Genomic DNA, 144,179 nt, shown 5'->3' with positions numbered 1-144,179 from the left:
GAGAGTGGACTCTCACCTCCTAGAACCTTCGCACCTTCGCAGTACTCTCTGACTACACTGCTACTCTTCCAGGTTCAGCATCAGGGCTCTCCTGGATTACGGCCAACGAGCTCCTAATTGATCCCTTCTTACCACAAAGTGACCTTTCTAAAATATGAGATCATGTGAGCCTCTTGGTGAGTTTCTTGATTCAAATTCTGTAGTTTCCCTTTGTCTTAAAATAACATCCAGCAGGGGTGGGGGCACACCCCTGTAATCCCAGCGGCTCCAGAGGCTGAGGCCGGAGGATCACAAGTTCAAAGCCAGCCTCAGTGAGACCCTGTCTCTAAATCGAATACAAAATGCGCCGGGGATGTGGCTTAGTGGTTAAGCACCCCTGAGTTCAATCCCCATTACCAAAAATAAATAAAATAACATCCATACTCTTTAATGCAGTTTAAGGGCCCTGTAGGATTACCATCTAATTACAGCTCCAGCCTCATATCCCTACTTTCCTTTTAGGCTGTCAACCCTCATTCCGCGGCCACACTAGGCTAGCTCTTACCTCCTGGGCTTGAGAACACTTTATTTGTCTTGGTACTTTCCCCTGCCCATTTCCATTTCCTCCTACCCACCAAAAAGTAGCTTCTTGTGGATTTCTCCCACTTATCTTATGATTCCCAACAGGGACACTGCTTCTACAAATCACCTTCATGAGCCCCCATCCTGCCCGGCTGGTTTAGGTGCCCTCCTAAGCATTTCCAAAATACCCTATGCCTACCTATCTATGGCACATTTCCATCTTGTGTTGTAATCTTATAAGGGCAAGGGCAATGTCTTCTTCACTGCTGTACCCCCAGTGCCTGATAAAGAGCCATTTCTTGGTAAAGATATAGGGAGTAAGTGACTGAGGGAAGGGGTTCCTGCAAGTAGCTTGGGCTAACAATGGAAGCTTTTTTGAAGGGCAACCTCATTACATTATTTATTATTTATTATTTACTGCCTTCTTTTGTACTAGAGTGTTTAATACTCTGAAGCTTAAACTTTATTCCTGAGGCTTTGCAGAGGGATCGTATCCTGGAACTTCTCAGGATCTATTCCTTCTTCCTACATAAAAATAATGTGCTTCAGCACCCTCACTTGGCTTATCATTAGTTCAGTCATGAGGTAACTTGTTTTTTAATTTTATTGCCCTATCACAAAGCCATCTGTCATCAGTATTGTAGGGCATAGGATTTCATCTGACCTGAAAAGCTGTATTTTCTGAGAGGAAATAAAACATTCTTGCATTAATTTATTTAGCATGTACTAAGCACTTACAGTGTACAGCCATACAAAAATGAGGTCTGTCATAAATGCTTTACTTATTTCTAAGGGTTAGGTATGGCATATGGAAAAGATGCTAAACAGTCTTTTGTCAGCTGGAAACTCAACCTTATTCTGAAATTTTTTCCATAAAGAGAGCAAATCAGCTAATCATGACTCCAGAGATAAAACAGCAGAGATGGGTGAGTTTTCATTGACCATACCTTAGTTCAGGTCCCCACCACTTGGCTGCTCCCGTAGCTCAGTAACCTATCCCACCAGGTGGTCTAAGCTGAGGATGCTGATGCTGATGCTGCTGCTGCTGATGATCATTACTATTTGATTAATTGCCAAAATATAAAAATATAGATTTGCTTGGAATAAAAGCATTCACATGTAGCAATCACAGCTGAGTAAAACATGGTTGCTCCCTTTGGACAGGTCATATTCTTTCCTGTCCCCAGCCAACTGTTTCAGTCACTTACATACCTCCCTGTTGACTTTCAAGATTATGATCCTTTATGTATGATAAAATCTAGACTCACTTAAAAGTCCTATTCCACCTGTTTTCTGGTCATCTTTCCAGCATCTTTTCTTCTGTATTCCAATATTCTAGTTACTCTGACACGATGGAAAATGGTCACAATATACCCTACGTGTTCCTATCTCTCAATCCATATGCTGTTTCACTGTCTGGCCAATGCCTTTAATTAAGGACGTAAAAAAGAGTCACAGTGGAGAGAGAACATGCTGCAGGAAAGCTACAGAGTTTCTCACCTGACAAAGCATTAGAGAGACAACCCTGCATTGGGAAGCCACAGAAATGATCACCCATCTATGCCAAACCCGTGCTTAGTCTGAATCTGTCATTGAATTTGCTTTAGAATAAACTTCTTTATTAGGAAACCAAGTGAAGGGCCCTGTAGTCCTGCCTGGTCCTCAGGTTTTCACACCACTGCAATGAGAACACCTGGTGTCACGTTGGTCATTTCCACAATGGGTCATGGCAATACTTAGCTGATCACTCTGGCAAAGGAAAGCAGAGAAGGGGCAAGGTTGGTGACAGTTCATCCTAGGGAAAGATCAACTGTATTGTAAAGCTTTTTTCACTTCAAAGAAGTAAATTATTTTCTTCTTCCAGGTAGAATGTAAAAACGAGTTTTCTTCAATCTAGGGTGGGCAGCAGTTCAGTGTCTGTCCAGTAGAGGGAGTGCTCCTACCTGCTTACAAAGAAAACACTCAAAACATAGGAATGTTTAGATTTAGAGAAAAGATTAAAAGCTTGAAAAATGGTTTGACATAAAATCATGCCAACTAGGGGTGTTAGTGTCTTGAGGACTATCTAAGATAACAGAAAAGTAGAACATCACCCAACAAGGAAGCTCCTAGAGATCCATCCAAAGTTCACTTTGGACCCAACTGCCTGGGTCACAGAAAAACAGTAACACATAGCCAGCCTGGTCTGGGGCAGAATGGCTACAGAAGGACCCAGGGTCTCATAAGCAGTTCAAACTAGTGAGATATAGATTTCTACCTACAGGAATGATAATGATGATAATGGTCAATCACATTATTTTGCTGTAGAATTTATCCTGTGCAAACACACACACACACACACACACAACCCAAAAACGATTTATAGTGATAATGTCTTACCAGAACCTGGGTTTCTGAACAGGCATGACCTACAGAACACCACATCCAATTTAAAGGGGGGACCCAAGTAAATACAGGCTCTTTCTACTCCAACCATAAGATTTCTTTAACACAGTTTCCAGATGAATTAAGCTAACCTCAATGTGTCCCAAGCTAAGGTTTAGAATAAAAGTAGGCTAGTGTTTTCCTAGTCCTTTCCTCCAAAGGGTTTAAGCCCTCATTTCAGCCTTCTAGGTCCTGCTTCTCTGATGCCAAATACAAGTGAACCATTAAGGAGGATGTTCAAGGAAATCATGCCCCAGAATAGCAAAGAGATCAATGCACCCACAAAGGTGGAACAGAGCTTATCTACACTGTCGGGGCTACAGACACAGTGCTTGAGGCTTACTGGACTTTTCAAGGGCTTATGAAGACATAATAAAAAACTGGATAGGATGGGGATGGGGTTGTAGCTCAGTGGCTGAGTGCTTGCCAAGCACGTGTGAGGCACTGGGTTCAATCCTCAGCATCACATGAAAATTAAAAACAAACAAATAAAAAACCTGTGTAAACTCCCCAATGGCTCAGGAGGCTGAGGCAGGAGGATCATAAGTTCAAAGCCAGCCTCAGCAACTAAGCAAGGCCCTAAGCAACACAGTGAGACCCTGTCTCACTGTAAAAATTTTTTTTTTTTTTTTAAAAAAGGGGGGCTGGGATATGGCTCAGTGGTTAAGCAAGCCTGGGTTCAATCCCTGGTACCAAAGAAAAACGAACTGTACAGATGCTAAATTAGGAGAAAAAAAATGCCTGTGCAGTATTTGGCATGGCCCAGGATCTGTTCTAAGAGCTTCTCTTACACCAACTCATTTGCTCTTTAGCATAGTTCTGATACTGTTATTTCCGTCTCCACATTACAGCTTGGGAAACTGAGGCACAAGGTAGCTAATTTCTCTGCTGGTAAATGGTAAGGTCAGGATTTGAATTTAAGCAACTGTTTCCTGAGTCCTTGATTCTGATCTCTAAGCCAGGACCCCTCTCTAAACAATATATCTTTTTTCAGAATCTGTAAGATGTAACATTTGGCCAAATAGAAAACTGTACTGCAACTCTACTCTTAAAGTTGCATATAAATTGCATTTATTAGGGATGTAGTACACTTTAGTAAAATTTAAATTGAAAGTCGAAAAGGTCAGGCCCAGAAAAGATTTTAAAGTGGCTCTGATCCTAGGTCTTCAGAGCCCTAAGGTCTTTGTTGAAGAACTTGAGATAGTGCCAGAGAGTCACAGGAAAGAACTCACTGCTGAGACTGAGGGCCTCTATGAAAATGCCATCTCTTCCTTCACAGCCTAATAACGTCCTTGCTGACCACTCTAGGCCAAGGATTGCCTAACTATTTCTACAGAAGATCATATAGTAAATAGTTCAGGTTTTGCAGATCATTAGCTGTTCATTGTAGCTACTGAACTCTGCCATCCTAGCGCTAAAGCACCCATGGCTAACACATAAATGAACTGGTATAAAACTTCATTCATGGGCTGAGGTTGTAGCTCAGTGGTAGAGCACTTGCCTAGTTCTCATGAGGTACTGGGTTCAATTCTCAGCACCACATAGAAAACAAACAGATAAACAAAATAAAGGTATTGTGTCCATCTACAACTAAAAATATTTTTTTAAAAAACTTCCATTTATGAACACTGAAATTTGAATTTCTGTAATGTTCATATGTTAGAGAATATATTCTTCTTTTGATTAGTTTTAATAATTTCAAATTATAAAACCATTCTCAGCACACAGGCAGGCAGGCAGGCAGGCAGGTACCTGGGGCCTTGGTGTGCCTGGCTCCATCTCCTTGAAATCTGAAGGGGTGAGGACATAAGGACCAGGAGGGAGAAGCCTGAGCGCCACCTAGGGCCAGAAAGTCTACTTTCACTCCTAGAATAATGAGACATTTTGGTAAACAAATTAACTGGCCTTGTGGTTCTTAATCTAGAAGTAAAACAGAATTATCCAAGGTAGTTATTAAAAATAAAAATTTTCAGTCTGTACCACCAGAGAGTTGTGATTCAGTCACAGGCTTCAGTGAGGAATCTTTTATTTTAAAAGCATACCATTCACTGATTCAAGATGTCTTCAAGATGTGACTGGCATACCAGGAAAGTATTAAGGTTTTGTACTAAAGTTTAAGAAGAAAACAATAGAATTGCTTTCTGAATTATTTTTCCTCAAAAAGAAAGAGAAAAACAGACAAAACAAGATTATTGGACTAGGAGGTATATGTATGTATTCAGTGGCAGAGCGCTTACCTAGCATGCATGAGGTCCTGAGTTTGATTCTTAGAGGGAAGGAGGAGGAAGAGAAATCAGTTTGTCCTATGAATTGTTACCAGCTCCCTTACTTGGACTGTGTGTCAGAGGTGATGGATCACAAGCAATCCTTTAAGTTTCCTGAAAAAAAGAAAAAGTGGAAATCCTACAGTGTGGAGGACCTGATGGAGGCACTTTTGCTTCTGTGTTTCTTTTCAGCATGTTGAATAAAGAAGGGGCCACTACCACCAGGCACAGGGGTGCATGTCTGCAATTCCAGCAGCTTGGGAGTCTGAGGCAGGAGAATCACAAGTTCAAGGTCAGCTCTAATTTAACAAGTCTGTAAGCAACTTAGTGAGATCTTTTCTCAAAATTAAAAATTAAAAGGGTTTGGGATGTAGTACAGTGGTAAAGCATCCCTGGGTTCAATCCTTGGTATTAAAAAAAAAAAGGAAAGAAAAGACCAATACCAAGAATAACTAAGACAATTTTGAAAAAGAGAAAAAAAAAGGAAACTCATTTACCATATTTCAAAGCTCATTGTAAAACTATCTAATTAAGACTGTGATAATAACACAAAATAGACAAATAGGTTAACGGAATAAAATAAAAGTATAAGACAGCACATAAGGGACACACATGAACCTGGAGAGTGGTACAAAGAAGCCTGGGCCATTAGTAAACGATCCTGTGACAATCCTAGGGAAAAATTAAAATGGTATCTTTAACTCATTTCATCAATCAGTTCCAAGACGAGTAAAGTATGAAGAACAAAATTTTACAACTTTTAGAAGAAAATATAGAGTAATATCTTCTTGGTTTCAGAGTAGGGTAGGATTTCTTCATTATGACCCAAGAAAGCATGAACCCTAGGGGGAAAGACTGATAAATATGGCTTCTCCAAAATAATAAAAATAAAAACTTACATTCAACAAGAGATACCATGAACAAAATTAAAATTCAGCCCACAGACTGGGAGATTCACAAAGCACATAGCCAACAAAAGATTGTATCCAAACTTTGTAAATAACTACCACAAATCAGTCAGAATAAAACAAATCAATGGGGGGAAAGGGCAAGGAATATGAATGTGTGAAACATGAGATGGCTAATAAATATGTAAAAAGAGGCTCAACTCACTGGCAAACAGGGAAATGCAATTTAAAATAACAATGTGTTATTTCATATACCAGAGTGACAAGATTAAAATAGCTGATAAAACCAAGTGTTGGCAGGAAACAGGGGGACTAGGGAAAACTTTCTTTTGTGAATGTTGAAAATGTAAACTACAGTCATTTTAGAGAAAGTATAGTAACATTTGGTAAGATTGAAGAAGCAAACACACAACCACCCTGAATTCAATTTATTTTTCTTCCTTTTTTTCTTATTTTTAAATTTGTTTTAATTAGTTATACATGACAATAGAATGCATTTATACACTTTGATATGTCATTCATAGATGGGATATAATTTCTCATCTTTCCAAGTGTACATGTTGTAGAATCATATTGGTCATGCAGTCACATATATACATACAGTAATAATGTCTGTTTCATTCTACTATCTTTCCTATCCCCACATTCCCTCTCCTCCTCTCCCATAACTTCCCTTTACCTAATCTGAGGCAACTCTATTCTCTAGTGCCCCCTGCCTTACTGTGAATTAGCATCACATATTAGAGAAAACATTCAGCCTTTGGTTTTGTGGGATTGGCTTATTTTGCTTAGCACGATATTCTCCAACTCCATCCATTTACTGGCGAATGCCATAATTTCACTCTTTCTTAAAGATGAGTAATATTCTATTGAGTATATACACATTTTCTTTATCCATTCATCTATTGAGGGACACCTAGATTGGTTCCATATTCTAGCTATAGTGAGTTGAGCTGCTATAAACATTGATGTGGCTGTGTCCCTGTAGTATGCTGTTTTAAAATTCTTTGGGTATAGACCAAGGAGTGGGTTAGCTGGGTCAAATGGTGGTTCCGTTCCCAGTTTTCTGAGGAATGTTGATAGTGCTTTCCATAGTGGTTTAACCAATTTGCAGTCCCATTAGAAATATATGAGTGTACCTTTTTCCCCCCACATCCTCGCCAACATTTTTTGTTGCTATATTCTTGATGATTGCCATTCTGACAGTAGTGAGATGAAATCTTAGTGTAGTTTTGATTTGCATTTCTCTAGTTGCTAGAGATGTTGAACACTTTTTCATATATTTGTTGATTTATTGTATTTATTCTTCTGTGAAGTCTCTGTTATGTTCCTTAGCCCATTTATTGATTGGCTTTTTTTTTTTTTTGGTGTTGAGTTTTTTGAGTTCTTTATATATCCTAGAGATTAATGCTTTATTGGAGGTGCATGTGTTAAAGATTTTCTCCAAATCTGTAGGTACTCTCCTCGTGGTATTGATTGTTTCCTTCGCTGAGAAGAAGTTTTTTAATTTGAATCCATCGCATATATTGATTCTTGGTTTTTATTTCTTGTGCTTTAGGAGTCTTGTTAAGGAAGTCAGATCCTAGGCCGACATGGTGAAGATTAGGGTCTATTTTTTCTTCTATAGGCAGGGTCTCTGTTCTGGTGCCTAAGTCTTTGATCCACTTTGAGTTAATTTTTGTGCAGGGTGAGAGATAGAGGCTTAATTTTATTTTGCTACATATGGATTTCCAGTTTTGCCAGCACCATTTGTTCAATAGGCTATCTTTTTTCCAGTGGATGTTTTTGACACTTTTGTCTAGTATGACATAACCATAATTATGTGGGTTTGTCTCTGTGTCCTCTATTCTGTACCATTGGTCTATAAGTCTATGTTTGTGCCAATACCATGCCATTTTTGTTACTATAACTCTGTAGTATAGTTTAAGTTCTGGTATTGTGATGCCTCCTGCTTCACTTTTCTTGCTAAGGATTACTTTAGTTATCTGGGTCTCTTATTTTTCCAAATACATTTTATGATTGCTTTTTCTATTTCTAGGAAGAATATCATTGGGATTTAAATAGGAATTGCATTAAATCTGTATAATACTTTTGGTAATATGGCCATTTTGACAATATTAATTCTGCCTATGCAGAAAATAGGAGATCTTTTCATCTTCTGAGATTTCCTCCAATTTATTTCTTTAGTGTTCTGTAGTTTTCATTGTAGAGGTCTTTCACCTCTTTTGTTAGATTGATTCCCAGGGTTTTTTTTTTTTAGGCTATTATGAATGGGGTAGTTTTCCTAATTTCTCTTTCAGTGGATTCATTGCTGATATATAGGAATGCGTTTGATTTATGGGTGTTGATTTTATATCCTGCTACTTTGATAAATTCATTTATTAGTTCTAGAAGTTTTCTGGTGGAATTTTTTGGATCTTCTATGTATTGAAGCATGTCATCAGCAAATAGTGATAGTTTGAGTTCTTCTTTACCTATTTGTATCCCTTTAATTTCTTTCATCTGTCTAATCACTCTGGCTAGAGTTTCAAGGATGATGTTGAATAGAAGTAGTGAAAGAGGACATCCTTGTCTTGTTCCAATTTTTATAGGGAATGCTTTCAATTTTTCTCCATTTAAAATGATGCTAGCCTTGAGTTTAGCATATATAGCTTTTACAATGTTGAGGTATGTTCCTACTATTCCTAGTTTTTCTAGTGTTTTGAACATGAAGACATGCTGTATTTTGTCAAATGTTTTGTCTGCATCTATTGAGATGATTATGTGATTCTTGTTTTTAAGTCTATTAGTATGGTGAATTAGGTTTATTGATTTTCCATATGTTGAACCAACTCTGCATCCCTGGGATGAACCCCACTTGATCATGGTGCACTATCTTTTTAATATGTTTTTGTATGTGATCTGACAGAATTTTATTGAGAATTTTTGCATCTATGTTCATCATAGATATTGGCCTGAAGTTTTCTTTTCTTGATGTGTCTTTGTCTGATTTTGGTATCAGGGTGATATTATCCTCATATAATGAGCTTGGAAGGGTTCCCTCCTTTTCTGTTTCATGGAATACTTTTAGAGGAGTATTGGTGTTAATTCTTCTTTGAGAGTCTTGTAGAACTTGGCTGAGAATTCATCTGGTCCTGGGCTTTTCTTTCTTAAAGATAAAATTATTGATTTTAATATTTAGTTCTATAGTTTCCTTATTTAGTTTTTGTTTAGAAGATCAGTTCAGTAGTGAGAGAGGTGTGTTAAAGTCACTCAGTATTATTGTATTGTGGTTTATTTGACTCTTGAAATTGAGAAGGGTTTGTTTGATGTACATAAGATGCTCCATTGTTTGGGACATAAATATTTATAGTTGTTATGTCCTGCTTATATATACTTTCCTTAAGAAGTATGAAATGTCCTTCTCTGTGTCTTCTGATTAACTTTGGTTTGAAATCTACTTTATCTGAGATGAGAATGGAAACCCCTGCTTCTTTACAAGGTTCATATGAGTCATAAGTTTTTCCCATCCTTTCACACTCAGCCTATGAATGTCTTTGCTCATGAAGTGAATCTCTTGAAGACAGCATATTGTTGGGTCCTTTTTTTAAATCCAATCTGCCTGCCAACCTATGTCTTTTGATTAATGAGTTTAGGCCATTAACATTCAAGGTTATTATTGAGATATGATTTCCATTCCTTGACATTTTTACTTATTTATGGTTTTTGATTTGTTCTAATTTCTCATTTGGTTGAATGACCCTTTAATGTAGATCCTCCCTTTGCTGGTTTTCACTTTTTTTACTTCATCTTCATAGAATATTTTGTTGAGAATGCTTTGTAGTGTAGGCTTTCTAGTGTGAATTCTTTTAATTTTTGTTTATCATGGAAGGTTTTAATTTCATCTTCAAATCCAAAACTTAATTTTGCTGGATATAAAATTCTTGGTTGGCATCTGTTTTCTTTCAGAGCTTGAAATATATTATTCCAGAACCTCCTAAATTTGAGGAATCAGTTGAAATCCGAATTGGTTTCCCCTATACGTAATTTGATTTTTTTCTCTCACAGCCTTTAAGATTTTATCTTCATTCTATGTGTTAGTCATTCTCATTATAATGTGTCTTGGTGTGGGTCTGCTGTAATTTTGTACATTTGGGGTCCTGTAAGCCTCTTGTATTTGGTTTTCCATTCCATTCTTTAGGTTTGGGAATTTTCCTGCCATTATATCATTGAAAAGATTGTGCATTCCTTTGGTTTGTATCTCTGTTCCTTCATTTATTCTGATAATTCTTAAATTTGGTCTTTTCATGATATCCCATAATTCTTGGATGTTCTGTTGATGTGTTCTTACCATCTTCTCTGCATGGTCAATTCTACCTTCAAGATTATATGTTTTTGTCTTCATTGTCTGAGGTTCTATCTTCTAAGTGGTCTAGTGTGTTGGTGATGCTTTCTATTGAATTTATAATTTGGTTTACTGATTCCTTCATTTCGAGGATTTCTGATTGTTTTTTTTCCCCCCAATTTCTTAACTCTTTCTTGAAGTGGTCTTTCACTTCCTATATATTTTTCTTTGATTTCTCTCCTTATACTATCCTTTACTTCACATATCAATTTATGTACTATCTAAACTCCTTCTTGGACATTTCTTCTACTGAGTTATCAGTGGCTTCTGTTGAAGCATCTGGTTTGTTTGGGATGCTTTTTTCCCTTGTTTTTTTTCATGTTGTTAGTGTGTTTTCCCATCTAAAAGTATTAATCTAAGGCAGGATAAATTCTACCCTATAGACCTATAGTGTTCCTGAAGGTTTCCAGTGCTTCACCTTTAATGGTGAGACCAATATCAACAGCATCCAGTGTACACAATATGTAGCCTTAATCTAATAGCTCCCACTAAGGCATCTATCTATTGCTTTCTCATATTAAACCAAAATGATGAGTTCTATAGTAAAAACAGAAAATTTGTTAAAATGGTTTACAATTTCAAATGGTGGATGAGAAAAGAGAGGCAGTGTAGTATGTGATATTCGTGAAGGAGGAAGAGTAAAGCTAGAAGTAAAAATTCACAGGAAAAGTGAAAGAGGAGATGACAGAGATTGGCTGTTGGTTGGAGAAAAGTTGGAAAGAAAATAGACAAGAGAAAGGAAGAATATGAACAAAGAGAAAAAAATTAAAGACAATAAGAATATGACAAAAAAATGCAAAACACCATTCATATGTCATTGTCCTCCATGCACTGATGCATAAAAAAACATCCTGTCCCAAATATGGTAGGGAGATTAGTGAATCAAAAAATAAAATAAATCTTGCTGGAAAGATGAACTGTCTCTGTCAGTGTTCAACAGATTCTCAGCCTTGTCTCTGACATCTCTCAGGATCACCAAAGCCAGATCAGCCCTCACAAACCCAGTCTCTATCCCATCAATCTGGGCTTCAGATACCTCAGGCTCAGCCATGTTGCAGTCCCAAGATCTCAGTGCTGCTCCTATTACAGAGAGACCTGGAGGGATGTACTCATGCAAAGGAGCAACCCCCAAGATGCAGCAGCAGGACAAGGGCCACCAGCACTCTCAGTAGGAAGACCCCAGGCTCCTCCAAACCCTCAGGCACCCCCACACTGGACCTGCAGGTCCCAGCTGGAGTCCCTAGACAAGGCTCTTGTGGTGGTAAATCTGCTGGCACCTGGGTTCCAACTCCTGGCTGGTGGCCCAAAATGGATGCAGCCATGTGCCACCAAACCTGGCGTCTCACCCAAAGCAGTTCTCTAGGCCGTGGTAGCAGTGGTAGTAGCAGTGGTTGTTGGCAGCAGGTAGCAAGTCAGCAGCAGGGGCGGCTGCAGCTGTGGGGGCAGCATCACCAGGTGATCTCGGGGGGTCATCAGCAGTGTCAGCTTCAGTTACATCCAGGGTAGCAGTTGTCTTCTGTGGCAGCAGCACCCAGAAAGAAGACTTCTAGGCAACCTCAGGCTGGCAGCAGCAGAATCAGAGGCAGCAGCAATGGTGCTAGCGGTGCAGGTGGAAGTTGATTGACAGGAGATTTCCGGTTCAGCGGCAGAGACCACAGAGGTAGTGTCCAAAGTAGTGTCTGAGATCACTGAGGCAACTGAGGCCATGCCCAGAGGTGAGATCTCCAGTTGTGCAGCAGTGTCAGCCCCAAAATCAACTTCTAAGAATATACCCCAAAGAACATTTCATTTATATTCCAAATTAAGGTATATAAAAGATGTTCATATCAGCATTGCTAATAACAGCAAAAAGTCAGATAAACATAAATGTTTATGAGTAGAATAGATAACTAAGTTGTCTACTAGAAAGGACTTTTGTGCAATACAGTAATGAACTAGAATACATGGATACCAGTATGGATAAACTACTGTGGATAAATCTCTAAAAACAATGATAATGAAAGAAGACAAATTCAAAATGATACATACAGTTTTGTTTTATTTCTGTTTTTTGTTTTGTTATCAGGAATCGGACACAGGGTGCTTAATCACTGAGTTACATCCTCAGCCCTTTTTAATATTTTATTTAGAGACAGGGCCTTGCTAAGTTGCTGAGGGCCTTGCTAAATTGCTGAGACTGGCTTTGAACTCAAGATCCTCTTATCTCAGCCTCCCAAACTGCTGGGATTACAGGCATGTGCCACTGTGCTGAATTATATATACTGTTTTAAAGCAAGAACAACACAAGACATTGATGGATTTATGTATATGTGATGGGTGTAAAACCCTGCAAAGGAATGATAAATTCAGTGTGGTGATTTCTAGTGAGAAAGAGAGATGGAAAGTGGGGAAGAAATACAAGGAGACCTATCTGCATCTTCTACATATATAATAGGGCTCTGTATTATTTGTAATGTAATTCTGTGTACTTTCAGTGTAAATGAAATAGATTGTAACAAAGAGGATTTAAAAGGAAAACAGAGTTATTTGTATGGTCATAAACCTTCAACCAAAAACCAGAATGGCAAAGCTTTTGTAGTGGATGGGAGAGAAGGAAGTTTCAGACAGATTTTGTTACTAATGAACAGATTTCAAGGAAAAGACGGCTGTCGTCTTTTCCTTGGGATCAATATACATCTTGGTTTGCTCACAGACAGTCCTAATTTATTCCTGTTGCCTGGTGTGGTTGTTAATGGTTTCCCCTTTCACTTTCAAAAGTGCCCGAGTTTGGAAGATCAAGGATGAGTTTCCCCAGCCATAATGCACTTTCTTGTGCATAATGAGGCAGCTTATGGGTACAGATACAGGGCTTGATCTGATGAAGCTAGGGGGCTCATTAGAGGAGTGAAGAGCTAGAGATGGGAGAAATTCAAAAGAGCAGCAATGCTACCATTAAGCGCATGCCTTAACTTAATGATTTTCTAGCCTTATATGCAGCTTGCAGTCAGTCCCTTCTCTTGACTGGATCAGAGTGGATGGGTATCTGCTACTGAGATTAAAAAAAAAGATTGGGATCCAGGATTTGGAGCATGCTTGCCAACGTCCCTTTTAGCAACTTGACAATGAAATGTCTATGTTAGTTAGGAATGCTGGATTAGTGACCTGGCCCAAACTCTCATGTGAAACTATAGCTCTGGTTATTGACTAAACTGGATGCCAGAAAGTTCCTACTCTTTGGATAAGACATGCAAAAATGCATGTCCCTTCCCGAGACCTCATGCTGGTTTTTACTGGGTGTTTTAGTCAGCTTTTTTGTTGCTGTAACTAAAAGACCCAACAAGAACAATTGTAGAGGAGGAAAGGTTTATTTAGGACTCATGGTTTCAGAGGTCTCACTCAGTCCATAGAAGGCAGGCTTCGTTCCCCGGGCCCAAGGTGAGGCAGAACATCATGGCGGAAGATTATGGCAGTGGGAACCAGCTCACATGATGAACAGAAAGCAGAAAGAAAAAGAGACGGAGACAGAGACAAGAGACAGAGAGCGACCCCACTCTCCAGAAACAAAGTATATCCCCTGTAGACACGCCCCCAATGAACCACTTACTTCCAGCCACACCCCACCTGCCACCAGTTACCACTCAGTTAATCTCATCAGAGTTTAATTCATTGGTCTGTTTAAGACTCTTAAAACCCAATCATTTCTCCTCTGAACCTTTTTGCATTGCTTCATACATGAGCTTTTGTGAGACAACCCACATCCAAACCATAACACTGGTTTTCTTCCTAAGAAGGTGGACAGAAAATTAGAGAAAACGATCTCAATTGCAGTAAAATATATTAAGAAATACTACAGGATGATTTTTGTGTGTGTGCTGGGGACTGAACCCAAGGGTGCTTTACCACTGAACTACATCCCCAACCCTTTTAATCTTTTGAGACAGACTCTTGCTAAATTGCCCAAACTGTCCTTGAACTTTCAATCCTCTTGCCTCAGCTCCTGAGCCTCTGGGATCACAGGCATGTGCCAACCATGTCTGGCAAGAAATTCTAAATAATATTTTTTTGGTTGGATTTTAAGTTGTTATTTTGTTTTTTTATTTTATTTTTTTCCTCCTTGAAATGCATCCTTGATTTGGGGCCAGGGTTGCTGGATTTACTGTGGCATGTAATTGGGAATGTGACTCCGAGGCCGTGTGCAATAAAGGGTGCAGGTCACTGGGCACCAGCTGAGTCTGGGCAATGCCTCTTCAGTTTGAATTAATCCATTGGCATTGGATTCGTGAGGAACAATAATTGGATAAAATACACAGGCTCTTCGATATTGCTCACATCTCATTGTCTGGGAAACTAAGTACGACATTAGTGTAACTGTTGATTTTAGAGATTTGATCCAGTTGGATCTTCTCATTTCCTTGTTTGGCTCTTTTTTTTTTATCTTTTGAGGACTGGAAGAATATTAAACCATAAGTACCTTCATATCTCAAAGGCCACTGAAAAAACTGGGGTCAGGCCAACGAATTTTACAGAATTATATCTCTTGTCATGTCCTAATAGAAGCCTTTTGTCACTGGCCTGATACAAGGTGATTATCTTACAGGGGTGGTTTTCAACTTTCATTGGCTATCAGAACCACCTGGAGAGGGCCTTTTAAATGACATTAATGTCCATCCTCACGCAGAACAATGAAACGATAGTGTCTGGAGAGGCGCTCTAGACAGGAGGGGTTTGTTATCGTTTTTACAAGAGTTTCTAGGTGTAAAGTGACTGACTCTTCAGTATGCCTGGCACTGAGGCGTGTCAGTAGTAAAACTAGGGAAGTCCTGAGCAAGTCAGGATTACCCTCAGTGGGCAAGACTCCCCGCAAGTTGCTTGCTGGTGCTCTGTCCTACTGCACCTGGAAGGAGCAAACCGCGTGCTATCAAAACCTTTCCAGTGGTTCTCACATATGGTATTCAAAACCCTTGTGGATAGAAAAGAGAATTGTTACCTGGAACTTTCTAATGCTCTGGACTATAACTTAACAGAAGGATGTATGTAAGATGTTAGAAGAGGTAATAATCCTAATCCAACAAGATGGGGTCAAGATGAGCCAGACTAGATACTAAAGTCAGAGGGAAAACTCATGCAGTAGTTAGTTCATACCTACCCTGGGGTGCAGCCCTCTGCCATTTAGAATGGAGATTCTGTGATGGTTTGACAGGCACATGATCTCTTGTAACTTGAGAGTATTTTCCTAATATTGGTATTTTCTGGGCATTGCAAAAGAAATCTCCTTGTTATGGATAAGTAAGAATCTCCTGTATCTACCTGGTGGAATTCCTAGTGTTGACCCAATCCCCTAGTGTGCTGGGGACTGAACTATCTCCCTAGCCCTTTTAATCCTTTGAGACAGAGTTTTGCTAAATTGCCCAAACTGTCCTTTAACTTGCAATCCTCCTGCCTCAGCTCCTGAGACCCCTAGTTTGTATGACTCAAAGTGCCAAAATTAATCCCTTGAGGGTGAACAGATATAAATCAGGGCAAAGGATATATTTGTAGACACAGTTCCGTTTTTCCTAAAAATGCCTCTTTGACTTGTTAAGGGATCTGAGTTGTTACTATGATGGAAAAGAACCGAACTAGGGGAAAAAAATCACGTAAGAATAAACTACATGAAGTTTTATTAAATTTCCTTTGAACTGGATTTAAGATGCCACATGGCCCGTTCCCATAATACAGATACTAATGAAGCATCCTGGCATTCAGAAAATATGAGCTATCTCCACCTTCCATCTGGAAGCGTCTGTATTTGGAAGCCTGCACTCCTGGAAAGCAAAAAGCAACATTTCTTGGGTTTGTGTCATATATTACCCTGTTTTTGTTCCTCTGTGCATTAACTCATTTGACCTTCTAGTATAAGAGCCTTACAAAGGGTTATCATCTCATTTTACAGCAAGAGACTGAAGCACAGAGGAAAAAAAAAAAATTGCCCAGAGCTGCACAGTCAAGAAGTGGAGAAGCCCAAGTTCATAATTCTGGCAGCTCCTGACTTCTGAGATTTACTGTTTACTGTCTCCTGCTAGTCTCCAGGGCCCTACCTCAACCTCAGACATAGAACATAAACCCACCAACGGAGAGTGAAGGGAGGAGGCACCGTGACCCGTATAGTAAATCTAATAAAAGCTTGAAATAATGAGAATGGGGTGGCAAGGAGGGAAGTCAGCTGAGGGAGTCTAGTCAGTCGTGGGTAAAAAGATTATGGGATCGCACTGGTGAGCAGGGGTTTGTAGAAGCACCAGTCTGCACACTTGGGGAACTTTTGTTTCAGTTAGCAAAAGGAACAAAGAGGATGTTGAGTTTCTCCAGACCAGTGCATAGCCAGAGAGCAGACACCTAAGACAGAGCTCTTTCACAAGATGGAGAATAGTTTTGAAGTAGCAACAAGGAACTTGGTGAAAGAAGACCCCACCAGGTCCTAAGTGTTGTGTGACTTGGAGGAAGGAGGAGCCCAGAGGGAGAAATGGCATTTTGCAAGATATCGGATTTCCCTTATAACAGGGTGTGGAGGAAAAACTCAAGGAAAGGGGAGAATGATTAGTGTTTTTATCTTATGACAGGTCTTCCAAGGGGCTTGGTAGAAAGCTTCTGTCTTAGCCCGTTTGTGTATCCTAAGAGAATCCCCAAGACTGGTAATTTACAAAGAACTGAAACATTTTCCCACGGTTCTGGAGGTTAGGAAGGCCAAGATCAAGGTGCCAGCAGGTTCTGCCCATTGTCTGGTAAGGACTACATCATCTGGAGGGCTGTGTCCTCATCTGGTGGACTGCAGGAGGGGAAGCCAGCCAAAGTCTCACTGAAGCCTCTTTTATAATAGCCTTAATCCCATAAATGAAGGAGGGCCTCTCATGGCCTCTTATCAGCTCCATCTCCTAATACCACATGGCAATCCCTGGAATTTGAAAGTGCCACATTCAAAGCACAGCACCTTGGAAGTAGAAGAGGAAAGACACTAGGGAGCATTTGGGAGATCGAGAGGCCAGGAGAAGCCACCAGAAAGCTTGAATTATGAGCATCCCTGTGAGACTCTAGGGACAGGTACTCCCTGGCTGGTTCAGGCAGAGTTCAGGGGTGCTACCATGAGGTCTTTGCATGCCCAGGCAAGGACTGGTTAGGGCCAAGGGGAGTGACTCTATCCTTCATTTCCAATGTGTGTTCTTTTCCAGGGGGATTGAAGGAGAGACAAGGAATTTGTGCAGGGTAGAGAAAGCCTGGGGAAAATGGTGCCTTCAGGCCACCCACCCACACACCTCAAGTTTCAAAAAAATGGGAGCAAGAGATGCAATAGGTTGTCTTTGTCCGTACTGTCATTCTCGTGAAGACAGAAAGCAAAAGATTTAAACCAGAAACTGGTATGAACCTTGGGCCTCCCCATAAAGTATGGTGCAGCCCTTTTCCTTAATCTCGAGAGGCCTGTCTGATATCCAGATATTTATGCCGGCAGGAGTGGGGGGATGTGCTCCAGGTGTTGGCTAACTCCTTGGCACAGGCATTTCTGTGGTGGTTTAAGGCAAAAGGCAGCCAAAGCCTTTTCCCTTTTAATAAAAGACAGAGTATGTGCTTTTGTTTTACTTTTTAACTGTTTCACAACTCAATATATTCTTTTTTTGACCTGAGCATGAAACCTGACCTCATTCATCAATATTTTCCTCCCAAGCCTCCCTCAGCAGGAGCCCAGGTATGGTTTGTGGAAGGGAAGTTTCTCCAAGTGTGGTCTGAGGACCACCCACAGGATGAAGACCCTGCCCCATGCTTCATGTTTCCCCGACCTCCCTGAAGTGCTCCCGGACACATTCTAGTTTGAGAATCACTTCTGGAATGTCCTGTCCCCTCTCATTCTTCATTGATTGCTCCTTATTTCCTCCGTGACCTTCAGTCATTCACTTTCAAAACCCTTGAGAAAGTAAGGTCTACAAGAACAAAGGAATTTGTCTGTTTTCCCTGATGATGGTAGTTGGTTCATAAATATTTGTTAAATGAATAAAATACTTTTTTGGATGCTTACTCTGTGGACTACCCGCTGGGGATGCTGCAGCAAAACAGGCAGACACCAGGGGGCCCTCTGGGTATACGGCTTCTGGCACTTGGCAGGCAGGTTGTCAGATGACACAAGCAATTATGACAAAGTATCATGAGAAAATGTGGTGAGAATGATCATCAGGGTTTGTGGGTGTGACTCAGGAGATCCCTAAAGAAAGGGAGAATTCAGACACCCCTGTCTTTATTGCTCAGGTGCAGATGGTAGCTCTTTACCCCTGCTACAAACATGTGGGAGCCCACAGTCTCTCAGAGTACAGGAAAGTGAAAGGCAGGCTGAGATCCACTCTTGGGATCGAAGGGGGACAAAATGGTATATAGAAGAGCAATAGACTGCTCATGGGACAGGGAGGTGAGGGTGGAAGTCTGGAATGATTCGTGTTTCATCTTAGCACAGGACAAAAATCTTTCCCAGTAGGTGTAGCCTTTTCCAGTATGGGCAGTAAAAGCCAGAAAGCATGACAAAAGGGGTGTGCACTGAGGTTTACACACCATGGTGCACAGCAGCTAGACGGGTGGAAAGAAGACAGACAGACAGTGGGTGAAAAATGTGGCAGCCAGAAATGAGTCAGCTTCAGAAGGAGAAAGAGACCCAGACAGCAGGGTTTGTGTGGACCAGACACCCCCCACCCATCACGTTCCCCTTTGAACATATGTTTACAACTTCCCTACCAGTGTGGTTCCCCATCTCTTTCTATGGACAGATTCAGTTCTCTTTATTTTTGAATTAAGAAGAAAAGTTTGATTTAATACTGTTGCTTTCCTTCTTTGGACTGCTGGATAACAAAAGTCTCCTCTGTTTTTCTCCATGGCTACTAGGGAGCTAAAGTCGATATCCAGTTAAAATAACAAGATTTTCCTAGGCATTGAGTCAGTTTGTTTCCTGTAACCTTCTTGGTTTAAAAAAAGAAGAAGAAAAAGAAAAAAAGAAAAGAAAAGAAAAACATCTATTTTAATAGCTGCAGTGCAATTGTTTTTATTCTTGAAAACTGCCATAAATTTGAGGGAAGTTTTAAGCAGATATAAATTATTATTAAAAAAACAACCACGTGTCCTCTTTCTCCCACCAATTAATCCTTTGACTCTCCCTCTTTTCTGCAGTCCCAATGCCAGAGAGTGGCCTTTCCCCATCCTCCATGATCATCTTTGTTGCTATCCACTGTGGTCACCAACACTCCTATGCAGCCTCTCTATCCCCTTCATCTTCTCCTCGATTTCCACTTGCTAGCCGGCTCCTGCCCTGATCCCTAAAGCTTCATGTTCATTATTCTTCCCTAACTCTGACGTCTCCCAGATCTTAGCATGTCACCATAGCATGTACTTCACCTGAGTAGAATTCGTGTTCCTTTTTTTCCCACAACCAATTCCCCAGGAAAGTTGAACATTTGGTTGGTGGAGAACATAGCTCAGAGATTCTTACCCTGCCTCCAAACCTTGAGTAACTGAAATCAAGTTAGCCAAGGTCTTCCTTTGTCTTATTTCTTTTCTGCTCCTTGGTAAAGGCGTGCTCACTCCTTCACAGCTGTCTCCTAAGCCCAGCATCGCTCATCCTGCTGTTTGACACTTGTGAGTCCCAAACCCTTTGAATCTTAAATTAGTTGTCACCACAATGTTATGATTCATTGCTCTCACTCTCTCTCCAGACTGTGGCTGTTTCTTTTAAGCAGCTCTTCCATCATGGTGGAAGAGCCAGCTTAGAACACACACAGATGTTGTCCCAAAGCCTTGGCTCTGTGGGTGGTCCCAGCATTTTGTTCCAAATCCAGCCTCTGACCAAGGGAGGAAAGGGGAGGCAAGCTTGTTCCTCTGCTCCTAAAACTCAGTTTTCAATGGTTGTCAGTACTTCTACACACGAGTTATAGGGATTCTGCCCTCCTGTCCCCAAACGAAAAGACAGTTCTGGTTTTCTTGATGTCGTTGTTTTCCTTTTAAAAACCCTGGAAGACATGTGACTGTCTGTATGCTTGTGATATCTCTGAGTTCTCCAGTAGCAAAGAGGAACTTTAGCTTAGCCTGGTTTATCTAACACACAGCATAAGAGCCATTCATTGGATCCTTCTATAAACGTTTGCTGAGGAGGCTTTGTTCTGGAGCTCGGAATACAACAGTGAATCCCTTGTGGAGCTTACATGCCAGCAAAAGGAGACAGACAATAAAACATGTATACATGATGTAATGTTGGATCATGCGATGTGTTTTGGAGAAAAACTTTTGAAGAAAATAATCTGGGATAAAATGACCAGGAAAGCCCCCTCCAAGGAGACTCAAATGAAATGAGAGATCCTTCCTCCTTTCCTTGCCCACAACTGATGTCAATAATCAATAATTAAAGAATTGATTCTTTTCCAATTGATTCTTCCCACCCTCCACTCAGAGCTCCAGGCCGTCACTTAAAATATTCACCTGATATTAATATGTATGATTACGCTACTTTCCATCCTAATCCTGCAATTTCTTTCTTTTCCAAAGCAAAGAGGAAAGTGTAAAGTAGAGAATGAATCCAAGGAACAGATTTTATCCATTATTATTTAAGTGCCTCATGATGTATAACTGATTGTCTCTTTCCCTTCTCTTGTCATACACACAAGATTGTTTCCATTCTTTGGTGAAGTTTACTTTGTACATTTTGAGTTTCTAATTCAATTTCTGAGCAGTTCATGGGATAGCAGTTCATGGGTTTCTCCAAAACCTAGGGCTCTGCAGCTGCCTAGGTTGATCAGTCAGTCCTAACTACCAGTCTTAAATTGTGTGTAATATTATGACATGCAGGTATTCTGCTTTCAACCTGAAACACACTATATGCAGCGGGTTTGCCTTTATAAAATCCATTGTCATAAGTAAAAACTACGCTCATCTTCCAATTTTCTTTTTCTCCATTCATTTATTGAGTGGGGTGCCAGACAGGATATTAAAGAGTTCCTGGAGTTGAGCCCCAAAGAACAGGGAGGACCCTGATGGGGAAGTGAGCAGCAGTGCATCCTGTCTGTAGGAAACATCAGAGAGAGCTTCTGGGGAGGACAGTGATTAGTTCCTACCAGCTATAAACTTGGGGATATTTACAGGCTTGGGGGGAAAGGTATACTGACGCTAATTTCTGGTCGGTTGAGCTTTAAGAATTGGCTAATAAGAGTGGTCATTGATCCTTAAGGCAAGGAAGATGTATGAATCAGAATGCGGTCGGGACTGTGCCTCACAAAAACTCCTCTGGATTGGAAAGCATAGTGTCTGATGCACCAGGATTTAGGTAGAAGGCTTTTGCAATGGGTTCATTCAAGATCAAATGTTGTTGAGCAACAAGGGAGAGGAGGCTATCACCAAAGATGGCTCTGAAAGTTGAAGTCTGTTATTTATATTTATGATATCATTAAAATTATAGAAGTAAAACCAGTAACACTTGAAGAAATAGTTTACTTAATGTTTTTAAATTTAAATCTTGTTTAACAGAAACAAATGAGTCAATGGGGCTGTTTTGGCTGGGTATGGATTGTTGACATCTGTTGCTTTTGACTATTCTGCACACTATCCCTTTTTGCTCAATTTTTCTATTCAGGGCTAAGTGTCTCACTCTCAGCTCATTGATTGAAACTTATCCACAGTTTCCAAGGACTTGGGACTTCAGTAATCAGCCCTTTCCCCACATTTCAGTCACATCATAAGTTACAGGATAGTCAGTGTCCCACATTAGCCCTGTGAAATGCAACTGTGAGATTTTTATGGAACTACTGGTATAGACACTTTGTGTCTTCTCTCTAGGTTGACTAAGCCAGTGAAGGCAAGCCTGGTACTTATGGGGGCTACGATATGGAGACTGAATAGAAGGTCACCATACACACACACATACACACACACACACACACACACACACACACACACACACACAACTAAGAGACAGACAGGATGGGGAGAGAATAAAAAGGAGAGAAGGAAACGGGAGGGAAGGTTTAATTTCATGACAATTAAATTAATATTGAACACTTCAGGGAGATGGAGGCAGATCTGTAGCTATTTCTCTAGATGCCAGTTTTCCCTCTGTAACTGGAAGTTCTAGTTCTTTGTAGCTCTCAGTCTTTGTCTCATCACATTACACATTGCAAAACAGCCATTATATATGCTTTGTTATCTCCTCTGGAAGACTGTGGTAGGGGTCCTGATCCTGTTTGAGTCTTTGGATCTAGCTCAGGCCTCTGCTTATACAGGAAAATATATGCCACTCCCCCTACTTAAGCCAGTTAAAGTTGTGTTTCTGTCATTTCAATCAAAAAGACTCTGGTAAATATATTGATGATGTGTTTGTCTTTGAACATACGTGAGAGTTTCAAGTTCCAGAATGTAATCTCAGTGGACTGGAGCTCAGAAGAGAACTGATAACTAGGGATACATATGGGAGACTCAACGACATGAAAGAAAGTGATATTAAATCTCTAGAAGTGACTGAGATTCTCAAGAGAATGAATAGGAGAGAACAAAAAGCAGGATAACGCCTAGTTACAGGTACAGAGACAGGCAACTGGAGAGAGAAAAAGAAATGATCCTCAAGATTAAGTAAAGGTCAAGTAAAGACTGACATTGGAGTGGCCGCTGGAAGTCACTGGTGATCTTTGAGGTACTGATTTGTAGGGTCATGCGTCTTAAAACAGTTTTAAGGGGACAAGATAGGACTCTCTGCCTAGATATAGAATTTTAGCTTATCCTCCATTGGCACTGGTATCTGATTTGAATAGGACACTATTGCTCATCTAATTTACTGTGAATGTGTATTTACTTAGCCATTTTTGTATCATTGGGTCTTCATTTTTTCCCCCAATATTGAATACTTTCAGGAAATGGAAGCAGCTCTGTGGCTATTTTCCCTAGATGCCAGTTTTCTCTTCATCATTGGAAGTTCTAGTTCTTTACAGCTCTCAGTCTTTGTCTCCTAGTACTATACATTGCAAAATAGCCATTGTACACTTTGTTATCTCCTCTGGAAGATGGAAGTAGGGATCCTGATCCTTCTGATACAATGAGCACTCAGTAAATACTTATCAAAGTTATGCCAGTAGAAATTCCAGAATCTATACCAAGGGGTCTTGGAGTGAATAAAAAGAGTGCTTTATAAACATTATTTTTTATCATAGGTTTACTCTCATGTTCAACAGTAGAACGTTCAAGTACAACTGCTTACTTGTTTGCTTATTTTCACCAAAATAAGACAGTTTTACTCCATTAGCAACTTCAAATAGCCTTTCAAAAAATAATTCAAAACAATTCAACTGGTATTGCTACTTTCTATAGCAATAACAACACCTCCAAAATTGCCTCCAAATTTCCAAAGAGCTTTTGCAAGCAAAAATTGAACATTCAATCATTCATTCAGCACATGTTTCCTGAGCACCTACTCAAGCATGGCACTAGGAATACTGAGTTAGATAAAGTTATTGATTTCATAGAACTTAGAATCTAGTGGAGGAGGTGAACAATAAAACAAGAAATTACCATCCCAAGTCCTTTAAGCGTTGAGTGCATGAGAGCAATGAAGCTCAATTAATAAATTGCCTCCCTCTTCACTTGCAAAAGGTCAAGACTGATTCTCAAAATTCTATTTCATATTCAGTCAGGGAACACCAACAAACCTGGGACCCTTCACACATTTAGAGCAAAATGGGCATTCTGCATATCAAAGAGGACTTTGGCAGCACCCACTGCCTTCCTGGTCTTAAAGAGGTCGGACTGATGGTTTCCATCATCTAGAAAGATGGTGATGGTGGCTACATACATTTTGGGAAAAGGGACATTGTGGGTCACTGTACCCACATGTAATTTGGTGCACAAAGTTCAAAAACTATTTGAGTACTTGAACACAATTTCCAAAAGTAGCTTTGTGTCATTATGCATTTATATGCCTATTGTTCATAAGTAACTTGAAAGCATGTACCAAGAAAACTTCAGGAATTCTGTGTGCTGGAATCTCTTTCAAGACTTTAAACACAAGTAGGAACTCACTCCAAATTTCAACTTTTAATGGTTTTGGAAAGCAGTCTCTAAACTTTGTTCTATGGATCTGCAGAGTTCAGGGGGTGGAAGATGGTGTTCTGCAGAACATCATTTGAGAAATGTTGTCTTAAAAGATCTGTCTTCCTTTAGTGAACAGTTTCTGGAATTAAAGACATAATTTTGAATTCTAAACCCTGTAACTGCAACAAATAACTAGTTGGTAATGACAATGTGTGAAAATTATAGAAAATATGATAAGCAGATGGATTCTTGGTTGGAGGGAAGAAAATTCATCTGAATTTAAGAAACAGGTGGAGATAAACACCTTAGTTGGAAAGAAAATCACATGGTTTATATAGCCAACATAAAAATGCATTTTTATAATTTTTAAAGGCCCTCTTCTTCCTGTTCTTCTGCAAAAGAAGATGTCATTAGGTTCCCATTAGATACCTGGGAGGAGGTCATTTGGAACCCAAGGCTGGCTAATGCAACCGGGTCCTTAGTCATCTACTTCCCCTTGACATTTGGCTACTCCCCACTCTGCAGTTCTCTACGCACTGACTTTACAAGGGAGCTCTTCCTTGAGTGTCTTTGCCAAGTGACTTCTAAAACCACCACTCTGTGATTAGCTTATATGTTCTACACTCTGAACTTTATCTCACTTTTATCTCTCCATTCTACCCAGTTTGACTGTAGCAACTCTCTTTTGCTTTATCTTACCTCTATCACTTAAGGATGTTCTGAGCACTTTAGTACACACAGAAGAGAAATCATCCACTGGGGGGAAAAAAAACAGTAGGAATAATCTCCTGAGTCCTGGATATAAAGAAGTCTAACCCTATGAAGTGAGAATAATGTGGTAAAGAGAAAATGTTTCTGCTTTCACATTCCCTTTCTATCAAAAGTCCTTGATTCACAAATGCACCCTTCTCATTCAAGAAATTCACTTGAGAATATCCAGATACTGCTGGGCACAGTGGCACACACTTCTAATCCCAGAGGCTGGGGAGACTGAGGCAGGAGGATCACAAGTTTAAGGCCAGCCTCAACAATTTAGTGATGCCCTAAGCAACTTAGTGAGATCCTGTCTCAACATTTAAAAAAGAGTTTGAAATGTAGTAAGTGGTGAAGTGCCCCTGCGTCCAATCCCTAATACAAACAAAAACAAATCAAGATACTGCCCTATTGGCCAATATTTTTCCCCCAAAACATATGCCAGGTTTGATGTCATAATGGACATCAAATATGTATATGGCATCCAAAACTCTTTATGAAAAGACTAGAGACTAAAGCTCCAAATGCAAGTTTTTAGCACCAAAAGGAAAAAATTTAATCACATGGTCTTTTTTTTTTTTTGCTTATATGGAACTGGCTTTACAATTCTGTGTCTGAATGGGCTCCCTAATATGTGCTCTGGCCTCAGGCCCAGAGAAATCTTTCTTCTTAGAGCCTCAGAGGTTCCTTGTGTTTTTCAAATGAGAGCTGGAAGCCAAGGTCATTTTTAACTTCACTGTCACCACCGGTAGACCCAAGTCTGGCCTAATACTGAAAGAAAACCAAAACGGAACAGATGTCTAGGGGGAAAAAAAAAGACCTTCATATAATACTTCCTTCTCTCAGGGGCTGAATAATGGTTTGTCCTATAAAAAGGAGAAAAATGTGTCTGGGGGTCAAGTGTCTCAGACCAGATGAGTGAGGCCCAAGTGGTCTTGAAAGCAGAAGTACTAAGGGACACAGGATGTGACAATTTTGGAGACACAAGAGTCACTCCCAGGGGTTAAGTTTTAAAAGTTTCATTTTATTTGTTCAACCCTTGAAGGACTTGAAAACTGATCATCAGTGAGGTTAAGAACAGTCAGCATAGTTCACAAAGAAACATGTGTGGCTTCTAAACCTGCAAGCATTTTTTAAGACTCTCCATATTGAGTTGAAATTCCAAAATGCACCGAAAGCTCCACCCCACAGTCACATCTCAGCTCCTGTAGAGGAAGATGGGAGAGACTCTGAAATTGAAGGAGACAGAAAGACACATAAGATAGATGTTCATAAATAAGATATGTTGGCCAAAATCAAGATTTGGAACTCTATGGAACAGCTCACTGCAACAGGCTCTATTTCTCATTCTCTGAGACTTTATTCACTGCCTTATTAATTAAAAAAAAAAATCCAGCTGGTGTGATGGCACATACGTGTAGTCCCAGCTATTCAGGAGGCTGAGGTAGAAAGATCAGGTAAGCCCAAGAGTTTGAGACCATCCCTGTCTAAACCAAAAACAAAAAGAAATTCATGAAACCGACAAATGAACAAAAATATATTTAAGGAGATGCTATTATGAAACAGGTCCTGTATTCACAATAAGAAAGCAGAGGTGAACAGCGTTCAGTACATTTGTCAGGGGTTAAGAGTCTAGGACACAAAGACATGTGCAGAGAATCACATATAGAGGGAATATTCAAGAAATGGTGGGGATTCAATGAAAACATCTGACTATCTGGATTGAAAAGAAATTCATGTCTTTTGAACTTAAAACAATGCATAAGTTTTCAAGTCTATAACTAGTGAAAAAGTGAGACCATGATGCAAAATTTTAAGACCTTGAAATTCCATCTGACACCATGAAGGCTGATCCACTTGGTACTGGTTTTTAAAGGTTAAATCCAATATTTAGACCAAGTAAATAATAAATCCTGATCTATAAAGACTGATTTGGGTTGGAAAACAATTAGAAGATTAACCCCCTTTGACCACAATTTTTAAAAGAAGGCCATTTTTCAATTTGTGTAATCACAACATAGATTGAGATGAGAAAAGACATTGGAAAAGAGGCTAAGTTTGCTCTGCCCAGAGCAGATTAAGAGAAGCAAGTTTAGCTGCTCACAACTGCCACTCTGATAAGTGTGATGCTGAAGCTTTTCTGACAGATGTGGTGACAGGAAAGGGGGGAGGTACTGCCTGGCACACTTTACTTCAACAAAGCAGAATTTAAGATATGCGTACGTGTAAACAAATATTATTAGCATAAAAAGGAAGATGTACCTGAGTAACATATAAATGAATTTAGAAAATATTTTGCACAAAAAGAGGAAAGGCAAAGAGCAAGTCAAACTTTGAATCTACTGTGAATTATTGTAAAGAGAGATGGATGAAAATCCTTCATGGGCACAAGGTAACTGCAACTAAAGTATAAGAACATAAAAGTAGTAAAAGAAAATGATTACGAAATCAAGAGGGTCATTCTCTGTCTCCCACTCTTCTACCCGTTCTTAAGACTCAGGACTTGTGTTTCCTCTATCAGGAAGCCTCCCAAGACATCTCTGGACCAGGCTAAGTATTATCTTCTGATTAACCATATCCCTGTGGCTTATCCTGATCTGTATAATTCCCTCTGAAGCTTTGGGATCCATTTTACTCATGAGCAATGAGTTAGGAGTAAATCTGTTTAGAGTTAAGGAGTTGAAAACTGACTTCAAGAGCCTTTCCAGCTCTAGATTCAAAGATTATTTCATCAACTTCTCCTCACATTATGTACCATGTGGATGTTCCTAGTCCACAAGTGGCCTTCTGTGTTGTCCCTCAGAATCCCAGGCTTCCTCTATTTTATGCATTTTATGGCTCCATTATCCTCTAGGGCCTCAGAATTCTTTGCCAGATTTTCTGCCTCCAGCAAGCAGAGAGAGAAAGAGAGAAGACTGAGGATCCTGTGGAAGATTTTATAAACCAAGCAATAGAAATGGCAAATGTTAATCAGGTGGGCTACACTCCACTGGGTGGGACTTTGTCATATGGCCACAACCAACCACAAGGGTAAATAGAAAACGGAGTCACCTATGCGCTTTGGAGACTGAGGAAATAGGGTTAGGAGAATGAATACATTACAGTTTTTGCTGCAATTTCAGTTAATGATTTTTTAAAGTAGATGATGTGATAAGCTCTGTGCATCATTCTGGGGACTCAAGAAGAACAAGACAGACTTCCTACCATGAGGCACAGGTAAACAGTTTCACAACAGTGTGTGGTAAGAGTAGTAAGGATAAATGCAAGAGATGCGCATGTATCAGTGTTCTCCAAAGGAACAAAACCAATAATCATACACACGAGTGTATGTGTACATGTATGTATATATGTGTGTGGATATACATATTTGTATGTTTATGTATATGCATATACAAAAGAGGGGATTCGTTAGATTGGCTTATAGTATCAGAGGCTGAACAGTCTCACAACGGCTGTCTTCAGGCTGGAGAGGAGGGAAACTGGTAGCTACTCCATCCAAGAAGCTGGAAACTCAGGATGAAAAGAACCAAGGATATAGCCCCAGTCTGAGGCTGAAGCCCTAGAAGCTCCCAAAGTTGTTGCTGTGAATCTGTATTCAAAGGCTGAAGAATCTGGAGTCTGATGTCCACAGGTGATAGCTGCAGCAAAAAGCTCAATGCTCAAGAAGAGTCAGCTGTGTGTGCAAGATTTCCCCTTCTTTGATTTTTTTTTGTTTTCTCCAGGCTCACATTCAGAGCACATTCAGAGCAGGTCTTCTCCATTCAGTTTGCTGAACCATGTGCCAATCATCTCTGGAAACACTCTCACACACACACTGAGAAATTGTGCTCTATCAATTTTCTAGGAATCTCTCAATTCAGTCAAGTTGACAACCAAGATTAGTCATTACAATGCATGACTTAAAGATTGGGAATATTTGCTCTTTACTCATTGGTTTTCTATAAAGACTCAAAGAAATGGAGGTGCCTTGAATGGTCTCAGCCTTCTGACTTGGTCCTTGCTTCGTCATTAACTGACAGAAAATGTGGGTAGAGTTAGTAGGTCCCAGACAAGGTGAGTGAGGTTTAGGGATCATCTTAGTTCATTTTCTGCTGTTATAACAGAATAGTGTGTTATTGGTGAAGTATAAACAGAAGTCTATTTGACTTGTGATTCTAAAGGATGGGAAGTCCAAGGCTGAGAGTCTTCATCTGGTGAGCATCTTCTTGCCACATAACATGGCAGAAAGTTGACCACTTGCCAGAAAGAAAATGTGAGCAGGACTCATTCATTTTATCAGGAACATACTACCAGAATAAGGTCATTAATCCATTCATTGGTACAGAGCCCTCATGACCTCTTCAAGTTCCCACTTCTCAACACTGTTGCAATGACAATTAAATTTCAGCATGAGTTTGTAAGGGGCGTTTAAACCACACTAAGGAGTTTCCCCATAGCTTATTGTGCAACAAACCACCTCAAAACTTTAGTGACATAAAATCACCACCAATTTATTATGCTCGTGGATTCTGTGATCTGAGACGATGGACAGGGCTTCGACTTCTGGGGCTTTGATTGGGAAGAGGATATGGCTGGGGACTGAAGATTTCATCACTCATTTCTGGGGCATTGGTGGAAATGACTGGAAGGCTGAATTCTGCATTGCATAATGTTTACTAGCATCCCTTTCTCCAGCCACTAAACTCCTAGCATCCCACCCATCCCGGAGCGACAACCAGAATGCCTTCCTGACATTACCAAATATCTCCTGAGAGACAAACTGTCACCTGGGGTTGAAGGCCAGTGGACCATTAACCTGAAACTTTGACAAAATAAAAGACAAATTTCAAGTCATCAGTATGTAGGTGGTTTGTAGAGTCACTGCAATATATTGGATGCCTCAGAATGTGTGGAGTAAGAAGATCAGTGGTTCAAGGTTAAAAGAATAGTCCCATATTGAAGGGGATAAGAAAGAGAATGCAGAACATAAAGAAAAATTAAATGTAAGTATCAAAAGAGATAGTAGGAAGTGCAAAAAAAAGTCAGGATAGAGTGGTGTCGTGGCTATTGAGCATCTTCAGTGTCCTGTCTCCCTGCTTCTTAGCCAGGCCTATCTTCTTGGCCACCATGACTGGTCCTTGGATGGACACTATACATGCTAGCCCTTTCCTGTGATTTCACATTCCACACCATGGAGAAAAGTGTTACTTTCCTCTTGTGTTCTTGCATTGGGATGATATAAATCTGGAAGTGTCCACAGTGTGTCCCCCGCCACATGGCAGTGGTTCAGTTGATGCACCATGAGTTGACAAAGACCACAGTTCAGGAAGAGGGTCCTCAGGGGAGTTGGGGTGTGTGTTTGTGTGTGTGTGGGGGGTCATTTCTCATAAATTAAGAGAATTTCCTAACTCTTCAGACAACTTACCCTTCCTAAAGTTTTCTCAGACTTTTGTCGCTAGTGAGTGCTTCTCTGTAGAATTTTGGAAAAGCAGAGAAATTGCACCAAAAGCATGCTTTCCATACTGTCTCTGTCTCTGCTGACTTCTGAGCTTTAAAAAAATGTGAAATTGTACCAAACACTTATACATGCAACCTGTGAGCTGTGTGGAAGCTTGGAGAGTAGCAAACAATTCAAAATGCACTATACGGGTACAAGTGTGGGACAGTTTCATTTGCAGTAGAAGAAAATAAGACCAGCAGGAGAGAGAAGATGAGAGCTGAAAAAGAGCACCTTTGATAGCATCTGAGCCCCTGGACCCAGTCCTCCCTAAAGCCAAATACAATTCTGCTCTTCAAGTTTTGTGAAACAAGTTTTGTGGTTCAAGGTTAAAAGAATATGCTCTTAAGTTGGGCATCTTTTGGTTGCAAATCTTATACAGAAACTGGCACCAAGAGAGGAGTGATAAAGCTAAAATGTGAAAGTGGGTGAGTCAAGATAGAGAAGGTTGCTGGTATCTTGTTATATGGAAGGAAGCAGCCAATGACACTGTTACCTAGTGTACTGTGAGCCTTAGATAAATGTCCTCAGCACCCTAAAAATGAGAACATCATAGACTTGGTAGAAAGATATGAGAATAATAGAAAAAGACAAGTGCCCCAAAGTTCTTTGCCCCTACTATAGCCACTGCCTAGCAAAGGTCATAATCCCTCCCTGCAACTGGATGAATCCTGGAAATCAAAGTACATCCTGACTATTCTACTTTCCTAAGAGGCAGAGACCAAGATAAATAATGTTAGTCAAAAGCCCAAGAAAAGGTGATGATTCCTGTGACTATTGCTAAAGATAAAAATTGGAAGGGTGAGAATCCTGACTAGAGATACTGACTGAAGATTTGGGGCACTGTTAATGGACAAAATAAGGCCAACCAAAATGCTATTATCAAGCGAGTCCCCCAGGGTTTGAAGCAAACTGTATCATCCTCTTGGCAACCAAAGATTATGACTGTCATTAAGACAACCCTCCAAGCCCTATAACTGAGAGTGGATTTCTAAAGCAGTAGAGACCCCTTAGAGGAAGTCTCCTGACCATCCTCTTAGGCATGCTGACAGGGGCAGTGGAGATCCTCCCAGTAGCAAGGTTCTGGAGCATCTAGATAGGCTGACTAAGGAAGCTACTCCACAGCAAGAGAAGGGAGCTTACAGACAGACATAGATCCTGTTCATCTGTCTACCAGATATTGCTTCCTTCTCTGTGACCCATTACTAAATATGGTACAGTCTTTCCTCTTCCTTCCCCATCAACTTTAACAATAAACAACTATACTGCAAACCATAATGGTTAATTGGAATTGCCTACTTGGTTGGATTAAGAGATGCCAAAGATTAAGAAGCTTCAGGTGTGTCAATGAGAGTGTGTCTAGGAATGATTGACAAACTGGAGTGGAGACCCTCCCTAAGTGTGGGCAGCACGGTCCAATAGGTTGGAGGCTTGTATGGAATAAAAATTGGAAGAACAAGGAAGCAGCAACAGATGCAAGCTTGCTACTTCTTCAGTGGGTTCTTGATGGCTGCTGTGATTGCCTGAGGATATCAGTCTTTCTTCTTCACTCTTCAAAAGTGAACTCTACCAATGATTGTCCAGGGAATTTCCAGAAAGTCTCAGACTGGGGTAGCCCTGTTGATCCCTCTTGTTCTGAGACTTCAGCATCTTGGACTGCACAGCTACTGGTACCTCCAGCTCCCCAGCCTGCAGATGATCACTGTGCACTATGCAGCTTCTGGTTGTGTAAGCCAATCTAATGAATCCCCTTTTTATAATCATACCTCCTATTGGTGCTTTTCCTTTAGAGAACACAAATACACAACCATAACACATAGCCTACAAAAAGTGAAATGTCCATAATCCCTCAGGGACAATTTCTCCATTCTCATCCTTGTGGGGCCTGGCAAAAGTCCACACCCACCCACATAGAAGGATGTCATTAAAGCTAAGTGTCACCACAGAGACAGGCATGAATCAAAAGATTTTATGTAACATTTATTTTTTGATCCCATCCTAACTTTGGCTTCCATCCTCAGCTCCCATTTCCATTTTTTTTCATAGAAATCCAAACAGTTTTTAAAACAACATGTTTAAAATCATGATTATCTGGAGTCACAATAAATCTTCTTTCCAAAGGGGGAGGAGGTCACACAACTTTAATTCTTATGCAGCATTTTCAAATATGCATGTCAATATATATATATATATATTTTTATAAACTATTTAAAATAAAAACCCTTCATCCTTTGAGGTTGGCATTTGCTAGTTCACTGACACACACCCCCATAATACAATAATTCTACTCATTTTCATGAATGAGGTGGGAACTATACTAAAAAATAGGATTTTAATCCCTGAGGTGTCAGTTAAAATGGATAGAGGTTGCCATTGCAACTCAAGATTTTAAAAATTCAGCCTTAAATAATAAGCATGGATCATGCTCTCTGAATCAGAATCACCTCCACAGCATGGAGTCACTTAGAAAACTGCATTTTTTTGGGGGGGGGGGGGTTATATGCACCCTGATATCTCCAGCTCTCTTGCTAGGAGAATCTTTCCTTTTGTAAAGGAATAACATAGCAATCAAGTCTGTAGAAACTTCTGAGATCCTCAGAAATCAAGAGAAACCATAGTCCTGTTTCTCAAATCTCCATCCACATTGTTGGAGAGGGTGTTTCAGCACCATTCCAAGACCTGGAAATGGATGAGACAACTTGATTCTTCTGGTTCTCCATAGATAAAGAGTCAAAAAGAGAAACCCGTCCTCCTGGCTAGAAAAATGGGCACATCTGGGCTTTTCCCTGCTGCCCATGGTTAGCACAGCTGGGTTCAGTTCCCTGTGCCCACCACCATTCCTGTAGACCCCCTCCCTTCCAGGTGGCTTCAAGAGGTTTTGGGGGTCCCGGCTGCTCCCCCTAGTAGTAGCGGTTCAGGCTCCGGGTGCCGGGCACCTCGGGCTGGCCGTTCATCCAAATCTCCCTGATGATGCGCTCGCGCTCCTCCAGCCTCTGGGCGCGCTCCAGCTCCTCCGCAGAGGTGAACACGTTCTTGTTCAAAGTCCTCTCAAAGCGGCGGTGTCTCCGCACCGAGAGGTCAGAGGCGGTGTCCGAGCTGCCATCCTCGCTGTCGCTGCTGTCACTGCTGCTCTCTCGGTCTTGCAGGAACTTCCTCTTGGGGCGCCGCTGGCAGTCTGTGTGGCAAGAGATCCTCATCACCAAGGCAGCCAGGGTCAGGACCAGCCCGATGCACACGCCAGAGACAAAGTACAGAGCTGCTCGCTCAGGGTTTTCTGGAGGAAGAAGAAGAAAACATTTGAGAAACCACAGCTTCACATGCAGAGAATAGATGGGACTCCTGCCCAAAACCTCTCACCTGGCACCAAGCCTTGCTGGTTACTAATACTGCCCTCAAATTGACAAATCTATTAGGGTAGTCCCAATATTACCATTGACAAATGGTGAATCTAGAAAGGCTAAAGGATATATGGGATTATTTTATTCTACTTTCAACTTTGATTTGAAATTATTTCAGAATAAAAAGTTTAAAAAAGCCTAGCGGCTGGGGAGGCTGAAACAGGAGGATCATGGGTCCAAAGCCAGCCTCAGCAAAATGGAGGCCTAAGGAACTCAGTGAGACTCTGTCTCTAATTAAAATACAAAATAGGACTGGGGATGTGGCTCAGTAGTCGAGTGCCCCTGAGCTCAGTCCCCAGTACAAAAAAAAAAAAAAAAGTTAAAAAGAAACAAAAACTATTTTAATATCTACTATATGCAACAACTGTGCTTAGGTGCCATGTGTTTAAGAGATGTCTCTTTCTAAAAGCTCTTTTTAACTGTACACAAGTAAATTTTGCTCATGAATTTACTCGTGCAACCTTCTAAATTACCTTTTCATCACTGTGATGGGCAACTTCTGAGATGCCCCACTTCCTGGTACTCATGCCATCCCTTAAGGGCTGGACTCAGTGACTGACTTATAAGAAATAGAATATGGTAAAAGCTGGTTCTAAGACTAGATTATATAAGGCTGTGAGCTCATCTTGCTCATTCATATTCCCTCTGTCTTTCTGCTAACCTGCTTACTTTGATGAAGCCAGATACCATGTATGCACTGTCCTACAGAGAATCCCAAGTGTCAAGGAACTAAGGGTGGCCTTCAGCCAATATTCTTCAAGGTACTGAATGGTGCCAACAGCTAGGTGGGTGAGCTTGGCAGGGAACCATCCCTAGGTCAAGCCTTACAGTGACCACCAGCCTCGTCGCCTTGCAGGAACCTTGTGGGAGACCTTGAACCAAAGAATGCAGCTAAGCCACACTCGGGTTCCTGAACCACAGAAACTGAGAGATAAAGTATGCATTGTTGTAAGTCACTGAGTTTTTGGTAAGTTAAGTTTTTCCACAGCGGTAGATAACATATACAGTCAATCACACGTTTGCAATCAGCTTAAGCTTTTAAGAATGATCTCATCAAGTAAATTGAAAAAGAAAATGAGAATCCAGGCTTCCTTGGTGAGAGAAGAACGTAATTATTCTGTTGTTGAGCAAGACGCTAAGCAGGCCCAGTGGTGACCCCAGTAAGACGTGCTCAATAGGAAGACAGCCTTTGAGTAAGCAACTGTCCCTCTGTAGGCACAAGGGAGAACACGGGAACATGCCTGGCCTGTATCATGGGACAGGCCATGGTCAAGCTGGTAGGCTCACGCTGGACATCAGCAAGTTAAATTTCCATATTCCACATTCACTTGTAAGTAGGAATCAAAATAGGTTTCCTTTTGTGGTTCTAAATAATACAAATGGGATCACAGAAGATGCATTTTTGCTTTTAAATATAAGAATATTTCTTAGAAAGATTTCTAGATCTGTGTATTTAGGTAAACAAAAGTTTTTAAATTAGAGCATTTTTTCACGTATTTGTTATTATATATAGCAGTGAGTTCATCCCGACAAACCCATATTTGCATGGAAATCAATTTGGTTCATGATACCCTCCCTTTTTCCTCCCCCCTTTCCCCTCCTGTCTTCCTTTTCCTCTCTCCTTCTCCTCTACTCTACTCAACTTCCTTTCATTCATCTATTAATTGGAATTTGGTTGTTCTTTTATGTAATTTATCTATTTTATTCTATTCTATTCTACTCTATTCTATTTTCCCTCCTCCTTTCCTTTATTTTACTATAGCTTCTGCATATGAGAGAAAATATTTGACCTTTGAGCTTCTGAGTTTGGCTATTTTCACTTAAAATTATATTCTCCATTTCCATCCATTTACTGACAAATGCCATATTTTCATTCTTTTTAATGGCTGAGTAGAACTACATTTTGTGTGTGTGTATATATATGTCTCTCTCTGTCTCTCTCTCCGTGTGTGTGTGTGTGTGTGTGTGTGTGTGTGTGTGTGTGTATGACAGTTTTTTAATCCATTCATCTATTGGTGGCACCTGGGTTAATTCCATAATTTAGCTATTATGAATTGTGCTGCTATAAACATTGATGGGGCTGTCATTGTAGTATGTTGATTTTAGATCTTCTGGGAAAATACCCAGGAATGGGACAGCTGAGTCATATGGTAGTCCATCCTTAATTTTTTAAATATTTTTTTTTAGGTGTAGATGGACACAACACAATGCCTTTATTTTTATGTGGTGCTGAGGATCGAATCTGGGTCCCAATCCTAGCCCAGCATCCTTAATTTTTTGAGGAATCTCCATACTGCTTTCCAGAGTAATTGTACTAGTCTGCAGTGCCACCAACAATCTACAAGTGTTCCTTTCTTCCTACAACCTCACCTGCATTTACTGCTGTTTGTATTTTTTATAATTACCATTCTGATTGGAGATGAAATCCTAGTGTAGTTTTGATTTTCATTTCCCTGATTGCTAGAGATGTTCAGCATTTTTCATGTATTTGTTGGCCTGTTTTATTTCCTTCATTGAGAAGTTTCTATTTAGTTCTTTCGCTTATTTGTTGATTGGGTTATTTGGTTTTTGATGTTAATTTTTTTGAGTCCTTTGTATATTCTGGATATTAATCCCCTATCAGAGGAGTAGCTGGCCAAGATTTTCTCTCATTCTGTAGGCTCTTTCTTCATGCTCTCAATCATTCCCTTTGCTGTGCAGAAGCTTTTTATTTCTGGCATCCCACTTATTAATTCCTGGTTTACTTCTTGTGCTTTGGGTATCACGTTAAGGAAGTCTGTGCAAGTACCTATATGATGGAGTGTTGACCCTATCTTTTCTTTTAGCAATTGTAAGTTTTCTGGTCCAATTTCTAGGTCTTTGATCCATTTTGATTTGAGTTTTGTGCAGGCTGAAAAATTTAATTTTTCTGTATATCTAGTGTTCCCAGGACCATTTGTTTTTTTAAAGGCTGTTTTTTGCTTCTCCCAGATATATTTTTGGCACCTTTGTTAAATATCAGACAGTTATAAATTTGTGAGTTTATCTCTTTTATTCTATTCCACTGGACTTCATGTCCATCAATAGCTTTTTATTATTATTATTACTACATACTGTTCTGTAGTATATGAATTGTAGCATATGAATTGTTTCTAATTTTTCACGATTAGGATCAACGCAACAGTCAATGTCTTTACATCCTTATACATATCTCTTTATTGCCAATGCAGAATTATTTCTATAGATTAGTTATCTAGAAATGGAACAGCTACATCAAAGAGCTTAAGCATTTTGAAGTTTTATGTATTCTAAATTGTATCCAATAAAAGTCCAAATACAGCATGTTGAACCCATGTGTTAATAATTCCTCACTTCCTCTGAAATCCCCATTGAAATGATGGCAGTGTGTATAGATAGAAATAATAAGAAAAAAGAGTAGAGTGCAGAAGAAAACAAAAAAACAAGACTAGTGGATAAAATAATCAACAAATAGGAGAAAAGTGTAGTGAAGGAACCTGAAACTGAATTCTACCAGCTAATATAATATCCACAAATGCAGAGAACCCAGTGAGCACCAGCCTTAGGATGCAAACAGTGCAGCAGGGATCCAAATCCACCCTGTTCCGTTATAAAAATGAAGAACTATAATATAAATGGGAGGTGGGAGCTCTGGAAACACAGAGGCAGTGGAGAAGCCAAGATGAGATATGGGGGTCCAAGAAAGAAAGGTAGTTACTGAACTGAGAGTTGAAGGCTGAGGTGGGCTAGCTATATGAAGATGGGGAAAAGTGTCCCAGGCAGAGAGAAAAGCATGAACAAAGGCACAGAGATATGAAAAACCACATATGTGTGGGAACAAATTATAGAATCTTAAATTCCACTTTTCTATGGCAACAACTAGCATATTGCTAGGTCTCAAATACCATTGGTTGATATCACTGTCACTCTCTAAACATCATAATATTCCAGCATAGAAAATAAAGAGAACCATAACTCCTCCCACTATAGATACTGTATTTCCAATTATATAGCCCTAAACTGTAACTTTACTTCCAATTGAAATACTCTCACGTACTGCACTTACTGTTGAGTAAACCATGTAAGTCTTGAAAAAAGGTGATGGCATTAAATCTTATTTCTCCATTGGAAAAAAAAAAAAAAAACCTTGCCCATTAGGATTCTTTTTATTCAAATACAAAAACTCCACTTTGTTTCTCTCTGGTTCCAGAGTGTTGAGAGATTTTTTAAAACCAATTTTGATACTGTCATCTAAAATGATCTCTCAAAGCCAACCATTGGCCTCTGAAATGAATTTGCCTAACTCCCCACCCAAGATAATGCAAAAATACTGAATAAGACTAGGACCTGGAAAAAGACACTAACTAGCCTGGTGAATGTGAACCTGAAATACATAGGGGGCCTGGTGGTCTTCAGTAGATGTGACTTAACCTACTTATCCTGTGTTTAGCCCTGAGGTCTCCACCTCATCCACAAACTCACAAAACATCTCACAGACGCCTTCACTTCCTGGGACGAGTCACTCCAACACTGTCTGCCACCATCACAAATAGCCAACTGCCTAGTTTTCTACCAGTTGTTTACATCTGTGTCCCCAACAGAAATGGATGCTTGGCAAAGGCAGGAAATGATATTTAAGTCTCTGATTTTCCAGAACCTACATAAATTATCCAAATACGTTCCTATAATTTCATGCAACCCATGACATCATCCCCCCCCCTGCCATTTTAAAATAGTCTCTTTTTATTATTTCATCTCCTTCTTCCTGCCTTTCCCCACCTCCTTTCTTCCTTTTTGGTTGTCTTTGATGAAATAAAAGAAGCAAGAAGAGGTGGTGTGACTTCTAGATGCCTTGTGACAATTAAAAAGAACCAAGCAAACCAATCCAAATCTGTCCAGTTTTGGAGTCTATATCTTCTCATCATTTCCTGATGCTTTTGTGGAATCAGTATCAATGCTGATGTGGATCTGTTATACAGGAGTGTTGGGACAATCAGTGCTTGCAAAACTGACCAGCAAATGTTCATTTTGAGACCCCAGAGAAGGCACTACTTCTACCCTTAGGTTTATAGTCTCCCTGAGGAAACAGTGACCTGGACAGCCTATGAACTTCACACCAATCTGCATTTATCTATGATTAGCTCATGTCGGCAGGATTCCAATTAACATGCACAAAGTGTAAAACAACAACGTACTATCTGATGATGGAATGGGCCTGAGTCTCGTCTAGATCCTGGAGCAATCTTGGAAATTCTTAAGCCCTTAGAATACACAGGACTTGTCTTGGGACAAATAAAAACCTGGGACTTGGCCTCCCATAATGGGGTGAAAGCCAATGATTTGTCTTTCTTTTATAAAGTAAGAGGCGGTCTCTCTCCTTCATTAGTCAAATGACCTTAGTCATCTCCAACCTCATGGGAACCTCCAAGCCTGATAGGAGAAACAGGCACAGGATAAAACATAACTGGAATCAAGTGTGTCTGACTGAAAACCTGTGTGCATGTGGCACCCCGGGCAGGCTCAGTGAACACAGAGCAGGTAAAAAGTCAGTGGACACAGGGAATGAAAAACAAACCAGGAAGAAAAGTTCAGTCCAAGGTGGGCTTCATAAGACCTAGTCCCAGTGAGAATTCAAAAGTAAAATCCACTTGGACAAAGCAAAGTAAAAAAAAAAAAAAAAAAAAAAAAATCTATTTTCTAGAAAAATCAGTTCTGTTGTTTGTTAAGACAAAACCTTCTCCAGAAGCCATTTCTTGGCTTGTCTGAGTTGTTCAAAGTTCTCTTGGAGCCTCTTTGCTCTAAAACAGGCTTGACTCTGCCTCAGAAATCTGTACCTCAACTGCAAACAGAATTGATTTTCTGCCACCAGCTGCGTCAGGTTGGAATAAGGTCATTGTTCCTGTAGCGACAGCTGGTCAGGGAACCCAGAGTCCTCCCTCTGTCCACATGTCCACAGCCCCTTTAGGCCACTGACCCTGCCTAAGTCTCTGTGAGTCTGAAATGGCCTAAGCTTTACCTCACTGCTCTGGGCCTTTCTCTAGATTAGCAGTTTTCACAGTGCAAACGTGTGCCAAGAGGCAAACAGGCTAGATGATTTGGAAGAAATTAATTGTCAGACCTTCACTGGACACTTCCACTGTTCTTTCCTCTACTGGACCCCCCTGAGAAAGCACTTGTTGAGGAGGGATGTGCTTACCAGTTCCACACCTCCACTGTGCACACCTCCACGGTGGCCCTTCTCCCATCCCACCCTTCTCAATGTGCCCTTCCCCCATTGCACAAAAGGCAACACGGGCTCCCACACCCTGAACCTTATCATAGTGTGCCACCCCGAAGTACCAAAGTGGCCACCAAGGAAAATAACTCAAAATATTAATCTCAGAGTCAGGAAGCAAGCTGGGCATGGTGGTACATGCCTGTAATTCCAGTGACGGAGGAGACTGAAGTGGGAGGATTATTAGTTTGAAGCCAGCCTCAGCAACTTAGTAAGACCCCATCTCAAAATAAAAAATAATAAGGACCCAGCAGCTTGGGAGACTAAGATAGGAGGATTGTGAGTCCAAAGCCAGCTCAGCAATAAGCAACTCAGTGAGACCCTGTCTCTAAATAAAATACAAAATAGGGCTGGGGATAGGGCTCAGTGCTTGAGTGTCCCCGAGTTCAATCCCTAGTACCAGAATAATAACAACAACAATAAGGGATGAAGATGTAGCTCAGTGGTAAAGTGCCCCCAGGTTCAATCCCCAATATATTAAAAAAAAAAAAAATCAGGAGGCAAATGCCTCCAAAGAATGGGCAATACATCCCTTTCCAACTTTGTTTCCATTCTTACTTTTCAACAAACAGAAGGAAGGCCTAATCAAGTTGTCAGCAGATAGCTCATTACAAATAATTTTTGATGACAGATCACTCAGATTTTTGGCATACAGCATAAATTTAATTCAAAGACTTGAGTGATGTCATTATAATAAAACTCTTTCTGCTTCTATCTATGTATTTATGTGAACCAACTTTCTCAACAACCATGTCTATGAAATATGAAAACTAGAATTTTGACTGAATTTTGACTCTTTTAATGAGTGATATTTACCCACAAATAAATAAACTAATGGGGGACTCAACCATCTCAAGAGATGTACATTTGATAAATTTTTAATTTTTATGATAAAAAACTCCTTTATAACTTCCAATCTCATACAAAACACATCTCACATGAAATTCCTCTCCTTTTACCTCCAACCATCCAGGTTCTCTTTCCTTCTACCTGTCCTCTGCCCCTTTCTCCTTTCAATTGTTACCTTTCTGCCTGAGGTGTCCCCTCAGTCCACCAGTCACCTATGCCCAAGGCCCAGGGTCCTCTTTGACTCCCTCTTTTGCTTCCATTCCCTGAATCAATGAGTCTCACCCAACCCTTCCATTCTCACTGCCATTCCCAAGACAGCTGGGTGACTCCAGCAGCTTCCCAGCTCGACAGCTGGATCCCAGTTCCTCATTCCTCCATTACATTTTGAAGATAGATATCAATGACACATTTTAATTGTTCTCCTATTTACACAGCTTATCCCCCCCAACTCCCCAAAATTAATCTTTGTAAAAGCCCTCAAAATTCCAGTCTCCCATGACTAAACCCCAAACTCCTTCATAAAAGCCTTTACTGCAGACAACCCAAGGGTCTCACTCTTGACCCCAAAACATATTATCTTCAGATTCATTGCTGATTCCTTTGTTGGAATACCAGGATGTGGATCCTCCTGGGTCTTTTTTACCCCCCATGAATAATTAAGATTCAATAAAATAGAGCCCTCTCTCTTACATTAGCATAGTCCTGCTCAAAGTGACATGCCTGGAACTCCCTGAACACTTAATACCCCTTTTAGCATTACAGAACATTCTACCGGAGTTTTCTTGGAATTCTACAAAGAATTATTTCATAATGAGTGTAAAAAAAATTAACAAGATGGGCTGGGGTTGTGGCTCAGTGGTAGAGGACTCGCCTAGCACATGCAAGGACCTGGGTTCGATCCTCAGCACCACATAAAAATAAATAAAAGATAGGTATTGTGTCCATCTACAACTAAATAAAATAAAAAATATTTTTAAAAAAATTAACAAGAGTTTATTGTGAAAATTCTCCTTTAGGAAAAGAAGAATTTAAAATAATCCTGAAAGGAGAATGGGAAAGGAGAAGGAGGACAGGAGGGTAAAGCAGGGGGATCATGAATTAAAATTTATTTCCATGTATGTATAAGTTTACTGGGAGGAACCCAATCACTATGTATAACTATAAAAATCTTTAAATTCTGATTTATTAATTATTTGTTTTTTGCTTTTTGGTGTTAAGTTTTTCAAGTTCTTTATAAATTCTAGATATTAATGCTCTCAGAAGAGTAGCTAGCAAAGATTTTTCTCCCATTCTGTAAGCTCTCTCATCATATTCTGAATTGTTTTCTTGGCATGCAGAAGATTTTTAATTTGATGCCATCCCATCTATTAATTCTTGGCGTTATTTCCTGAGCCTTAGGGGTCCTATGGAAAAAGTCTTTGCCTGTGCCGGTATGCTTAAGTACTGACCCTATGTTTTCTTCTAAGAGTTGCAAATTTTCTTGTCTAATTCCTAGGTCTTCAACCCATTTTGAATTGATTTTTGTGCAGGATGAGAGATAAGGGTCTAATTTCATTCTTTTACATATGGATAACCAGTTTTTCCAGCACAACATGTTTAAAAGTCTGTCTTTTCTCCAATGTATGTTTTGGGCACATTTGTTAAGAATCAGATGACTGTAGAAGTGTGGGTTTGTCTTTGGTTCTTGTATTCTGTACCATTAGTTTATGTGTCTGTTTTATGCTCATACTATGCAGTTTTTGTTACCATAGCTCTATAGTATAATTGGAAGTCAGGTATTATGATGCCTCCAGCATTGCTTTTTTTTTTTTTTTTTTACTTAGAATTACTTTGAATATTCTAGGTCTTTTGTTGTTCCAAATTAACTTTAGGACTGTTTTTTCTACTTCTATGATGAATGCCATTGGTATTCAATGGGAATTGCATTAATCAGCTTTTTTTTTAGAGAGAGAGAGAATTTTTTTTAAATATTTATTTTTTTAGTTTTCGGCAGACACAACATCTTTGTTTGTATATGGTGCTGAGGATCAAACCTGGGTCGCACCCATGCCAGGTGAGCGCGCTACCGCTTGAGCCTCATGCCCAGCCTAATCAGCTTTTAGTAGTATGGTCATTTTAACAATATTAATTCTGCCTATCCATGAACATGGTAAGTCTTTCCATTTTCTCATTTCTTCTTCAATTTCTTTCTTCAGTGTTCTATAGTTTTCATTGTAGAGGTCTTTCACCTCCTTAGTTGGATTAATCCTAGGTATTTTTTTTTTTGAGGCTATTGTGAATGGAACTGTTTTCTCGGCATATTGACTGTTGTTATATAGGGAAGTTATTAATTTTTGTATGTTGAATTTGTAACCTGCTTCTTGGCTGAATTTATTAACTCCAGCAGTCTTTTGGTGAAGTTTTTTTTTGGATCTTCTAAGTATATAATCATTTTATCTGCAAACAGTAATAATTTGTTTTTTCCTGGGTTTTTTTTTTGTCTTTTTTTTTTCCTTCTCTTGCCTAATTGCTCTGGCTAGAATATCTATCATTAGATATTAAATAGGAGTGGTGAGAGTGGATATCCTTGTCTTGGTCCAGATTTTAAAGGACTTGTTTTCAGTTTTTCACCATTTACAATGAGTTCAGCTTTGGGTTTTTCATATATAGCCTTTATGATATTGAGGTAGGTTCCTTCTATCTTAAGTTTCTAAGTGTTTTTATGATGAATGGGTGCTGAATTTTGTCAAAGGCTTTCTCTGGTCACTTGAAGTCACTTGAGATGACTGATAATTTTTTTATCTTTAATTCTATTTATATGATGAACAGAAGATCTTGGGATACTTCTTTACTTTCCAAATTGGTACAAATGGAATCACTCCTCTTCATGCCCCCTTTCCCAACTTTGGAACCCAAGAATGTTAAAATATGTACAGATATACATATGGCATACATGCATGCACAAAGAGATGGAAATACACAGGAAGGGAGGGGAAGATGAGAAAGGAAGAAAGGAAAGGAAGAGAAGGAAAAGTAAGATAGATGATTGATAGAAACAGAGTTAGATAGAACAAAAATAGGGCTACCATCTACTGAATCTTTGCCAAGATGCAGGATAATCCCCTTGTGCTGGTCATCAACTTGCAACCATTACCATAATCCAAAAGAGCAGGTAAGTATTGTTAGTCTTGTTTAAAAGATAAAACTGGGAAGAGATATAGCCATGCTTTCACCAGGATAAGCCAAATATTTTGATACTAAAAATAAAAAAAATAATAATTCTTGCTTTCACACCCTTGTCCTCACCCCACGTGTTACATAAACTTGACTTTGGAGAGCATTTCTGAACTCCATTTTGGAAATTGCTATTCTCATTCTAGCTTACCTGTCCCCACAGATCAGAAACATCCTCTCCATACAGTATCCCAGACACAGACTCCCAGAGAAGCTCAGTAAAAGCAACCAATCCGGGCAAGGGGCAAGAGAGTTTCCTGGATCTCACTGGGTCCTAAGCTGATACCTCAGGGCAGATTTTCATAGCTGATAAAATTTGCATTGCACTTCTACATCATTTTTCTGCAAAACCAGAACTGAAACTTTCTGGTGATTGTTTTGTTCTTTCCTCCAATACTTGCTGCTCCAGGTCACTTCCTCTTGGCCAGTGATCCACCCTGGTATTGACCAGATCCAGACAGCTGTTAATTACCCAGGAAGCAGAGTGGGGAGGGCTATTGTCGGTTGTTTTCCCTTAATAAATAAAAATAAATGTATTGCTATATCTTGTTTCCTGCAGGGTCATTGTTTTCATGGACAGGAAGAGGCCCTATGTGGAGGTCCAGGGGCTAATTTCATTTGCACCCTTGGAGGTCACATTATGCCCAGCAGGCTCTGCTGGAGTGGAGAGCAACAGTCAGCCCAGGCTGTGTCCACTGGTATCTGTGCAAGGGTAACCTGGGCTTTCTTGTTGACCCCAAAGTTTCTAATCCTTTGAGTAGAAGAGATTAAGTTTTTAAGTGGGCTTTAAAGAGAATAACAGGGCTTGTGTGGAACCAGGGAGTACTTAGCATAACCTCTTCTCTAAACACTTAAGAGATTATAAGGATGTCTCTATGGAATTCGACCCACTCCTTAGGAGAGGGAAGATTCCTACTAGAGCTTGTGTCCTCTCTTCCTCCCCTTACTGAATTGTTCCTTCCCAGGAAGAAGTAGTGGAGAATTTCTGTCCCCACAGGCCAGCCGTCCAAATTTCATTTCACCCTCTTCATCTTCTTGTCCTCACTACATAAACAATAAGTATCCCACGAGGAAGTCTCCATTTCCCTAACCCTCATGATACCCACTCACTTTTCTCCCCTACACTGGGAAATTCCTGTCATTCAATAGCTATCATGCACTATGCTTTATATGAGTGTCCCCCAAATTCCCACATGTCAGGGCTTGGTCACCAGTCTGTGGTGCTATTGAGAGGTGGTGGAACTTTAAGAGGTGGGGCCTAGTGGGAGGAATTTAGGTCCCTGAGAGGGTGCCCTTGAAGAGAATACTGGAACAGCAGCCCCTTCCTCTCTCTCTCTCTTTGCTTCCTAACTACCCCTAGGTGAGCAGACATCCTGTGCCATGTGTTCTCACCATGATATACTGTGCTGCCACAAGCCCCAAACTACAGGGTCAAGCAATCATGGGCTGGAACTATGAGCTTTAATAAATCTTTCCTCTTTTTAAGTTGATTATCATAGGTATTTTTTGTCACAGTAATGGAAGGCTGACTAACATACTCTGTGACTCAAGGGAGTCAGGGAGAAACCCTGACACGTTCTCTAATTCAGCTTTGTCACTGCTGAAGTTGACAAAGTGTTCTTCGGATGCTTTTCTATGTCCTTAAGTTTGAAAAGAAAGAAGAGTATGTGATTAATTAGCTCCTTCAATCTAAGCAACACTTTATGTAGTTATATTATAATTGGTTACGTAACTATTATCTTTCCCAAATGATTAAGAGAAAATTGAATCCAAATGAATCACTTTGGATTCTCAGAGCATCCAGTAGAGTGCGTTGCTCATGGTATGTATCTCAAAAATATTTATTGAACTAAATAAAGAATATAAAATTTCTAGAAGTTCAATTAATAAATTAATACATGTGGATATATGTCTATGTATAGATGTATGTATATTTATATACGTGGATATGTGAGTATATATTTACATATACATATCATATAACACTAAAAATAAGGGTATGGAAAAAAGTTACAAAATCACCATAATATGCAACTAGATACAACTATACAATATGTAGGACAGTGAAGTGAATTTTCTTCTTTTTTATTCAGAATTGCAGGTAATATTAAGTGAATTTTCTTCTGTTCTTTCCCTGTTGTATAAAAATGTACATATTTATTTTACTTGATTATAATCAGGGTATATATATAATTTAGAACTTTTTCTCTGGATATATATTTCATACAATGCATAACATTATTCATATCACTCCATAGTATTTCCCCAATCACACCAATAATGGCTACATGGTATTCCACCCAGTAAATACACCACAGTTTGCAAAAATGGTTTCCTACCTTTGGGTGTTTAGGTTGTTGAAAAAATATAATGATGGAAGATATATTTTTTGTATTTAATGCTATTTCCTTTTTGCCCATTTGTTGTTTATTTCCTTATGATGAATTCTCAAAAAGGAATCTCTGTGTCAAACAGGATACACATTATCATAGTTTTTAATACACATTGTCAAAAGTGATCCTTCAAAAGTGGTACATTAGTCTTCCATCAGCCATGTATGACAGCACTACTTTCACCAAACTCTCTTTCACAAAACCATATAGTATTTAACATTGGGGATATTCCAATGTTAAAATTTTTTTTCAAACTGTATATTTAATAAAATATATTTATTCCACAAATTACTGTGAGTCTGCAATGCCTTGGGCACTGTGTAGAGGGCTAAGAACACAAAGGTCCTCAAACCTCACATGATTCACAATATAAAGGAAATAATAAAAGAGAAATGACAGAAATAAGGGTACTTTCTCAAATGTCCAAATTTGAGACTAACATCAATTGTATGGTGGAGAGCTAGCTAGGCCTCCCTTACACCAAGTTTATAAGAAAAGTGATTTGAATTCTGGCCAGCTCCTATGTGGTGGGCACAGCTATGCTTGCAGTTACACATGCAAAGAATATCAGTTAAATGAAAACAAACAAACAAAAAAATTAATAAATAAACAAATAGTCCTCCAAACTTTTGCATTGAAAAATAATTGTCAAAGACAAATGGCAAATCAGAAAAAAAAATATAATATGTGCCAGAGACAAAATGTTAATGGATAAAAAGAACCTAGAAAGCTGGACATGGTGATATACACCTGTAATCTTGGGAGGCTGGTGCAGGAGGATCGAAAGTTCAAAGCCAGCCTTAGTAACTTAGCAAGGCCCTAAAAAACTTAGTAAGAACCTGTCTCAAAACAAAAAGTAAAAAAGGGCTGGGGATGTGGCTCAGTGGTAGAGCACATCTGGGTTCAATCCCTGTACCACACATACACACACACACACACACACACACACACACACACACACACACCCCACCAAGAAAGAACATTAAGAAAATGAGCATCAATAAAGAAAATACACAAAAGTTATCAACTTTTCACAGAAAAAGATATACAAATGACTACTCAACAATATGAAAAGAGGCTCACTTAAAACAGGAATTGTCACGGTATCACAAGCCAAATCTAGCCAGCCCGCTGTTCTTGTTTTACTGCAACACAGCTACATCCAGTCATTTATGCATCATCTGGTCTGCTCTTATGCTGCAACAGAGTTGAGTTTAAAAGATTCTGATCCACAAAGCTGAAAATATTTATTCTCTAGGCCTTTATAGGGTAGTATCTCTACTTTTTTGAATTTACTAAGATTTGCTTTGTGGCATAATATATGGTCTATTTTAGAAAAGGATCCATGCACTGCTGAGAAGAAAGTGTATGCGCTTGTTGATGGATAATATACTCTGTATATAAGTCTAAGTCATTGATTGTATTATTGAGTTCCATAGTTTCTTTGTTTAGCTTTTGTTTGGAAGATCTATCCAGTGGTGAAAGAGGTGTGTTAAAGTCACCCAGAATTATTGTGTTGTGGTCTATTTGACTCTTGAACTTGAGAAGAGTTTGACTGATGAATGTAGATGCTCCATTGTTTGGGGCATATATATTTATAACTGTTATGTCTTGATGATGTATGGTTCCCTTAAGCAGTAATGAAATGTCCATCTCTATACCTTTTGATTAACTTTGGCTTGAAGTCTATTTTATTTGATAAGAAGATGGAAACTCCTGCTTGTTTACGTAGACAAGCAGGAGTATATTTTATCCCAACCTAAAATCAGAGCTGAAATCAATGAAATTGAAACAAAAGAAACAATTTTAAAAATTGACAAAACCAAAAAGTTGGTTCTTTGAAAAAAATAAATAAAATTGATAAACCATTAGCCATGCTAAGAGAAAGAGAGAGAAAACTCAAATTATTAACATCCATGATGAAAACAGAAATATTACAATGGACACTACAGAAATACAGATGATAATTTAGAAATTATCTTGAAAATTTGTACTCCAATAAGATAGAAAATATCGAAGGCATTGATAAATTTCTAGATACATATGATATGCCAAAATTAAATCAGGATGATATACATGATTTAAACAGATCAATTTCAAACGAGGAAATAAAAGACGCCATCAGAAGCATACCAACCAAGAAAAGCCCGGGACCAGATGATTACACAGCTGAGTTCTACAAGAACTAACACCAATACTTCTCAAACTATTTCATGAAATAGAAAAAGAGGGAACACTTCCAAACACATTCTATGAGGCTAATATCACCCTGATTCTAAAATCAGACAAAGAAAGAAAACTTCAGATTAATATCCCTAAGGAATATAGATGTAAAAATTCTCAATAAAATTCTGGCAAATCGAATACAAAGACATATCAAAAAGATCGTGCACCATGATCAAGTGAGATTCATCTCAGGGATGCAAAGTTGGTTTAACATCTGGAAATCAATAAATGTAATTCATCACATCAATAGACTCAAAGATAAAAATTATATGATTATCTCAATAGATGCGGAGAAAGCATTTGATAGAATACAGAATCTTTTCATGTTCAAAACACTAAAAAAACTAGGAATATCAGGACCTCAACATTGTAAAAGCTATCTACGCTAAGCCCCAGGCCAACATTATTATTCTAAATGGAGAAAATTGAAAACCTTCCCTCTAAAAACTGCAACATGACAGGGATGTCCTCTTTCACCATTTCTATTTAACACAGTTCTTGAAACTCTAGCTAGACCAATCAGACATATGAAAGAAAAAATTAAAAGGATATGGATAGGAAAAGAACTCAAATTATCACTATTTGCAGACAGTATGATTCTATACCTAGAAGACCCAAAATATTCCACCATAAATCTCCTAGAAATAATAAATTAAGTCAGCAAAGTAGCTGGATATAAAATCAACACCCATAAATCAAAGGCATTTCTGTACATCAGTGACAAATCCATAGAAAGAGAAACTAGGAAAATCATCCTATTTACTGTAGCTCAAAAAACTAAAATACTTGGGAACAAACTTAATGAAAGAGGTGAAAGATACCTCTTTTCAATAAAAAGTACAGCACACTAAAGAAAGAAATTAAAGAAGACCTAAGAAGATGGAAAGATCTACCTTGTTCTTGGATAGGCAGAATTAATATTGTCAAAATGACCATACTACCAAAAGCACTATACAGATTCAATGCAATTCCAATCAAAACCCAATGACATTGCTCATACAAATTGAAAAAGCAAGCATGAAACTCATCTGGAAAAATAATAGACCCAGAATAGCCAAAAAAATCCTTAGTAAGAAGAGTGAAGCTGGTGGCATTAGTGTTCCCAACCTTAAACTGTATGTACTACAGAGCAAAAGTAACAAAAACAGCATAGTATTGGCACAAAAAGAGACCTGTAGACTAATGGTACAGAATAGAATAAATACACAGAGACTAACTCACATAATTTCAGTTATTTTATATTAGATAAAGGTGTCAAAAACATACATTGGAGAAAAAAATAGTCTCTTTAACAATTGGTGCTGGGAAAACTGGAAATCCACATGTAACAAAATGAAATTAAACCTCTATCTCTCACCATGCACAAAACTCAACTCAAAGTGGATCAAGGACTTAGGAATTAAACCAGAGACCTTGCATCTAATGAAAGAAAAAGTAGGCCCAGATCTCCATCATGTTGAATTAGGCCCCAACTTCCTTCATAAGACTCCTATAGCTCAAGAATTAAAACCAAGAATCAATAAATGGGATGGATTCAAACTAAAAAGAGTCTTCTCAGCAAAATAAACAATCAGTGAGGTGAATAGAGGGCCTACAAAATGGGAGCAAATCTTTACCCCTCACACATCAGATAGAACACTAATCTCTAGGATATATAAAGCCCTCAAAAACTTTTAACACCCAAAAAACAAATCACCCAATCAACAAATGGGTCAAGGAACTGAACAGATACTTCTCAGAAGAGGATATACAACAATCAACAAACATATGAAAAAACGTTCAACATCTATAGCAATTAGAGAAATGCAAATCAAAACCACTCTAAGATGTCATCTCACTCCAGTCAGAATGGCAGTTATCAAGAATACAAACAACAATAAGTGTTGGTGAGGATGGGGGGGAGGAGCACACTCATACACTGTTGGTGAGACTGCAAATTGGTGCTGCCAATCTGGAAAGCAGTATGAAGATTCCTTGGAAAACCTGGAATGGAACCATCATCTGACCCAGTTATCCTACTCCTCAGTTTATACCCAAAGGACTTAAAAACAGCATACTACAGGGACACAGCCATATCAATGTGTATAGCAGCACAATTCACAATAGCTAAATTGTGGAACCGACCCAGATGCCCTTCAGTAGATGAATAGATAGGGAAACTTTGGTATATTTACACAATGGGACATTACTCAGCATTAAAAGAGAATAAAATCATGGCATTTGCAGTTAAATGGATGGAGTTGGAGAAGATAATGCTAAGTGAAGTAAGCCAATCCTCAAAAACCAAAGGCCAACTGTTTCTTGGATATGAGGATGCTGACTCATAATGGTGATGGTGGGGGTGGTATGGGAGGAATAGAGGGACTTTAGATAGGGCAAAGGGAAGGCAGGGGTAGGGAGGGGGTAAATGGGTAGGAATGATGGTGGAATGAGTTAGACATCATTACCCTAACTACATGTGTGAAGACATGAATGGTGTGAAAACACTTTGTGTACAATCAGTAATTTTAAAAATTGTGCTTTATATGTGTAATATGAAATTAATTGCATTCTGCCATCGTGTATAACAAATCATAATAAATAATTTAATAAAAAAAGAAAAAAGATTCAAAGAAATGTTTATTATTTAAAGGATATATTTATTTTTATTTGTTAAAATCTTGAAAAAATACAGAATGATAACATATGCTCCTTAAAAAGTACCTTAAAGAAACCAAAATATATTTTTAAAAATCTGTATGTCCATTATAGATGTATATGAAAACAAAAAATAATGAATATCAACTCCTTAACATACACATACACACATGTACACACACTGAAATATTCTTGTGTTAAGATTAAAAAGGAGAATAAAGAGGGTTTCCTACTTCCTTAAGCAAATATTAATCTATGCAATTTTCTTAACTTTTTATATTATCTTAAAATTAAGAATTTATTATGAACAAATTTTATTGGTTATCTTTCCTTTTTATTTATTTTTATTTGTATTGGTTCTTTTTAGTTATACATGACAGTAGAACTCATTTTGATATATTTGTATAAGCATGGATTAGACTTATTCTAGTTAGGACCCAATTCTTATGGATGTACATGAGTGGGATTCACTATGGTGTATTTATATAATTATATAAAAAAATTATTTTGGATTCATTCTACTATCTTTCCTTTTCCTACCCCCTCCCTTTTCTTCAATCCCCTTTGCCTAATCTACTGAATATCTATTCTTCCCTTCTACCCGCTTATTGTGGGTTAGCTTCCATATTTCAGTGAAAACATTTGATTTTTGTGGCTTCTTTCACTTATCATGATAATCTCCAGATCTATTCATTTACTTACAAATTTCATCAATCCATTCTTCTGTATAGCTGAGTAATACTCCATTGTATACATTTACACTACAATTTCTTTATCCAGTCATCTGTTTAAGTGTATCTAGGTTGGTTTCATATATATCATATATTCAGCTGCTATAAACATTGATGTGAATGTCTCACTATAGTATGCTGATTTTAAATATTTTGAATATAAAACAAGGAGTGGGATAATTGGGTCAAATGGTGGTTCCATTCCTAGTAGTTTTTAAGCAATCTCCATACTACTTTCCAGAGTGGTTGCACCAATTTGCAGTCCCACTAGCAATATATACATGTCCTCACATCCTCACTAACATTTATTGTTCCTTATATTCTTGATGATTGCCATTCTGACTGCAGTGAGATGAAATCTCAGTGTAGTTTTAGTTAGCATTTCTCTAAGTGCTAAAGATGTTGAACATTTTTTCATATATTTGTTGATCATTTGTATTTCTTCTTCTGAGAAGTGTCTGTTCAGTTCCTTTGCCCATTTATTAATTGGGTTATTTGTTTTTTTTATGCTAAATTGACGTGCACATGGCAAAGATTTTCTCCCATTCTGTAGGCTCTCTCTTTATACTCTTGATTATTTCCTTTGCTGTAAATCTTTTTGTTTGATGTCATACCATTTATTGATTATTGATTTTACTTCTTGAGCTTTAGGAGTCTTATTAAAGAAGTTGACTCCTAAGCCGATATTTGATGTTGTTGATATTGTTGAAGTGTTGGGCCTACATTTCCTTCTAGTAGGAGCAGGATCTGTTCCTGCGCCTAAGTTTTGATCCACATTTAGTTGAGTTTTGTGCAGGGTGAGTGATATAGGTTCAATTTTATTCTACTACATATGGATTTCCAGTTTTTCCAGCACCATTTGTTGAAGAAGAAATCTTTTTTCTAGTGTATTACAATGCCTCTATCAAGTATGAGGTAACTATTTTTATGGGTTTGTCTCTGTGTCTTCTACTCTGTTCCATTGTTCGTCTATTTTGGTGTCAATACCATGCTGTTTTTGTTACTATAGCTCTGTAGAATAATTTAAAGTCTGGGATTGTGATGCCTCTTGCTTCACTTTTCTTGCTAAGGATTGCTTTGGCCTCTTATTTTTCCAGATGAATTTCATGACTGCTTTTTCTATTTCTATGAAGAATATTATTGAAATCTTGAAGGGAATTGCATTGAATCCGTACAGCACTTTTTAGTACTATGGCCATTTTGATAATATTAATTCTGCTTATCAAAGAACAAGGGAGACAAGGGAGATGTTTAATCTTCTAAGATTTTTTTAAATATCTTTCTTTAGTATTCTGTAGTTTCATCGTGGAGGCCTTTCACCTCTTTTGTTAGATTGATTCCCAAGATTTTTTTTTTTGAGGTTATTGTGAATGGGAAGGCTTTCCTGATTTCTCTTTCAGCTAATTCATCTTTGGAGTTTAGGAATACAATTGATTTTTGTATCCTGCTAATTTGCTGAATTCATTTATAAATTCTAGAAGTTTTCTGTTGGAGTTTTTTTTTTTGGATCTTCTAAATATATGATCATGCCAGCAAACAGAGATAGTTTGAGCTCTTCTTTTCCTATTTGTATCCCTTTAATTTCTTTCTTTTGACTAGTTATTCTGGCTAGAATTCCAAGGACTATAGAAGAGGTGAAAGTGACCATCCTCGTCTTTTTTCCTGTTTTTAGAGGGAATGCTGTCAATTTTTCCGTTTAGAATTATGTTGGCCTTGGATTTAACCTACATAGCTTTTACAACATTGAGGTATATTCCTTCTATCCCTTTTATTTTCTGGTTGTTCTGAACATGAATGGGTGCTTTTTGTCAAATGCTTTTTCCACATATATTGAGATAATCATATGGTTCTTGTCTTTAAGTCTATTTATGTGAGGAATTACATTTTATTGATTTCTATATGTTGAACCAGTATTTTATTAAGAATTTTTACATCTATGTTCATCAAGGTTATTGATCTGAAGTCTTCTTTCTTTGATATAACTTGTCTGGTTTTGGTATCAGGGTGATACTAGCTTCCCAAAAGAAAGAGAGAAAAAAAAACTCAAATTTTTAAAATCTGTGATGAAGAAGGAAATATTACCATAGACACAACTAAAATATACAGAATAATCAGAAGCTATTTTGAAAGTTTATACTCTAATAATCTAGAAAATCTTGAAGACACTGACAAATTTGTAGAGACTTACTACTCTCCCAAATTGAACCAGGAGGATAATTTCAAGTAAGGAAACTAAAGCAGCCATCAAAAGATTACAAAGAAAAGGCCAGGACCGGATGGATTCTCATAATTCTACCAGAACTTTAATGAAAAACTAATACCAACCCTCAACAAATTATCCCTTGAAATATAAAAGGAAGAAACTTCTCCAAATTTGGTGATATTTTTGTTAACAATTTACACATATTTTAATCCAGAGATTGTATTTTTGGAAACTTATTCTGCAGATGCACTTGAACATACAAGCCATGGTATTTATTGTATCTTTCTTTGTTGCACAGATTTGAACCACTGCTCCTAGCCATGGTAAAAAGGCCCGGTTAAGGGATGATGGCCCATCTATACAATGGAACAGTATGTAGCTGGCCAAAAGAATGAGGAAGCCCCTCTCTGAAATAGCTCCAGTGTGTTTGATATGCTACCTGTGCACAAGTTAGGGAAGGAGGTCATTGTGTGCTTATATTTTCCTAGATCTGCATAAATAAGTGGAAAGATCTGCATGCAGTGGCACCTGCCTTTAATCCCAGCAGCTAGAGAGGCTGTGGCAGGAAGATGGTGAGTTCAAAGCTAGCCTCAGCAACTTAGCAAGGCCCTAAGCAAAACAGCAAGACCCTATCTCTATTGTCTCTATATAAAATATTTTTAAAATAGGCTGGGGATGTGGGTCAGTGGTTAAGCACCCCAGAGTTCAATCCCTGGTACTAAAAAATTTTTAAAAATGAAAAGAAAAGAAAAAATAGGGAAAAAAAGAGTTCTGGAAGGATACATAGAAGCCAAGCAAGAGCTCAAGATTAGAAATTGGATGGAGGGGGCCACTCTGAGATGTCTTTTTATATTGTGATTGTTGATACATGTTCGCTCACTGATTTATTAAGCATCTGATGGCTTCCAGGCACTATTTTACATTCTGAGGCTATAGAACAGGAAACAAACAAACAAACAAACAAACAAACAAACAAAAAGAAAAACAAAAAGAAAATCTCTCTTCTCATAGGATTTTATATTTTAGCAGGGAAGATTAATAATAAATAAAATCTGTAGAATATTAAATGATAAGGTGAAAACAGACAAAGTAGAAAGGTCAACATGAAGTGTTGAGTGTGTACTGGCAGAGGGAGGGAAGTAGAATAACAAAGGCCAAACTCATTACAAGGTGACTTTTAAGGAAAAACCTAAAAGAATGGAAGAGTGAGCCAGGCAAATGTAGTATCAAATATAATTAAATTAAAATGAATAATTATTCCATTTATTCTTTCTAATAACTATACTTGAAGTTATTGATGAGGTTATTATTGCTAATAAGATTATTATTCACATTATAAGATATTGTATTCTGGCTCCAATGGGTTTCTTTGCAAATAGTTAGGAAATGTGAACTCTTCTAATCCAAGTACTGAGATAGAAGGAAACAAAATACATGTGGGGAGAGCCTGAGTGGGTAAGATACCTCCTATATGCTTAGGCCAACAAATTGAGGTTTTCTACTATTTGTAGCTTTAAAAAATGATCTATCAGTTAAACCCCACAAATGTGTTTGTATTTTGCTCCAGAGGTAATGAAGATCCACTGAGGGATCACAAAAAGTGAAAAGCACTGCATCATCACACCTGCAGTTTAGAAAGATTGTTTTGCTAGAAAATATGGACTAAGAAGCAGGATAGGAGTCAGGAGGGCCATGGGTGCCATTATGGCAACGCAGGCAAAAGAAGGATGGGGCTTGAACCAAATCAGTGATGAAGGGAATAAAGGAGGAGATGTGGGGCCGTGAGGGGTGAATGAAATGACCCTTAATGAATTGATAGAGACAGTGAATAAGACACATTAAAAGTTAAAAATCATATTTCTGGATTAGGTGACGTCCTCAATAGGTACATGTTTTAGTCAGCTATTTTGCTATGACCAAAGGACCCGATCAGAACAATTGCAGAGGAGGGAAAGTTTATTTGAGGGCTCACAGTTTCAGAGGTCTTAGTCCATGGACAGCAGGTTCCATTCCTCTGGGTTCAAGGTGAGGCAGGACATCATGGCGGAACAATGTGGTGGAGGGAAGCAGCTCATGTGGTGACCAACAAGCAGAGAAAGAGACTCCACTTGCCAGACACAAATATATATCCTAAAGCCAAACACCAATTCCTACCTCCTCTAATCACACCCTACTACTTCAGTTATCACTCATTTAATTCCTATCAGGGGTATTAATTCACTGATTAGGTTAAAGCTATAACCCAATCACTTTCCCTCCAAACCTTCTTGTATTGTCTCACACATGAGTGTTGGGGGGACATCTCATATCCAAACCATAAGAGTACACAAAAAGAGCATATTTAACGAGAAGGAAAATATTCCATTCTAGGCCAGGTTGAATTTGAAACGCTTACATACATCCAAGTGTAATTTTTGAGACATTTAAAATTGAGCTCAAGACATCAGAAAATATAAGTGAAAAAAAATAAGTAAAAATATAAATAAAAATATCCTAAGTGAAAAAAATATAAGTAAAAATATCCTAATAAAATACATTACTTATTATAAAGTAATATCAGTGAGTTATAGAGTACTTTAAAAATACAGCTAAGCAAAGGAAAATTAAAAATATACAGAGACATAACCATACAATCTTATATCTAGCACCCAGAATATAAATTATAATAAAATGTGGTTACGTTTATATAAGGATATTCACAAATAATGGATTATTTAAAGGGGATATTTATACAGAGCATATGCTCTGTGGTAATAGGTTTTATCCATTCAACAGCACATCATAAAACATCTTTCTAGTTCAGCCAGACTCAGTAAGGCACGTCTGTAATCCCAGTGACTCAGGAGACTGAGGCAGGAAGATCACGAGTTCAAGACCAGATTCAGCAACTTACAGAGGCCCTAAGCAACTAGCAACTTTGAGATCCTGTATCAAAATAAAAAATAAAAAGGGATGAGCATGTGGCTCAGCGGTTTGTCCCCATAGTAATATTTCTGCCTGATTGTTTCCTTGGAAGAAAAAATTTCTAATAGTGGGACTGCTGACTAAAATGTAATATTTTATATATATAGGTGTGTACAAAAAATATATGTCATATATATATAAATGTACATTTGTATATTTAGGGCTTTTGATAGATATTGCCAAATCTTTCTCTAGAAAAGAAAAAGATTTTAGAGAAAACCTTTCTCTAAAATCTCTAAAGAGATTATAGCAATTTACAATTCCATAAGCACTATATTCAAGTACTCATTTTCCCACACTTTCTCCAAACTGTTATATACTTAATTATGCAGATCTTTAAGAATTGTATAAATAAAAATGTAAATTGCATTTTTTAATATTTTCCATTTATTTGCTAGAATTTAAACTGTTTACATTTTATTCGCAATTTGTATTTTTCCAGTTTTCCTTTTGCAAACTGCTAATTGTTGTCCTTCGCCACCTTTTCTTTAGTAACACTTTTACCAATTTGTAAGAGCTCCTTATATGTTATGGATTTTAACCTTTAATCATTAATGCTACATTTTTTTCTTAAGTGTAAAAAATAAGTTTGTCACTTGTCATTTATCTTAAGTGAGCATTTTGGTAAGCAGAAAAGTTTAATTATTGGAATTATAACAATAATGATTTGAAATGACTGTTTCGAGGAACAAGGGTAAGAGGTATCCAGAAACAAATAGAAAAACTAAAGCACTTTGTGAAAGGCACCACTGAGATGGGAGAACATGCATTTCTACTGGCTTTCACCTACAAACAGCAGCAGTGCTTGGTAACTTGGTTGCAGAGGGAGAATGGGTATCCACATATCAACCCTGCATAGAGATTTAGAAAGTAAAACCAGCCCTTCCCCAAAGGAAATCTAATCAGAACCTAGTCCCTTCCTTTCCAAACAACATCCAGAAACATCAGGAAAAACGAAACAAGAGCCATCTATCAAAAATTTGAAACTCACTCAAATAGCACAGGAGTAGTTTGCTCTTGCAAATCATGCAGCATTTCCATGTATTTTTAAATGTCTCCTTTTATATAAAGAGTATCAATCTCCAGAAATGGTCTTGAGGAGAAAGTCAGCCATCTTCCTAAACAGTCAACTTTAAAAGGGACAAACATCAGACCCTTCCAGACTCACATACCTTCAGTGTTCCTGTCTCCCAGAAGACTACCCACCCCTCAGACAGTGGCCCCAAACACAGAATGAACACACACACACACACACACACACACACACACACACACACGTAGAGAGAGAAAGTGAGCAGGATTCACTCAGGGTTTCATCTACTGGTTTAATTAGAAGCTGGACAAAGGAATGAGGTAGTTATATGTATTAGCTAGTGTTTTGTTAAAGTAACAGACCGCATGGATAGGACAAGAAGCAACTTGCAGTAGGATTCTCCAGAGGAACAAAACCAGCAGAAAATGCATGTGTGTGTGTGTGTGTGTGTGTGTAATTATAAGAGGGAATTTATTAGATTGGCTTACACTGTCAGAAGCTGAATAGTTCCCCAGTGGCTGTCTGCAGGCAGGAGAATCGGGGAAAAAAAAGCTCTTTCTCAGTCCAAGAAGCTAGAAGCTTCAGAAAAAGAGATGCCAATCATTTGTCCCCACTCTGAGGCTAAAGTTCTAGAAGCTCCCTGGGGAGTGGCTGGTGCAAGTCTGCATTCAAAGGCTAGTGAATCTGGAGTCTGATGTCTACAATCAATGGCAACCTTAAGAAATGTACCTGCTCAAGAAGAGTGGAGTGTGCCTGTCTGAGAGCTTCCCTTTATGCAACTCTTTTGTTCCTTCCAGGCCTCCATCCTATTGGATGGTGCTGTTCATATTCAGGGCTGGTCTCCCCACTCACTTCTCTAACTCACGTGCCAACCCTTTCTGGAAAAACCCTCCATAGACACATCCAGAACTGTGCTTTACTCATTTTCTAGGCATCTCTCAATCCAGTCAAGTTAACAGTCAAGTACATTTACTGGATCTAACAAATTTCATTTTAGACATTCTACTTTCCATTTTCTTGCATTCTCTTTATTTTAAAAAAATTATTGGTATACTACAATTATATGCAATAAAGGGATTTTTTGTTGCATATTCTAAAGTTTCAGACTATTTTTTTCTTTCTTCTCTTTGTGTCGCTGGGAATTGAACCCAGGACTTTGCACATGCTAGGCAAAGGCTCTGACCCTGAGCGACATCCCCAGGCCTCCCTGCATTCTCTTCATTTAATCTTAACCTACACTTAAAAGCGGCACTGTCTTCTTGCATCACAAACAGCATTTCATTCCAGAAGATGGGGTGGAAAGACAGAAAGTTAGAGGGAATAGAAAAACAGTACCATGTACCCTTTCATCCTTGACAAAAATCACAAGATACACAGTAAACACTAGACCATTCAATGAGTTACCACATTCAATAGTCACAACTCAGGGTCATGCTGACCAAAATGGAAAACTGCCAAGTACCTCCTGTGCTGAACTGAGCTCCAAAGTCCAGTAGTCTGTTTGCTCTCACCAGAGACATTCTTTTTTTTTTTTTTTTTTTGCAACAGCTAACTAGGGACCTTAGGAAATCCAGGCCCTCTTTCTAACACACCGCTACTTCATTTAGAGGACATCTTCACTGTAGAGTCAGGAGATTACCATCCAATTGCGTATGAAAACATAATGTCAGAATTTTAAACATCTCTATTCTAGCTCCAGTGTCCTCTCTCCCCAATAAAACCTTGAAGAAAGAGAAAAAGTGAAATTCCTCTTATGTGTGGGTGACCAGGGAAGGAGACAGCAGTCTTCTGTAAGTAGGGTTAGGAGGTGACCAATGGCCTGGGCTTCACTGAGCCAAGAACACAAAACCCTGGATGTGAGTCCCATGCGGACTCCATATTTCATCTTGTCAACCACAAAGGAGCCAGCTAGGTAAGCCCTGAGAAGTCCCCTTTCTGTAGTCAGGTGCCACGTCATCCACAATCCTCTCACAAAGAGAAGCCGTGAACTTCCTTTACCAAATTTCCTTTGGTTCAGATTTGCCACTGTAAATAGAAACGTCAGGTCTTTCACTTTAACTCAGGTCACCATGTGTGAACTCTGGCTAGAGAATCAGAAAGTAAAACCTAAAGGAAATTTCCCAAAGGAAATTTTATCAGTACCCCAGTCCCTTCCTTTTCATACAACATCCAGAAATGTCAGGGAAAAAACAAAACAAAGGCAAACTCTTAAAAAAATTAGAAACTCATTCCTTGTATATGAACAGTATCAGGTGTCCAGAAATGATCTGGAGGAGATGGCCATCTTCCTAAGGAGTGAACTCTGCACCAAGAAAGAGGAAATATTGGATGCTTCTGGACTTACCTTCTGTCTCCCTGTCTCCCAAACACCTAAGGCAGCCCCCCAGAATGAAACATACATAACACGCACGTGCACACACACACACACACACACACACACACACACACACACACGTGTACGGCTGAGAACTGCATAGAAATCACCAGGCTAAGGTACTCAAAGCCTCTTTCCTCATCAGAGTTGATGCACAATGACAGGAGCCAACAATAGGCCCCAGGCTAGTTCACTCGCTTCTGCTGAAAGGAAATTAAACATTTCCAGCAAAATAAAGCTCCTAGAACCAACCCTTCATCCACCAAATTAGAAAATGCCAATCTTCACTTCTAACCGGAAGAACTTTCATCTCAAAACTCAGCAGAGGCAGAGCCTTTGCTACATACAGTTCCCTCGCATTTTTCTCCTAGTATAAGATCAGAGATGGTCACCCAGGAAACAGCCCTGGAGCAGGACCTAGGCCTCAGTCCTGACCCCGTAGAGAACAGGCACCCACCTGAGACAAAGGAGTAGGCTGCCAGGATGTTGCTGAGCAGAGCCATCTCCACGTGCTCCGCGATCACTGGCTCAGTGCTGTGGCTGAAGGGGAGCTTCATGCTGCATCCAGCAGAGACTTCCCAGAGACACTGCAGCTGAATCAATGGGGCCACACTCCTTCTCTTCTCTTCTGTTTAGAAACATAAAGTGAGGGATGAGGTACATTTGGCTTTCTAGGGACTGTGTTCCAAGTAGCCTAGGCTCAAGAACAAAGAGCCATCTCCTCAATGCCAGCCAACTTTCCCAACCAGGGAGCCACAATGACCCAGGGTCTTGTCCTCTTTGTTCAAGCGAGCTTCTTGGTTTTCAAGGATGCAGTTAACTCTTTATATCTGTTTTTCCCAGCCTTTCTCCTCTCTCTTCCCCATCTCACTACTCCCCACTTTAGCACATCTCTCTTACCTGTCCAAGTACTCTTTCTTGTATTCTCCCTGGTTCACCTTTGAGGAACTATCCACTGGGTTCAGATCCCCATCACCTTAATCCCTGCACTGTAACCTCAAGCCACAGTTTGCTCCTCTTCTCTTCTTTCCCCTGCACTGACACTTGTGTACCTTGATCAGTTTGCCTTATCGCTCAGGTCAAAAACTGTGTACCCTTGGCAGTGGGCCAGAGCTGGCTATCCCAGAGCTGCAAAAGTCATTTGAGTTCTAAAATATTCCTGAGAATTTAAGAGCTCAGCCGGCTCCCTGACCCCAACTCCATGATTCCGCCTGTGCCTGTGCTGGGCCATCCACAGACATGCACAGACCATCCATTTGAGCTGAGGCCAGGGAAGAAACTTGGGCTCTCAGTGGATCACAGGGGTCAGTAACATGGGCCACACTGAGATGGCCTGGAGAGCTGAAATTCCACAGACGGATAGAGTAGGTTACAACAGAAAAGACAACTGTCACTCTGGTTATGTTCCAGCAGGCTTCAGGGGAAAACAAAACAAAGCTCCGATCAACAGAAACAACCACAAAAATCTGGGAGCCCCTGAGTGGCAGGATGAAGAATGGGAGCTTCCAGGACTCTGAGAAGGGTCTGGCTACTGTTGAGAGACCTCCTGAGCCCGGGGGTCAGCGTAGGGTCTCCTTCAACAGCCTTCTGAATTCCTAAGAGGTGGTAATCGGATGGTACAGGTGGAAGGTTAGAAATACCAGCCTGAGTTCAGCAGGTGTGAGGACCCCAGGATCCAGGAAGAGAATGAAGTGACTACACTCTGTCTCCAGGTGCAGTGAGACAAGGCTGTTTCAGATCCAGACCCTCCTGCCTGTCCCCCGGAATGGTACATAGTGCAGATCTCACCTGTTCATGCCTGGAAGTGTTCAGCAGTCTCCTACCTTGTCTTTGTTTTGCTGATGCCTTCTTCCTGCTCAATCTCACACCCACTCTCACCCTGAGCATCATCTTTCCACAGTACAAATATGATCACATCATTCTAGAGCACAACCTTGAAGCTCATCTCCATTAAGCTTCTTAACATAATATCCACTTCCATAATATCTGACACCCGCCTTAGCTCCTCATTTATCTCCTACCCAACTCAGACACATGTAGACACAGAGAAACTAGCTTGCTTAAAGCTCAGAAAATTCCAGATGATTTTCAATTTCCCATGTGCACCAAGCTTTTTTTTTTTAACCTCTCATGTGTTCAATCATACTCTTCCTTTTGCCTAAAATGCCCCTCTTCCCCTCATCTGTCTAGCAAATGTTTCCTTCAAGAGAGAATTCAAATATTCTATGGAAACCTCAAAATCCCACTGATTTTTTGGCAGAAACAGAAAACTTCACATTAAAATTCATCTAAATCTCAAGGAACCCCAAAAAGCCAAAACAATCTTGAAAAATCTTCTTAATAAAACAAAAGAACAAAGTTGGAAGTCTCACTCTTCCTGATTTCAAAATTTATTGCAAAGTACAGTAATCAAAACAGTGTGGGGTTGGTACAAAACAGACATGGAGACCAATGGAACAGAACTGCATAAATAAACCTTTACATGTATGTTCAAATGATTTTCAACAAGAGTACCAAGACTATTCAATGGGGAAAGACCATGTTTTCAGCAGTGTTAGGAAAACTGGGTAGCCATATGCAAAAGAATGAACTTGAACTCTTAACCCCCAGCACAATAAAAAATGAACTAAAAATGGATCAAAGAGCTTAATGTAGCAGCTAAAACTTTCATAAAACTCTTTGAAGAAAATAGGGAGGAAGCCATGGAATGATGTGATCATATTTGTACTGTGGAAAGATGACGCTCATGTTGAGAGTGGGTGTGAGATTGAACAGGAAGTGAATTTCAAAATGATTTCTTGGATATGACACCCAAACACAGGCAACAAAAGTAAAATAGGTAAATTGTACTCCATTAAAATTAAAAATTTCTGTGCAGCAAGCTGGGCACAGAGGCACATGCCTGTAATCTCAGAGACTTGGGAGGCTGAGACAGGAGAACTGCAAGTTTGAGGCCAACCTCAGCAATTTAGTGAGAACCTAAGCAATTTAGCAAGATCTTGTCTCAAAACAAAAAATTAAAAAGGGCTTGGGATTTAACTCAGGACAAAAAAATAAAATTTAAAAAAAAAATCTGTGCATCAAATGACAATATAGCATGAAAGGCAACCCATGGAATGGGAGAAAACATTTGCAAATTATACATATGATAATACATTAATATATAATATATACCCATTATATATTTTTTTTAAAACTCCTATAACTTTACAACCAAAAAAACTCTATTAAATAATTGGCAAAGGACTTGAACAGAAATTTTTCCATAAATATATAAATAGTCAATAAGCACATGAAAAAATGTTCAACATTACTAACCATGTAGAGAAATGGTAGGTATAGATAAATTGAAACTCTTGTATACTTTTGCTGGGAGGGGAGGGGAGTAAAATTGGGTAGCTGTTATGGAAAATAAAGTGGTGATTCTTCAAAAAGTTTAAAATAGAATTATCATATGACTCAGTAATTCCATTTCTGTGTATATACCCAAAAGAAATGGAAACAGAGATGTGAATAGAATTTGTAAACAATGTCCAGAGTCGTATTACTCACAATAGCCCAAAGATGGAAGCATCCAAGTGTCCATTTACAGAGGAATAGATAAACCAAATGTGGGGCATACATATAATGCAGCAGTATTCACAGCCTTAAGTGGGAAAGAAAGTCATGCTACATCAGAGATGAACTTTGAAAACATTATGCTGAGTGAAATAAGCCAGTCACAAAAAGAAGAGTACTTCATGATTCCACACATATGAGTAATCTGCAGTAGCCAAATTCATAAGGATAGAAAGTGAAATAGAGGTTGTCAGGGATCAGGGGAAGTGGAGCAAAAAGAGTTATTATTATGGGGTACAAAGTGAAAAAAGTTCTAGAGCCAGGAGTGGTGGTGCATACCTGTAATCCCAGCAACTCGAAAGGCTGAGGCAGAAGGATCACAAGTTCAAGACCAGTCTCAACAATTTAATAAAGCCCTAAGCAACTTAGCAAGATCCTCTCTCAAAATAAAAAAAATATATATATTTTACTTTAAGTAAAGCACCCCTGGGTCTAATCCCTAATACCAAAAAGAAGAATGGGGAAAAAAAAAGAGTTGGAATGGTGGTGATGGTTGTAAAATAATCTAAATAAACTTAATGCACTGAACTATACATATAAGATAAGATGGCAAATTTTATATAAATCCTCCCACAATTTTAACTTAGTAATTATTAATAATTTTAACTTGATCATTATTAATAATTACTATAATAAGGTGTTAGGTATGACAGTGAATTTTGAAGATTACTTCTTGTAGTGAATCCTACAGTCAAGTTTTGGTTTCCAGTTAATAGGACTGATAGCAGAATCATTTTTTAGTGGTATTAAAGTTGAAGTACATAAAATTCTAATTCACATCACATTATGAATATGGTTTCATTCTAAGTAAAAATCTTACATTAAGAAATTGGGTAGTAAGTAAGAGTAACCCATCACATTTATAGATTAGCCAAAAAAAACCATCATATTAATAGATGGAAAAATGTATTTGTGTTAAAATGTACTAAAAATTCATGATCCAAAAAAGATCTACCAGAATGAAGCTCTCTCTGAGCTCCCCTAATGCCTCTCTCTGGCTATCAAGTATCCAAATATTCTTCTCCTTTCGTATCTGTAATAGTACAATTGGAATTGCCAATTGACATGTTTGCCACCAAGTACCTAATAGGATGCCTGATGAAAAGAGGGTCTCAAGAAATGCTGGCTGGCAGGACAAAAGGACAGATGAGTAAAAAGAGCAGTTAGGCACAAGGTCTGTATTCCTAAATCTTGGAGGGCAGGTCTGACAGATCTGATTCTGCGTGGGCCACCAAGCAGCACTCTCTCAGGACTGTGAGAGGACCACATGTAAGCTAGACCCTCGCTGTGGTGCCCAGACTTTCCTCACAAGTCTCCAAGCCCCAGATGCCAATGTAGAGAGATGCAGGAACCAGGGGCAAAAGGAAGGCAGATCAAAGCTGAGGAAAGACCACCTCAGGATGGCCCATCCTAAAGGACAGCCTCCTTGGAAGAGCCACCATGGTCCACATGGTGCAAGCCAGCCGAAAGCAGAGGTCAGCACCTCTTTTCCATAAAGGGCTGAGAGCAACTAGTTAGGCTTTGAAGATCCTTAAAGTCTCTATCACAATTACTCAATTTTGCCAAGCAGTAGAGAAGCAACCACATATGATGTCAATGAATGAGTGTGACTATCCAATAAAACCTTATGTACGAAATAGACAGCGGTCTCATTTTGGCCCACAGCATAATTTGCAGATGCCTGGCCTGGATCCTTATTGCTCAAAATATGATCCAAGGATCAGCAATATCCATATTATTTGGTCATTTGTTCAATCTGCATAATCCTGGGCAGCATCCCAGACTCACTGGATCAAAAAATCTCCTAAGAGGCCCAGGAGAGTTTGGGAAGTACTGCTCTACAGGACCTTTGCGACCCCTTCAGCCTGAGCACTATGATGCCACACAGTAGCAGAAATCCCAGCGAGTTTCACTTAGTGCCTTCTTTATCAATCTCATCAGAGATGGGAGGGCTTGTCCTTACTAACCTGGCAGATAGCTCAGCTCTCGGCATTTACAGAGTACCCTAGTGAGAGCAGGGGCCAGAGGAAAAGACACAGCAGAGGGGAGTTTTAAGGGCAGCTGTGCATGAGCCAGGCTTGTGGTGTTACAGAAGTGATAAACCCTAGAGCCAAATTCTACCCCCAAATCCTTCTCTCTGAGCCCTCCCTCAATAGAGAGGGACCTGCTTCAGGTAGCTCTAGACACTTCCCATTGGCAATTTACCCTGTAATTAAAACATCTCTGCATCTCCTACCAACATAAAGGTAAGGAGCACGAAGCACACACATACTGCCAAGTCCAACATTATCCTCAGTTCCTCTAGGAAGCTTCTGGTCACTGGTTGGCTCTAGAACAGTAGTTCTCAACCCTGGGAATGTTTTGTCTCCCAGAGGACATTTGACAGTACCTGGAGATCTTTTAGGTTGTCACAGCTACTGTGTGCCTGAGTGGGGGATTGATCCACAGAATAGGAGTTAGGGATGCTACTAAATATCCCACAATACACAGAACAGGCCCCTGAACCAAAACGTTCATAGCACCAATGATGAGAAACCTGCTCTAGAAGAAATATCCCTACTTTATTGACCAGCCTAAGTAATTATCAGGGCTTTTGTTTCTCATATGCATCACTAACACAGTGAAAAGGGTGGCCAACAGGGGCTGCTTAGCAACTCCCACTGCCTTGACCAGAGTAGTACAGCTCCAAACTCTGGGTCAGCAATGTTCCCAGTGACCAGAAGTGAGTAGGCTCTGGGTCACAATAACAAAGTCCTCCAAAGAATGCATCATCAACCAACACTGGCTCATTTTATTTGTTTATTTTTGTGTGGTGCTAAGGATCGAACCCAGTGCCTCACGCATGCTAGGTAAGTGCTCTACCACTGAGCTACAGCCCCAGCCCAACACTGGCTCATTAATTAAACTGGAAAGCCACCTGGCACAAGATCTGATTAGGTCCTCCTCAGGACATGTCAATGCTGGGGACTATGTTGGCAGGAGTAGAATTATAACTATGCCATATATTTTCAAAGCGAAGGCTTTCTCCCAGTAATAACCCATTGTTTTATTCCCACACCATTCTAGAGAAAAAAAAAAAAACATTTCTAATGAACACTCTAGGAACCAGCATCACAGTGCACTCTCTAGAGAGCAGCGACCAAGACTTACCTTATTCTACAACAGGTTTCCTTCATCCATGGCCCAAAATTTCTTCACCTCCTTACTGATGAACTGCAGCACAATTGAAAGAAACAGCTTCTTTCTATCACTTACATCCAAGAATCTTGTCTTCCTGACCGCATGCTGCTCTCTTGATGAAGATGCAATAAACCCTGTCTTGTAAACACTTCCCCGTAGATTGAATGGCTAATTGGATGCATGGTGTGTTGTTCCTACTGGCTTTCGTTTTAAAGGTAACCTCATTCCCATTGCTGCAGATTTATATTCTCTGCAGCCTTGAGTCCACCCGTCTATACTGACTGTAATGTCTAAATGGCGAAGTATAAAATGAAATGTACCTGGAGAGAGTATATTTCATCTTATGTTTCCGTAGCAGCAGTGAGCATCCCCTGGTGTGTGAGCCCCATGCAGGTGACTATCTCACTACATAGCACTCAGGGGGTAGTAATCTCATGATTGCTTTAACTACCAGGGGAATGGTGTGCTGTCAGGAACAAAGAAGTACCTGGTAGGAGCAGATCATCCCTGTTGATGTTGGTTTCAGCCAGTAAAGGATCTAAATGTGGATGGTACCAGTTGACTTCTCAGACTCTGTAAGAAAAAAGAGGTGACACAAAGCCATCACCTATCTAGAAGATCACATCATACCGTAGACCAGCTGTTGACATGAACCCAAGAGAGAAGTTCTGGTGGTGTATGTCTTAATCTCTGGAGAAATGGGCAGCATTTCCTCAAAGGAGAAAGGCCATTGCCAAAGTTTAATCTGGAATGTGGATTAGACGCCCAGGGAAGCCAACCTCCCAAGGTCACTGCAGAAAGGAAACCAGAGGTAGAAGATCAAAGACATGTGCTTCCTCTTCCCTCTCATCAGCCAAAAGCCATTCAACAGCTAAAGAAGAATGCTTCTGGCCCTTCATCAGCAAAATTTGGAGGTTGACTGCTCTGGAACAGGAAGGGAGGGAATTTGGTTCCCAAACAGAATGCCCAGGTGAACCACGAAATGCAGACTCCTGCAGCTCTGTGAGTACTGGAAACCTATAAATGCTGATGTGTGTATTCCCACAGCCCGTGGCTTCTATCCTGAAGGCCTCCATTCAGTCCAGCTTGGGAAGCTTCTTTCTGTCACCAGCTTCATTTAGGAGTGTGTAGGGGGAATGAATCAGTCACAGAGCTCGGGAGCATAAAGACTCCCTGCTCCACTTACACAACACATTCATCACCACCACATTCTACCAGCTCCGGCAGCATCTGACTCCTGCCTGTTTATGTCTCTTCAGATACTAATCTCAGATGCTTCTGCTCCACAGAGAATTTGTGGTACCCTCCTAAGGCAAGAAATTAAAAGCAAGCAAGAAAAGGAAACTGGAGGCAGAAGATTGGTAGTTCTTTACAACTCATGCACCTACGTGCAGAAGCAGGCTCTGAGGGCCTTGACATGTGATTCTTCACTGATGAAAACCATCAAGGGCAGTCACTTAGAGTCTGAGGGCAAAGACTCCAAAGGAAAAACAGAGAAATGGCTGAGCAGAAAGAAACTCCAATTTTCTCTCTAGAGCTGATAAGCACCTGCAGATGATATATCCACCATGGTAGCCTGCCAGTCACTGGGGCTTCCTTTGTTCCCACAATTTGTCCTTCAACGCACCACAGCACATCAATTCCAGGGACATATTCTGGACCCTGACATCACCTAGAAAGGTTTTCAGCTCTGAGGCTGGAGCTGGGAACCCTTTAAGGGCAGGGACCATGTCTTAATTTCTCTCCGTTCCCAGAGCCTCCCACAGTAACTGTGCTGAGCTAATGCTCAGTGATGGCTGGATGAATGACTCACACTCAGAAATCCCACTTTTCAATCAGCACCTTTATCCTACTTCTCCACACGCTGAATCAAGGTCAGTGCTCTGCAACTTCTCCGAAGTTTCTTCTTTATGCTCATCAAGTTTATCATCCTCATCTTGGGCTCACCTGTCCTCCACACAGCCTGGCTACTCAACTGTACCATGCTCTGTGCTCTCCAGGACCCTTCTGCTGCCTTCCCTACCTGCAAGGCCTAATTCACAAACCACTCCAGCCCTCACCTGCCTACTCTCCTGCCCACCACCCAGGTGCTTCTGAAAAAAAAATCATTTGTCCTTGAATCACAGCAAAGTTTGAGATTATGAAATCCACCATTCAAAGGCCTTGATGTTGCTAAGAGAACCTACATGTGTTCCTGAATCTCACTCTCTCAGTGTTCCCATTTCCCAGAGAAAAAGGACCAAATGCCTCCTTTTTTTTTGCAAGCTCATTTCTCCATCCTCCCCTCTCTCTGTCTTCCAAGCATATATACAACATATGTACATATGTGAGTACACACATGTATACATGTGTATGTGTATTTGTATGGGTGTATGTATATCTTTCACTCTCAAATACTTTCTTGTTCTTTCCCAGGCATTCTCTTCAATCTTTCAATCTGACATTATCTACTATAAACTCATTTAATTGCCTCCATCCTTACATGATCTTCCCTTTGCTCACCTCCCCGATAGTTCCTTATCACTCACTCTCCTTCCCTTCAAAGCCAAACATCTAGAAAAGCCAAACATGTAGAAACTCACACTTCTTCATTTCATTGCTTCTATCATTCAGTTCTCGGCTTGCAAAAGTTGGCTTCATAACCAGCCCATCTACCAAAGTATCATTGATAAAGTGGCCATGGGAAAGGAATCAAGGCTATACCGCTAAGGACTGCTCCAGGACCTCCTGCTGTGTGGGATCTTGTGTCTCATCCTTCCCCATTCATTCATCCTTCCCCATTATGTGCACAGTACCTGGCACATAACTGCTTTGAAAGAAATTGTGTCACATGATGGGAGTCAAAATATGTGGGGTTTATACTGCCAGAAACAGGCTTTAAAACAGAACTAACAGTTTCTGAACCATCAGTGACTTTTGTTTTTTTTAGAAAGAATGAGAGAGAATGAGAGAGAGGGAGAGATAGAGAGAAATTTTTTTTAATATTTACTTTTTTTAGCATTTGGCGGACACAACATCTTTGTCTGTATGTGGTGCTGAGGATCGAACCCGGGCCGCACGCATGGCTGGCCAGCGCGCTACCGCTTGAGCCACATCCCCAGCCCCCATCAGTGACATTTTCATAAGACACCAACAAGACCTCTGTCTTGATTTGAGCCTAACAGCTGAATTACAGAACCAGGGTTTGGACCTACTTTGGCCCAGACAAAACACACATGAAGATCACAGACCATGAGAGTCCCAATGCCTGGAAACTTCACAAAGGATTGGGCAGAGGTCAGTATTAGGAATAAGTCACCCGATGTTAGGAATGGCTCGCCTACCCTATAATGCCTTTTATCCTGCAGATAGATACCATCGTATCCAAGGCCAACACTGCTTGTAAATAAATATTTACTAAGCCCTACTGAAAACCATTTATTTATCTCTAATATGAAGATGCTGGTATAAGGATGCTGATTCATAATGGGGACTCAGGGGAGCATGGGAAGAATAGAGGAACTTTAGATAGGGCAAAGGGGAGGGACAGGAAGGGAGGAGGCATGGGGGTAGAAAAGATGGTGGAATGAATTAGACATCATCACCCTAAGTACATGTATGAACACACACACTCACACACACACACAAAAAAAGCTATGCTAGAACATCTGAGAGTTCAAAAAAAGAAAAAACACATTTATTTAGATGCTACCAACAGATTTAGAATATCCTTTGAATGAATCTAGAAGAGAATAAATGTAACCAGCAATAGAGATTTGCAATCTAGCTACGTACAATGGAAACAAAATAAAACATAAAAGCAATGTAAGTTAACTTATATGGGAAAGGTTTGGAAAGAGTAATGAAATACAATAATGAGTAGCAATGAGAAAAATACATAAAGACTCCAGACTAGAGAGGTTAACTAGTCCAGGTAAAGAATAATGAGCACCAAAAACCAAAGGTATAAAGTAACTAAAGAAGCTAGCAACCCCGAAAGTAAACCCAACAGTTACAGATAAGCCAAAAGATAACCAACAAATACCTGCTCTCTTTAGCCAAAAGACCAGGAAAGGAGCAGTCTAACATGACAGGAAGCTTTTAGACAACTACTTTGCTCTAGCCAAACACCACAGGGAAAAAAACTGTGACAACACCCACACCAGCAAAGCCTGAGTGAGGAGTCTAGACTTCTACCCTTAAGAAGCTATATAAAAAGAATCCCCCACATCTCTGCCATATTGATGTCAGAGAAGACCAAGTTGGGAGATGAGCCTTTCATCCACGAAAGTTGTTAATGAGCCACCCTTGCTGGTAGTACCAATGGAGACCAGATGGAAAGCTCAGACCCCCACCCTGTCTTTGTCCATTTTGTGTACCTATAACAGAATACCACAGATCATCTAATTTATAATGAATAAATTTAGTTGTCTCACAGTTCTTGATGCTAGAAAGAGCAATATCAAGGTGCCAGCATCTGGTGAGGGACTTTTTGCTGTGTCATCCCATGGCAGAAGGCAAAAGGGCAAGAGAGGGTGAGAGTGAGAGCAAGGGGCAGACTAAACTTGCTCTTATAGCAAGTCCACTCACTAAGGTACTACTAACCCATTCATGCAGTAACAACCATCCATTCATGAGGGCGGAGCCCTCACAACCTAATCACCTCTTATTAAGCTCTATCTCATAACATTACTGCATTGGGGAATCAAGTTTCCAATACACAGACATTGGAGTACACATTTAAACCACAGTACACCCCAACCCAGAAATAACTAGGTGCCCCTCCCCTTCCTTGCAGGGTATCAGAGGAGGCCTTGTGGAGACTCAGTATTCTCATCACCATCAGTGTGGTCACAAGCCCCACATCGGAGGAGACCACTAGGATACAGAGTTCCCATCCTCATCAAGCAATAATAAGGAGCCAATTAATCAAAGCCAACACCAAGACAACAGAAGATAAAATTATCTGACAAAGATTTTTAAATGCCCATTAATAAAAATGCTTCACTGATCAATTGTGAAGATCTTTAAAACCGATGAAAAAAAAAAATTGAAAGCCTCAACAAAGAAAGAAAAAGTCTCAGCCAAGAAATAGAAGATATAAAGAAAAAATAAAATTATAGATTTGAAAATATAGTAACCAAAATAAAACACTCAGTAGCAAACTCCATGACATAATGGAGAAGTCAGAGAAGAGAATCAGTGATCTGAAAGACAACATTACTCAACTGAGCAATGGAGAGAAAACAGACTAGGAAAAAAAATTAACAAAATCTTAGAGACCTACAGAATCAGGACAAAAGATCTGAAATTTGTGTTATCAGTTTTCTAAATTGTATTGAACAAAGTAAAACTTTGATGCTCCTGATATGATTCTAAATGAATATAAAGGAAATACCTAAGATAAGTTATAAATAGAGGTGGGCAGAGAGACATAGATGGGGTAAGGGTTCTCATATTTCACTCAGACTGGTGAAATGACACCAGAAGACTGTGCTACACACATATATTGTAATACCTAGAGCAACCACTAAGAAAACTAGACAAAGACACACAATGGAAATCACTATAGATAAATAAAAAAGAAATTCTAAAACAAATGTTTAAGTGATACAAGTAAGAAAAGATGAAAAAGAGAAAACAGAGAAAGACCAAAACCAAAACTAAAAACAAAAAAAAATCCCACAGAGGAAAAAAAGAAAATGACAAACTTAAGCCTGAATAAATAATAATTACATTAAATGTAAATGATCTAAATATACCAATTAAAGATAACTGGTATATTTAGATCATTCACATTTACAATTAAAGAAAACTATTGGCAAAGTAGATCAAAAAACATGACTCAACTATACCTTGTCTATAAAGAACTAACTTCAAATATAATAATATGGGCAAAATTAATGAAAATGTTATATTATGCAAAAATTAATAACAGATAATAATAGAGTCATAACAGAAAATTACTAGATTCAATTCATAAACCTCTAGCAAGACTGACAAAAATAGGAATAAAAATAAAATTACCAATAACAGGAATAAAACGGACATCACTTATAGACCCTGCAGATATCAAAAGGATAAAAAAGAAATGCAAGAAAAACTCTACACACATATATTTGACAATTTAAACAAAATGAACTGGTTCCTTAAGAAACACAAAGTATTACCACAATTTACCCATTTTGGCAGAGATAATTTAAATAGCACTATAACTGTTAAGTAATAAACTTATAATTTGAAACTTAAAAATTTACCCTCCCCCCCCCAAAAAAAAAAAAAAAAAAAAAAACTCCAGACCCGGATCATTTCACTAGAAAATTTTATCAAATGCTACACAATGTCTTCCAGAAAATAAAAGAGAATGGAATACTTACCCATTCATTTCATGAAGCTGGTATGACCCTGATACTAATCCCAGGCAAGGATAGTACAAAAATGGGCTATGGTGCAGCTCAGTGCTTATCTAGCATGTATAAGGCCCCAATACAGCAAAAAAAAAAAAAAAAAAGAAGAAGAAGAAGAAGAAGAAGAAGAAGACTTAAAATCCTCAGGAATATAGACATTAAAAAGTCCTTAGCCAGGTGCAGTGGCACACACCAGTAATCCCAGCAGCTCAGGAGGCCGAGGTAGGAGGATCACGAGTTCAAAGCCAGCCTCAGCAAATTAGCAAGGCCCTTAGCCATTTAGTGAGACCCTGACTCTAAATAAAATATTTTTTAAAAGGCTAGGGATGTGGTTCAGTGGTTAAGCACCCCTAGGTTCAATACTTGGTACCAAAAAAAAAAAAAGTCATTAACATAGGATCAGCAAATAGACTTCAATAATCAATAAAAAATTATTTTTTTCTTATGACATTGACCAAGTGAGCCTTATTCTCAGGATGCAAGACTTGTTCAGTATTCAAAAATAAGTTGATATAATTTGTCATATTAATAAGACTAGATAAGAAAAATCATAGTAATTGATGTTCACAGTTTTGGAGACTGAAATTCTAAACAGCATGGCACCAACCCTTGCAAAGCCCTCCTTGGCTGCACCACCTCATGGTAGATGGCACCTCATGGTAGATGGGCAATGTGCAAGTGGGCAGACAGGAAGACAAGAAGCCAAAGGGCAGCTGGGGACAAACTGAAGTCCCAAGAGAAACACATGAAACCTTTCCAAAGGCACACCCCCCAATGACCCAAGGCCTTCCCATGAAACCCCGCCTCTTCAAGGTTCCATGACCTCCCACATCGCCACACTGAAGACCAAGCCTCCACCACATGAACCCTTGGGGACAAACCACATCCAAGCCAAAGCAGTGCTTAATACAGGATAATTATAATTTTTATGTGCCAGTGTTATGTGATTGCACTTAGAACCGCATTTTCTCATCATTTTATATCTGAACAGATAGAAACACAAGCTGGGGCTCATGCCACATGGACTTTGCCAAGAGTGCTTACTTTTTCCAAATGAGCAGCATATCCAAAAAAAAAAAAATGTAAAAAGCAGCCCTGTCCTAAAGTTTCATTGTACAAAGCAAATGTTGAGTTTCCACAGCTGCTGGCTTCAGCCTACCCAGAGGGATGGTTTTAGTGAAATATTAATCTCTGAGAAAGCCACACAGGGATAAGATTGCACCGTAATTCAAGCAGCATGTGCAAAATTTATTTAGTGTTTGGCTGGGAATGATTTTAATTATGTGAAGTTTTCAGAATAAGAAGAAAGTGATTGAAGCTGTTTGAATAAATCAGTCGTGGAGGCCCTGGATGCTCCCAGCCCTCACTCCAGTTTTAGTTTATTTCTGTAGTCCCCAAACCATAAAGACAAAGGAAGCTCCCATGGAACTGAATGCTGACACTGTCGAAATCAAACTACAACTAGCAGCCAAAACAACCAAGATGGGAGACACCAACACCAGCAACCCAAAGACTTCCAGTGTGCATGCAAGTCAAGTGTCCAGTCATGGGTCTCTACAACCAGGGTATGATGACAGAGGGATGAGAATCCAGAGAGATGAGAATCCAAAGGAATGTTCAAAACCTGAAAGGCAGGATGCAAGATGCATGACATTCATCCAAGGACCCAATGAATGGAAGGTGTAGGGAGTGTTGAACCCCTGCAGGACACCTCACACTTCCGAGGAGTCACTGGTGGGAGAGAGGAGAGGGCTAAGGCTCAACCCTGAGAACAAGACAGGAACTGGGCACTAGGCCTTGCAGACAGAAGAGCTGAGCCAACCCTATGGGTCTTGAAAATGATCAGTGACCACAGTTACAAAGTGTCCCCTAGGTTGATGAAGCAGATAGTTAACCCAAGAAGTTATTTTAAAGACAAGCTTTCAGCCTCTGGGGTCTGTTCATGGAAAATAGGGACATAATACCAGCCTGGGGGAAGGAGTTTCTATCCCAGGAGGGCCTACATAAGGCAGAACCTCAGAAAGGGAACATGTCTCCAAAAACAATCAAAAACTGGTCCTGTGAGTGGACCACATGGGTTGAAGATAGGCAGTAAGGTCTTGCAATCAGCCCTCGTTGGGCTCATTAGGACTGATGTCCTAAGATCTATGCCCATGACAGGGGACCCACTGAAGTATTTACTGCCTCAAGTCAATAAGCCTGGGCACTAAGGGGGGCTGGTCCTACTGGGATTGGTGGGGAGAAAAGACCTATGAATGGAACCTTGAGAGCACCATGCAAGTGTCTACAGGAGAACAAAGAAACCATCGTGGAGACTGGCAGGCAATAACTGCATGGAGTGGAAGACCATCACAACGTTCTTACCACACTGAATGCGAGAAGAATTACAGTCACCCCAAATATGAGCCTGAATAATCCTGACCAAGCCCCGCATGACATTTCCCTCTAGAATTGCACAGTAGAGCAGGATATGGTGGCAGATATATGGATCCTTAATTTAGGACATTCAAAAAGATGTCCCACCAGACACCATTTTATCCCTAACCAGCATCCTTGAGCAAAGGCGTCAGTCCGCTCTCCTGGGCCTTCTAGGTCCAGTATACCTGAGGCTCCTGCAGATGTGGAGAACTCACAGAAAAAAAAAATGCTCAATAAAGAAAATGAAAATGGAAACAAGACACATTCCTGGTCATCTGATTCTTTTCTATGCAGTTCCAAAAGTGACTTGTAAGGCCATTACCATAACGAAAACCAGAGCATAAGCCCAGGAGTAACTAGGAAGTCAACAGGGGGCTCAAAAAGATGGACTACAGGGAGTCTGGAAGCCCAGACAGCTCCCCCTCCACAGGAGTTGGAGGAAAGGGATGACTAGGCAGGGGCTGTGCTAACCTCCCTGGCAGGAGGGAACTGTGTGGATTTTTGGGTAGACATGCAGCTTGCACCTGAGAACTTCCGGATCCTTCCTCACCAGAGGGAGTTATTCCCACAGCCCCTCAGGACCTGCTCTGTGCCAATTCAAGTCAATTCAGACCTGACAAGCTGCTGAACACCTGGGAAGTGGTGAAGAGCCCTGAGCTAGACAGACAGATATTCATCCCATGGCAACAGGGAGGCCATTCCAAACCAGCCCTGCCAAATGTCCCACTTGAGATCACAACTGTCTTATAGCTTTCTCCAATACAATGAGATCCACCTATTTCTTTCAAAGGTTCTGCAAATATTAGACTCAAATTACACTTCAAAAATATTTGGAAAAAACTGTAAATAGACACATTCAAGTGTGTTATACCAAATGTGAATAATAAAGGGCTGGAGTAGCTCAGGGGTAGAGTGTGCACTTAAAATGCACAGTGCTCTTGGTTCAATCCCCAGCCACAGAAAAGAAACAAATGAACAAACACACAAACAAAAGGAGAACAATTACAGATTCCATTGATTTACAAGCCGAAGGTGAATATGCTTACGCCCACTTCAGAATCGAGGTGCTTCTGCCAAAACCATGAATACGTTTGAACACATATAGACATGTCATTAATTAGGAAATCCATAATTCCAAAATGTCTTTTAACAATGCAGATCCATACAAGCCCTTTCATGCTGTAAAACTGTACAAGCAAGAACCCTGGCTTCCAGGTGTCACGTTCAGTTAAAATGTCTGGCAATGCCCAGTGACTTCCACCAAGTGCACAGTCTTATAAAGACATAATAGTAAACCATACCGTAATAAGTGACCACATAATTGGCTGCATCATTATAAATATGATTGGTAGGTTCAACGCCTGTTGTAATCTGCTTGGCAGACCTTTACAAAGCTAAACAAGACCAACTCAGCAATGTAAGGCTACTCTGTTATTAGGTCTTCTCCTGTGACCGATGAAGTGTCTGTCAATGATAAAAACGGAACAACCAAAGTTCAGGCTCAACATGCCAAATTAAGCATTTTTGTCGTGTTAAAGGCTTTAAGTGACTACTGTAGAGCAACAGGCACTGAAGTTTCTGGAAATAAAAACTTAATGCCATAATAACATCTCATAATGACATAACTTTGGGAAGTACTTTCTGCCAAATGAAGACACAAATTAGTGGAAGAACCTGTTTGTCTATTTCTTCCAGTTAGATCCTTAAAATTAAGGAATGCGAACAACTGTTACATAGTGTTAGTGAGTCAAGATGAAAACCAAATTTTCCTAAATTTCTCTTTCAAGTTTCTGTTTCATTGAAATCAGAATAGCCTATTTGCAAGGTAACCTGCTTAAAAATATTGTCACTTCCAATGTCTAGTTGTCACAACCTTGACCAGGTGGTACAGCCAATATAATACCCAGAGGTGCATTTGAGAATGAAATGCTAAGAGGTTGCACTGATCATCCCGGATCCTTGATTTCAAATTTTCATATTTATCATAACATTCTCATTAATGAGCTGTATGTAACCAGAATTATCAAATAAACTATATGGATAATAAAATGTGTCTTCTCTCTACTCACTAATATTCCATATGCTAATTCATTTAAAGAGTTTTAATGATAAAAAAACATTTGAAAATCGCTGTACCGTTTACTACATGGGAGAAACCCAATACACTAAGCAAGAGAGGGTAAAAGAAACAGGTCATCTGGGCTAAAAGGTAGAAACTAGATAAGAGTGATGTGCTCAGGCTAAAAAGAAATGCTTGTTGAACTCTACACCATGTTTAGCCAAAGGAAGGAGAAGTTGGGTTCCATTTTTGTGCAATGTGTCAAAATGCATTCTACTACCATGTATAAATAATTAGAACAAATTTTTAAAAAAATGCTTGTTGAATTCATCAGTGAAGCAGAAATAGTGTGCCCCTGGCTTCTGGAAATGGGACAGGGGGAAATTTTGGCAGTGGAGAAACAGGGAAGGCCATGAAAGAAGATCGGCCTTCCTAGGAGAACCATCTTCCTACAGACAAACAAGCAGAACAAAGAAGATGGTCAGGGTAGCCAAACATGGCTGCTGACCATTAGGGCCAGCACAGCTGAACGGTAGGCACGATGGAAAGAATGTAATGAGCAGCGACATCTCTGGACTTGGGGCAGAGTAAAAGTGGTGACCAGACATGATGGCGGGGGTGGGGGACAAAGGAAAAGTTCTGCGTGGAAAGCAGTAGCAGAGCTAGGTATCTTCTTAGGGGACAGAAGTTGTTACCAAAGGGGAACACAATTTCACATTCCTAAGAAATGTTAAAAATTATGCCGAACAATGAGAAAATCCAGGTCATGACCAAGCACAATGTCCGGTGACCATCAGGTGACCTCATAGCGGGTGTGTGTTTTGCTGAGTCCCATGCCCACGATGTCCATAATATTTTTCCTTCACTGGACGAATCAGTCCTTGGAGCACGTTACAAACCATTTCTCCCCACTGTGCCCTTCCTCAGCTGCTCTGAATTAAAGCACTGGCTCCTAATTGTCCTCCCTACCTCCATGTTCTCCCTGCCTTCTAATCCCACCTTCACCAAGTCACCAAAAAATGTCATTCTAGAGCAGGGGATGGTCGACTACAGCTCATGGGTAAACCCAGTCCACTGCTTATTTCGGTGTAAATTTTTTGTTGGAATATAGGCAGATTTACTCATTTACATATTGTCTAGGGCATTTTGAACACTGTAGTGACAGAGCTGAGTAGTTGTGACAAAAATTGCATTTTGACCTACAAAGCTTAGAATATGTACTTTCTGGTCCCTTCCAGAAAACCATTTGCTGGCCCCTTAGTAACTTGTCACTCCCTCCAGTGACTTGCTTCTAAAAGAAAACCTATTAACTGTGTTAGCTGGCCTGGCTCAACTACTGTCACTCATCCTTTGTCCTCTTTAAATACACCATGTTCCCTTGACTGAAAATACCACTACTTTCTTTTCCACACAGAAAAATTCTACCTATTCTTCAAGTTTGTTTTTAAATGTCCCTTTCTTTCTAAAGCCTTCCAGAACTGCTTTCTCAGCCCTATCCTAGGGTCACTTCCTCTTTTTAGCTCTCTTAAAACAATGTAATACCCCACCAATAAACAGCATATTGTATAGAATGCTAGGGGTCCACCTATCTATCCCCTTCCCAAGTCACACCCAATCAAAACTATCTTCGCTCATTCCCTCCTAGACCACCCTGTTCTTACCTACCATAGCACTTACCAAAGCATGTTTCTATGTATTTATCTGTGTATTTATTTCTCTAATGTCTGTCTTCTAATAATGGTGAGTTTCAAGAAAGCAAGAACTAAGACAATCAGAATCACTATTACTTTACCATTGCCCAGCCTAGAACCAGCCACACAGCAGTTGTTCAAATTGTTGAATAAATGAATAATTCACCAAATGACCAAAAAAAAGATTTTTTTTTTCTTAAGAAATCAAATTTCTCGGACACTGCCTACTATCTCCCAGACTCTTCTGGTATCCTACAATCCAGAAGATTGGATGGGCATAAGCATCACTGATATATTACATGAGGATTTTTAAAATATGGAGACAGCCCTCTGGACTCTTTCTTGCAATCAGTGTGGAGCATGTACATACACCTTAACCATGACAGGAAACCATACCTGGTAGAATTGGAATAGTCACACACAGGATCACATATCTTCATGGAGTGCACATTTGTGCTGAGCCATAGGGTTATCTCAGATAATCTACTTGTCTACCAAGGAAAAGTTCAACAAGACACCTTCAGCTCCCTCTCTCTGTCCATAAGGAGAAAGCCTTGTCTGTCCATCACATGCACACCCAGCCAAAGGCACTCTGAGCATGCCCACATCTCAGTAATCAACCTGGCTGGGACGGGGTGGGGAGAGGCTTGGCAAGGAATATCCTTCCTTGCTTCCCACAGTGTCCTCCAAGATCCAGGGAACAGCCAAGCTTAAAATGTGACTCTTGAAAGATGGTCTGTTTACTTTTCCTGATTCCTGAAGGCTCAAGATTTAGCAGTAACTCATCTAAATTGTTGCTACATGTGAAAACTCTGTGTGTGTGTACACGCGTACATATGCATATATGCACATGTGCGCGCTCGCATGCACTTGCACACACACACACACACACACACACACACACACACACTCTCTCGCACGCACAAATATCCTGAGGCCATTTCCTGTGTGGCCTTTCTGATTCAGGACAGTGGCTCTTTGGGAGAGCATCACCATAAAAGGCCCTCTGTGAAGGTGTTTGCATTTCACTGAGATGTTTCCAAGAAGAGCAAAGATGCCATTTCAACCAAGGCAACTTTAGGAAGTTGGCAGTCAAACCCTAAATCTAGCCCCAAGCCTCAGGGATGTCGGTGCCATGAACCACCACAGAGCTGAATTTCTTAAGTCAAGCTATTAACCCTCTGTGGTATCTGCCTGTGTCTGAATTTAAAAAATCCTAGATATCCAAAAACACTGAGATTGTCTTTGCTCCTAGATAAATATATTGTCTCAGAGCCTGTTAGATCTGCATTCTCTAAACCTGGTTTCAAAGCATTCAAAAGAGAATGCCCATCTGTCTTTCCCATCAATCAGAATTTAAATGGCAGCAGTCAAATCATCCAGGGTCGTTTCAATCAAACCACCTTATAATATATCTTCCATTTCCTACAAGATAAGCCACTCTGCTTCCTCCCACAGATTTGCCTTTGTCCTCAACCACCTTTCTGTTTGCTCAAAGGATTAGTCATCCTGTGTCCAGTCCAAAGCTGGTGTCCCCTCCCCACACCCTCACTGTGCTTTGGGTCCTCTTTCCCCCTGCCATGGCCTCCCACCATCAGTCTGTCATTCTTACCTTCCCACTGTCTACAGAGCAGACACCAATTCCCCAGCGGGACATGGAGCCCCAGCACACTGTTGTCTCAGATACTCTTTCAAAGGCAAATTCAGTGAATGACAGGCTATACATGAATTTGATCATATCTGGACTGAACAAGTCATGATTCACCACTGGGCATTGCGAAAGGCAGTTCCTCTGCACCACCTGTCTGTGGCCAAAGATCTGAAACGCTGTCCAGGTCTTCTTCAGTGACATCCAACTCTCAACCCGGTAGCCATCCAGATCATGGGAAGGAACATTAAAAATGTGGAAAGGAAAGGTGAACATGGAGATACTTTTCCCAGTATGAATAGAGCATTTGTGGCCACTCTGCAGGGCCTCCTCAGGCTGGTTCCTCTCTGTGTCAACTTGTGCAGGCATCCTCTAAAAACCTGCCTCTACCTAACACATGTAGCCATTGTCTTCTCTCTCTTCTAACTTCTATAGCAGAGCTCTGGAAATAATTGCCTAAGTTTAGTATCTCCACTGTCTCACCTTACATTTATTTATTTGTTAGCCCAATTCATCTCTCAAATTCCCCTTTCCTAATTCCCAGATCTATGGACATTCATAGGGACAGTGCATGACATGATGCTGTTAACCTCTCCCTCCTGAGTACTCTTCTTCCACACTCCAATCTCCCCTTTCCCACTGCCTCTCTGCATGTCCCCTTCATGCATTGCTTTCACTAGGTCCTCTCCTTTCCAGAGGACAGCACGGGACCCCAGGACCCTCAACTCTCAAAGGAGGCCAGCACAGACTCTAGATCCTGACCTCTTGGCTATAATTCTAGATCCAAAGTTGTAGCTGTGTATCACAGGCAAATTACCATCTCTGTGCCTTAGTTCATTCAGCTGTAAAATAACAGCAGTCCTCCCTGGCAATTATTGGTGAGAGATGATTATACATAGAGTATTCAGAACACTTAAAAAGCATTAGCCATTATAATTCCTCTAACCACACTCCATGACTCTCCTTCATAGACTGATCGACATCATGACACCCCTGCCTCTTTGTTAAGTTTGCTCATGAATCTTCTTCATGACTACTCTTTGGAACATCAAAATCTACAAAACCATCTGCCCACAGACATCTCTCCCTGGCTCTCCTCAATGCTTCAAACCCAGCATGTCTGAGACTGAGTTCATCATCCTCTCCTACAAATGCTTCCTTCTCCTTCCCCCACCTCCTCCTTCATCACCTCTCCTAATGAATAGCTCCACTATCCTAACTGTGAGCTGCCCAGGCCAAAATACCATAGTCATCTTAGATTCCTGCCCCTCCCTTACTCCCCCAGCCAATCAGTCACCAAATTGAGTGACTTTATTGCCCAAGTATTTCTTGAGTGGGTGCCCGATTCTCCACCCTGATTGCCAGTGTCTATTATTTAGACCTTCATTATTTCTCACCTGGATGATAATAAGTAATGTTTTAATTACTAAAAATAATGCTGGCCACTAATATCATGGGCCATTATGGATACATTGTAGACATTTCACATCTTACACCTAGTATGACCCTGACCCACAGCCAAACCATCCATAAGAGAAGAATTAGAGACCCTGTTCTCAGAGAAGACAGAGGCTCAGAGAAGCGTACTACGCAGCAAGTTATGAAGAGATACAAAGGGGCAGGGAAGTAGACTGAGGCATGTCTGGCTCCAGACCCCAGGCTGCTTCTGCCACCTATGCCACCGTGGTATCTGATCATCATTTTTCTTCTCCGGTGTCTACTCCATTGCCAGATAGGCCTATTATTACAATGAAATTCTGACCCAGTCTCTCCTCTGTATGAAATCCTGCAGTAGCTCCCCAGTGCCTCCAGAGTAGAGTCTTTAGCAAGGCCCCTCCTGCTGGGCTTAATTTGCCCCTTTATGGATTCACTATCCTTTTGTCCAACCACACCTACCTACTTCCTTTCTTGAAGTACACTCTGTCCACTCACCTGGCCACCCTATCTCCCCAGTCCCTCTGCCTACCTTCCTTCTCTCTCATCAGCCTGGATGTCAGCATCTCCTCAATTCATGTCCTCTTACACCCTCCTGCTGTCCATGAGTGTAAGGGTCCCTCTTTGGAACACTCAATGGCATTCTGGGATTGCCTCTAGTACTGCATTTTAGGGCAGATCAACTGCAATGATCTGGGTATGTCCCCAGAATTCATGTGTTGGAAACCAAATCCCTAAAGTCACAAGTTAATAGTATTTGCAGGTGTGGGGGGTTGATAATAAGGATTAGATGAGTCATGAGGGTGGGACTCCTATGATTGCATTAGTGGCTTTATAAGAAGTGGAAGGGAGACCTGAATTGGCAAGCTTGCTGTCTCCCCCATGCTCTCTCTCTATCATGTCCTGATCCAGCAGAAGACCATCACGAGAGGCCAAGCTGGGGGCTTTCAGAACCATCAACTAAATAAACCTCTTTTCTTTATAAAACACCCAGCCTCTGGTATTCAGTCATAGCAACAGAAAATGGACTAGGATAGTGTTCTTTGGTTGGGCACCTTTATATGTCAGAGTTCACAGTAGACTGTGGTATTTCGGGAATCATTAAGATACACGCTGTCCTTTCAGATAAATTATTTTGGTGAGAAAGATGAGCAGCAAAACATTGTTGCAGCACCATCTCCAATCCCTTTGTCCTTCTGCACTGAATCGCTAAACTCTTTGGTTAAAAAAAACTCCTTGTTCATCTCTGTGTCCCCAAGGGCCTAGAACTAGGCCTGGCAGCTGGGGAGTGTTAGCAAACATTGAGCTGTGAGTACAAAGGGTCCCCTCAGGGGCACTCCTCACCCTGAACTTTCCTAAGGCTCTGAGGGTGGAATGCTGGGGAATGCACAGGCCAACCCTTCCTGCCCCTTGTGGCAGACTTAGTGAGAGACTGAGGGATCAAGTCCTCACAGCCGGCAAGTGGCAGTGCAGACTCCCTCCCGATGTCCCTTGCACCCATCCACAGGTTCACCATCACATCTCAGGGATCAGCAAAGGAGCCACTGTCCGAGGTTGGTCAGCCAGAGAGCATGCCCGGTAGGGGACCTCAGGAAAGTAATTCGTGTGTCTGCCAGTAAGAGACCCCACCCACCCCTTCTTTGGGCTGCTGTGGGGAGCTCTGTCCTCCTGAGATGAGCCAGCAAAAGGACAGACAGCCATGCTGTGCAGTATTTGCAAGTGGGGCTTTGGGAAGGTAATTAGATGAGGTCATGAGGTCATGTATGTGCCCAAGAAAGATGGTGGTAGGAAGCCCTCGTGATCCCAGGTGTCCATGCAGGAATCAGCTCCCCTGAAGTCTGTTCCCTGTAGCCATTGTCCTTCTTAGTGACAAGCAGGAAGGTATACGGCGAGGGGGGGGGCATTTGCCCACAGCAGGTGTTCTGAAAAACCCTGTTTCCTGGCAAGTTTATGGCAGCTTCTCTTCTGAGCATTTCCTCCTCCTCTCAATGTGGAGGACAAAGTGCAGGCTGTCCTGGTGATCAAAGACGGGGTGAGTGGAGGAAGAGAGTCACAGAGCCCCAGAGTGGAGAGCTTCTAACTGCCCCTAGACATCAGGTAGGGGAGAGAATAAAGGAGGAAGTGGCTGCCCCTGCCTGACCACAGCAGCCCAGACTCCTCGACCTGGGTGTCTAGAAAACAGCTTTTCTAAAAGCTTCTTTGATGATCATACCTTACCCCAAGACTGCCCAGGGCAGTGGTGAAGGACTCAGAATCAGTGACTGGTTCTGATTCTGGGTGGGTCTGCCTTTTAGCTGTGGGTCTGTCCCTCTTTCCTTCTTAAAGGATCAATCCAACAAAGGCAAAGGAAGCCCTTGGCATCCACCTCAAGTGCCACTATGAGAATTGACCACTAGGAACTACCCATGGGACCACATTCTCTGGGGGAGTTGGTCCCCAGAAGACAGCACCCTTCTCTCTGCCTCCATTCCCTGATCCCTGGCTGGACTAGGCCTTCTTCTGCACCCATCTGAATCTTCTCCCCATGGCCCTAAGGTGCTGTGCTGTGCTGTCTGTCTGTCTATCTTGTCTATCTCCCCACGCAGGCTGAAGGTGGTGACTGGGACATTCACTCACTCATCTATCACGAAGCATCTCCTATGTGCCTGAGGATCACCGTGAACAGAGTGATGTCACATCAATTATCCAATCAACAACCCCGGATACCTATCATCTGTGGGGAATTCATGTAATGAAAGTGCCTGCAAAAGGTTTTAAGCTCAAAGAAGAACTGCAATGCGAACACAATTCCCAGGAAATATGCCAGTCCTGATAGCATCTGATCAGCTAGATCACAGGCTAAATTTTATGTAAAACACAATCTCTCTTCCTCCTCTCTCTCCTCTCCCTCTACCTCTCCCTGTCTTTCTTTCTCTCCTCCTGCCCCCCATCCCTGCACTTCTTTTCTCCCTCCCTGTTTGCCTCTCTTCCTCTCTAAATCTGGAGAAAGTCAGCAATTTCTTAGCAATTTATACAGGCTTTTCCATGCTCCAAATGTCATTGTTCCAAAGCCTACTCCCTGGAGGGGCTTTCCGCATGGTTCATCAGCCAGGGCTTTGAAAAGGAAACAAAACCACCTCCCACAACCACAGTTTTGTTTTGACTGTGGCTTCTCTGCTTACTGAAGACAGTGTCCCTCCCTGGCCCCTGGACTCTGGCCCCACAGCCCTATGAGGAAACAAGACCAGAAGAGACCGGAGGCAAAGGCGCAACGAGGAGAGCTCAACACACCTGAGCTGCAAATGTCCCCTCCACTGTCTCCCAACAGGGCAAGAACATTCTCTTGGACTGCTGAATGGTCCAAGTCACCTCCCCAGACACGCCTCCAGCCTTCCAGTCCCCCAGTATACCTCAACCTCTGCCAGTCCCTTTCTAGACTTTTCTCCTCCATACATACTGTTTCTTGTCTGTCACACCCTTTGACCACCCGCCATTCAAAACCCAGCAAGCTCCTACTTATGCATTAAGGCCCAGCTCAAACAGCTTCTTGCGATGGCATTTTGGATTTCTCCAGCAGACTGCTAGCTGGTTCCTTTGTGCTCCCAGGTCTCTGCTCAGCTCTGTCACTCTACTGAAGACATTCTGATAACCTGTTCACATGCCCACTGAATGTCATGGACTGTGACCTTGATGACATGGACCAGGTAGGTCTTCATGGTCGCAGGCATCCAGCGCAGAGCTATTGTTTGTACTGTACATCAAGTCACGCTAACACCTCAAGATTCTACCAGCACTCTAGCCTGAGACCAAAATACCCCTTACTGTACCAAACAGGATTTCACATCAAGTCAAACAGCAGATATATTTCACAGAGAACATAGCTCAAGACCTAAAAAAGGGCCAAAGGTATCTCCCTGGAACCAGGAGTCAGCTTTCATTAGAAATCTGCCTACTGGTCAGTTAAGTGGATCCACTCAAGTTGGCAGCCAACAAGGTGTGACATCAGAGGCCTGCAGACCAGGCACCAAGCCTGATACTCCCACCCTGTCACCTGTGACCAGTTCATTTTCTGAGCTACACTGTAAAAAATTTCAGTGTATAGACAAGTGATGCCCAAAGGTTTTGGATCTTTCACTCCATCCTGGGGGAATCTGTTTCTCAGATTGGCCAGCTGGTGACCAAGGGGAGGGGATAATTCCAGGAGACAGTGAGTATGAGGCCTGAAGGGAAAGCCAATGCTACACAGGGCATCTGCAGAATCTCAGATGTATCCATGGACAAGTTTTCACCCTTCTCCACCCTTCAAAGTGGTCCTGCCAGTGCCGTAGTGCACGCCTGCAAACCCAGCAACTCAGGAGGCTGAGGCAGGACTCCAAATTCGAGGGCAGCCTCGGCAACTTAGTGAGGCCCTCAGCAATTTACTGAGACCCTGTCTCAAAGTAAAAAATAAAAAGGGAGGTAACTCAGTGGTTAAGTGTTCCTAGGTTCATTCACCAGTGCGTGCGCGCGCGCGTGCACACACACACACACACACACACACACACACACACACACACACAAAGTCCTTACTGGAGTCCTTCCACTGTCTATAACAAAACTGTGAGTCCTTGCATATACCAGGTGACCTCATCCCACTGAAGTGTGGGGGAAAAATCTGCAAAAGCAAGCAAATTTAGAGGAATTACAGCTGTGTACGACAGCTGCAGAGAAAGTCAGAGTACACAGATGTGCAGGTATCTGTGCAAGGCAGCCCAGTCTACAGAGCAAGTGGCCCAGGGAATAGCAAGAGGGGACTCAGCTTTCAAAGCCAAGGCTGCTTTTAGGAAAATAAGATTAAGTTAGTGAAGTGATCAGCTGTAACCTAGTATCCAGTGTCACATATAACTCTCACAGGGTCCAAACCTGGTTCTCCAATACCCCATATGGGTCATTAGATCCCTTGAACAAGTTTTACCTTGAATAGATCAACATTCCTCCTAACACTTGGTGAGAAGCTGTTCTCTTGCATCTAATTAAGTACAAGGTGAGACAGCTGGGGGGCTTATTCATCCACCCCCACTCACTGATTGGCTTCACCATCTTCAATCGATGTACACTGTAAAGGACACATGCTTGGTAAAGACAGAATCAGGGTCATGAAGTTCCTGACCCCATGTCCACACCTCTCTCCTCCAAGCAGGGGTGTTGACTCCACCTCTACCCCCAAAGAGATAATGCTGTTCTAGCTCTGACTAAGCACACTTAGGCTTCATTTAGCATTGAGGTCAGTGGTGCTGGCCCAGCCTGTGACAGACTACCTCAATGTCCTGCCCCTCTGTGGCTGTGGGGAAGGCAAGGAGAGGAAAGGAACAGGAGTTATATGTGTAATGGCTCAGCCTTAGATCACAAGTGTGATATAGATGAAAACCCAGAGAACTTAGGCTCTCATTAATGCACTCAACAAACCTCAGCTCACATGTACCAAGTGCTTACTATATGCCCAGCACTGGGTTAAGACCTTTACCAAAACAGTGTTAAGAGTGAGTGTTCTACAATCCAAATGTCTATGCAAATCCTGACCCCACCATTAATGAATTGTATGATGGTGGACAAGCTACTTAGCTTCTCAGTGTCTCCATTTCTTTTCCAATAGGACAATATCAATTCTAATTTTAAAGAGACATTATAAGGATTGAGTAAAAACTCATAAAATGCTAAACTTAAACCACAGAGTAGGCACTTAGTACCAAGATGAGCAATTATGATCCCATTAGTTAGTTATAGTAGTCTACAGAGAAGGCAGAATATTTCTTCAAATTTTACCAATAAACCTTTGAAAGACTGAGTTAACTTGCTCAAGGTCACAGAGTTAACAAGTGACAGAGCTGGGAAATGAATGCAGGCAAATGGACCCCAAAGCCTGAAAGTGTGCTCCCCGCCCCCCCCAACTGGGAACACAGCACTATGCAAGGTTCAAGGTATATAAAGACAGGTTGAGAGCTAAGCAAGAGATCTCTACGTAGTGGAGTACACACTATTAGAGAGTTATTGAATGATAAGGTGGAATGGGTGGAGCAGCAGGGAGCAACAGAATTGTCTTAGAAAGCATCATCCTTAAGGAGACTTGAGTTCTAGTCTCAAAGAATGGTAAAGAATTTGCCAATCAAGGAGAAAAAGGAACAGTCCAGAAAGTAAGGCCAAAAGAGCAGTGAGTTAGGAGATATGGCAGAAGCACAGAGAAAGTGGCAGAAGTGAGGGTGGGAGGGCTGGCTAATTTCAAAGAGCCATGTGTACAAAGTCAAAGGTTATATTTTATTTTGTAAAGACGATGATTTTCCAACCTGGACAGAGGAGTCACCTTTAATGCTTGAAAAACACCTGCCAATCCCTGTTCTTTCGGACCAATAAGAATACGAGCCAGTACAAAGAAGAATGAAATTATGTCACTTGCAAGAAAATGAAGGGAACTTGAGAGCATTAGGTTAGGCAAAATAAGCCAAACTCAGAAAGTCAAGGATTGTCTATTTTCTCTTCTATGCAGAAGCTAGAGAGGAAAAATGAAAGGTGGGGGATCTCATAAAAATTAAAGGGAGACTAGTAAAGGATAGGGGGAGAGATGTGAGAAGGGAAAAGGAAAATACTGGGGAAAGATACTGACCAAATTATATTGTTACATTGTGTGCATGTATGAATATGTAATAATGAATTCCATTATTGGGTACGATTATAACGCATCAATAAAAATATTGAAAATTTTCTTAAAGTAAATAAAGCAAAACAAATGAACAGAAAAGAGCATGAGGCAATAGAGTAGTATGTTCTGACTTGGCTTAGCAACAAATTCTGGTTCTGGAATAGGGGGAGATAGGAGGACAGAGACTGGTATGATCAGACAAACAGGAGCAGATGAAAGGATGAGAGCTGGAAATAATGGCACTCTGTGACCTGATACATTAAGCTAGGGTTTCTCAACCCACACTATTAATATTTTGGAACAGACAATTCTTCCTTGAGGGGTGATGGGCTGTCCTTTGCAACATGGAATACTTAGCAACATCCCCTGATCTCTCCTCGCCCCATGTGAATAGCATCCTCCCCACTTTATGGTTAAAATGGTCTCCAGACATTCATTACCAGATGTCTCTTGAGGGGCAAATCAAAACCCCAGTTGAAACAATTGCTTTAAAATCCTATCATCCCAACTTTACTGATGAGAAAATCCAGTTACAAAAAGTACAGGAAGGAAGGCATCAGCATCCGCTGGGATTCAAAGGCTGGTGGTCTGGCTCCAGGACCTGTCCTGAGCCAGCCTTCTGTGGCAGAATTACAGATTTGGCGACAGGCTGGGTGGCAGGGAAGGAAGGGATGAGAAAGTGAGATTCAGCTGGCCACTCAATTGCAAGGATGTCTGAGTTTGAACAAAAACCATCAAGACATACTTGTTCAAAAAGGGAAAAGCCTGGTCCCCCATGGTCTGAGCAAGCAGGAGGCAGCTCGGACAGTACAGAGGAACCCTCTACCGCTGGACTAGGTTTTGTGTATAGCACAGACGATCTGGGATCCAAATGCTGGCTGGGCCCTTTCCAAACTGTGTGGCCCTGGGCGACTACTTAATCTCACTGCATTTCACTTCGCCCATTTGTAAAAAGGAATAGGAGAAGACCCTATTCATAGGCTTGATGTGAGAGCTCAGGCAGTTAGAGCAAAATGGAAAGTTAGCGCTACATGATCGATTCTGCCCCCTCTTTCCGAACCTTTCCTTCACCTCCGCATTCCATAGAGCCCCATATCGTGGGCACCCCCGAGTCGGTGAGACCCCCCTCACCCGCAGATTAGCGGTGTGGAGCTGACTGCACCCCTCTCCACTAGCAGAGCATCCCATTGAGGCTTTAGGGGGCGCCAACAGCCTTTTCACTCCTCAATGCAACTCTGATTTCAGGGTCGGTGGGTGGGGGTGCGCCCAACGCGCGCCAGGAGCTGGGTGCCTCCAAAACAAGCCAGGTAAATAGTTCAACTTGGCGACACTTAAATTTCATGCAGGTAAACCCCGGGCAGGCCTGAGATCAAAGCCAGTCACAGTCGCAGGGCGGATGGCTCAGCCCTGCTCCTGGAGGCGGAGGAGAGAGGCGCCCAGATTTGGACCAGGAGTCCGAAGCCAGGCTGCAGAGATGGGGAGCAAAGAGTTGTTTGATATCGAAAAAGAAACGTGCGGAGCGAAGGGAGCAACAGGGTAATCGTAGGAAGAGGAGGAAAAGGAAAAAGAAAGAAAAAGAAAATGCTAGGAAGCAAGTGATCCTGGGGGACTCAGCCTACAACACCTGGGCAGGGGTTCGAGAACAAAGCAGCAGTTTCAGGTCTTAAGTGTTCTGGGTGTTTCCGAAGAGGTGGCGCTCGGGAGAAGCCGGGGCCCGCTGGGAAAGCCCGGCACCCTTGCGCCCAGGGCGCGCTCTGGGGCGCCGCTTACCTTCGCCAGGACCGCAGGCGCGCACTTCCGGGGGCTGCACTCCCTGCGCTCGGGGGCTGAGCCGGGGCACCCGGAGCCGATCACTGAGGAAAGGACGCGCGACAAAGCGCCGCTCGGGTTTGGGTTGGCACCGGCGCCTCGGAGAGAAATCCCGGCCACTCGCACGGGTCGGGCCTGAGCTGGGCACACGGAGTCCCGGCCTCGGGGCTCACGGACAACTGTGCTGAGCCCCTCAAACGCTGCAGGAGCCCGAGTCCGTGGGAGGAAAAGGTTGTCTCATTTCCTTCGGTCTCTCCCCTCCTCCATCCCCTCGGCTCTGGACCTGCCCTCCCTCTCCCCCGCCCCCTTCCCCAAGCCAGCGGCCCATGTGGGATCTCGCAAGACAAGAAACCTGAACGGCAGCGGCGCGCGGCGCCTCCCTCCGCGCCAAGTTAGTTTGCGTTCCCAACTCCTGCCTGCTTCCCCGCGCTTCCGACAGTCTCCAAAGCCAAGAGACTCCCCAGCGGCTGTCCCCACCCTGTCCTGAACCTCCCAGCCGTTCCCCCTTCTGTGACAAGCTCAGTTTTGGAAGCAGACCTCCAAGCTCTTGCCAGCATCCATCCTCCCATTTCTGTCCTGTCGCCTGCTTTGAACCGTATTAAAATACCCAACTCAGACAGGAAATAGCCACTTACTTTGTTAAATTTGATCAACTGTATTTTTCCCCCCCCGAGTGAAGAGTTTAAAGCCTGATGCATAATCTCGAAGGAATGCTCATTTTTATGGGAAAGAGAGCAGCTGAAGCCTTTGGCCTTGCTCATTCAGGTTTGAGGGGTTTTTTTGTTAAATTCGACAAGTATTTATTAAGAATCTGATGAGGCCGAGCTCCGGTGTTGGAAATGCAGAACCGAAACTAGAGGGAGGGCATCCTGTTCCTAGACAATCATCACAGGTCACAAATGCAGGGAAGATGAGATCCCCACGGATGCTGTCATGGGTCGGGGAGTGGGTGAGCTTTCTGCTGAGTGAAAATAGACTGGGCAGAGGCAAGAGGGAAAGAGCCCCATCAGGAGGCAGTCCAGCAAAGGACAAAGGTTGTGAATGATCTTGAGGAACAGGGAAAAATACTGTAGGACGAGTCCATCAAGAAAGGATAGGAGCTAAGGGGGGCAGTACAGTAGAATCCTATATCTGATGAGGAAGGACTGTTATGGGGTGGAGATGTGGAGAGATTGAAAGAGAGCAGGAGAGAAGTGACTCCCAGGACTCTGGGTGGAGTAACAAGTACCAGTGGTTGACCAAAATCTCAGCACCAACTGGACCTGCTACTGGAAGTGTGGTCCAGGAACAGACAGTATTAATAGAACAGGGAAAACTTACTAGAAATGGAGATTCTCAGGCCTTCCTTGATCTACTGAATCAGAATCTGCATTCTAACAAAATTTCCAAGTGATTCAAGGATTCAAGTATGCCTTACAATTTGGAAACATTGTTCTCAAGACTACTGACTATCAACCTCCATTCCCTGGCTTTATATTAAAAACACCTGGGAAACTTTTAAAACCACTAAGAACCCCCAGCTCCACCCACACAAATACTTAATTAGTCTGGAGTGGGGCTCCCATATCAGTATTTTGGAAATGCTCTTCAGGTGATCTAATACAGAGTTGAGAAGCAACTAGACTACTCAAGAGCTACTCCATTTAACTTGACACCTTGACTTGAAAGGAAAACAGCACCGGTTTAAATGAAAGCGAAAATACGAGTTATCCTGCTCTCATGAAGAGACAGGCAAATCAGGGAACCAGGTTCTAGCCTCAGACAATCACTAAATTACTGTCTTGAACTTGGGTAAGCTCTTCTCCCTCAGATGCACTTTCCTTATCTGTAAAAAGAACACACACTTGACTGACTCCAAATTCCATAGCCCAGCATGCAAAGTGCCATCAGCAGAGCACTCCCTAACTCACCAACTTTATCAGCAGGCAGCTGGAGAGGCAGCTTCCAGAGTCAGGTTTCCTGACATAATGCTATGTTTGCCAGCCCAGGACACAACAAGCACCAGTATCAGAGTTCAGAGATTTGTGCACTGAGCATAGGGCCACACACTACTGGTGCTCAGTAAATGTATGATGAATGAATGAATATATGAATGAATATGGCACAGTTGCCAGTGGGTGAATATAGAATTGCTAGGGTGCCATTTGGCTCTAGACTAAGTTCTAGTGACCACTGGTTCTGTTCATTTCCTCCCCACAAGCTGGAGAAAGGATCCTGGAAGCACTCAGACCCAGTCTAGCTTTAGATGTAAAATTACTCTGACTACTAAGAACTGGCAATATATGTTAAACAGTACACATCAGCCATTGGGCTCAGTATTATTTATTTATTTATTTTAGCAGTGCTGGGACTTGAACCCAGGGCCCTGTGCATGCTAGGCAAGCATTATACCACTGAGCCAAACCCCCAGCCCCTGAGCATCCTACTTTATAAACATTGCCTTATTTTGTTAAAATGAAGCAAATGCTGTTGAACTTCTGAACTTCATTACCTTGTAGGAATAACAGGTATGAAAGAACTAGAGCTTCTATATAGGGTAGCCCCTGCCTCTGTTGTGGAGCAGAACATCGGTGCATCTGTTGCTGGCCAGAGAGCCTCCTTAGGGCTCCTACACATCATTCTCCAGAGCAGGCATTCTTGAATGGAAACAAATCTTGAAAGAAGTGACTGCTCCAGGATCCTACACAGGCAGATGCTTGCAGGGGCTAAGTCAGAGGATCTGTGGGCTATGACTGAGTCTTAGAGGAAGATCCCCTCAGGAACTGGGGATGTAGCTTGGTGGTAAAGTGTTTGTCTGGCATGCATGAGGCTCTGGGTCTGATCTCTAGCATCACAAAAATTAATACATAAAGTTTTAAAAACACTAGTCAAAGAGGAAATCATATCGGAAATTAAAAAATATATTTTTTTAAAAAAAGAAGACTCCTCAAAGTACCCACTTCCTGGTTGTATGTGTGTGTGTGTGTGTGTGTGTGTGCGCACGCACGCGCATGTGCGTGCATGTACCTCTGCCTTTATGGAAAGTCTCAATTATAGATACAATTATATCTTTTCATTTTCACTGCATCTTGATGGGTAAGTACTCTTGTTCTCTCTCATTTTATAAATAACACTGAAACATGAGGTGAACCTTTCTTCCTAAAGCTCAAGTTTCTTAAGTACAGTCTGCTGCCACCCTTGACCTCATCCACCACCACCCTTCCCACCTCCTTCCAGGGAGGAAGAATCCTCATTGAAATTCACTTGTTATGGTTACAGGTCATTGGAACTCTCAGTAACCTATTTCCTCACCTGTAAAAGAAAGCACCCTTGATTGCTTTTTTTATTAAGCTACTGTGGCAGCTCCACACCATGTTGCCTGAGAAAAGATCAGAGGAGATAACCCACAGACTAAGAAAAACAGAGAACCCTGGGGTGAGCTATCCCAAGATGATAGGTGTGGTGCTTCCATGAAAACACAACTATCATCAAGAAGCAGCCAGCTAATTTCCATCCCTAGAGGAATAACAATAAAGAATTAAATACCGATTAAGACTCCCAGTTAAACCAGGTATGGAGACACACACCTGTAATTCTAGCTATTCAGGAGGCTGAGGCAGGAGGATCACAAGTTGGAGGCCAGCCTGGGCAACTTAGTGAGACCCTGTCTCAAAATAAAGAATAAAAGGGACTTGAAAAGGTAGCTCAGCAATAAAGTATAGTGAGTTCAATCCTCAGAATTACAAAAAATAAAAAATAAATAGATAAGACTTCAGATTAAACAGGAGGAAGGGACACTAAGCCCCTATGCTAGACCAGGGCAGATGCTTAGTGGCTGCCTTATGAAGCCGCTCCACCAGGCCTTGCAGGGTTTGCTGGGATGACCTTCAGGGCAGAGGCAGTCAGGGAACAGAAGATGAGTGGGAATGCACAGGATGACCCAGGCAGAGCAGAGGAGGGGTCCATGTGCACAGTGTGCGGCTATGGTTCTAACCAGAAGTGGGGGACTGAAAGGGGTTCATGGCAGGAAACCAGGATCCACAAGCTCAGGATCCATGCCTGGGTCCAGGCTCAGGGCTGTGATCTGGGGCTCTCAGAGTGAGAGCCTTATTGATGTGGGCAGATGGTGCCAATAGGCTGGGCCTCCCTGCAGAGTCCACAGGGCTCTCAAGTCACTGGTGATCAGAGCAGGGAACCACCATCCCTCATACTGGCCAAGCCATGGAGAACATCTAGACCCATGGGCCCCTTCAGTTCATACAGAGGAAGCATGGTCGTTCACAACTCAATGAGAGCAGGCTGTGGCTTTCCCTCAGAGGCTCAAATATCATGAAGATAAGAGCTAATGGGAGGATCACTACGTCCATGTCATCATGGGCCCTATTGATTAGCTACTGTTAGACATGACCCCAGCCACAATGCTGCTGCTTCTATTTCCAAACTTCCATCTGGTGTTTCCATGACAGCAATTTGATGATTTGACATAAACTCACTGGGGCAAATTTCTGCTAGTTTTTGCTTCAAACAAAAGCACAACCCCAGACTTTATCATCATTTTACTGATGAGCAAACTAGGGTCTAAAATCCAAAGGTGAATCTCGCACACACACACACACACACACACACACACACACACACACACACACACACAAAGCAGAGCTCCAGCTGAATTAGAGTGAGACCTTTAGACCATCATGAATCACCCAAAAATGATGAGCTGATGAAGGGACCACAAGATGCCTACAGTGAGATATGTCCAGAAATGTCCTCACCCCAGAATCGTGTAGACGTTTATTTATCAGTGCAATTCAACATATCTGTCACTTCCTGGAAACTGCCTGCCTTTCACAGAGAACTGTCCTAGATACCGTAGGTAACCTTGCTGCATATTACACCCGATCTCACCTGGGAAGTGTGCTCAGATTGCAGGATGAGTTCCAGACCAGAACAACTGAGTCAGAATCTCTAGGGTAGAATTTTTTTATTTGTATTTGTATTTTTTTAATGCTTTACAGGTAATTCATACATGTAGTCAGGATGCAGAACCACTTTTGTAGGAAATGCAGAGAAAAAAACCTAAGTCCTCACAGATAGAGGAGATTATAAACCAGTAAGGAGTTCAGTCTAGGAATGGGTTGTTTCCAAAAATCATCAGGAAAAGGAAAACACCAAAATTACTCCCCCATCCGAGGCATATTAAGCAATGCCAGCAGAGTTCGGTGGAACATCCCTGTAATCACAGCTACTAGGGAAGCTGAGGCAGGAGGATCGCTAATTCCAGGCCAGCTTAGCTACTTGGTGAGACCCTGTCTCAAAATAAAAAGTCTGAAAGGCTGAGGAGATGTAGCTTAGTAGTAAAGCACCCTTGGATTCTATCCCCAATCCAAAAAAGAGACAATTCCAAATGGACAAAAATCCCTAGACTTAACCTCTGCTTTAAAGTCAGAGTAAAGTCACCCCCACATAGTCAAGGGTGGGGAATCTGGTTCCACCCTAGGAAAGTACAAATGATTGAAACCAGAATCCATGCCTGCTTCTACTATGGCACTGCTATTTACAAGAAACCTTCAAACTTCCAGCTCTTATTAGTTCCAGAAGTAGTAAATGATCTCCAGGAGTGCAGGAGCAAGGCAGTCATGTAAACTAAATAATGAGGGACAAAGGAAATTGCCTCATGGCCCAATGAGAAGCTAATGGATGTGCAGACAGAGACACCAATGTGTCACCATTAATGATGTCACTTTAGGAAAAATCAAGAGGCCAAGAATTTTTTTTTAATGCTTTGCCCTACGGTAGTTTCATATCTATTCATCTTAGCCAAAGTGATCTTGAAAAGAAAATGTACACTTGTTTAAAATGTTAGTTTGAAGAAAGCAGAATAACAACTGACCTTTCTCACCTCCTTCTTTTCTCTCTCTACCTCTTTCATTTTTAACCAATTGATTCATCTCTGCCATTACATTCCTCAGCAAAGGAATGGGATTTCTGTTAAGGCCCATGGATGGTCATTAGCTAGGTGGCCTTTAAATTCATTCATCCCATGACTGTGTTCTGAGTTGAAGCTGGTCATTTGATAGTGTTGGTTACTAACACCTCCCAGACACCAGAGGTCAAAGAACACAGCACCCCTTGTTTACATCCAAACTTCCACCAATTTTTCATTAAGTCTGATGCCTCTAATCACCAAATAAATCAACATTTACAGTTATACCTTCTCTGAGGTGGAGATAACCAAATTATAAAAACTACATCCTCCATACTTCGTCTTTCTTTCCAGGAACACCATTTAGAAACGCCATTTAGAAACACCATTTAGTTGTCAAAGACAACTTTTAATAGGACTGAAAGTTCCAGGGAATATGAACTACACGGCTACACCCCTACAATGCCCTAATCACATTACCTACCTTTCTTAAAAAATAATCTTCCGCCGGGCGAAGTGGCACATGATTGTAATCCCAGCAGCTTGGTAGGCTGAGGCAGGAGGATTGCAAGTTCAAAGCCAGCCTCGGCAATGGCAAGCTACTAAGTGACTCAGTGAGATCCTGTCTCTAAATAAAATACAAAATAGGGCTGGGGATGTGGCTCAGTGGTTGAGTGCCCTGAATTCAATCCCTGGTACCCCCCCCCAAAAAAAAATAATCTTGCCCAAAAGGATAAAATTGTGAGAAGAAAGCATGAACTAAGCATTGACTTTATCTGCTCTATTACAGAGTGCAGGCTTATCTCATTGAATTATTTGCCAATCAGAGGAGGAGAGATCTGAATACTCTTGGTTCAATCACTTTATCTTCTTGCTTGGAGTAATAGAGTAGAAATCAAAATATTTCTCTATCCAGTTGCTGCCCACTGCAACATTATTTCTGATTAATGATAGGTTTTAAATCAAAACATTTCACCAGTTAAACCATAAACATAGCTTAATATAAATTTTTCTTCTTTTCTTTCCCTCCATGTTTTTTACAGGGAAATTCTAGTGCCCAGGGTTGACAGTCCCTCTACTTTCTTCATCTTGGCTAACAAGGTTAAATAAGCAGAAACTTAACATTAATAAATCATCTGTGTAAAGCAGTCCCTTCCTAACCAACAGTAAGCTACCGTAAAAAAGAGAGGTTTCAATTACAAAAAGTGAGTCAATGAAACTATTTAGCATGCCTAGAGAAATTGCTAATTCTTCTTCTTTAAGAATAAGCAAGCTAGATCCCTAGTCATAATATACATGGTCTATAAAGTTGTCAATAAGATAAATGTCTATGTCTATTTATGTTGGAAATACCATTGACTCATAAAATTGAGATACCCTGCTACATTTTAGTCCCATGCCCTATCAAAAAGCTGCCCATCTTATACAGAAAGCTATGCATTTAGAACAAAAGGAGGTGCTAGAGTTTGGAATAAAGTATAAATTTGAATCAAAGCAGCTCAACCTGACAGCATAACTGATCTGAAAACTGAGCCCTATTTCAGTGTTGCATGATAAGATTACTTGCAATTCTCCCAAATTCCTCAGAATTAGTTCCCATAACTCTGCAGAATCTTGGTCTGAAAAATAAATGGGCAAACACAGTTCAAGACAAATCATCCCAAACCTCTTGATTTCCTGTAGGAGTGCAGACTTAGCAGAACAGATGACTGTGTGGGATTCTGAAAATCCCACAGTGCATACATTTCAGATTCATAAAATTTGCGGTAGCAAGTGCTAGAGCAAACTGTCCCTAGGCACAGGTGTGCAAGATCTAATCAAACTAACTGGTTAGCAATGTCCAGATTGGGGTGATTTCCATTTCTAAAGGAGCACCTGCAATCAGTAGCTGGTGAGCCTCCTCTGTGGATGCATCAGACCAACTTAGGGACCTACTGGAGGTGTAAACAAGGAATCTGAGATTTTTGATCCTAAGATCAGATAATAAATAAAAGGCTGATTCATTTACTTCACCAAAGCATCCCTCCTAGGAATCCTTTAAATTATCAAATCTGATTAATATGTCTATAGTATATAATTGGTGAGTCATTGATTTATTTTTAATGGTTTACTCCCTGGCAGCACAGGATCTACTTGTAATGAGCTGCGGGGCAACAGAGCTTTCACAAGGATGAGTGACTTCAAGTCCCCTGGGCACATGGGATTCAGGTTGGGGTCTTCTCTGTGCTTCAAGCCCCTGCTTGCCAGACCTTTCTTCCTCAGCTTCACTTCCTCCTTCCTCATCTTTAATCATTCCACTGTCTCCTTGCCCTCAGCTTTGAACATGCCTGAACCCCTCATCCCCCATCATTTAAAACATGTAAAAATGTCACTATGGCCAACTGCATGGAAGTTCCTGGAAAAAAAAAAAAAACTACAAATAGAATTACCATATGTTCCAGCAATCCTCCTTCTGGGTATTTACCCAAAAGATTTGAAACCAATTTGTCAAAAGATGTCTTCCCTCCCATGTTGATGGCAGCATCGTGCACAATAGCTGTGATACAGAATCAACCTAAGTGTCCACCAGCAGATGAATGGATAAAGAAAAGCTGGACCTCGGAATACTATTCAGCCTTAAAAAAAGAAATAAAATTCTGCTATTACTAAGAACATGAAGGAAATTAGAGAATCATAAGCTAAGTGGAAAAAGCCACACAGAGAAAGACAAGAACTGCACAGCCTGTCTTACGTGTGAAATCTAAAACAGTGAAGGTCACCAAGGCAGATATTAGAATGGTGGCTACAGAGTCTTGTGGGGGGAGAATGGGGTACAAACTCTCAGGAGGGATAAGGAGTTTTTTCCACTTCTATTGCTCAGCATGGTGAATACAGTGTATTGTATATTTGAAATTGCTAAGAGTAAATTTCAAATGTTTTCATCATGAAAAATGATAAGCATTTGAACTGATGGATATGTTAATTAGCTTAACTATCCCACATCATGCTCATTAACCACAAGGTCTCCATCTATACAGTTATAATTTGTCTATATAATAAAAATCAAACAAATAAAATATGTTGATAAATTATTGCATAGACTTTTCATATTTTTAGATATTTTTTGCATCTTTATTTTTTTTTCCATAACAAAATTTCTCAGACAAATGGATGTCTTCCCTACCCACCACCACTTTCTGAACCCTCATTGGATCCATAGCTCATCATGGTAGTCTAATTTTTGTCCTGCCTGGAACTGCCTTCATTAAGTCATCAGTGGCTGTCTCTGTGTCTGTGTTTCCATCTGTCTGCATTTATCTGTGGTGCTCTCAGCCTTCTTCACACTCTCCTCCCTTCACTTCTGCATTTCCCCATTTCTGAGATCCCCTCCCACCTCTGAGATCATTCCTCCTTTGCAACCTTCTTGCACTGACTTTGACTCATAACAAATGCATCATTAAAATATCTCCAGAGTCAAGTGAAGCCTCCTTAGCATAGAATGTAGAGGGCTGGCTCCTACCTGCCTCTGTATCCACTCAGTAACAACCTGTCTTATGCTTCAGCCACGTCAGCCTCCGTACAGTTTCCCCAACACGTAATGCCATTTCACGCTCTGCACCTTGGTACAGTATGTTCTCGACTCCACCCCACCCCCCTGCCCTTGTACTTCTCTGAAGAATTCCAGATCATCTCAGAACAAGGTGAACAATTCCAGGAGGTCTTCTCTGTCCCCCAGTAGAGGCGGCGGCAGGGATCCTTTCTAGGTCTCCAGTGGCTCATCTCCATCGTAGAGCTCTGTGCTATGTGGCCTCATCCAGATCTGAGCTCTGTGATTCTTCATCTTTCTGTCCCCAGAGTTTAGTACAGCACCTGCTACCTAATGAGGGTGCAAGAAACATCACATTTATTTTGTTTCTCTAAATTGAATTTAATTTGCTCAGGGTGCTCTACTTGCTGTAATTTCAGTCTTTATTGAAGCATATCCCCTCCCCAGGGACAAGTGGAGGCCCCTGGTGACTGGCAGGATATAGAACATGCACAGAAAGCTCTTCAGATTCTGCCTACATGGTCACCACATCCAGCTTATTGTCCAAGCCTGCATGGAACCATGAGGCAAGTTCACCTGAGGATTGAACTTAGATATTTTTTCCACAAGGATCCTCAAGGCCACAGTCCTTCATGTTTAGTTTGCTCTACCCCACCTCTACCTCTCATCTCTCCCAGCAGCCCCTGGGGTGGGTGCCATGGGAAGGCAGAGTCCAGGTAGTCACACTTCTTGGACACTGTCATTGATGCCACACTTCCATTTTTAGGGGACTTTCCTAGTCTCTCCTCAGGCTGTGCATCCTTAGAAATGCAAAGCCTCCCTCCCACCTCAGCCCAGAGCAGCAGAATTCCCCTCAATGAATGCAGCCAGCCAAAACACAGATAGGAAGAAGAACCCTTCTCCTACTAGAAAGTCTGTTTTCAGCCCTTCAACAAAAACTCTCACAGAAAGATGAGGAACACAAAGCATTTGCTATCTCCCGGAGAAAGAAGAGAAAGTATAGCCAAGAGAACAAAACTCAAATATCCCAGAAAATTATTCTGCCATACAACCATCCATGAATTTAACTATTCATTTAAAAGCAGAAATGCCCATAAAGAACCTGCGTGGAGTTGTTTTTCTAAATACACCTCTAGGACGCTGGGAGTAGTGGCACACGCCTGGTCTCCCCCAACTACTCAGGAGGCTAAGGGAGGAGGATCACAAGTTGGAGGCCAGCCTGGGCCACCTAGTGAGACCCTATCACAAAATAGAAAAATTAAAAGGGTTGGGGATTTAGCTCAGTGGTAAAGTGCCCCTGGGTTCCATCCCCAGACCAAAAAAAAAAGAGGGAGAGAGAAACAAAAAAAGATATCTCCACCGGGCATCCTTCCTCACTCAGCCCCACCCTCCTCATGTCTTGCCCAGAGAGAGGCTGAAAGGCCCAGGATGCCGGATCTGTGGCCCAGGAAGGCGGCTCACATGGCCGAGTTTATCCGAGCTGCTGACCTGGGTTGCTGACGCAGGGCATTCACAGCAGCTGCGCTAACCCACTTTCTCCCATGGGTGATTTTAATCTCTTTAATTTTTGCCCAGCCTATGAGAAAACTGAAAGCATGGTTGGGAGGGGGCGGGAGATGGGAGTTACAGGTCATGAGCTGAGTGGCAGCTAAATCCCGAGGGAGGAAGCGAACGCAAGTGTAATCCTTTCAGGAAAACAAGTATTACTGGAGAGGAGAAGGCTGCCAATGTAACTTTGTTCCAAGAATAAATAGCACATTTTTCCTCAGTGTTTGCTTTTCTCTCTTTGATCCCCTCGAAACCCTCTGGAAATGCCTGGGCAGCGATTTCTGTCCCCTCTGAGGCTGGGGAGAAAGAGCCACAAGCACTCGCTTGAGATTCCTCAAATAAAGGCCTAAGTGGGGGGCTCCCGGGTGGTGCTGGAGCCACCAGGCCCGTGGAAGCCGGGAATCCAGATGTTTCAGTGAAGTTTAATCACCACAAATATGCCACAGTGTTTCCAAACATGCTGTCTTGATGCCCGGAAGCTGTTTAAAATGGAATAATAATGGATAGCGTCTATTTGACCAAAGCCACCGGGAGTCATGGGAGTTGGAAAATAAGAAAGAAAAGGCAAAGTTTGAACGAGTTAATGTTTAGCTTTGGTCCCAGGCAAAGTCCATGCCTGCACGCAGCGGGGGCTCACGAGAAGATGCCCTCTTATGGTTCAAGTGCTTTAGAAACCACAGTCTGCAATTACTAACACAGTTTCTTCTTTTCCCAGAGAGTGTCATCTCCAGGGAGCTGTGGGCAGGGCAATGCAAGGAAAGGGCTTTGACTTCAGACAGACCTGAATTCGATTCCGGTTCTCCACTGAGTGGTAGTTCTCAGCAGGGCAAGTTAAGGACTCGGCTTCCTCATCCGTCATCTGGGAATAATATCACCAATTTTATAGGATGAGCATGAAGAACACGTGAGATGATGGAGGCCTAAACACTTGGCATCACGCTTGACCCCAAGTGTTCAATAAATGTCGATGCCCTTCCACCACTACCTCCCCCACGGCATATCATTCAGCTCAGAGAATACCAAGCAGTGATTAAGGGGAAAACTTACACCAAGCTTAGGCATGAAGCCACGAAGTGTAAAACCCACTCCATGGGAAATGATGTTCAAAAGGAAGATTCAAACCTGGAAAGGGCCAAAGGACAGGCCCCTGTGATGTCATAAAACTACACATGAGACTTTGACGGATGATGGCCAGTTCTGACAGTCAGTTTGGGGATCTCCCAGAGGACAGGGGCATCTGAGGAAAAGCTTTATGAGGGTTGGGCATTCTCTGGGACAGAGAGAAGAGGAGCAACTAGGTATATTTGGGGAGAGCTTATAGACTTATCTGACTTAAATAGAAACCCCTTAGAGGATTTGGGGCGGGGGGGAAGATTCTAGAAAGGAAATTGGAAATGGGGTGGGTTTAAAGAGGGTGGTACATTTTTTGTCACCCCTTCTTCATTGTGAGATAGAGTGTGCTTCTACCCTTGAATCCATGCAAGGCAAGTAAAATGTAGCAGACGTGATACTATGTCAATGTCTTAGCCCATTTTCTTTTGTTTAACTAAATACTAAAGGTTGGGTCATTTATCAAGAATAGTTATGGCACCAGAAATGGTAGCACATGCCTGTAATCCCAACTACTCAAGAGACTGAGGCTGGAGGACAGCAAGTCCCAAGAGAGCCTCACAACTTAGTGAGACCCTGTCTCAAAAGAAAAACTTAAAAGGCTCCCTCACCCTGTCTTGATCTGTGTCCCTCCCTCTGCTCTCCCTCAACCCTGCACTGCAAGGAAAAAAGGGGTGAAAATTAAAGGAATGGGGATGTAGCTTATTTGGAGAACACTAGTCTAGCATGTTTTGAGGTTCCATGTTCCATGTTGCAATTAAAAAAGAAAGAAGAAGAATTATTCATGGCGAAAGGTATCACATGATAAGACAGAATCAAACTGGCTTCTGTACAGAACCAGTTCCATGAAAACCCAACAATTCATTAATATATTGATCTATTAATAAATTAATCCATTCATCAAAACAGAGCCCTTGTGTCCCAGTCACCTCCCTAAGATCCCTCCTCCAAATACCTTTAACATATGAATATTCCTAACACATAAATTTGGGGGACACACTCAATCCATAGCATTCCAGCCCTGGCCCCCAAAGTTAATGTCCTCACATGCAAAAGGCATTCATTCCATGCCAATAGTCTCAAAAGTTGGAACTTATTTCAGCACCAATTTAAAACTCCAAAGTCCAGTCTCATCTGAATTAGATCTGAGTGCCACTCAAAGTATGCCTGCAGCAAATGCACTCCAACCATGAGACTGTAAAATCAAACAAGTTATCTACTTCCAAAACACATGGGATAGACATTCCAGTTCCAGAAAGGAAAAATAAGCAAAAAGAAAGGAGTGACAGGCCCCACATAAGTCCAAAACCCAACAGAGGAAACCATGTTAATCCTTAAAGCTCCAGAATAATCTTTCTTGACTCTGTGTCCTGCTTCCTGGACACACTGGTATGGGGATCAGGGCCCCCAGAGCCTTGGCAGTCCCACCCTTATGGCTGTGCTGGGCTCAGCCCACACTTCAGCTCTCTCCATTCAGAGTCTCATGACGGCTGTCCCCACTGGTATTGCATGCTGGTTGCTCTATACTGCTGGGAACTCAGAGTTTGTCCTGCCCGTGAGGCTCCATTAAACACTTTTCTGGTGGGGACATTCAGCAGCAACTTGGACCCTCTTTTCACATGGGCATTTCCCTAGTAGAGGCTGTCTCTGATGACTTCACCTCTATGGAAGTTTTCTGCCTGCCCCCCCCCCCCGACTGTTCAGGACATCCTTTGAAATCACAATGGAAGCTGCCGTGACCCCACAGCCCGTGTGTCCTGCATGCCTGCAGGATTAGCACCATGTGGACATTGCCAAGGCTCATTGCTTGTACCCTCTGGAGCAGAGGCATGAACCACACATGGACCTGCTTGAACCACGGGGTGGTGTGATCCTGCCAAGGTTTACAGCTTGTACTTTCCAGAGCAGTGAGTTGAGCTGCACCTGGGTCCACTTTAGCCACAGCTGGAACGTGGGTGGGGAGCAGACACTCAAGGCAGTTCAGAGCAGCAAGATCTTTTTGTCCCCAAGATCTTAACATTTTCTGAACCTGTGATGGAAGGGACAGCTTCAGAGATCTCCAAGATACCCTGGGGGCCTTTTGCTCATTGGGTTAAGAAATGCCACCTGGTCCCCTTTATCTGTGCTCATCTCTTTGGCAAATAAGTCTCTGGGCCATACCTCCTTTTCTCTCCCAATCTCTGCCCATCAAAGCCACTTCTACATTTTCAGGTACCCTGATTGCAATGGTCTACTCCAAGTTCCAATTTTCTGTTTTCCTTTGTTTTTAACTGAATTTCACAGACTGGATAATTTATAAATAATAGAGGTTTATTTAGCTCATGGTTCTGCATGCTGGGAAATCCAAGAGCAAGGCACGACATCTGCTCAGCATCTGGTGAGGGCCTTCCTACTGGGTCACAGCGCAGAGAATATATCACGGTGGTGAAAGACCGAGACAAACTGACTTTTGTAACAAAGCCACACCACTGATAACCCATTAATCCACTAATCCAGGAATGGATTAACCCACTCTTGAGAGTATAGCCTATGTCCCATAAATCTCACAATTACTTCGTAAAGGCCCCTCCCCTGAATACCATTAACATATGAATTTAGAGATTAAGTTTCCAGTATATGAATTTGGGGGACACACTCAAACTAGAGAGGCCAGTTTCAGATCTAGCCTTTTTAAGGGAATCAGTACCTTTTACTTCCCACTTTTTGGGACTTTTGTTGTTTAGGTGCTGCCTCTTAGAACCTAGTCACCATGCTGTGAGAGACCCAAGCCACATAGAAAAGCTACATCTCTAGACTCTCTGTTCAAAAGCCCATGCGAACTAGCCAGATGCAGTGGTGCATGCCTATAGTCCCAGATACTGGGGGTGCTAAGGTGGGAGGATCACTCCAGCTCAGGAGTTTAAGACCGGAATGGACAACATAGAGAAACCCCACCGGGCACGGTGGCACATGCTGTAATTCCAGTGGCTCAAGAGGCTGAGGTAGGAGGATGACGGGTTCAAAGCCAGCCTCAGCAAAATCAAGGTGCTAAGCAACTCAGGGAGACCTTGTCTCTAAATAAAATACAAAATAAGATTGAGGGTATGGCTCAGGGGTTGAGTGCTCCTGAGTTCAATCCCAGGAACCAAATAAATAAATAAACAAATGCCAGCCCCCAACTGAGCTCCCAGTCAACAGATAGTAATCAGACCAATCCTTGCAACATGTAACCATGTCTTGCAGATCCCAATCCAGTCAAGTCCCCAGATAACATAGGCCAATTTGACACCATGTGAAGCAGAACACCCAACTGATCATGGTGAACTCACAGAATTGGGAGAGATAATAAAAAGGCCCTTGCTGTTTGATACAAATTTGGGGAGTGGTATTTAATATAATAAGTATTTAAAGCAGGAAAGGATTTGTCAAGGGCACTGAAAGCCAAGTTCTGTATTTATTATCATCCTAATCATCATAGAAGACATTAATAAGTAATGACTTATGTGCCAGACACAAAGTTGTAAGTTTTTACATACTTTTAAATCTTAATCTGCTTATAAACCTGTGAGGTAGATACTATTATTCACATTTAATAGGCAAGAAAACTAAATTCTAGAAAAGTTTTATAAATTTGGTCAAGATTATACAGCCAGAAAAAGAGTACAAAGGGGAATCAAACCGAGTACATTCTGACCACTCTTTAACCTGCCATCTTCTTTGTGTAAGAACAAGGAAAGGGGCATGCTGATAATCATAGGAGATCCAAATAACTCTTCCAGTTGGAAACTGGCAATCGGCTTGAAAAACCACGATGCCTGGGCTTGTCAGATAATTCCAGGTGAGTAAATGTCAATGGGTTTAATTCTCACTGTTCGGTGACTATATGGGTCCATAAATAAAACAACTTGGGACAAATAAGAAGGGAAAATTTATCTGTGAATGTAAAAATGTATTAATCATCCATTTCTGCACAACCTCTCCCCGCCTGCCAGATTTAGTGGTTTATAACAATAATCATTTATTATCTGTCATGGTTTCTGTGGATCAGTAATTTGGGAGAGGCTCAACTAGCTTAGGGCCTCTCAGGAGGTTGTAGTCAGATGTTGGCTGGGTCTTAAGTCATCTGAAGACTTGCCTAGAATTGCAGGTCCACTCCAAGGTAGCTCACTCACATGGCTAGCGATTGGTGCTAGTTGTTGGGAGCTGCCAGTCTTTATCGGGTGTGCCTCTCCTGCGGGCCATCTCAATGTTCTTATGGCTTAACAACTGGCTTCCCCCAAAGCAAGCATCCTGAAAAAGGCAGAAGCCACAGTGCCTTTTAAAAGATAGCCTCAGAAATCACACACCAAACCTTCCACTTCATTTGGGTTATACAGGCCCACCCGTGTGTGGAAGGGAACTCCCCACAGTCATACGCATCAGGAGAAAACAATAAATGGATTCTTTTTTTTCTATCTGGGAAATATTGGGGAACACAGGGCCTCACACATGCTAGGCAAATGCTCCACCACTGAGCTACATTCCTCATTGGGACCACCTTGGAGGTTTTTAAAATTACTCCAAGTATTGTAGACTTGAAAGTAGGATATTTGACTATTTTATATGTGTCTGTAAGGGTAGGGAACAAAGGTCAAAGAGGCCATTTGTGAGGATCCCAGCCTGCTTCACCAACAAAAGAAGTTTTGTAGCACTCACTTAGAAGCTGTTTCAAGTATCAGAAACTTTAAGAAACTCCTACCCTCCTACTTTAGCCAGCTGCTCTGGAGTAAGAGATTCTCAAGAGGCTACTGTTGGCTATCTCAGCTGCCTGCAGTACCAAAGAGGGTCATTCACATGAGAGTAAATACCCCAAAGTGCTAAGAGCCTTGTATCCGTCTGCCTTCTGCCTCCGCCAGCAAATGCTCTCAGACAGTGTGGCCTCTTGCACTCCTCTGCTTTTCCACACTCAGGCAAATACCTCTCATAGACATGCTAATCTGGGATCACAGAGATAAGAAGGTTCTGAAAATATCATTCCTGACCTCTGCTTGGTGATGCAGGAAGCCAATGGAAGCAGGTGGTGGTGATGGTGAGCTGAGCCTGGGTAATCCAGCTCAGATTTGAGGAAGTTTTCAATGAAACTCCCTCAAATGAAACATGCATTGTACTCTGCATTTTGGCTTGAAATTCTCCCTTCTTCAAAGTCAGTTAAAAAAAAACTATAGAAAAAAATATGAATAAGATACAGCATAATCCCAGACAAAATAAACGCTTCCATGAGCGAGAAAGTAATGAACAGGGGTTGAAACTGTGAAGCTATGGTTCCAGAAATGAGCAGATGGAATTCTGTTCCTTTAGGGATTTCAAGTCCTGGAGGGTGATGGCATACAGAAGCACCTTTTACATGACAGGAGGTTAGATCTGTGCTCTCTCCTGGAAAGAAGACTACTAAAAGCTGAAACTATTGGTTAGGGCTATTGTTATCAAAAGGGTGTCCCTACCCTATGCCTTGTCCAAGTAATTGTCACCCATCCCCAGTCTAGAGAAGATAAAGGTCTTACAGGTATTATCTCCTCACTAAAATCTACCATTTTTTTTTACATTAGTTTCATTTTTAAAACTCCTTCCCCAAATTGTTTCATTAGATTTGCCAACATATTTTACTGATATTTTGCTCCTTGTTTCTTACGTCCCATTCCTTCCTTGTGGATTTATGTCTGTTCTTACTAAGGTACATCCTTTAGTAATTCTTTTTTCAAGAGTCTATAAAAGCCAGGCGCTGTGGCCTCAGCCTGAAATCACAGCGGCTCAGGAGGCTGAGGCAGGATGATCACTAGTTCAAAGCCAGCCTCAACAACTTAGCAAGGCTCTAAGCAACTCAGCAAGACCCTGTCTCTAAGTAAAATATTAAAAAGAGCTGAGGATGTGGTTATCAGTGGTTTGCGCCCCTGGGTTAAAACTCTGGTACCAAAAAAAAAAAAAAAGGAGTCTATAAAACATGAACTCTTGAAATTTTTTTATTTCACAAATTATTTTATCCCCACCCTTGCGTTGAAAATTTGGGCATAGAATTCTAGGTTTATGATGATATTCCTTCTTAACTTCAAAGACATTATTCTATGTCTTCTGGCATCTATAGCTATTAATGAAATATATTTTGTCAGTCTAATTGTTCTATTTTCTATCAACTTTTAAGAATCTCTTTCAGGTTCCACAGATTCCATTAGTATGTCTATTTCTGAGTTTATTTCATCCTACTCGACATTCTGTATGTTCTGAAGTCATAACACTCACGTTTTCCTTTAGTTCTGACATTTTGTTATGATTGCTTTATTATCTTTTTGTTGTTGTTATTGTTGTATGTTGTTTCCTTATTTTTTTTAACTTTATATTCCCTATTTAATTTGTATTGGAACATTTTTGTTTGCCTTGCATTTATCTCATCCATATATTGTTCTATCAGATAAGACAAGATTTATTAAGGGAATTGGCTCCCAGAATTATGGGGGCTGAGAGGTTCCATGCAAGGCCTTCTGTAGGAGGGAGTGGGGCAGGCAGGAGGGAGGATTCTCTTTCCCTTTTCTAGTTTTCGTTTTTGGAGGGCAGCTGATTGGATAGTGCCCACCCACATTAAAGGCAGATCTTCCCCACTCAGTCCACCAACTCACATGCCAATCTTCTCTGGAAACATCCTAACAGATACACCTAGAAGTGACAATTTACCAGTTCTCTAGTATTCCTTAAATCCAGCCAAGGTGACACCTAAAATTAACCATCAGAGCTTTTTAGAGCTTTCTGTGATTCCTACCATGCTACCGTATATCCCAACTCACCAATTATCCCTGAAGAATTTCCAATGCACAGTTTATATCATATATTGATTTGTATTTTAAATTTCAGAAAACATATTGACATTTCCAATATTTATGATACTCTTCTCTATGTCAAGATTTTTTGCATATTCAGGATTCACATCTAAAATATTTTGTTTCACAATTCCTTGTGACTGTATGATCAATGTGATTCTGCAACCTGTACATTCAGAAAAATGAGAAATTATACCCCATCTGATTCAAATGTTAAAAAAAAAAAAAAGACTTTATCTCATGAGACTTCCTTCAGGTTCAGGGGAGAGGCAGCAGTCTGGTAGTTTCATAGGATGATTTCTCAGTCATACTGCACAGAGTTCAAACCCTGCATCCACCTCTCAACAATTGCATAGCCTTGTGAAAATCACTGAGTCATTCTGGGCCTATTTTCCTTATCTGTACAAATGGGATAAGTGAAGTATCTGGCCTCAAATTGCTCAAGCAAGGATTAACTGAAATTGCGTGTACCCAGAATCTTGCAAGGAGTGGGATACATAATTAGCTGTCAATGTATGCAGCATTTACTATTAAATTTAAATAGGTTTTGAAAAAAAAAATCTCTTTAATGTGATTACGCATTTACATTTGCTCAGCTTCTGCATGTAGAACCATGGGGAGAGTCAGGACCAGGACAGCTGTGATCAGGACAGTGCCAGCCAGCCCTGACAGGCAGGGAAGACACTCTCATTCCCCACTTTCCTGTTGATTACCAATCTGTTTTTCTATGCCCCCAAGGTCTAGTCATGGGAGGGGGGGTATTGGTCAAACCACTCTGACCCCTTGGCCCCAGCTGTAGAGATTAAATAAGCTGCTGGGACTCAAAAAAATCAAAATAAAATAAAATAAAAAATAAAATATTTTGTTTCACAATTCCTTGTGCTTTTTTTTTTTTTGTACTTTAACCAAGGGGTATGTAATCACTAAGCCACATCTCCAGCTCTTTTTTTTTTTTAATTGAGACAGGGTTTCACTAAGTTACTTAAGTCCTTACTAAACTTCTGAGGTTGGCTCTGAACTTGCAATCCTCCTGCCTCAGCCTCCTGAGCTGTTGGGATTATAGGCATATGCCCCCTCACCCAGCCCAATTCCTTGTACTTTTAATAGATATCATTTTGAGCCCATTAGATACTGTATTCACTTATTTAATAGCCCATTACATAGGATTTACTATGTGCTCAGTATATGAATTCCTCATAACAATTCTGTGATGGTACTCTGGCACTCTTCATGTTATAGATCAGGAAACTGAGGTGTAGAAAAATAACTGAGTGAAGGTCCGTTGTCCAGAGAAGAGATTAAAATAGATAAGGAGAGTTTGAAGGAGGAAGTGGAAGATATTTGGCACAATATTCTTATCAAATTAACCTATACATTCTATGTTATTCTAATCAAAATTCCAAGAGGCATTTTTTTTTAAGTAGACAAATAGATTTAAGTTGCTTAAGGGAAAACTAAAGTTGTAGTCAAGACAATTCTGAAAAAGAACTAAAACAAGGAATTTGAAGTAAAAGTGATACAGTCTTACTATAAAGTAAGATAGTAAGATAGTAAGCAAGTACGACAGCAACAACCCAAAGACGGATGAACAGATGGATGGCATGAAGAACCCAAATACAGCTCAAGTATGGAAGAGTCGTTGGTATGAAGCAGATAAGACAATATAAATTATTGGGAGAAAGACAGAATATTTAATAAATGGAACTAAGGCTACTTGATTCCCATATGCAAGTTCCCACAGATAAAAAATACCTCTGGATCATCCTCTCACTCCATTTTAAAGAAATATTTTAATTTTAGAATTTAATCTTTTTTATTGGGGGGGGGAGATACTGAGGATTGAACCCAGAAGCACTTTACCACTGAGCCACACCCCTAGCCCTTTATATTATTTTTTTTTATTTTGAGTTGCTTTGTTGCTGAGGCTGGCCTCAAACTTGTATTTCTCCTGCCTCAGTTTCCTGAGTTATTGGGATTTCAGGGGTGTGACACTGTGGCCAGCTAATTTTTCAAATTTTTATTTGCTTTTAGAGTACTGAAATTTGAATCCATGGGTGCTCTACTACTGAGATTTGTCTCCCAACACTTTTCTGTTTTTCACTTTGACGTGGGATCTCCCTAAATTGCTAAGACTGCCCTCAAACTTGCCATCCTCCTGTCTCAGCCTCCTGAGTTCCTGGGATAACTGGTGTTCACTATTGCACCCAGCTAAGTCATTTTTTTTAAATAAGTATCTATATGACTTTGGAAAAGGAAGTGACTCCTAAACAAGACATTATAATACTTAATTAGTTTGTCTATATCAAAACTAAAATTCTGTATAACAAAGGCCACTATTTAAAACCTTTGTGTTTTTTAAAAGGATTAAAGAAAACAGTTTCAACATATTTAAACAATAAAGGATTTATATGCAGAAAATACTTCATTCCACAAAATAAGAAAAAAATCAATGCAATAAAAAAAATAGAGGGGTCGAGCAGTTTTTCTTCTTTATGTGCACAGTACATAAATGGATTATTAGCATAAGAAAATACTAGTAACAGCAAAACAAAGTGGAAAATAACACAGCTTTCATTTAACATTTCTCAACAAGACAAAGCTGAAAGTCTGACATATTTCTGTTGGCCAGGATGGGGGAAAACAGGAATTGTCAAACACTGCCAATAGAAGCATGATTGGCTCATCACCTTGGAGACTCATTCATAATAATTGGAACCTGGAAGTTGGCAAGTCAGAAATTCCAAGCCCAGGTTAATGCTTCAGAGGAAGTCCTGCACTGTACATTAGAAAGCAGAGCAATGTTCATTTCAGCTCTGTTTGGAATCATAACATTGAAGATATCCCAAATGCAAATCCTAAAGAAAGCAGATAAATATTGCTATGTAGGTATGATAGAATACCATAATAATTTAAATGACTGAATTGTATTTTTGCATAACAACAAAAATGAATGTCATCAATGAAATGTTGGGTGGGTATGAAAAGTTACAAAAACATGAAACATATATATGTGTACCATAGGATACCATTTATATAATTTTACAAAAAACAATTTAGTATTGTTTTACACATATAGTATATGTGTATTTATACCTTGACATGACAAATTCATGATCATTCTTGCTATCAGGAAAAGAAGGAGGTGAATGGAATTGGGAGATGAGCAAAACAAAACTCAGCTTTATTGTAGTTCTTCTTAAAGAAAAATATGAAGCCAGGAATGGTAGCACACACCTGTAATCCCAGCAGCTCAGGAGGCTGAGGAAGGAGAATTGCAAGTTCAAAGCCAGTCTCAGCAACTTAGTGAGGCCCTAAGGAATTCAGTAACAGCCTGTCTCTAAATAATTTTTTTTAAGAGAGAGAGAGAGAGAGAAAATTTTTTTTAATATATTTTTTTTTTAGTTCTCGGTGGACACAACATCTTTGTTTGTATGTGGTGCTGAGGATCGAACCCGAGCCACACGCATGCCAGGTGAGTGCGCTACCGCTTGAGCCACATCCCCAGCCCTCTAAATAAAAATTTAAAAAGGCACTGGAGATGTGGCTCAGTGGTTAAGCACCCCTGGGTTCAATCCCTGGTACCAAAAGGGAAAAAAAAATGAAAAAGCAAGCGTGATAAAATGTTGTCATTTACTAATTCTTAAGAGTTGGTGTTGTAGACTGAATGTTTATTTTGTCCCCAAAGTCACATACCAAAGCCTAACCCCCAATGTGAGGTATTTGGAGTTGCAAACTTTGGGAGGAAATTAGGTAAGGGCTGAGCTCTCAGGAATAAGATTAGTGCCACCTGTAGATTGGGTCTGGTGGGTCCCCCAGAAGCCCATGTGTTGAAGGCTTGGTCTCCCATCCATGGTGCTATTGGGAGGTCTTGGAACATTTAGGACACAGGACCTAGTGGGAGGAAGTGAGGTCACTAGGGGTGTACCCTTGAAGGGTATATTTGGAGTCTGGCCCCTTCATCTCTCTCTCTCTTTGCTTCCCAGCCCCATGACATGAACAGCCTTTCTCCATCAAGTGCTCCTGCCATGATGTACTGTGCTACTGCAGGCCCAAAGCAACAGAGTCAAACTACCTTGGAATGAAACCTCCAAAATTCTGAGCCCAAATAAGCTTTTCCTCCTTTTACATTGGTTAACTCTGGTATTTCTTCACAATGTTGGCAAGTTTACTAACACAGTGCTCTTATAAAAGACCCTCCAATCTGGGTGGTGCCACACATACCTGTTATTCCAGCAACTCAAGAGGCTGAGGCAGGAAGACCACAAGTCCAAAGCCAGCCTCAGCAATTTAGTGAAAGCTTATCTCAAAAAGGGTGACTGGGGCATGGTGGGGGCGGGGGGCTGTTGATGTAGTTCAGTGGTAGAGTACATAATGGTTTCATCCCTAATATTGCAAAACAAAAACAACAAAAATAAAAAACACTCAAGAGATCCTCCTATCCCTTTCACTACATGGGGACATGGTGAGAACTAGGAAGAGGACTTTCACAAGACAATAAATCTGCCAGTACCTTAATTTTGAACTCCCCAACCCCCAAACTGTGAGAAATAAGTTTCTGTTTTTTATAAGCTACCAATTTCTATGATGCTTTGTTATAATGCCCCGAACAGATGAAGACCATTATACAATGTGTACATTGACCTTTGTTCTCTGTAGTTCCTTTGCTTTCTTTCCCAAATCATTACTACCCTTTCTATGAGAATATGGGAATCCCACAAAACATTTAATATTTTCTCATGTTTGAAGACGTGCAGCTGGGCACAGTAGCACATACCTATAATCCCAGCCACTCAGGAGCTAAAACAGATGTTCACAAGGTCGAGGCCAGCCTCAAGACCCTGTGTCAGACACAGAAAAAGAAAAAAGATTGAGATTGTAGCTCAGAGATTGAGGGTACCCTGAGTTCAATTCTCAGTACTGAAAAAAAAAAAGAAAGAGAGAAAGAGAGAAAGAGAGAAAGAGAGAAAGAGAGAAAGAGAGAAAGAGAGAAAGAGAGAAAGAAAGAAAGAAAGAAAGAAAGAAAGAAAGAAAGAAAGAAAGAAAGAAAGAAAGAAAGAAAGAAATGCTAAGAGTCAAAAAGAGTAGCACCAAATACTGAGGTTGGACTTACGCAGAGTCCCTAGTTTTTCAGAGAGAAAACAGCCATTGTGTAGTTAGTGGCCCTGAGCTGGTCAGAGGGCCTCAAATCCTGTGAGAGCCACAGTAAATGCTATCAACTGCTTTTAGGAATCTTCTTGCCTCCAGAGCCTTCTTCATAGACATGTCAGGTGAACCCAAGTACAGTACTTCAGAAAACCTCAACAGGGCATACAAGGGAGAGTTAAGTGCTTCATAAAATTTTCGGCCATGCTAACTCTGAAATTGGCTGAAACTGGCTGAATTCCTTTAGGCTCAGGATCCATAGAAGAGGTTTTTTTTTTTTTTTTTAAATTCTAGCAAATGCTCAGCCCCAAGGGACTTCATTATGTAATCTGGATTGTTTTCAAACTCTTTCTATACTAAATTCTAACTCTAATGGTGGTGGCAGTGGTAACTAATACCAATTAAGTGACATTAATTCTCCATGCCCAAATCTGTGCCATGCCAGTTGGCTGAAAGAATGTGCAGAAAATAATCAGTAATTCTCCAGAAAAATAATGAAAGTGGATCCTAGGAGTTCAAGCAGATGCAGTCTAGAATGTATTAGTGAAGATGAAAATTGAAATAAGTGAGAGATAGGGTTTGTAGTGATTAAGCACATGGACTTTTTTAGTAGGCTGGTTTTAAAGGACAGTGTCACCGTCTCAGACAAGAATAATCCTGACAATTTATTTAACTTCTTTGAGCCTCAGTTTCCAATGTAAAATGTAGATATTAAGACTATTTCATATGATTTTTTTATGAAGATCAAAAGGGATGGGCTGGGGATATAGCTCAGTTGGTAGAGTGCTTGCTAGCATGCACACAACCTTATGTTCAATCCCCAGCACTACCCAAAAAAAAAAAAAAAAGATTAAAAGGGATAATTGAATGAAAGGAATTTGGCGTTGAATCTGTACATACCGGTCGCTCAATAAAAGATAATAGTGATGATTTATAAGCATTATTCAATGCTCGTTAGAGATTGGGAAAGATTTGTTAATGATTGTTCCTGAATAAGTTTATTTGTATTTTTATTTGGTTATGAAATTTGATAAAAAAATAAATGAGGCAAATACCTTTCATCCTAATCTGTCTGTATTTAATTGAAGCATTTGGCAGATTCTTTCATTATATCATATATGTAAATAATATCATGGTGTCTATGAGGAAAAATCTTTAATTCTGAATAATCATACTGAACTATTAACTATGTCAATCTTGAGAGTGACCAAAGTGTTTGTGACCAAGGTACTGCCTGTTTAATATAATTATTGTTGTATCAATTCATAGTGATATACACATTTAAATCCCCATAAAATTAAAATTATCTTGTCAGATCAGAACCATCTGTATTTTATTGAAGATAATAACTATATAACTTTCATTATCACCTCCCTTATGGATAAAATTTTAATTAGATGTAATTTCCCCTCAAGAAATAAAGTATTTAATTAAAAATTAAAATATTCAATTTCTCTCAGGACTAAGGTTTTATTGGGTAAGACTGAGCCTGGGAGAGCCACAAACCATTGTAATGTCCAAGATTTTTTCCCTACTCCTTCCCTTGGAGAATGCATGGGTTAAGACAGAGTAGATTAAGGAATTTTATTCAAATAAGCATTCATGCAAGTAAAGAGACATACAGCTGCTCAAGGGTTACTAGAGTCAGGACGACCGCGTCTCAAAGCCAAGTGTTGAAGATGGAAGCCAGATGTGGACGAGGTAGTGGAAATTCTAATGTGCTCTGTGTCGGTGAGACTTCAGGAGTGTGGTGTCCAGTTCTAGCAACAACCACCAGCAAGAAATCAGAATTGTTATGGTCCGCCAAACATCACACGAAGAGCCAGATCACATGAGCAACCAGGTCATAGAGAGAAAACTCAGGGGACTTAGAAACTAAAGAAAAAGAAATGTATGCAGAACTTGATAATTACACTAAAATACTCAAAGAGAAAAGCAGGGGGAAATTGTGACTCGAGAATGCACCCACAGCCGGGTTTAGCGGCTCATGCCTGTAATCCCAGCATCTCAGGAAGCTGAGGCAGTAGAATTACAAGTTCAAAGCCAGCCTCAGCAACTTATTGAGGTTCTAAGGAACTTAGCAAGACGCTGTCTTTAGGGCTGGGGCTGTAGCTCAGTGGTAGAGTGCTTGCCTCACATGTGTGAGGCACTGGGTTCAATCCTCAGCATCACATAAAAATAAATAAATAAGCAAAATGCAGGTATTGTGTCCATCTGCAACAACAACAACAAAAAAAAGACTGTCTCTAAATAAAATATTAAAAGGGATAGGGATGTAGCTCAGTGGGTAAGCACCCTGGGTTCAATTTCTGGTTCAAAAAAAAAGAAAGAAATGCACCCACAACAAGACTGCCTTCTATGAATTGAAGTAAGAGAAAGACATTTTTGGTAGCAAAATAAGATCCCCAAACCATGTCACTCAGCTATCATTCTGAATCAATTACTAGTCACTGTATTCTAAAAGTTGAATCCTAAATGTAATATAGTATTCTTGATTGCATTCTAGAACAGAAAAATTCATCAGCAAAATAAAGTAGGAAAATTTGGAAAAAAAAGTCTGCTTTAGTCAATGTATGCAACTAGTGTTGATTTCTTAGTCTTAGTAAGTGTGTCATGGTTATGTAAGATGTATATTTGTATTTCTGGTTTTCTCCCTTAAATATCTGAATTTTAAGTTAGTGACACTTCTGGAGTTTTGGATGGCAAACCACCAGTATAGGATAATAATTTTAAATATATTTTAAAGTCATATATATATATAAAGATTCATTATATCACTATGTATACCAATGAAAATCTGGAAACTAAAAATGATCAACAATATAAGAGTTGTTAAATTATGGAACACATCTATGATTAAATGTCTCAAAACTATTGCACCTACTTACAAATTAATACAAATTAATATTAACATGATGAAAAACTTAGAATATAGTGTGAAATTTAAAAGCTAAATATCATTCTGAGCTGCTATGCTACATAAGTGAATGAAGAAAAAAGTTAAGGGGAAAAAGTGGTATTTGAAACTAATATGCATTTTCTTTTCTTTTTTTCTTGGAACCAGAGATTGAACCCACAGGCATTTAACCACTGAGACACATCCACAGCCCTAATATGCATTTTCTATAGATTTTCTTTTTCTCTATGTCTACTGCTTTCTAATAAGCTTTATATTACTTTTATAATTTAAAAAATCCATAAAAATATGTAAGTTAGTTTCATTACATAAACAGTTTAAAGGTCAAAATCTCTTCTTTTCTCCCCTAGGCTTTGACTGACTATAGGTTGTTAAAAGACTGAGAATGAAAATCAAAAGATTGCATAACATCCAAGAACTCATAAGGATTTTTTTTTTTTTAACGAATATGGACTATGGCTAAATCCATTAGAGCTTGAAAGAAACTGTCTTTGTGCTTCTAAGCAGTGGCTTGGAGGCAAGAAGGCCAGCAAGACAAGAGTGTGCCAAAGACATCTCAGCTGGAGACGAGTGTACTGTACACAAGTACAGAAAACAAAACCAGTGGGGGAGGGGTTAGAATTTGTCCCTGACCTTGGACAATAAACCCAAATTGCATTGTGGTGCAGACAAATGTCCATAAAATAGGTGTGGCAATAATCCAAGCTGAAAAGCATACAGTTAAGGATGGCATTTATCCAGAGCAAAGATTTTAAGTCTCATTACCCAAAAATGCTTTATGCAACCGTCAAGTACAGAGGAGAGAAAAATTCAAGTCAAAGCTGTCATGCCACAGGCAAAACACAGAACACGAAATGTCAGTGTACAGTTATCAAAGAGCCTGTGCTTGGAATTCCTTCCTCAGGAGGGTTCCTTACAGAATGTGGACGAAAAACCTCCTGCACACAGGTGACAGAGAGAGAACCATCCCATGTAGCCTGGGGATTGGTGAGCTCTGGTTTGGCCAAATGACAGCAACACTGGTGCCCATCTTGCAAGACAGTCCTTGGCATTTAGGAATCCTGATCCTGTGACAGAGCGCAGCCAAGAGTCAGAAACATTCCAAAGCACTTCATTAAGCAGGGCATGTCGTTTTTTCCAGTCATGGACTACATATGTGTGTACACTGTATATTAAGTTTTAGTGTTTGTTCATGAACAATATAGAATTTTTTTTTTTTTAGCTCCAATACCAAAGCAAATCAAAACACATTTCACTAACTGTTGCTTTTACAAAACATTTACAGGCCTAGTACTAGTCTTGGTTCAACTTTGGTCCTTTTAGTTACGGAATTCATATCAATAAGCTAAAGTTATTATCAAAACTATGGCATACACTCACGGTTTAGTCTAGGATATGCAGATCCTTGTCCCCAAACTCCAGAATTGTGACTTCTTCCTGGTGGATACAATACACTTTTAACCCAAACATCCACACTGTTAGTGATACTCTTTGGCCGTTTTGAATATTCTGTGATTTCCATCCTACAGCAGCTTTTGAAGTTTAAAAGAATGATTCAGACACATTTAAAAAAAAAAAAAAAAAGAGGACTCTTTTCTGATGTAAAAAAGAATATGACTTCATTTCTACCAAATACCTAAAATTTCCACAAATCTGTATTCACAGTGAACTAGGAGAAGTTCCATAAAGAAAAATATGCCCAATTTGAATTTGAATATCTCCACATTTGTCAATAAATTAGAGGTCCTCTTGACTTTCCTTCCAATAGTTTCAAGGTTAGTGGGTTCAAATGTCTTGTCACCTCATTAAAGATATGACTCTCTGAGTCATCAAGAACCTGATAAATGAGTTCTCCAAAGGTATGTTCATTTCCTAAAAGCCTTGACCTGAGAACAAAGTTCAACAACTTCCTTTGACTTCTTTCTTTTCTATTTCAAGTTATTATAGTGTCCCTCATTCTGGTGATGGTGACGGAAAGCCAGCTCTGCTCATGTTTTCTGTCTGATTGCATAGGAAAATGTTACCTAACATGCACAGGAGAAAATTTGTGGACAGAAGATTAATGGAAGCTGGGGTCACCCATCTTCTCTGTTGATGTAAATGTAAATGTCAGTTCTTTTCATTGCAGTTGCTCATCTTGAGCAGGTGAACCAAGCTTTTCTTATGTAGTGTATGTTACTGGGGTGGAGTGCAAAGCCCAGCAGGTATAACCCCCAGGATCAAATAACACAGTAGTTGAAACTCACTCACTGAGATATCAAGTTGATCTTTTTGATCCTTTCCCATTCACACAGATGGGATCAGAAAACAGAGAGGCTGGACTCCTTGAAGTAGGTAAAAGAGAAAGGAGAAATTAAAGGTTACTTGCCAAGGCCCAAGTTCATTAGCAGGAATTCCCCTGCCCACCTGCAGCAAGGCCTAGTCAAGAAGTTGCAAGGGCACATATTTGTCATGGGCATGAGCAACTTAGAAAAATATTGCCCCTGAGCCACAAGCCACAAGCCAAGGCCGCTCTGTGTGATTTATAATCTGTTTGTTTCCACTTAGCTCAGCCAGGTTTGTTAGAGGACAGTTTTGTTCCCAGAGGATTCAATAGTGAGTGGTAGCTGTAGAAGTGTTGTGACTTGAAAATCAACTTGGATATAAATATGTAAATTATATTCAAACACAATTGACATCTGTGGCTCATAAGTCAGGATAGGGCCTTCGGGGAAATTCCAGTAGACAATACTGCTGCCAGAGATTAATTTGAAGATAGATTTTATTTTTTACCTTGTCCAGTTTCTTCCTTATACTTACCTATTTTAGCTTAATTAAATAATCAGTGCAACAAAACTATGCCTAGATGAGAATTTTGACATTAATGAGACAAACCTTCCAATTGCTTTTTGCTCTTTCTTGCTCAGAAGAACATTTAACATTTTGGAAGGATCAGAGTGAAGAGTGCAATATAAATTAGGTAAGATTAGGTGCAAGCAAAAAAAAAAAAAAGATTAGGTGCAAGATGACTGGCTAAGGTTGTAGCTCAATGGTAAAGTATTGTCTAGCTCTAAAGAAGCCCTGGGTTCAATATCCAGAACCAAAAAACAATTTTTTTTTTTTTGTAAATGGCTGACATCATACATGGAACCTGCCACATCACTCCAAATTCTCAGAAAGGATAGCTTATTCTGGAAAATGTACCCTCAGTGGACCAGAATTCAGGAAAAATCATTAAAACATTGACATGGATAGGTTTAAACTAAAGAAGAACACCACAACACAATGCGTACAGGAAAAGACACCTACAAAATGTGAAGCAAAATCAGGGCACAGTCTCTGGGGAGAGAGTCTGTATGAGCCAGGGACCCCAAAATCACTAACAGGTTTACTATTCAAGGTCCCATAATAAAATCCATCTCCTCCTTCCCATCTTTCCACCCTTCTACTCTCACCACTTTGATCAGGCACCAAGCAACAAAGCTGTCTATACTTAGATATGGCAATGAGTTTGTCTACTTGAACAGAGAGCAGACTGTTGCCCTTGGGCTACTGACCACCTCCTGCAAATATGAGTAGTCCTCATGCCTAAGAATCTAACTAAGTAATATAGCTGGCCTCACTATGCACACTGTAGTACAAGCTCTGGAGCATGGAATGTCTCTCTCTCCTGCCTGTTACCGTAGTCTACGCATGCTTGCAAGCCGGTAATGTAGGTATAGCAGTTAAGAAGGAAAAACAAAAAGCCTCACTCACAATCACAAATCATGAAATGGTTCAGGAAAGCTAATACCATTACAAAGCTTAAACTCCTAAGCTCAAAGAACAGAAGAATCTTACTAATGGGAAACAAAAGTATTGAGGCAAAGCAGAAAAAACAACCATGAAACAAAGTTGAAAGAGATATTATCAGGGCTGGACATGTAACATAGTGGCAGAGCACTTACCTAGCACCGGTGAAAACCTGGATTCAATCTCCAGTGCTGAGAGAGAGAGAGAGAGAGAGAGAGAGAGAGAGAGAGAGAGAGAGAGAGAGAGAGAGAGATACTCAGAGAAAATAGTTATGATGAATATGTAAAGAACTCCAATGAGAAGACAGTGAGAAAATGAGAAAGCAGCCATCTACAAGCCAGGAGGAAGGCCCTCACCAGAATCCAACCATGCTGGAAACCTGATCTTGAGCCTCCAAAATTAATGAAATAAATACCTGTTACATGAAAGAAAGGAAAGGAAGAGGAGGAAGGAGGAGGAAAAGAAAGAGGAGGAGAGCAAACAATGCAATAAGAAAATGGAAGAAGGGCTGGAGTTGTAGCTCAGCAGTAGAGTGCTTGCCTCATACGTGTGAGGCACCAAATTCGATTCCTAGCACCACATATAAATAAGCAAATAAAATAAAGGCCCATCAACAACTAAAAAATATTTTTTAAACAAGAAGAAAATGAAAGAAGATTTTAAAGCAGTAATGTACAGAAGATAAACAGTTTAGCTGGCCTGGTGGTGCACACTGGTAATTCCAGCCACTTGGGATGCTGAGGCAGGAGGATTGAAAGTTTGAGGCCATCATCAGCGACTTAGCAAGACCTGTCTCAAATTAAAAAATAAAAAGGGTGGAGATCTAGCTCAGTGGTAGAGCATTCCTGGGTTCAATCTCCAGCATTATAAATAACAATAATAATGATAATAAATAAATAAAAATGAAAAACAAATAGCTTAAGATCTATACTAATTGGAAAAGTGAAAATTTAAATGAAACATTTTTGCCTTTGAGATAAACTCTTCTTAATATAAAATGATGGCACAATAAGGGGCAATGGTCTCAGCCACTTTGGAGGGAGATTGGAGAGTATCTTTAAAAGTTTCAGATTCTTGACAAAGCCATTCCATTTTCCTGTATTAATTCTATAAAATAATGACATATGTAAAGATATTTTGGGCATGTTTTTTTTCAATTACAAAAATCTTAGAAATAACCATAATGTCACCTGATACAGTGGGGCATGCCTGTAATACCAGCGGTTGGAGAGGCTGAGGCAGGAGGATCTCCAGTTCAAAGCCAGCCTCAGCAATGGCAAGATGCTAAGCAACTCAGTGAGATCCTGTCTCTAAATAAAATATAAAGTAGGACTGGGGATGTGGCTCAGTGGTTGAGTGTCCCTGAGTTCAATCCCCAGTACAAAAAAATAAAAGAAAGAAATAACCATAATGTCTATTCACAGGGAAATTATTAAATTCTATGGCATATTCATATTACATAAAATAAACAGAAAAAATAATGATATAGAAAGTTTCCTAAGGTATGTTATTAAGTAAAGAAAGCATTTTTCCAGAATGATTCACATAATAAACTCCATATATTAAAATATATATATAATTTTAGAAGAATATATATATGTACATAAATTTTTGAAGGGATACACATGTAATTGATAATAACAATTTACCCTGGAGATGAGAATGATTTTGGCATTATTTGCAATATGTGAATTATTTATAATCAAAATATATACACATTACTTGTACAAAAGGTAAAATCTTTTAAATTCTGAAACCAAATTAAGCTATTGATCTAGTGGGGAATCTAATTATCTGCTAAATGAATAAAGAAAACTCACCACCCAGGATACCAGCACAGGAAACACTGATGACTCTTTTTGCAAAAAAAACAGATGAAAGAAAGCAGCCACTCAGTTTATGTTCTCCCCTCGAGGAAAAGAATAATAATCAGTGACAAGTTACAGCTGCAGAGGTGCAGCCCAGCATGCTGGCTTAGGAGGCAAGGAAGTGCCTCCCCTTTCATTACCAGAAGGATCAAATCTCTACTAAAATATGAGAGGAAAACTATATCTAAAAATATAAATATGTAAATATATATATATATACACATATGTGTGTACATACATATACACATACATATGTACACACACACACACACACACACACACACACACACACACACACATAGGTATAGTGAAGGAAAACCACATTCATTCCACAGACAGATTATCACACACCACTGACTTTTTCATGCATTTATTACTTATCGATGGGGATATGTTCTGAGAAATGGTGTCAGGCAATTTTGTCATTGTGTAAATATCATTGAGTGTAATTACACAAACCTAGATAGAGTAGCATGCTACACACCTAGGCTATACGGTATACCTTATTTTTAACCTTTTGTTGTTGTTGTTGTTGTTAAAAACTAAGGCACAAACACACATTAGTCTAGGCCTACATGACATCAGAATCATCAATGTCACTGTTCTCTACTTCTACTTCTTGTCTCACTGGAAGGACTTCAGGGACAATAACACACATAGAGTGGTGATTTCTTGTGATACTTCCTCAGGGAAATGCAAGGAGCTGTTTTGCAGTTAACTTTTTTTTTTTAAATAAGCAGAAGGAGTACAATCTAAAATAGCAATAAAAAGTACAGTAAATACATAAACCATTAACATGGTTGTTTATTATTATCAAGTATTACATACTATCTATAATTGTATATTCTGTACTTTGTATGACTGACAGTCAATAAGATTTTATTTTTAGGCAGAAAATTTTCAGCTCCATTATAATATTATGGGACCATCATTGTATATGTTAACTTTTCTTTTCTTTCTTTCTTTTTTCAGTACTGGAAATTGAATCCAGGGCCTTGCTCATGTTAGACAAGTACTCTATCACTGAGCTACTTCTCCGGCCAATGCAGTCTGGTTTTTAATGAAATATTATTACGTAGCATATGAATGTGTATCACACCTTTACTTAGTGTAGGAAAACCATGCTCATTCATGGACAGAGAGATTATCTCATACCACTGGCTTTTCTGAAAAATTGTGAAATGTACCTTAAAAGACAGCCTTTTCAGTGTTTTAAATGTTGTTAAGTAGAATTTTCTTTGTTAGATTATGCCCTGGCTTCAAAATTATCAGAGTCCCATGTGATAGGCAAACAAAGGCTATTATCATTCAACTGATAACATCATGTTCTCCTCCTTACTGGTTGTTCTGAAAATACTGACAGGCCCCTAATAAACTTACTGGAGGGGAAAGTGTTTGTTCATGCAAGAATGGAGACAGAACTCTGTGGTTAGCAAGTCACTGAAGTAGAAAAAAAATAAAAATTCAAATTGGTAAAGGGGAATGCCCTAAACCCAGAAGATAAAGAAGAGAAAGGAGGCTTCAGAGTGAAGCCTACAACCTCTGACTACATCAGTCATTCTACACTAGACTGTGCTACAATAACAAACATCCCCCAAATCTCAGTGTCTTCAAACAATAACCATCCCTTTATTGCTGACACCACACATCCAATGTAGGTCAGCAAAGAGTGCCTAGACTTTGGAGTGGCTCAGGAACCCACATCTCACCATCCAGAATAATTCTAGTCATAATGCAGATGGGAAGAAAGAGAATTCTGGAGGGTTGTGCATTCATAATAAAATATTCTGGCCCAGAAATGACACATATCCCTTCTGTTCATTGACTAGAGCTATTTATATGGTCTCTCTCTCCCCTCCTTCACAAGGGTCCAGAAAATGCAGTTCTACCATGTGCCAAGAAGATAGCTGTAGTCACTGGAAGGACTTCAGAAACAATAATACACATAGAGTGGTGATGTCTTAGGATAACAACGCCATCTTCTAAAATACTTCCCGAAGGAAGTAGATATTTGTAGATAGTTGGCAAATAACACTAAGAACTGCCAGGTTAGCTTGGTCCATGGGCATCAGAGACATTTTATACCAAGGATCACAGTCCAACAACACGTGAAATGAAGGGCCTGTCTGGTGAGAACCTGAGGCCTTAGGTTGGCTGAACCAGGGAGTAGAAATAACTCATCCCACCCAGGAATCTGAAGATTTGGGAAGATTCCAGTAAGGTCTAATTTAGGACAATATGGCATGTATCCCTCAATTGTTCACAAATGCTTTGTGATTATTAGTTTCAAAACCGGCTGATCATCAGATTCACCTGGGAAGCTTTAAAAAGAAGAAATGTCTGGGTCTCACTATGGAAAATTCTAACTCAATATACATTGGGGATAGGTCCCAAGAATCTATATACTTAATTCCCTGTAACATAATATAAAATAAATAAATATTTGATCCTTATCCCCAGTACTTGGCACACAACTTCCAAAACTCGTGAGCTGAGTGGTGGGTGTGATAGGAATGTCTTTTGTTTTTCGTAACAAGCTTGTGTCGAACCTACCTGAATTTACGCTAATGAGGTGAGTCTTGGTGAGCCCCTAGACAGCTTCCAGGCGAACTCAGTCCAAGGAACCAACTAAATGATTAGAGGATTGAAATTTTCAGCACTACCTTTCGACCACCAGGGAGAGGAGAGGGCCTGGAGATCACCAATGGTCAATGACTTAATCAATTGTGCCTAAACAATTAAGCCTCCATACTCTTTCTACATGATGGAGTTCCAAAAACTTCCAATTTGGCAAACACCCATGAACTGAGGGTGTGGTGCACCCCAAACTTCACGGAGACAGGGCTCAAGACCCTTCCAAATTTGGGGGCTACTCTTTCATCCAGCTGTTCATTTGTATCTTTTATAATAAACTTCAGTGTACAACTTTCCTGAGTTATATAAATTGTTCTAGATAATCGTTTAATAATCCTTGAGTGGAAGAGGGATTTGGGGAATCCCCGTCTTTGTAGCAAAGTTTGACAGAAAGACTGGTGTCCTGGGGATCTCACAGTGACAATAGCACCTGAAGTGTGCCATCTACTTTATGTGTGCAGCAATCCGTGGAGTTTGATGCTAACTATGAGTTAAGAGTCAGAACTGGATTGAGTTACAGGACACCCAGTTGGTGTCAGGGAATCAGAGAAAATTGGTTGACTCAAAGGGAAAAAAAGAACCTGATTCTCACACCCCAAAGATTCCTGTGATCATTAGGCTTAGTGACTTTTGCTGACAACATTCAGACATCTAGCAATCCTCATACAGGATAATACACCAGCTTTTAAAACTTCACAGACCCCTGAGTCTTCTGAGCAGTGACTTCTGAGTGGAGTCAACAAATACCAACAAAAGAACACCTACCACCTGCCCCTTATTCTGGTTATCTATTGCTGCAGAGCAAACCATCCCAATGTTTAGTGGCTTAACAAAGCAACAAGCTCTTAATCTTCTCATAAATTTTGTGCATTTTGAGCAGGAGCTGTTCTTGAATAATGTGCTTGAAAAGGAAGGTTTGAGTAGATGTGGAGGCTCATCCACTTTCCAGATGGTTCTAAACTGCAGCCTGTCAGCAAAGGCTGTCAACACCGGGGTCTTAGCTCCTCCTTACCTGCATGTCCATGGAGCTACTTAGGCTTCCTCACAGCACAACATCTTAGTGCCAAGTATCACTTACCCAGAGTAGGAAGTGGAAGCTGCTCACCTCTTAAAAATGGAGGCCAGAAACAGTGTCACTTAGGCAGGCTAAGCCAGACATCCACAAATTCAGTGAGAGGAAGAGAGTTTCCGCCTCTCAAGGGGAGAAGGGCTAAAGAGAAATCAGAGTCAAGCTGGATTATCTTTGAGGTCCCCGCAAATCCTCAAAGGCTGAAGACCACAGGTTCTGATGTATAATTTGCTGACAAAGAAGCCCAAATGTGAGGCTGTGTCTTTGTAGACCTGCACGTGGTGACAGCTGAACTCAGTCATTAGCTACACGGAGCTCATGGGATGGCAATGACCTGAACATCCAAGTCCTCTGCCTTTCCTTCCAAACTCACTGCTGTCTCTCTTCACAAAGAAAAAGATGTGTTCCCATACCTGGAACCTGGCCGCAGCCACCTTGAAGACTTCCTAACTGTATACATCAGTCTTTATTTTATTTACTTATTTACTTATATATTTGGATTGAAGTTATTTTATCACATTAAACACAGAGGTGCTTTACCACTGAGCTACATTCCCAGTCCTTTTATTTATTTATTTGTTTGTTTGTTTTTAAATTTTTAATTTTTTTTTTTTGAGCCCAGGGATGTTTTACAAATAAACTACGTCCTCAGCCCTTTGTAATTTTTATTTTGAGACAGGGTCCTGCTAAGTTGCTTAGGGACTTGTTAAGTTTCTGAGGCTGGCTCTAACTTACGATCCTCCTGCCTCAATCTCCTGAGCCTCTGGGATTACAGGTGGGCGCCACGGTGCAGCCACATAGTTCCTTCCCTATCTCTTGGGCGATAACTCACAAGCTAACCACTCAACAAGTGCATAAGAAATTTCAACAAGAAACCAGCAAAGCTCACAAGTACAATGAAGGGACTCAAGAGTGGACTTAAAAATGCTGATCATCCAGTTGAAACACTCCCGTGCCACCATTTAGCTATTAGGCCTCGGGCAGAGTGACTTCACCATTTTTAATTTCATTTTCTATTTTTAAAATGATGACATAAACAGCTCCTCCCCGCCCCCAGAGAGTTATGGCAAGTGTTACCTGAGATAATGCAAATAAAATGCCGAGCACAGAGCTCACCCTGTACAGGCACTTGATAAATATTAGCCATTGTTTTTCTTGCCATAATGCAAGGGTGACTTTGGTCTTTGCTTCTCCTGCATTCCCCAGAAGCAGAAAGGATAGATTTCACTGAAGCAAGCAGCAAGAGGCACAGGAGGGCCATTGGGCAGTGGGTCTGGCCACTGGCCACAGGGAAAAAGTTGCAAGGACTTCTGTGAGTATCTCTCCTATTTACCCAGCATCGTGACCTCGGCCAGGCCTTTCATGATCCCAGTGTGGACAAATGTCTCAGGTCCTAGGCCATCTAGACCTAGGAGGTAGGTGTTAAGTGTGCACCATGAGCCAACTGGTTGCTGGGGCTACACTAGTGGACAGGGCAGCCAAGCATCTGCCCTCATGACGGCATCTTCCATGTTCCACGCTACTTGAAGGGCACATCTTCAGAGACCCAAGTACAGAGGCCCTCAGCTGCCCCATTCTGGTCTGCCCTCACCTTCAGTCTCAGTCCAGGATCCACAGCTTTCTGGAAGCTGACTTGGCAGCCTGTCTGTGGTGGGGGTGTGGGATAATGGGGGTAAGTCTGTTACACCATGGGTGATGCTTGGTGGGCCAGGCAGGGATAATGTGGGTGATGCACTGAAGTGCAGTTCCTCTGTGTTATTACAAAACTGCCAGCTCATTTCTGAGGAAACACAAAATACAAACAAGCCAGCCTTGTTTGTTTCATCAATGCCACTCTGTGGTGCTGAGTTTAGAGTTGGCTGCCCCAACAACATCTTGTAATAGCCCTGCTGACTCCTTCAGGAGATGCCCGCGGGGCTCCAGTGCTTCCTGCATAAGGGAGAAAAGCAGTGTGAGGCCAGAAATGCAGAGGTGAAAGAATCAGGCAACAGAAAGCACAGAGTGTGGTCCCGAGTGGGTGAAGGTCAGGTCCCAGGAAAAGAAGGACACAGGCCAACTCTGTCACGGCTACGTGCACAGGGTCCCTTGCACACATGCACCCTCCTTCCCAGTTGCCTCCTAAGTGGAATCCTTAACCATGACCTTCCCCAAGCTTTTCCTTTTCAGGCCACTTACTTATCTGCCATGATAAGCCCAGGCTGTATCTCTTTGTTTGAAAATCCTAAATAAAGATAAGCAGCCCTTGCCCCACCGCCCCCCAAGACTCCTGGACATCTCCATCTAAAGGTCCCATGGGCTATTTATTTGTTTACTCATTTACTGTGTGTGGTACTGGGCATTTAACCCATGGATGCTCTACCACTGATTCACATCCTCCCCTTTTTTGCCATCAATATTTATTTGTTTACTTATTCTAATGAGTTATACATGACAGCAGAATGCATTTCTATTCATGGTACATAAGTGGAGCCCAACTTTTCATTTCTCTGGTTGTACAGGATGTAGAGTCGCACCATATGTGCAGTCACAAATGTACCTAGGGTGATAATGTTCATCTCTTTCCACCATCTTTCCTGCCCCCATGCCCCTCCCTTTCCCTCTCTCCCCTTTGCCCAATCAAATTTCTCCATTCTCCCCCGCTCCCCACACACTGATTATGGATCAGAATCCACTCATGAGAGAGAACATTTTGCCTTTGGTTTTTTGGGGATTGTCTTACTTCACTTAACATGATATTCTCCCACTCCATCTGTTTACCTGACAATGCCATAATTTTTTTCTCTTTTAATGCTAAGTAATATTCCATTGTATATATACATACCACAGTTTCTTCATTCATTCATCTGTTGAAGCACATCTAGGTTGGTTCCACAGTTTAGCTATTGTGAATTGAACTGTATGAACATTGATATGGCTGTATCCCTGTAGTATGCTGTTTTTTAAGTCCTTTGGGTATAGACCGAAAAAGTGGGATAGCTGGGTCAAATGGTGGTTTCATTGAAAGTTTTCCAAGGAATCTCCATACTGCTTTCCATAATGGTTGCACCAATTTGCAGTGCCACCAAAAATGTATGAGTGTGCCTTTTCCCCCACATCCTCGCTAACACTTACTATTGCTTATATTCTTGATAACTGCCATTCTGATTGGAGTGAGATGAAATCTTAGAATAGTTTTGATTCACATCCCACCCCTTTTAATTTTATTTTGAGACATGGCTTTTCTAAGTTGCTTAGGCTGCCCAGGAACTTGCAAATTCTCTTGTCTCAGCCTCCTGGAATTACAAGCATGCACCCCAGAACCCTGGAGCCTGGTTTCCCATGACCCTTCAGATGCAAACTTCAAACTCAAATAGGTTGTGTCTTCTTTTTAAATAAGGAGTTGAAGTCTTAACCTCCTGTACTTGAAAACTGGGACCTTATTTAAAAACAGGGTCCTTCGGAGATATAGCCAAGAAATCATGAAGGAATGGGCACGGTGGCACATGTTTGTAATCTTAGTGATAAGGGAGGCTGAGGAGGAAGATTGCAAGTTCAAGGCCAGCCTCAGCAGTTTAGTGAGGCCCCAAGCAACTTAACAAGTTTGGCTTTATTCTGAAGGCCCAGGGAGTCAAAGGCATATTCTAACTGCTTTATCCTTATTTCCTGTCTCAAAATAAAAATTAAAAAGGCTGGGTATATGTCTTGGTTATAAAGCACCCCTAGGTTCAATTCCTAGTATATAAAAAAAAGAAAGAAATCATTCAGGGTGGGCCCCAATCCAATATAACCAGCATCCTTATAAAAAGCATATGCCTATGAAGACAAAATCTGCAAGGAGGACCCCATGTGGGAGAGAGGAGGAGCTAGAAAATGTAGCTCCACCAAGGAACCAAGGATTTCCAGCCATCACCAGGATCTGAGGAGAGGCCCACAGGGAAGGAAGGGTTTCCCCTACAGGCTGCAGAGCAGAGATGGCCCTGCCCACAACTTGATCTTGAACGCGACCCCCAAAACTGTAGGAGAATAAATTTCTTTTGTTTTAAACCATCCAGTTTGTGTAACTTTGTTCTGGCAGCTCTAGAAAATGAATACATTCAGCAGGGCCCAAGTCAAGTTCACTGTTCTCTGCTTTTCTCAGACTGACTTCTCTTCCAATATTTATTGTTACAATAGATGAAATATAAGTTGCCAAATCAGGAATTTAGGGGTCATTTTGATTCTCCCCACCACTCCCCAGCCCATCAAGCACCATGCATGTCAACTTGACCTCCTCCTGCTTGGCCCATCTCTCCTGCCTGGAGCCCACAGTTCCCGCCCTGGTTCACCCTGGTAACCTGAGTAGAGGGTAGTAGCGGTCTCTGTACTGTGATCCTGGGCAATCTCCTTTATGTGGTATTATCTCCTGTCCCCACGCTAACTCATCCTTGCTCTCGATCTAAACCTCTCTGGCCATACCCTTCTTACAACCTTTCTGGAAAGATCTCGCCATGAATGACTTGATTTCAAACTGCCTCGCTTATTATGTTTCATACACTCCTTTCCCCAACCTTGAACTTTGTGTTCAAGCCCTACTAAATCTCTAAGGTTTTCCGAAGAAGTCATGCTTTTTCATGCGGCTGCGCCCCCGCAGGAGTTGATCCTTGTACCAGAAACGTTGCTCCATCCTCTTATTTTCCTGGTACATGTCTGTTCATCCTTCAAGACTTTGATTAAATGCTTCCTCACTTGTGAAACCTTCCAGACTTTCCCCAGGCAGTTTTAAGTAGCTTAAGTTCCTTCTGTCCCATGACAATAATTATCTTGTATTATAACTGTGCTGTTCACATGCCCGCCTCGCCACCCCACCATTTCGAGGGCAACAGACTGTGTTTTCTTTGTATCTCGAATGTTTGCGTTCATTCTTCATTCATTTCTCTCTTCTGTGGTTTTATTCTTTTAACAAATGTTTATTGTGTTTCACGCTTACAATGAGCTAGACAAGGAAGGCCCAGGGGACACTCTGAGAAACATTATTCCTGCCCTCTTGGAAGTTACGGTCCAGTGGGAGATAAAACTAAAATAAACATGTGATCACAGGCCAGCAATGCCACCCAGAGATAGACAGAAAGAGGTGTATGAATAGGTAAGTAGAAGTTCGCCAGACTCAGGGATTCCCATGAGACATGAGGACAAGGTGCATGGGGTGATGGGGTGGGATCTTGGTGCCAAAAATGCACCCTAGTCCTGCACAACTGGGGTACCAAGGGGAAGGAACAGAACAAAGGGAAACACTGATGCTGGGTGTAGAGACCAGATCCAGGGGCCTTGAACGTCAAATAAAAAGAGTGGGACTTTATTCTGAAGGCCCAGGGAGTCAAAGGCATATTCTAAATATTGTATCCCTTATTTCCTTTAAAATTGCTCTGATTGCTTTGAATTAAAAAATAACTTCTTGTAATAAGAAAAACAGCAACGAAAAAGTTAAAAATAATTCCCTCTCATTTCTACATCCTGAAACCATGGAAGCTATTAAACCACATTTGTTGGAGCTGGTATACATACATGCAAATAGGAGCAGGCACATGTGCATGTTTTATTTTTCTCGTTCTGCTTTTTAACAAAATGGAATCATAGTATACCCATTTCCCCTCTACTTTATTGTTTGCACTTAATATGTTAGTATCTCCCCATGTGAATACACTGATACTTAGAGCTAACTCATTCATCTTCCTTTGTGATAGCTACACAGTGTCCCACAGCATAGAGGCACCATGTTTATTCAGCCATTCCGTTGTTGATGGATAATCCTCCATTGCCTGATATTTCACCAAAGCAGACAGTGCTTCTGCAAACAGCCTCATCAATATCATCAAAATATTCTTAAGGATCAGGCTCTGGTATCCACTGAAATGACTTCTCAACATGGGGTTGCGAAGCTGGAGTGTGCATTTTGAACTACAGTAGATATTGCTAGACTATTCTTCCAGTTTTTAGCCATTCCTATTTCTACTAGCAAGGTATAAAAGTGATCACTTCTCTGTGTTCTAACACAGGATGTTAATGGCCTTGAAAATTTTTGCCAATCCCATGAATAAAGAATTAATTTTACTTTCTCTAATCCTCTACTCCATTCTCTACTCCCTCTAAATCTTTCCTCTTCTGCAACCTGCCTGTTAGTAATTTTTTTCCTATATTCCTGTTACCTTTTGCAATTTTAATAACTATTTATGTGGACTTTGAGCATCTTAAAGATTATACCCACTCATTTGTGCTACAAATATTTATCTAAGTCTATAGTTTGTCTTTTGACTTTGCTTAAGGGTTCCTTTTATTTTTCCTTTTAATCTGAAAAAAAAAGTGGAAACATGTCTTTCCCCCCATATCTTTAGGATTTTAGAAACTCCTTTCATTATATAAAATATTCTTTCCTAAAATTATATAAATTTTCAAGTACTTTCTCTTTCTCTTCCTCTCCCCCCTCCCTCCCGCTTTTTCAGTACTGGGGATTCAACATAAGGCCTCATGCATGCTAGACAAATGCTCCACTACTGAGCTACAGCATCAGGACTTTTAAATTTTTATATTTTGAGGCAATATCTTCCTAAATTGCTAAAACTGACCTTGAAGTGACCTTGAAGGTGCCATCTTCCTGCCCCAGCTAGTAGCTGCGATTATAGGTCTGTGCCACTGTGTATATTATTTCTTTACATTTAGATCATTAACCGCAGCCCATCTGGGACTTATTTATGCATATGGTATAAGCTAATCTACCTCCATTTTGTTCCAGAGGGAGAGCCAATTAGATCAACACCATTTCTTGAACGAATCATTACTTTCCCACTAAATTGAGAAGTCCTCTTTATGGGATATTACATACTGTGACTATTCCTGAATTCCAGCCTGTTCCAGTGGACCATTTATTCATGTGCCAGACACATTTTTTTGATGACAATCACTAGATCTTAAATTTACAGCAAATGTCCCTTATTTCCTTTTTCAGATTTATTTGTCAATCTACAAAGCTATATTACAACACACAACCATAATTATGCTTTTTAATTAAATTTTCTTATGTTTCAAAGAGGAAGTGGTTGAGAGTCTTGGCTAATCCCGGGTGGCCGCCTGAATCACCCTGGTCACCCCAGTTGCACAGGCCTGTGCTTTGATTCTTGCCTACCAGATGACCCCAAGTCCCCAAGAACGCTGGTCCCTGATTGTAGTTCTCCTCTATTCTGCAAGTGCCCAGGATGGCTCTACCAGGTCTTGAGGGGTCTTCTGCCTGTTGCGTTCCTTGGACAATTTGTCCTGGCCCCTTTGATGCTGCCCTTGTGGGGGTTTTCCTCCTCTCTAGGCCCCTGCTGTCTCTGACCACATGGGACAGGACCAAGTCTGCATCACTGCTCCCCCTTCTGTGGTTCTGCAGCTGGTCATGAGACATTCACACACCACACTGCTCTCCATCTCAAACCCTCCCACCAGTAGATGGGTCTCTGCTTCCAGGCCACCCTTTGGTTCTCTTCCAGAACACCATTCTTCACGCTCCTCGAGGTGGACCCATCTCTTGATTCTCCTATTAGGTGCTGCTAATGGTAGCAGGATGCTGATACCATCAGAATCAGTTTTATGGATTAAATTGTGTCCCCCTAAAATTCATACATTGAAGTCTAACTCCCAGTACTTCAGAAGGTGACCTTATTCGGTCTCGGTGCGGTGGCTCGTGTCTGTAATCCCAGCAGCTTGGAAGGCTGAGGTAGGAGGATTGCAAGTTCAAAGCCAGCCTCAGCAATTTAGGGAGGCACTCAGCAACTTAGCGAGAACCTGCCTCAACATAAGTAAGTAGATAAATAACAAGCGCTGAGGATATGGCTCTGAGGTTAAGCGACCCTGAGTTCAATCCCCAGTGCAAAAAAAAAAAAAAAGAATGTAACCTTGTTTGGAAATAGGCTTATTTCTGATGCAATTAGTTAAGATGAGGTCATTAGAATTGGTCTTCATCGGTATGACAGATGTCCTTTTAAAAGTGGTAAATTTGGACACAGAGACAGGGAGGATACCACAGGAAGATGGGGTGGTGATTCTAAAAGTCAAGGAACGCCATGATGAAAACCTATAATCCCAGCAACTCAAAAGGCGGAGGCAGGAGGATTGCCAGTTTGAGGCCAGGCTTAGCAGTTTAGTGTAAACTCTGTCTTAAAAATTGAAAATAAAAAGGTATGGGGATGTAGCTCAGTGGTAAGATGCCCCTAGGTACAATTCCAGTACCACACACACACTAAAATAAAAAAGAAAATTAAAGCCAAGAAATGACACAGATTGCAGAAACTGCCAGAAATAGGGGAGAGCATGGAACAGACTTCAGAAGAAACCAACCCCACCCATGCCTTGATCTTGGATGCCTCCAAAACTGTGAGACCATAAATCCCTCTTGTTCAGTCTTCCCAGTCTGTGGTACTGTGTTTAGCATCCCCAGGAAACAAATGCACACAGCAACCCAATGGCAGAAGAAGGCAGGCAACTCGCCTTACCTGAGGCCTCCTCTCAGCTCTGCAGGGGTCCAGTAGGGAACCAGATCACAACAAGCTTCAAAAATGGGTTTTTAGTGCTAAGAACTCTGGTATCTGAGCCTTGGCTTTCACCCAGTATGAGCTTTTGTAGAGCAACCCAGGCTCCCCGTAGCCACCCTCAGTCTAGTTCCCTATGAAAAATCAGGTTGAGGGCTCTGCCATCCTGGTGGTCAGCATTGTGCCCAAGCTGTAGCAGTTCAGTAAGACATAATTGGTGAACAACTACTCTGCAAACTATCTAGGTGTGACATGCTGAGGTTCTCATGATTTATCCTCTGGTGTCCCCCGGCCCCCCAGGCCCCTGCCTCCTTCTCCCATCACACAGGTATCCTCGCTTCTCGGTGCAGAGATGACCTGTGGGTGTTCATTAGGACTGGGTCCAGTGGTTCCTCCTTGTGCCCAGTGCTGAGTGTGGTGTCTACCTCAGAGTAAATAAATGCTCAGTCTTGTCTCTTGGGTGGACAATGACCAAACATACAGGAGACTCTTCAGACGGAGCTTCCCCCACATCATGAATCAACAAAGCCGCTGTGAAGTCATCACTTAGAGGAGCTTCTAGAAACCAAGCCAGCGTGGAGTTGCCGCTGATCTCTATTCTTGCCATATAAACCTTGCATTCCTGCACATTCTTTCTGGGCTCGGGACTTCCCAAGCACCAACAACCACAACAAGGCTTCCAAGTCTTTTTCTATTGCTGCTCTCTACCCCCCAGCTCTTTCCAGTCAACTTCCCACAAAGGAGGCTTAAACAGCCTCTGGCAGTCTCCCTGGAATTCACAACCAGCCTCTCCCACTCCCAAATCTACCAAAGCTTCAGACAAACTCACAGGGGAAACCCTGAACTCAAAAGTGGATCTCTTCCCCTGATGCTTCAACAGGCCTCCTTTTTTTTTTTTTTTTTTTTTTTTAGAAAGCACAAGCATCTTGAAATTATTGTTCCAGGGAAAGCACGTGAAGGGAGAAAGGAAAAAAAAAAAAAAGTCTTGAGATTTCCCTGTCATGATGTACCAGAAACTTTCACATAGAGCAACTGCACTGGGGAGGGAAGCTGCTAGAGTTGGGGAGAAATGTGTAGGGACAATGGGGACTTGAGAGTGGGAAATGGCAAGAAAAATGCCCTGAACTCTGGTCCAACTTGGCTCTTAAAAAGAACCTCACCACTCGTTAACTGGTCCTAAAACTCGCTAAGTGAAAAAAGAAAAATAAATGAGCTCATTAAATCCGGAAGGAGGGAAGACCTGGAGGCTTAACCAAGGAAATTCCCAACACCCACTTAGAAAAACAAGGGGGTGTTGGGCACAATTAGACTCATGGCCAGGACTAGGGACTGGGCCCCAAATGAGGACTTGAGTCATGCTGGAGCACAGTGTAAGGCTTGGCCACCTCCAGTTCTGCAAACAGGCGCTCGGACAGAGACCCGCTGCTGCTCACAGTGCAGCCAGATGGTCACGGTGGTTTGGCAATTCAACTGGTCCGTGTCTCTGGTCAAACTGATGGGGAAATCAGTTGGGAAATTTAGTGGGAAGTGCCAGGGGCATGACGAGTCTTTGAGAGAATTATGACTTCAAGCAGACGGTGGTAATCACTGCCTGTGACAAACACAGCCTCGGTTTGGCTTAATAAAGGCTGTTCATCATCCTCCATCCATCCGTTTCCCATCCAGCACCCACATATGGAGGACCGTCTATGAGCTGGCCCGGTGCCAGACTGACCATCCCTTCAGGACTGACTCCCAGTGTTGTCCTATCATCTTGTGAAAGCTCCTGGCTCCCAGCCCCAGCTTCACTCGCTGACCACAGTCCCCTTTGGTTTTGGGGTTCTGCAGGTCTCCTTGGTATCTTCCTGTTCTTGATTCATTGGGACTCTAATCACTCCTGGTATGAGCTTTGATTTTGAGTGAAAGAGAGATCCCCTCCCACCACGGCATCATCTTGGCAATGCCTGTAGCTAGAATAATACCTGCACAAGAATAAAAGGAAGGCAGAGGACAGGTGTCTAACCCACCTGTGTGTGTGCAGAGGAGCCCTCGGAAAGAAATCCTTCTTCAGAAGAGGTAGCTCCACTGTCAGGCTTTCCCCAGGTATAGAGCTGGGTGGGGAGGGAGGCAGGTAACTCCAGGCAGATGAACAGTAGGGACAAAGGCACAGAGACATGCAAGAAACCCACCCACTGCTAAGGAAAAGAAGTGGTTTGTGCTTCTGCCTCGATTCTCTTCCCCCTGGGGACAGTATGTCAGAATGATTTTTATGATGATTCACAAACAAAACCTCACAAGGGACCTGGCAAGATAACAAGATCCATTCTCTTTATCATCCTTTTCCAATGTGGACACCATTCTCAAAAGGCAATATACAATTGTGGGAAGAGACTGAGCTTTTTTGAGAGCAAAGATATTGAACCTCAACTCCACTAGCTGTGTGACACTGAACTGGCTAATTAACCTCTCTCAGCCACATTCTTCCTTATCTTTAAAATGGGTGTAATAATATCTATGCACAAAAAGTGGCTGTAAAGCTTAGAAATAACATACAAAGCATCCCTCAAAATGTTCTGCACCGTGTGGTGGCCCAGCCTGTGTTCAGACAGCAGCTGATATTTTCCCAAATTGTGAGCTGTACTGTCACCTGGGGAGCCCTCTGTTCCTTTCAGTGACTGGCTCTTCCTTAGTGAGAATGGGTAGACCCTGGTATGACAGCCAGGACACTCTGTGACATTCAGCTCTGCAACAAAAACACTGGGTTCCCCACTTGGCATCTCCATGGAGTCTACCCTTTGCTCTTGAAAGCTTTGAAAACTAATTGTCATGCATGAACAAGCCCCTGGAATCCAAAGTCACTTCCTTAACAGGCAGAGAGGTCAAACTGCTACATGGATTTCAAATGTGCTCCCAGAGGTCTGTTCTCAAGGTCAGGGCTATGGGCTGCTCTCTCTCTTAAAGCATGTTAGACACAGTTTTCACTCTCTCTGAGGCGGCCCGGCTTACAAGAAGGGTGCTTGCAAAAGATTAAAATTAAATTTGTAGTCCCCTTCTCTGGTGAGAGAAGTGTCAATTACTTTGGTTTATAGAGTAGGACAGAAAACCAAGGTGACCTCAATAAGGGCTGCTAGCCTGGGGTGAGGGGGGAGAAGGAGAGAAAGAGGTAGGGCATCCTGGAGTCCCCTAGGGAATCACAGAGGGGACTTTTCTCAGAAATCTAGATGGATGGCAACTAGCCCTGTTGCCCAGGAAGAGGGGGTGATAACTGGACCTTTTGTGTTTGGGGTGGAAAACAAAGGATCACTGGGATTCCCAGGAGCCTGCGCTGCCCCGGGGCTCCTGGGACCAGCTGGCACCTGGAAGGCGGCTGCGAACCGAAACTGGCGGCAGAACTCAGCTGAGCTGCAACCTCGTGAGCTCCAGTGGGGGTGACTCCTGGCTGAGGTTACCGCTGAGGGAATGGGGTCATCCTCTCCCAGCGAACCTCAGCGGCTGTACGGGACACGGACAAAAGCCGCTTTGTAGAAGGCTGAGGGGCCTCTTACAGCGCCACCGTGTGGCGGCCCAGGCAAAGGCGCCGGCGGACTGCGCCTCGCATTTCTGTCGCGTGTGGGGTAGACCTGGATAGAGGAGAGGAGGGACTTACCCAAGAAGAGGCAAGTTTTGTGATAACAGGGTAGATGGAGGATATTTGCCATACATAAAACTGGAAAAACAAAAAAGATATGTGTACATTTAAGTGTGGAAGTAATTACTAGCATACACAGTATGTGTCCATACTCTATGTCATTTGATCCCAGCCAGTGCCCCCTCATTCGGAATAAGGATTGCTTAAGCTTTAGGGATGTCCAGTCTCTGATATGTTTCCAGGTCCCCGACCCAAGGAACAAGCGTCTGGTGAGTACCTGCATGACCAAGAAATGGATGAGCAAATTGAGGATTTCCAAGGTGCTCACTCACACTGTGACACACTTGTTAGGAGAGACTTTTCTTGCCTCAGTCTCAACCAAGACACCAGTGAAAGAAAGCTCACAATGTGTAGAAGGTGTAAAGAGATTTCTGAGGACTGATTCTATGATCCAGAATTATTATCCCTAGCTTGAGACTATGGAAGGATCTGTAGAAATGTAGAGAGGAGAGAAAGGGAAAGAGGCGTGAAATGGTTTCTTGGGAGCGTGTTGTTTCCAAGTCCCCACTTCCCTTTGAGGAGTGCGGAGGGGCTGCTCCTTCACTGGAGTTGAGGCAGGGGGCCTCCCGGGGACACTGAGAGGTCTCGCACTGTGTCCCATGGGAGTGGGGAGCACAGGAAACAGGTGCCTGGCTCACACAGAGATGGCCTGGGCAGCAGAAGAGAGGAGGCACCCGGGGATTGGGCTGCACTGCCAGAATTCCTGAGAGCGAGGATGTGTGTCCCCCAGACCACCAAGAGGTGGAAAAGCCAGACCATAGCAGTGTTCAGTTCTGGCTGAGAGCAGAGCCTAGGGTACCAAAGGACCCCCAACTGTGAGATTTGGTGCAGAGTGGGCCCTCATCAAACCTGCTCTGGCAGGAGGAAGGGCGTCCAAATGGTCAGGAGGCTCTGCTCACATCTGAGGTATGTGACTGTAAGGAGGTGACATCAGATGCAGGTCTCCAGTGCAGCAGAAGCTGACCTTGCTCCCTAACAAGTTCAATTCCAGCCCAGTTGCCAACCTTCTTAACGAGCTCGGAGGACATGAACCGGGAATGTGAGAAACAGATCACCAGACCTTCCCAGATAGCAGCTTTTCCCTGTCTTCTTCCCCAGTGAGGAAGGGAGGAGATTGAGTTTTTATTATTACACAAACTAACCTTTCTTTTTGCTCAAGAGAGACCATTTGCAATGAAGTGACTGCACAATTATCATTACCTGAGTGAGCAATAAAGTCGACAGTCCAGGGTAAATACATTTTAAAAGGACCCAAATGAAAGATGTGTTTTGATTAAGACTTCACTGGAGTGTATTCGATATACTGGTTGCATATGAAGATGTTATTTATTTACCCTTCTCACAAAGGCGGCATAATAAGGCTTGGTCACCATCCTGTGGCATCATTGGGAAGTGACTTTCAGAGATGGAACCAAACAATAGGAAGTTAAGTGATGGAGAGTGTGACCTTGAAGGGACTATTGAGATCCCAGTTCCTTCCTGTAAATCTCTTTCTTTTTGCGTAAACAGTTTACTCCATCACACACTCCCCATCACGATGCACTGAGTCACCACAGGTCCTGAAGCAATGTGACCAAGAAACCATAGACTGAAATTTCTGAAACTGTGAGCCAGAATAAACTTTTCCTCCTTTTAGTTGATATTTCTCAGGTAATTTGTCACAGCAATGGAAAGTTGACTCAAAGGGAAAAAAAAAATTTACCTATACAAATTTTTTGAGCAGCCCTTTCTGTCAAGCCCTCCATGCATGAAAATGTCAAGATGCAGAGTGAGCTCAACAGAAGAGAACGAATACAGAGAACTAGTTCTAATGGTATAGGAAAAGCCAAAAAAAACCAAGCAGGAAACAATAAAGAAACAGAGAAATAATAGGAGCAGGAAACCATTACCATCCCCAAAGATGAAGGGACAAACGGAAGAGGTGATGTTATCAGAGCCAGATGCAGTGACCACTTGGCAGGAACTTGAACCTTGGAATCGGTTATCCAGTAAGAGCTGAAACCTTGGGGGACATATTTCCAGTGGTGCTACTCAAAGCAGAAGAAGCAAAGAAATACCCTGGCTCATCCCTTTTCCCCACCAGTGCCTCTCATTGACCAAAGCTAGCAGAACGTCAATTGGCAAGTTATCCCAAGAAATGTAATCTGCAATGATTGGCCTCCGTGGTACAAAGCAGAGAAGCTGCAGGGATTTGAAAGAAAGCATGCATCTCTCCAGCACAGACTCTGTGCTAGGAACTGAGGTGGAAAAATTAAACGGGAAGATACAGCCCATAAGGCAGCTAAGCTACACAAATTGTTACAGTGCAGTATGGTCAGGGATTAAGAGATCTGTGCAGTCTGGGAAGAGCAGAGTACTGGGAAGCGCATCCAATTCTGGCTGCCAGGAGACAGGTAAATAGGAAAGATGTGACATTCAAGCTGAAGCTTGAAGTGTTATGGGCCAGGCTATATGGGCAATGACCAAACAGACTCCATTTTACCCTGAAACCCCATATCATGTAATAAATGCTTCTTCCTTGGGAAAACCCCAAGTCTGTACCCATTACCTAGCACAACATACTTGGCAACACAAAATAGCAATTCTTACACAATGTCAAATTGTCCACTTTGATTTTCATTTTTCTTAGGCAATGTACCTTGTCAGAGATTGATTGTCTAGACGTTCAATAACCAATCTCTAAATTGTACTGAACTAGGGTCATTTTGACCCACTTCCCTTCTGCTTGCTTGCTACTATGCCATCTGAAAAGTCCCGTGGGAAATACCGATGTACCCTTTGTATTGTCTCGCTAACTGCCCAATTCAGCTTCTGTACCTGCTTGCTTGCAGCTATGTCAACCCGGATGTGGTTTTTGTGGTTATTGCCTTTAAATATCCTAAAAGGCTCAGGCTCGGGGCTGTTCCTTGCAGAGAAAGTTATGGGTCCTGCGGGGAGCAAGTCGCTGGCTGGCAGGCTAAATAAAGACTCTCCACTTTGGACAAAACTGGGACTTGGTGTGTTTTCTGAGCGACCTGCCTCACAACAGAAAAATGAATCAGAGTTAAGTAGATTGAAAGAAAGGTGGAACTGGGGAGACCACTTAAGTTTAGAGTATTCTTGAAAGCAAGGAGCCGGGAAAGATCATGAGCAATTTCTCTACAAAGAATCCTTTGGTGGTTCCTCATTGTGTGTATGGGAGACAATCCAAGTCTCCCTCCAGGTAGTACGAGGCCCCCCTCTTTACAGCCTCAGCCCCATCTTCAGTGTGCCCTGAGACTCCAGGTGACTTGTACCTTTCTATGCACGTCCAGAGGTCATGATCTCCCACTCTGCGCCTTTGTACAAGCCTTTCCCCCTCATTTTCTGGGGGAAAAAAATTTTTTTCTTGCAAACATCAGCTGCTCTGCAAACTTAGCTCCGATTTCCCCAAAGTTACACTCATTCAAGATCTATGTGCATTGCGGATACATGAGCCTTAGCGAATTTGTTTCTATAGCTTATTGCCCCAATGACTGTGAATAAGGTCCTCACAGATGACATCTGTATCCATCCATTAAACATCCTCAGTGCCTGCAAAGCATCTGGCACAAGACAGACACTCGAAAAACGGAGAGGATGGAGAGAAGAGGAAGCTAGCGAGAAGCTTCCAAGGTATGTTGATTTCAAGGTCACACTGCTGGGACTCTTTAAAGTACTC

General features: G+C 41.1%; 1 protein-coding gene across 9 annotated transcripts; it reads right to left on the bottom strand.

The window, feature by feature from the left end:
• Positions 1-32,783: 32,783 nt before the first annotated feature.
• Eva1a (eva-1 homolog A, regulator of programmed cell death) lies at positions 32,784-120,371 on the bottom strand. Of its 9 annotated transcripts, XM_078028955.1 has the most exons (6): positions 120,353-120,371; positions 101,552-101,761; positions 68,394-68,479; positions 67,877-67,939; positions 61,566-61,736; positions 32,784-34,090 (listed from the first exon to the last, which is right to left on the bottom strand). In XM_078028955.1, the coding sequence occupies exons 5-6, from the start codon at positions 61,663-61,665 to the stop codon at positions 33,717-33,719; spliced, it is 474 nt and encodes a 157-aa protein (XP_077885081.1). In that variant the 5' UTR covers positions 61,666-61,736; positions 67,877-67,939; positions 68,394-68,479; positions 101,552-101,761; positions 120,353-120,371; the 3' UTR covers positions 32,784-33,716. The 9 variants fall into 9 exon arrangements, with proteins under 9 accessions (XP_077885081.1, XP_077885078.1, XP_077885082.1 ...); XM_078028952.1 differs by lacking the exon at positions 67,877-67,939 and having other exon boundaries at positions 120,353-120,369; XM_078028956.1 differs by lacking the exons at positions 101,552-101,761; positions 120,353-120,371 and adding an exon at positions 92,541-92,586.
• Positions 120,372-144,179: the final 23,808 nt, after the last annotated feature.

The sequence above is a fragment of the Ictidomys tridecemlineatus genome, chromosome 12 (genome assembly GCF_052094955.1).
Source record: "Ictidomys tridecemlineatus isolate mIctTri1 chromosome 12, mIctTri1.hap1, whole genome shotgun sequence".
NCBI lineage: Eukaryota > Metazoa > Chordata > Mammalia > Rodentia > Sciuridae > Ictidomys > Ictidomys tridecemlineatus.
The sequence above is the reverse complement of the archived record's forward strand: the minus strand, read 5'-3'. Positions and strand labels throughout refer to the sequence as shown.

Bases quoted from the DNA above. Each gene is read 5' to 3' on its own strand.
- Eva1a (XM_078028955.1), bottom strand. From the start codon at position 61,665: ATGAAGCTCCCCTTCAGCCACAGCACTGAGCCAGTGATCGCGGAGCAC. The intron at 34,091-61,565 runs GTGGGTGCCTGT...TTCTTCCTCCAG, and splicing joins AGCCTACTCCTTTGTCTCAG to AAAACCCTGAGCGAGCAGCT.